We start from the raw sequence: 144,179 nt of genomic DNA on the forward strand, positions 1-144,179 counted from the left end.
CTACTGAAGCCTGCGCGCCTAGAGCCCGTGCTCCGCAGCAAGAGAAGCCACCACAATGAGAAGCCCGCACACTGCAACGAAGAGTAGCCCCCGCTCACCACAACTTGAGAAAGCCTGCACACAGCAACGAAGACCCAACGCAGCCAAAAATAAATAAATAAATAAGTAAGTAAAAACAACAACAACAACAACAACAACTATAAAATCTTAGACAGAAGGTGTGAAAAGTGAGAATTTTGTTTAGGATATATTCCTTCCTTCTCTGCCCCACCTGCATGGGAAAACAGTACCTCCACATCCCATGGATGCTGGGCTTGGCCATGTGGTTTGTTTTGGCCAATGGAATGTGGGCAGAGCCGACACACTGTCAATTCTGTGTGTGTGTTTCTGAACTCTGCACCCAGGCCTCTGGAAGATTCTGACCTCCACCAGGAGAAGAACGTGACCCGGGTAGCCACTAGCCCTCATCCTGGACCACAGAAGGAGCCCTGTGAAGCAGACCCACAGTCTGGAACCAATTCCAGCTGACCTGCAGACCCACAGCCATAAATACATGCTTAGTGTGGTATGCTGCTGAGTTGTGGGGTGCCCTTTTATGCAGCATTATTGCAGCAAAAGCTGACCACCTGGTATATCTGGTGACAAACTTTTATAATTCCCTAAATGCAAGGACCAGGCATCTAGACATTGTTCTGCGTGAAACTTCAAAAGAGAAACCATTTCTATCTTGTCCCTCTTCTTTAAAGCCTCCATTCTCACTCTCGATGTCCCCTCCCTCCGTTGCCCCCGATTTTTTGGTTTCAGTCATACACTGTGGGTAGATTTCCCCCATCTCCTTATTTCCTCAAAATGAGCTGTCCTTTGGGCCATTCCTCAGAGTTTTACTTCCTCTCCAATGATGATAGTAATTAAAGCTAATAATAAATAGTGCTTTCTGTGAGGTAGGGAATGTTCTAAGTGCTTGACAAAGTTTAACTGATTTAATTTTCACAGCCATCTATGTGGTAAGTACTATTTATTAATTTCCATTCTGTAGATGAAGAACTAAGGCAACAGAAATTAAGTAATGGCTCCAAATAGCACAGGGTTAGTAAGTGGACTAGTGAGGGTTCAAGCCGGGTAATTTGACCCTCCACTCCAAGCTCTTTTCCGTTGTCTTTTCCTTTTTATTGGTGGGTGAAATGAATCAGCTAATCTACGTTAACATTAATTAGTTATCCAGTATTGGTTTATTATTTCCTCAGATACCATAATGTCAGGGACTTCCCTGGTGGTCCAGTGATCAAGACTCCATGCTGGCAGTGCAGGCGGCGCGGGTTCAATTCCTGGTTGGGGAACCGCATGCTGCAGGGCCGAATAAACCCCCCAAAGCCATAAGGCCATAACTCATTACGTGTGTAGAGGGCGCCCTGGAGAAATGAATCTAATGATGGAATTTCGCCCTGTGACATGCCACTAAGGAGATAATTTGAAGGAGATTTTTTCCCCATGTCCGTCGGATCATACTCTAATTTCAAGAGGGCCAAAGAATGAGCAAACTCAGACTTTGAAAGAAGAAATTTTGGCAAAAAAAAGGAAGTGACTCTTGTCTTTGGACAGTGCATTCTCCACATGCAAATCACATGACTGTCAATGCACACCTGAGTGTCGCGGAGGGGGGCCCTCCTACCAGGTGCCTCCCCAGGATTTCAGACTCCACCTCCTCGTGCTTGTCTGGATCCTGGCAGCTTCAGTTCTATTGTTCCTGCATCGTGTCCGGATACAAAACTCCATCTCCTCGGTGGTTCCTGCAAGAATATCAATGAGACTAAGCATAAGATTGTTTTCTATTTTTACTGAAAACATGTTAAGACACAGAGGAGGGGATCACATCGCAGATCACACAGTCTCTGCCATCTTGTGAGGTCCCATCCAGCGCCTCAGGCCCCCCCCCACCGTTTCCAAAACCACGACACCCTCTGTACACAGAGCCTTGGGTGTGCAGTCCCCAAGCTTTGGCTGCTTCTCTCAAGAGGACCAGGCCCACCAAGCCATCTATTTCTCTAGCTTTCAGCTACCCTTTCCCCTAAAATTCTGATAAATCCAAATTTCTCTATCTTGTTACAGTAAGAAGTACTAAGGAAAGGGGTGGGCTATGATACCATTCCCCCACAAGAAAATCTACTTGAAATGAATAAAATAGTTCAGCAAAATTGGTGGATAAAGTATCAACATACAAACAACAATAGCATGCTGATATACCAGAAACCAACAATTACATAACCTTAATTTATTATTATTCCATTAATAAATAACAAATGAATCAATGCCATTTAGCCTATTTACCAGAACTATAGGGTACCTAGTGATAAGTCTAACAGAAGATATCTAATAGAACAATTTAACTCTTCCTTTGAGGGAGAGTGGATTAAATAAACTGGATTATTCATACAGCAGAATTCTGTATAGCAACTAAAATGAATGATCCAAGACCCTCCTACATATCTACATGGCTCAATCTTGAAAATATAATATTGAGTGAAAAAAGCAATTTGTAAAATGTACACATAGTATAAAATTCCTGTAGGGACTTACCTGGTGGCACAGTTGTTAAGAATCCGCATGCCATGCAGGCGACGTGGGTCCAATCCCTGGTCCGGGAAGATCCCACATGCCGCGGAGAAACTAAGCCTGTGCGCCACAACTACTGAGCCTGAGCTCTAGAGCCCTCGAGCCACAACTACTGAAGCCCGCGTGCCTGGATCCCGTGCTCTGCAACAAGAGAAGCCACCACAATGAGAAGCAGGCGCACCAACCGCAGCGAAGTGTAGCCCACGCACCCCAGCTCGCCACAACTAGAGAAAGCCCGCATGCAGCAATGAGGACCCAGTGCAGCCAAAAATAAATAAAATAAATAAATTTATTAAAATAAAATTTATGTAAAAATTTAAAACCTACAATTGAATATACAAATATACATCTGCATGAGAATGAAATTCATCTACTTTTTTTTTTTTTTTTTTTTAAGAGCCAGGAAGGGTGCTGGAGCCTCAGTTCACTTTTTGCTTTTTTTTTTTTTCTTAAGATGTTGGGGGTAGGAGTTTATTAATTTATTTATTTTTGCTGTGTTGCGTCTTTGTTTCTTGCAAGGGCTTTCTCTAGTTGTGGCAAGCGGGGGCCACTCTTCATCGCGGTGCGCAGGCCTCTCACTATCGTGGCCTCTCTCGTTGCGGAGCATGTGCTCCAGACGCACAGGCTCAGTAGTCGTGGCTCACGGGCCTAGTTGCTCCACGGCATGTGGGATCCTCCCAGACCAGGGCTTGAACCCGTGTCCCCTGCATTAGCAGGCAGATTCTCAACCACTGCGCCACCAGGGAAGCCCCTGAAATTCATCTATTTTTTTAAGATTTTTTTTTGATGTGGACTTTTTTTAAAGTCTTTATTGAATTTGTTACAATATTGCTTGTTTTTTATGTTTTGGTTTTTTGGCCACGAGGCATGTGGGATCTTAGCTCCCCCACCAGGGATCAAACCCACACTCTCTGCATTGGAAGGAGAAGTCTCAACTACTGGACTGCCAGGGAAGTCCCAAAATTCACCTATTTTCAAGACGAGGCTACCTCTAAGAAAGAAAGGACTGGAAAAGTGGACTTCCTTTAAAAATTTCTAAAAGGACTGTATACCTCAAATTTATACAGTGTTATATGTCAAATATATTTGATAAAAATAAATTCTAAGAGGGAAAGACGTTCTATGGTGATATTATGTTACTTTTATATAATGTGCATATTATTAATGCATATTAATATAACAATAGATATATATTACTTTTTGGTGTTTATACGTTTGAAATATTTTATAATTAGAAATTGAAATGGAAATTTTATATGGATTCAAAAAAGGATTTCAATGAGATAACGCTGAAAAACCTTTCATCTTCTTTAATTACTTTATTTTGCTCTAATCATGTATATTTCTAAATGTCCAAGACAAAAAAAGGAAAACGAAAATTTGGTCCTTAGCAGGAAGCTAGAGAGGCTAACCAAATGTTGTAAAATAAGAGATCAAATTTCCTGATTGAAATTTTACCATTATGGAAAGATCAGATCAGATGTGCAATAACTTGCCCTTATTTTGAGAGGTTTTTAGGTAATCCTGAAACAGGGCAAGTCACTTAACAATCCTGCACCTCAGTTTTCAGATCTAGTGGCTGAACTAAGAAGTCCCATCCAGGTCTAACATTTTATGAGATCCTAGAACCCTACGCTCTCCGTGTGAGCTTCGAACTCAGATCAGCTTGCCTGGAAGGGCCTGCTCCTGGCAAAAGTTAAAAGCAGTCTCTTTTCTGTCAGCTGGAGAGAATCAAACAGGGAAGGCTCAGAATACAGAGGACAATGTGGAGAGGAAATCAACACCTAGACTTGGCAGATCACTTAAGAACTGGCAGTGAGGGGAAGGATGCTGAGGATGTCAGTCCTGCAGGTAAGACAATGACTGCCCTGCCCTCTTTGACAACAGCAATGTTTAGGAAACAAGCATTATTTACTTTGTTCTTAAGTGTGGGGCTATTTGAATTCTACTTTAACATGTATACATGCATCTCATTAACTATAGTAAAAATTGGATGGTAATTTAAATACATGCTATAAATTCAATAGTTGCAGTATGTTTGAAATAATTATTATAACGGTATAATGGTTATGGTTTTTGTTTTTTTGGCCATGCCATGCAGCATGCCAGATCTTAGTTCCCTGACCAGGGATCGAACCCGTGCCCCCTGCACTTGGAAGCTTGGAGTCTTAACCACTGGAAGAGTCCTTGGTTTTTAAAAATATGTATTGAAATATTTATTTATGGGTGAAATAATACTATGTCTTGGATTTGATTTAACATAATTCAGAGATGGAAGAAGAGGGTGAGAGTCAAACTAAAATAAGACTGGCCATGTGCTGGTAACTACTGAAGCTGAGTGATGGGTTCATTATACCTCCTCTCTACTGTGATATATGTTTGACATTTTCCATACTATAAAAGGTAAAAATACTGTCGGTTAAATAAAATGCTTCACAAGCTAGCTTCTTTCCTTAGTTATCTCAGTTACTTGTAGAAATTTTACCCACTCTGGCTTTAGGTGCCACCACTTGCCTGGGGCATTTTCCCAATCTGTTCCCAAAACATTTGCTTGCCATGCAATGACAAAACTTTTAAATCAACGTTGAAGTGGATTTCATAATGATCGAATTCTAAGAAATTTTCAAAGATTGGAATTTTTAGCTTTTCCACGAAGGAAAACTACTATAGTCTCAAAACTACCATAAGTCTCCCATACTGGATGGACCAGTAAAGCATTTCTTATAGAAAAACTGAACTCAGATTTGTTAAGTACTTACAATATGTCAGGTATTGTTTGAGTTCACTATTTTTTATTTAAAGAAGATTGATTTAATTAGAAATACATATTATTGGGCTTCCCTGGTGGCGCAGTGGTTGAGAGTCCGCCTGCCGATGCAGGGGAAACGGGTTCGTGCCCCGGTCTGGGAGGATCCCACATGCCGCGGAGCGGCTGGGCCCGTGGGCCATGGCCGCTGAGCCTGCGCGTCCGGAGCCTGTGCTCCGCAATGGGAGAGGCCACAACAGTGAGAGGCCCGCGTACCACAAAAAAAAAAAAGAAATACATATTATTATCTCCATCTTAGAGATGAGAAAGCTTGACCTTGCCCAGGTCATACTGCTAACATGTTTGGAGCCAGGATCCCAGTCTGCAGATAGATAAATCCAAAGCCTGAGTTCTTTCTGCCACATATCCTTGCTTTGTGGTCAAGCAGTATAGATACCCACTTGGAAGCTTGTTAGAGATGCACTCTCAGGCCCCATCCCAGTCCTACTAAATCAGAATCTGCATTTTAACAACGTTCTAAGGAATTCGTGTGCACATTTAAACCATTTCAACATTGAGAAACACTGCTCTACAAAACACCTAATAAATTTATTTCAAATAAGAATAACAGTAAATATTTCTGCTGAGTCCTCACTATATGTCAGATTCCATTTGTTTACCTCACAACTCTATTAGAGGTGAGGAAACAGGCTTTACAGTTTAAACAACTCCAGGGTCACATAATAAGTGGCAGAGTCTAGATTTGAACTCTAATTGGTCTGATTCTGGAGCCTGGGCTGTACCCATGACCCCATGCACCTCATTGCAAACGCTGAATCCAAACACTTTATTTCATCTAAATGATGCAAATCAGCTATCTTTTTCTTTCTTTCTTTTCTTTTTTTTTTTTTTTTGGCTGCATTGGGTCTTCATTGCTGCGCGGGCTTTCCCTAGTTGTGGCAAGGGGGGGCTACTTTTTGTTGTGGTGTGTGGGCTTCTCATTGTGGTGGCTTCTCTCTTGTTGCAGAGCATGGGCTCTAGGCATGCGGGCTTCAGTATTTGCAGCATGCGGGCTCAGTAGCTCCACAGCATGTGGAATATTCCTGGACCAGGGATCAAACCCGTGTCCCCTGCATTAGCAGGCAGATTCTTAATCACTGTGCCCCCAGGGAAGTCCCTGCAAATCAGCTGTTTTATCTCTTGATTTATCATTAACATTGTTTAATCCAATAATTAGGTTTTATGGTGTGGACAGAGTCTAAAATATCAGACTCAATGTAATATTGCTGCTATTTAAAAGCAAACTTTTAAACCATGAAGTCACATGACAATATACTCCTTAGGCTAGAGCCGGTGTATTAAAAAATATATATGTACTAGGGTGAAAATTCTATTAGGTTACCTGTCATCATTTACCAATGAACTGAAATAAAAGATGAGGTTGATTCTTCAACACAATCCTGAGATTTTCTGAGGAAGAATCAGATAGGACATTCTGCTTCCCGATTTCACCTTTACAGTACTTGGCAACTCTAACTTTCTGTTTTCTAATAGTAAAAAGTTGAAGATCATTAGAATCTCCTTAAACACCTTCGAATAAACAACTCTTTAAGCTTACATGGTGTAAAATAACTGATTCATTTTGCTTATAAGAAACTTCCCACTGGGCAACTCATTCATCCTCTTTCCCATGTGGGGAAAACATAATGTTTTTGTTGGTGCAAAATATAATAGGTTATATTCTAGGCTTACTTTTAGTAAAAGCAATAAGAAACCATAATTAGCTCTAGACTAAAGTAGACTAAATTGTTATGAACATGAAATCACCTGCAGCTCCAAAAGACAGTGCATTTCTAAAAATGCCATGGAATTTCATATTTTTTGCCTCATGTAGAGCCCCCAGAGCAGGAAAACTTAATGACCTTGATGATGTAGTGTTGGCAGATCTCAATCTATAAAGTCAGTTATTAGATATCTTCTCCTTTAGGAAGTAAAGAGGCTGGCAGAGTGTAATTCTGGAAATCTAAGAAGTAAGCGGCATTAAAATCACTATTGTTTTGAAAAGGTAATGGACTTGAACTTCAGAGTATCTGATTACAAGGAAATGAGATCCTCCAAAACCATATGTAAGAAGTATCCAGCTAACAATATATTAATCAGTGAACCTTTTTCTTTCTTCTTTTTAGTGGGAAAGAACAGATTAAAACAACAATGACAACTAAGCATTCTAAAAATCCTAATTGTTCTGTATTAAAAATGAAGAAACATTCTTCTAGCCTAAAAGATAAGTGTCTTTGTTTTCCCTGTGTCTCACAGAACATCTACTCCATGTGAATGTGGATTGATTTACAGGTTGTTACCCTTTCATTCATCACCCATTTTCCAGGAATGAACATGGATATTGTGGTGAGGAGCTCAGTCCAAAATGACAAGACAATTCAAATTATTGTCTTATTCTGGAATTTTAAAAACTATTCAGGGCATATTATTTTTCAGTGATACATTTATAAGCAAATGAAACATTTTTTCTTTGTAAACCGTAATCCTCAAGTATGCTTGTACACAAACACACACAAATGCATACACAAGCATTTATTTTTTAAAGAGGAGGGGCATGGATTTCATTTTAGACCCAGAAATAGAGGAGATTCTCTTCTGCTGTTTCCTATGAAGGGGAAAAAAAAAGCCCCTAAAAACGTCTATTTCCATCTTCTCCTGTCAGGTATTTCCCCATCTCTTTCTTTGTCTAAGATATGAAGTTCTGTCAGGGCTCACCTGATAAAAATCCTAGGTGAGTGGTAGGAGAGAGGTTAGATCTGTAATTTAGAGGGATTGGTGACTGAAAAGTGAATTAAATACCCATCATTGTATTCATTCTAAAGAGGTACTTAGAGTGAGATAAAAATGACTCAAAGGAAAGCAAGAAAACCAAGATTCGGTGTCTCTTTTCCCTCTGATTGGATCCCTGGATCTCCTGCTGGAGAGTAAGAAAGGACTTATTCTTACTGACTTGTAAGCAAGGACTCTGCCAATTCTAGCATTACCATTTTGTCTCACACGTCAGGGATGTTAACAACAACAACAAAAAAATTCATACCATGTAGGGGAGGGCACTCTTTAAACTCTGAAGTTCGTTCTGACACTTTTATTTTTCAAGTTGTTCATAAAGTCAAATTTTAAGGGACCACTCATCGCCTTGCTTATTTCCTTTTTCTTTTGGTTTTGGCTTTTCAGCTGGCATTTGTATCAACCGTGATTGCCAGCATTTGGCGCAGTGGGTGAAGCAAGTCTTGTTTGAAAATCTGCCAGAGGCGGCCTGTGGAAGCTGGTACGACAGGAAGCAGCTTGAGGGGTGGCTGCTTTGTCTCAGTTCTCAAATTCAGAGGGAGGCATCCCTGGCAGAAAGAGGAAGTGGCCTGCTTCCCCCACCTCAGCCCTCCAGAAGGTTCCCCTCCCCAAGCAGTTTTCTGCAGAGCTCTTGTGCCTGACAAATGATTGCTTTTTCTTGAGATACAGAAATACCTAACTGTGGCCTTGAGGAAGCTGATGAGTAAGCAGAGGATGATGGTTGACAGATAGAGAGGAGAGACGTAGCTCCCGAGAGATGGAAAGCTGGAGAGAGGAGCTGTCCCTTCTCTGACTAGTGTTCCATTTCCCACTTCCAGGCGCCCAGGCTCAGCTGAATTAGAAATGAAACCAAAAAGGATATCTGGGGTACACCCTGGCGTATCCCAGCAGGATCTAAGACTTCCCCATACAACAGCAGGATACTATTGACTATTATTGAAAAACCTAAAGAGGCCCAGAGCCTTCAAGAATAGGTAAATCAGTATTCAGGAAACCTGTTAAAGTAGCAAGAGGATGTGGAATACTTTTATATCAAAAAGTGTTTAAAATATTGTAAAAGAGAGCTCCTGCTTTCCAGCGTTGAAGAATTTTTTTGTATCCCCTTCTCCTCTTGAAACACACACACACATCATCATCATCATCATCATCATCATCATCCTGAAATTTTAGAAACCTGGTGACAAGCAGTAAATATGTTCCTTTATTCATACCTTCAACAAATCTTCACTGAACGTCTGCTATGTTCTAGGCACAAAGTGCTTGGGGTACATTAGTGAAGCTCTCAAGAGCTTAAGTTCCAATAAATAAGTAAATTCTACGGTCAGCCCTCTGTATCTGCGGGTTCCATGCCCACAGATTCAACCAGGCTCAGATTAAAAATATTTGAAAAAAATTCCAGAAAGTTCCAAAAAGCAAAACTTGAATTTGCCGTGTGCAGGCAACTATTTATATAGCATTTACATTGTATTTACAACTATTTTCACAGCATTTACATTGTATTAGGTATTATAAGAAATCTAGAGATGATTTAAAGTATATGAGAGGATGTGCATAGGTTAAATGCAAATACTACCCCATTATATACAGTTGAGCATCCATGGATTTTGGTATCTGTGGGTGGGTCCTGAACCAGTCCCCTGCAGGTATCGAGGGATGACTGTACTATGTTAAGAGGTAATAATCAGTACATTTTATACTATGTTAGAAGGTAGTAAGTGTTATGGGAAACAAAAAGGCAAGCAAGGTAAGAAGAACCTGGAATTGCAGGGGTGAAGATTTAAGTTGCAGCATTGAATGAGGTGGTCAGGGTAGACCTCATTGAGAGGCTGAGAACTGAGCAAAGACATTGGAGGAGGAGAGGGAGTTAGCCAAGTAGCTATCTGGGGGAAGATATTGGTTTGGGCAGCTCTTTATGTCCTTCAAGGCAGAAGGAACAGCTAAATCAAAAGGATACACAATATGTTTAAGGAACAGCAGTGGAGCCAGTGTGGCTGGATGGGAGAAACTGAGGGACAGGGTGGAGCAGAAAAGTCCAGAGAGGCAGTGGGGGCCAGATTCCGTAGAGCCTTGTGGGTCATTGTAAGGACTTTGGCATTTACTCTGATTGAAATGAGGAGTGACTGTGGGGTTTTGAGTAGAGGAGTAACATGATTTGATTATTTTTTCAGGTGTGTGGGGGGGTGACGCTGGCTTACGGGATCTTAGATCTCCAACCAGGGATTGAACCCAGGCCTCGGCAGTGAAAGCACCAAGCCCTAAACACTGGACCACCAGGGAACTCCTTTTTAAAGGATCTCTCCAGCTACCATGTTGAAGAGCCTTTTACAGCAATTCAGGCAAGAGATGGTAGCTCAAACTGGTATCAGAGAATGAGTGACAAGAAGTTGGATTGTGGGTATATTTTGAAGGTAGAGACTCCAGGATTCCTAATGGATTCAATTGTGGAGTGTGAAAGGAATGGAGGAGTCAAGAATAGCTGAGGCAACAAGGAGCCGCTACCTAGTGGGGAAGGTGATGGGTGAAGCGGGATTTGAGGGGAGAGGTCAGCAGCTCCATGTGGAGCATGTTGAGTTTGAAACGCGCTGTTAGACATCCAAGTGGAGATGTGGAAGAAGCAGTTGGGGGACTTCCCTGGTGGCTCAGTGGTTAAGAATCCGCCTGCCAGTGCAGGGGACATGGGTTTGATCCCCGGTCTGGGAAGATCCCACATGCTGCGGAGCAACTAAGCCCATGCGCCACAACTACTGAGCCCGTGTGCCACAACTACTGAAGCCTGTGCACCTAGAGCCTGTGCTTCGCAACAAGAGAAGCCACCACAATGAGAAGCCCACGTGGTGCAACAGAGTGGCCCCTGCTCAACGAAGAGTAACTAGAGAAAGCCCGTGTACAGCAACAAAGACCCAACGCAGCCAAAAATTAAAAAAAAAAAAAGCAGTTGGATGTATTAATCTAGAGTTCTAGATGGAGCTCTGGGCTGGAGAGAGAAACCTGGGAGTTTTTATCATACAGATGGAATTTAAAGCAACAAGACTGCATGAGATCACCAAAGGAGTGAGTATAGATAAGAGGAACAAAGGCTGAGCCCAGGAGTCCTGTAACATTAAGTGGTCAGGAAAATGAGGAAATGGTGGAGGAGACTGAGCTAGTGAGGCAGGAAAAAAAACCAAGAGAACATTGTGACCCGGAAGCTATGTGAATAAGGATATTTAGAAGGGGTGATCAGCTGTACCATATGCTGCTGAAAGGTCAAGAAAGACAAGGAAGGCGAATTTACCATTGGATTTAGCAACAAGGAGATCATTGATAAGAAGAATAAGCAGTTTCTGTGGAGTCATGGGGTAAAAGTCTGATTGAAGTGGGTTCTAAGGGCAAAGGGGAAGAGGAATCGAAGACAGCATATAAAGGCAAATATTTTAAAGAGTTTTGCTGTAAAAGGGAGGAAAGAAATATAGTAGTAGCTGGTGAAGGAGCAGGGTTAAGAGAAAATGATCCAGTTGAAATCAATAAATGATTATATAGAGAAAGAGGGGGGAGAATTGTTGGAGCAATGTCCTTGAGTGGAGGAGAGGAAATGAAATCTAGTGCACAAGTGGAGAGATTGCTTTAGTGTAAGGGTATGGATTATTTGTCTATGATAACTGGCAGGATAATTATTATGACAGCGCAGGCACTGGAAGGGGGTATGTATGTGTTAGTGGAAATCTGTGGAAGTTCTAAAAGTCTCCAAGTAGGGGGAAAAAAAAAGAACACGTAACAAAGGATTAGGAGTCAGAATGACTTTGGATTTCTCAGGGACAACACTAAAATCTAGCAGACAAGGGGTCAAGGCCTTGAAAAACCTAAGGGAAGATAATTTGCCACTTAAGAATTCTATACCCAGGCATACTATCACTGATTGCCCTCTGGCTTTTGGTAGGGTTGCAAATGTGAGGCACTGGCAGGATACCGCAGGGCAAAAAGAGCGGTTACTGCTGTGTTCCTTTACTCAAAGCCACAGATCTTGCTGATCAACACTTTTCCTATAGCTGCAGCTCTCTGGATTCTAGCAAACATCCCTTCCTTTTTCCCCTTCAGCCCTAAATCTTCCTGCTGTTGCTAGCCACATCTCTTCGGATCAGTCACACCTTTGTAAATAGTTCCTTCATTAAGCCTTCATCTGGGCCTTGATTGAATACACAGGTCTCCAAAAATGTAGCCATACACTTTTTTCTCATAAAACTAATGGAGAAAGTTCTCCACTAAGATAAGAAAGAAGACGACACAGGAATGAGGCAAAGAGAATCTGCAGAACAATGGTGAAAGCAGATTCCAGGATGAAATTAGGAATCTCTTTTGTATTACGTACAAAGAACAACCAATTCCAATTGCAGCAAGCGGGACGGCAATGACAGTGCAGGAATTCCACACCCGCTGCGGGGTTTGTGGACCCGACTGAAGAGTGGGAGGGAGCACTGTTCACCTGACACACCCCAGCGCGCCCAGCTGCAGCCTAGGGCTGCGGAGTGGGTGGCGAGAAGCGCTTCAACCCGCTGAGATCAGGAAGACTGGAGCTGCAGGACAGCAGCCCGCCAGGCCACCTGCGCACGCGCATTTCCCCTTCGCCGGCCGGCGGCCTGCTGCGCACGCGCAGTTCGCCGGATCTCGCTCCGTCAGTCCCTGCAGTGCCTGGGCCCCACCCCCGCAGGCCCCGCCCCGCTGCCGTGCGCCGAAGGCTGCATATCCGGGTTCTCGCCTCCGCCTCCGCCGCCTCCGCCGCCGCCTCCTGGCTCATTCAGCTTTGCTGGGACCGGTGTGTTCCCGACCAAGATGGCGGCTGTGGGGCGAGTCGGGTCTTTCGGTTCCTCTCAGACGGGATTAACCTCGACTTACACGGGCGGTCCCTTGGCCAACGAGCTAACCTCGGGCAACGGCGGCGCCGCGGCAGGGGACGACGAGGACGGGCAGAACCTTTGGTAAGGACCGCACCCTTCCCCGGTCCCCGCCGGCACCCCCGGGCCGGGGACGCCCCGGGGTTGCGTGCCCGCCGGAGCTCGGCGCCCTGCCCAGGCCGCCGCGTTCTCGGCCGCCCCCGCCCGGGCGCGCGAGGCCGGTGCCGTTCCTCCCGCGCGGGACTCCCGCCTGAGCGTGCGCCTTGTTCCCCGCCAGGTCCTGCATCCTCAGCGAGGTCTCCACCCGCTCGCGCTCCAAGCTCCCCGCGGGGAAGAACGTGCTGCTGCTGGGTAAGTGCCCCCACCTGCTCCGCCCTGCGCGGCCCCCCGGCGTGGCCTGGGTCCGCCCGCCGCTCTCTGGCTCGCTTTGTGCGGACAGCCGGGGCTGGCCCCGCCCCGCCGCCCGACCTGTGGCTGACAGCTGGGGGAGAAGGAGAACAGGGACCCCTGCCCCGGGACCTGCAGGGACCCGCCCTCCCCTGAAAGTTTCTCCTCCCCTGGGTGTGTGGGGTTGACCCTGACAGCTTCCTCCGGGAAGGACAATGCGATAGCCCATCTGAGAGATTCTAGTGGCTTGGGGTTTACCTAGAAAATAAGGACGTTTTTTCTTTCATGACAAAAATTGGTAGCAGGAGGCTCTTCGCGACAGCTCCAGTGCAAATGGCATGCCATCAATATTTAATAGCCGGCACTTTGTATAATTTACAGAAGCTAGAAATTAGACCTGGTGTAGTGATAAATGTAATTATTTGATTCAGCTTTTACGGGTACAGTGGGCTCGTGTTGCAGCTGTCTTTTTCACTGTCACTTATAATTCTGAAATTTGTGAAGTGCAGTAAACGTTTACCTTTCTCGTTCAGTCCCTTCGGCCTGATGGGTGTAATAATGAGAAATGGTCTAACGTCTCAAATCTCCTGATTGTTCTATATTCCCTCTGCTCTCTGGAAGTTATGTATTTTGTTTCTTTACTGACTCTGGGGGTGGACGTGGAGAACAATTCACAGGTTCACATTTTTGCAGGCTTAGCTCCAAAGTAATTTAGAGATTTCTTTCATATTATTTAGATGTGAAAATTTGAAGTTTGGCTTATAGGATGATCGTTGAATTTTAAAACTTTGTTATTGATGTCTCAAGACTTTTTAATGTTCATTTAAAAACAGGAAGGGAAACAAAGAAGTCAAATGATACTTGTCAGGGTCCGCTTCTAATGGGAATGTTTAGATAGAAACAAATTATTTTTCATGAACTCTAGATAATCTACAGTATATGATTCTTGGCGTTATTTAAAGTTACTGGAGCTAGTTGAAAAATTAGTGTTACTTTTTTTTTTTTTTTTAATATATATCACTTTATTTATTTATTTTTATTTTTGGCCGTGTTGGGTCTTCGGTGCTGCGCTCCGGCTTTCTCTAGTTCCGGCGAGCGGGGGCTACTCTTTGTTGCAGCGCGTGGGCTTCTCAGTGCGGTGGCTTCTCTTGTTACGGAGCACGGGCTCTAGGCGCGCGGGCCTCAGTAGTTGTGGCACACGGGCTTAGTTGCTCCACGGCATGTGGGATCTTCCCGGAGCAGAGCTCGAACCCGGCTCCCCTGCATTAGCAGGCGGATCCTTTACCATTGTGCCACCAGGGAAGTCTCTACCTTTGTTTTTAATGTGATTGAAAGTACCACTATTGCGGATTCACCTGGGTTCATTCATGACCCTGTCACATACTAGTCTTATGATCTTAAGCAAGTTCTTTGACTTATATGACCCTCAGTTTCTTCTTCCTTAAAATGGATGGTACAGAAATAATAATGTCTACTTCCTAGTGTTATGGGGAGAACTGAATGAGATAATGTTTGTGAAGTGATAACAGCACAGTGACTTTTTGTGATGAGTCTCTTAACTGGATTAGAAAATATTTTATCACAACTCTTTAAAGACTGAGTTAGTGCCTACGTAACATATTTATAGGGCAGATATAGGTTAGGATCCAAGAGCAAAAAAAATTCAGAAAATGTTTTCAGATTACTAGTTTAAACAAATTACTATTAAGTGCTAAACTAAAATGGACCTAAAGCAAAGTGACCTCATTGAAGTGTGTTATATTTCAAATCCTCTAAGTTAAATAAGACTTCTTTTCAAATACTGCCATTGTAAAGATAATATTCCTGAATTTTGTTTTCATTTTATAAGTTCCTCCCAATTATTCCTGTGCATTAGATGTTAGTAACATGGTTCTGTTTTTAGTGAAACAAAAGTGACAGTTTTGTTCATTTCTTAACATTCCTAATTTGCACTGAGGTTGCACCATGCTTTATTTTTTATTTTTTATTTTATTTTTTTGCGGTACGCGGGCCTCTCACTGTTGTGGCCTCTCCCGTTGTGGAGCACAGGCTTGGGACACGCAGGCTCAGTGGCCATGGCTCACGGGCCCAGCCGCTCCGCAGCATGTGGAATCTTCCCGGACCGGGGCACGAACCCGTGTCCCCTGCATCGGCAGGCAGACTCTCAACCACTTCGCCACCTGGGAATCCCCCCATGCTTTTTTTTTTAAACCCGTTTTTTAATCTGCCTTTGACACTGGGTCAGTGCATATGGCTGAATATATTTAGAGGCTCTAGACCTCCATCCTTCCAAACTTAGAATAGATTAAATTTCCTTTTATATAAGCTTTTTTTTTTTTAAATTTATTTTTTGACCACACCATGCGGCACGCAGGATCTTAATTCCCCAAGTGGGGATCGGACCTGTGCCCCTTGCAGTGGAAGTGCAGAGTCTTAACCACTGGACCAAGGTCCATCTAGTATCAAGTTATACAAGCTTAAAATTAAAAAAAAATTTTTGAGTACTGTTACTATTGGGATTTTCATCAAAGTCCTTTTCAGCTTTGGAAAAAGCTGATAACAGATTTTTATACTGATTACATAAATAGCTTTAATTTTCTAGAATACCTCTAAAGATTTCTTAAAGACATTTTACCATCACATATTATGGCTGCATTCAGTTTATGCTGGTAGAGGGGAGAAATAGAGAAATAGGGATTGTGGTTTTCTTTGTTATGAGTTTGAAGGTGCTAGGCAGGAGGATGCTTGGCCCTAATATATCTTTCATGAATTACGGTGATCTCTGGAGTCTCATATTTAAAAAACCAAATCTGAGACTATAACAAGGTTTTACATTTCCAGCAACTGTATAGAATAGGAACATTGATCAAGGCTTAAGTACCCCAAACACAAATTGCAGTTTAACTTTACCTTGCTACACGGCCTCCCCTCCCACTGCCTGTGAGTGAAAGGGGTCAGAACTAGCAATGTGTGCATGTGTGTAAGCCATCCTCAAAGCATTTTCATACGAATCTTAGTTTGCCTCCTCTATCCCCCTTTCCCCATCCCCCCCAAAACCTGGGAGATAGATGTTAACACCAATTATAGATGAGGTACTGAATCTTGGAGACCTGTTCAGTGAGTTTTCCGAGGTCACACAGTTGTAAAGACCCTGCCTTCTGTGACTCTGGCCTGGTTTTCCAACTTGATAGAAGTTCCTTCAAGGGAGGAGGTGCCACGTACTCTTCCTACTGCATAACTTTTTTTAAAAGGCCATCTTTGAGTAAAAATACTAATGATTATTTTAAAGTAAAATCCAAATATTTGTTGGATTCTAGGATGTAGCTTAATGAGGGACACGTCTGTTGCCATGGCATTTGTGTTGAAGCGGTCATTTACTCTACCCGGGCCTGACCTCTAGTGAAACCCAGAAACATGATGGCATTAGCATTTAACCAATGTTTCATGAAAGATTTTGCGAATGAACTTGTTTGTTCGTAATATTAAAAGGAAAAAAAATTTTTTAAAAATATTTATTTATTCATTTGGCTGCGTTGGGTCTTAGTTGTGGCACGTAGGGTCTTTTGCTCTGGCGCGAGGGCTTGTGGGCTCTGGAGCGCGTGGGCGCAGTAGTTGTGGTGTGCTGGCTTAGTTGCCCCACTGCATGTGGGATCTTAGTTCTGACCAGGGATCGAACCTGCGTCCCCTGCATTGAATGGACCTTTTAAGAACTGTTTTTTCCTCTTTACCCTTTATATTTAATCAAACTTTACAACAGTGATTGTAATTATATGTATTTCAATAGCTGTTTTTGAGGGCACTTTCTCCATACCTTGGTTACTTAACCATGTTTTGATAAGAAAACTACCTAAGGAAAATAACAACAATGATACTTAAAATTTATAGAGCACTTACCTGTACCAGCCACATAAGGATTGTTTACATGCCGTGATTATCCCCTTAAAGATCAGGAAACAAACACAGAGCTGTTAAGTAAATTGCTGTGAGGTTACATAGCCAGAAAGGGGCAACTTCAGGATTCTGAATTGTGCAGCCTGGCTCCACTGGACTGTCTCTCTACAGGAAGAGAGCTTTCTTTGTAGGAAAAGCAAGAAGATGTTTAGCAGTTATTAAGGAATTTTATCTGATTATCGTGATGTAATCTGTCTCACTGCAAAAAAAATCTCACTGATAAAGATTAATTGAATTCATTGTCTGTGAAGATACATATGTAGCCCTGGACCCCAGCACAGTGCCTGGCTTATAGATAAGACATCAGTATAACTTCCTGATTTAAGGCCAGCATGAATTAATGAAAACTAGTTGGCCCTTCCGGTAAATCATGTAAGCCTCATTTTTCTCACCTGTAAATTAAGATATTTGGATTTAGTCATCTCTTAAGTCTTATCTTTTCTGACATTCTGTAATTATTTCTAATTGTAAAGCTTGTGAGTTGTATATTTTTAAAGAAATGTTTTGAGAACATATTGCAATTGGATTTAAATTAGTAAAGTATTTCTTTGTATACATGGGCTGTTTGATTCCACTCAGGGAAGCAATCTCGAGTCTGCATTTTTCCCCGAAGGTGATAACTCAGGATAGTGTGCAGCCAAAAAAAACCCCACAAAATACTGAGCATCATCAGGAGTAAAACTAGTTTCTATTATGTTTGAATTATTGCAAGTAGGAAACCTCAAGATATACACTGGACTAGAGATCTGTTCAGAGAAATAACTTGTCAAAGAAGTGAATGGTTTTCTATGTGAGGACTTACTCTAAAAATAATGAGATTGTTCAGTCAGAAACTTAATTTTGGGAGAAGCTGGGATTAAAGATCCCCAAGGTTATATGACTTGTGGGAAACACAGATTTTTTATCAGTTGATGCTGTTTTCTGGCATGATTGGTTATGGGAATGTGATGCAAGGAATAGTGTTACCACATATATGATACTGGACTGGTAATTTTCAAAGGATTAAGGAAACTATTGCCTGTTATGTGTCACTACTGCTAAAAAATATAAAATGTTTTTGAGAGTCCAATGGCATATTGATATTTTATGATGGTCAGCAATCTATTAAGGCCACCTAGTAAATAATCCAGGCTCCGTGAGCCATAATGGTCTCTGTTGTAACTACTCAACTCTGCCCTTGTAGCCCCCAAAGAGCCATAGATAATCCATACGTGGATGGGCGTGGCAGTATTTAGTAAAATTTTATTTACAAAAACAGGCAGCAGACCAGATTTAGCCTGTGGGCTCATTTGTAGACCCTTGCTTTAGGCTATTACGGGCATTAGTTTTATCAGTAAGCACAGGTGCCAGTTAATAAAGGTTTCTGGTTAATGAAATATGATGTTTGGCCCCTAATAGGTGCTCAGTAAATAAACATTGGATGATTGATGACCAGCTTTTACTTTATTCCAGCTAGAGGTATAGTTTCAAGGCAGGTTTAAGAAATGTCAAGAGTGGTTCATGTATTTCCCCTTAGTGCTGCTGTCAAAAACAGAAAACAGAGCTGGAAGAACTACAGATGTCGGCCAATACAGTGGTAAGTCAGCCGGTGTGAAGTCCATGTGAGAGAAGGTCAGCAAAAGTACTTTGAAAATGCAAAACACACAGGAGCTCTGAGTTAGGAAAAAGAAAAGACCCAAGTTCAGCATGGGACTGTTACTATTGAGTGACCATGGACTAACATTTTGGGGCCTTATTTGTAAAGTCAGGGCAGTGGCTTAGACTTCACAGTTGACCTCTTTATTTATTTGTTCATCAAGTGTTTATTAGAACGTGCTGTGCATAAAATGCTCTGCTGGGTCATCTGGAGAAAACGGGGCTCACTAGGTCCCTGCCCTCCAGGAGCTTATAACCTTCTGTGGGGAAAGACTCAAAGTATATAGTAAAAAAATCAAATGTCAGTCTGAAATAATTGCTAAATAGCTTACATAAGTTTTTATGGAAAAGGTGGTATCTGAGTAAAATTTTGCTAAGTAGGGTGGGGAGGAGACACTGCAGGACTAAGGGAATGTGTTGCTGTAGCTAAAAACCTGGTGAAAAGGCCCGGGGCGCTCAGGTGTGGAAGAGTCCTTAACTAGAGGCCCCCAGGTGTGGGAGTCAGCCCTTCCTACCATTAGAAGCTGTGGGATTGTGGGCAAATTACAGCCTCCTAACTGAGATTCTTTCATAGTTCCTGGGATTAAAAGAACTGAAAGAAATTATGTGTAACATACCTTCCTCTTAAAATTAGTATTCACTATTTTAAATTATAAAAGTAATACATGTTTCTTGCCAGAGAAAAAAAAATTTATGAGGATAGGAATGTTCATTTTTTCTATGTGTATATTTGTTTTTTAAACAAAATAGGCTCATACCTTGTGTTTTGAAGTCAGATTTTTTTTTCTTTATGTATCAGAGGGTTTTTTTTGCGTGGCAGTAGATATGGATTTCTTCCCTTTTAATGACTGAATAAAATATATGGCTCTATCATAATTATAAGATTGGTAAACAGATTATTATTGTTATACCCCATTTTCCACTTGCCAAATATTATCTTTGGGATAAATTCTTTTAAGTTGAATTGCTGGGTCAAAAGTATATATATTTTAAGTCTTTTTGTATATTACTAACAGTAGTTTTGGAAAGCTGTACCATTCTACATTCCCACCATCAGTATGTGAAAGTGCTTGTTTGTCTAGCACTATTGCTGACACCAAGGATTATTCATTTTAATCTTTGCCTATCTGGTAGGTATGTTAAAAATTGGCATGTTAATTTAAAGGCAGTTTTATTGTAAAATATATATCATGTTTGTTAATTAAGAACTATTGCATTAGTGTGACTTGGACCTTCTGGAGCATAGGAACTGTTAATAACCATTGGGATCAACACTTGTTGGCCTTGGGAATGTTTATTGAATTAAACTCAGTGGTTTTCAGTTCATGTCTAGTCAGGCTGCAAGAGTGAGAGAAATGATAAAGGGATAAGTTATATTTTTTAATTTGATGTGGATTGCTGAATGATATTCAAAGGTAGGGAACTGATGGGGTGGGAGTATCATATATTATGCTTGTTACTTGAGTGTTCTGCTAGGTGCTTTACTATGTAGCATGTTCACTGTTTTGGAGAAGAGGGCTTTGAACCCCAGGTTACACAGCTGAGCTAGGATTCAGGGTTGGGTTTGTCTAACTTTCCATTGTATGTGCACTCCTTGACATATTGGAGGGAGGTAGTCTTGAGTCACTGGGTGCAGATGCTACAGCTGGTTAAGTTTCTCCCTGCTCTTGCTGGCTGAGGAAAGGGAGGAGATGCTCTTTGTGAGATGGACAGCAGATCAAAACCCCCCACCCTATCTGGGTCATCAGATAATTTATGGAAGGCCATGCAGAAGGTCCAAGCCAAAAAGTACCTCCAGTGATGACTCCTCATGGCTCTTGTCACCAGAGCTTTCAGGTAAAATAGGATGATTTATTTTATATCATACAAAGCCAAATCAAAAATGTTAATTTTACAATGTTGGTATCTTACTTGGGTAAAGAAGGAATATGGCATGTTAGAATTCTCTCTGTCATGATGCTGTGGACCATAAAGTTTCCTACAGAAGTTTGGAAGTGTGAATCAAAGGTCTGCATAGAAAGCAGGCATCAGGCACACAAACCTGTGCTGAGCAAGAAGAGTACAGTGCTTCAGCTTTCCACAGTAGCAGGAAAGGAAACTGGGAGGAAAGGGAGGCAGAGTGCTGCTTAATTTTACCTTTTGTCATCCCTGTCTGTCTTGAGCTGGGGGGAGAAGACTGGAAGCTGCTCCCGATCAGTGACTGTGATAATAGTGTGGAGGAGCATTGCTGGATTTAAATCCTGACCGACCCTTCTTTAGCAAATTGCTTAATCTTTCAGGTTATACTGTTTGCCTTTTAGGATTATCGTGAGGATTGTATGAGGTAATGTTAGTAAAACACTTCAAACAGTGGCATACATGGGAAGTGTTCAAGATAGCTGTTGCTAACGGATTGTGTGTACTTAGTGTTCTGACTGCTCATTTTCATGATTCATGTTTTTATGTTATCTTTTTAAAACACTGTTGATGTCTTATAAAAATTTTTTTTTCTAGTGTGTCACTGATCAAGGAGGTATGAATTGTAATAGTCAAAGAATTTTAAATCCATCACTTCAGAGGTTGTCTGGATTTATCTCCCCCTCTGTTTAGAAGACAGGGAGCAATACTTGTCAGGGAAATACCTGACTTGTCTGGGTTCACACATCTAATGGTGACAATGTTATAGTTGGAAATCACATCCCCTAGATCTTCACATATTTAATTCATTAATTAAATTATCATTATAAAGTTTATGGACAGTACATCGTATTGTTGAATTAGATCTTTTGAAGACATCAAACAATATCAGGAGCACACCTTTACCTCTATACTGTTTTGGTGACTTTGTGTGGAGTTTTTCTTTTGTAATCAATTTGGTTTTCAAATTTGAGCTGAGAAGTGAGAGTTGATGGCTGTTACTCCTTTATGGTAAAACTGAAGTTCTTTTAAGTGCTTGGATCCTGTACTTGGTTCACTCACAGAGAGTGACTTATTTGAATAGGGTTCAGACAAATAATTTGAAATACAGGCTTATTTGCTATGGAGAATTTCACTGTAATTGGATCAACAAATCTTTCCTCCTTTTGGTCCATCCACTAGGACAGGGTTTGGCCTATAGACTGTTTTAGTATGGCCAGCAAGCTAAGAATGGGGTTTGTTTGTTTTTTACATTTTTAAAGAGTTGGAGGGGGGGAACTAAAGATAAATACGTGACAGAGACCTTATGTGACCTGCAGAGCCTACAATATTGCTGTCTAGTCCCTTACAGAAAAAATTGCCCAGTGCCTGGATGAGGACATGAAAATAACTTTATTATAATAGAATTTGATCTAATGAAAAGTTACGGTTTTTTAAAATTTTTATTTTATATTGGGGTATAGTTGATTAACAATGTTGTTTTAGTTTCAGATGTACAGCAAAATGAATCAGTTATGCATATACATGTATCTATTCTTTTCCAAATACTTTTCCCATTTAGGTTATTATAGAATATTGAGCAGAGTTCCCTGTGCTGTACAGTAGGTCCTTGTTGATTATTTTAAAAATAGTTGTGTGTACATGTCAATCCCAGACTCCCAATTTATCTCCACCACCACCCCCGCCACCGCCCGCCTTTCCTCTTTGGTAACCATGAGTTTGTTTCATTCTATGAGTCTGTTTCTCTTTTGTAAATAAGTTCATTTGTATCATTTTTTTAAATTAATTAATTAATTAATTAATTTATGGCTGCATTGGGTCGTTGTTGCTGCGTGCAGGCTCTCTCTAGTTGTGGCAAGCAGGGGCCACTCTTCTTTGCGGTGTGCGGGCTTCTCATTGTAGTGGCTTCTCTTGTTGTGGAGCATGGGCTGTAGGTGTGCGGGCTTCAGTAGTTGTGGCTCGCGGGCTCTAGAGCACAGGCTCAGTAGTTGTAGCGCGTGGGCTTAGTTGCTCTGCAGCATGTGGGATCTTCCCGGACCAGAGCTCAAACCCGTGTCCCCTGCATTGGCAGGCAGATTCTTAACCACTGCGCCACTAGGGAAGCCCCACTGTATCATTTTTATAGATTCCGCATATAAATGATATCATATGATATTTGTCTTTATCTGTTTGACTTACTTCACTTAGTATGATCATCTCCAGGTCCGTCCATGTTGCTGCAAATGGCACTATTTCCTTCTTTTTAATGGCTGAGTAATATTCCATTGTATATATGTACTACATCCCTTTTATCCATTCCTCTGTTGATGGACGTTTAGGTTGCTTCCATGTCCTGGGTATTGTAAACAGCGCTGCAATGAACATTGGGGTGCATGTATCCTTTTTTTTTTTTTTTTTTTTTTTTAAAGCATTGACTAATTTAATCCTCACATCCACGGTGGCATTGGTACTTTTGTTTTTTTTTTTTTTTTTTTTTTGCGGTATGCGGGCCTCTCACTGTTGTGGCCTCTCCTGTTGTGGAGCACGGGCTCCGGACATGCAGGCTCAGCGGCCATGGCTCACGGGTCTAGCCGCTCTGCGGCATGTGGGATCTTCCTGGACCGGGGCACAAACCCATGTCCCCTGCATCGGCAGGTGGACTCTCAACCACTGCGCCACCAGGGAAGCCTGGTACTTTTGTTTTTAATTAATTTATTTATTTTTGCTGTGTTGGGTCTTCGTTTCTGTGCGAGGGCTTTCTCTAGTTGTGGCAAGCGGGGGCCACTCTTCATCGCGGTGCGCGGTCCTCTCACTATCGTGGCCTCTCTTGTTGCGGAGCACAGGCTCCAGACGCGCAGGCTCAGTAGTTGTGGCTCACGGGCCTAGTTGATCTGCGGCATGTGGGATCCTCCCAGACCAGGGCTCGAACCCGCGTCCCCTGCACTAGCAGGCAGATTCTCAACCACTGTGCCACCAGGGAAGTCCCCCTTTTGAACCTTGGTCTTCTCTGGATATATACCCAGGAGTGGGATTGCTGGATCATATGGTAGCTCTATTCTTAGTTTTTTAAGGAACCTCCATACTGTTCTCCATAGTGACTGTACCAATTTACATTCCCACCAACATAGGAGGGTTCCCTTTTCTCCACACCCTCTCTAGCATTTATTGTTTGTAGACTTTTTGATGATGGCCATTCTGAGTGGTGTAAAGTAATATCTCATTGCATTTTTTTTTCCCCTTTGGCTGCATTGGGTCTTCGTTGCTGCGTGTGGGCTTTTCTCTAGTTGTGGCGAGCGGGCGCTACGCTTCGTTGCAGTGTGCGGCCTTCTCATTGTGGTGGCTTCTCTTATTGCGGAGCACAGGTTCTAGGTGTGCGGGCTTCAGTGGTTGTGGCTCACAGGCTCCAGAGCTCAGGCTCAGTAGTTGTGGCGCGCGGGCTTAGTTGCTCCACGGCATGTGGGATCTTCCTGGACCAGGGTTCGAACCCATGTCCCCTGCATTGGCAGGCGGATTCTTAACCACTGCGCCACCAGGGAAGTCCCTCGTTGTAGTTTCGATTTGCGTTTCTCTAATAATTAGCTATGTTGAACATCTTTCCATGTGCCTCTTGGCCATCTGTATGTCTTCTTTGGAGAAATGTCTATTTAGGTCTTCTGCCCATTTTTTGATTGGGTTGCTTCTTTGATATCGAGCTGCATGAGCTGTTTGTAGATTTTGGAGATTAATCCCTTGCATCATTTGCAAATATTTTCTACCATTCTATGGGTTGTCTTTTCATTTTGGTTATGGTTTCCCTTGCTGTGCAAAAGCTTTTGAGTTTAATTAGGTCCCATTTGTTTATTTTTGTTTTTATTTCTATTACTCTGGGAAATGGATCAAAAAAGATATTGCTGCCATTTATGTCAGAGTGTTTTTCCTATGTTTTCCTCTAAGAGTTTTATAGTGTCAGGTCTTACATTTAGCTCTTTAATCCATTTTGGGTTTTTTTGTGTGTATGGTATTAAAGGATATTCTAATTTCATTCTTTTACAGGTAGCTGTCCAGTTTTCTCAGCACCACTTATTCAAGAGACTGTCTTTTCTCCACTGTATAGTCTTGCCTCCTTTGTTGTAGATTAATTGACCATAGGTGTGTGGGTTTATTTCTGGGCTGTCTGTCCTGTTCCATTGATCTATATTTCTGTTTTTGTGCCAGTATCAAACTGTTTTGATGACTGTAGCTTTGTAGTATAGTCTAAGTCAGGGAGCCTGATTCATCCAGCTCTGTTTTTCTTTATCAAGATTGCTTTGGCTGTTTGGGGTCTTTTGTGTCTCCATACAAACTAAAAATTATTTTGTCCTAGTTCTGTGAAAAATGCCTTTGGTAATTTGATAGGGATTGCACTGAATCTGTAGATTGCCTTGGGTAGTATAGTCATTTTGACAATATTGATTCTTTCAATACAAGAGCATGGTATATCATATCTTTGCATTTGTTTGTGTCATCTTCGATTTCTTTCATCAGTGTCTTAGTTTTCTGAGTACAGGTCTTTTGCCTCCTTACGTAGGTTTATTCTTAGGTGTTTTATTCTTTTTGATGCAACGGTAAATAGGATTGTTTCTTTAATTTCTCTTTCTGGTCTTTTGTTGTTAGTGTATAGAAATGTAATAGATTTCTGTGTATTTATTTTGTATCCTGCAAATTTACCAAATTCATTGATGAGCTCTAGTAGTTTTCTGGTAGCATCTTTAGGATTTTATATGTATAGTATCATGTCATCTGCAAACAGTGACAGTTTCACTTCTTTTCCAATTTGGATTCCTTTTATTTCTTTTTTTCTCCGATTGCTGTGGCTAGGACTTACAAAACTATGTTGTATAAAAGTGGTGGGAGTGGACATCCTTGTCTTGTTCCTGATCTTAGAGGAAATGCTGAATTTTCTTAGCTTTTGCTTGTCAAATCTGAATGAGAACCTTGCTGAGTATTCTTGGTTGTAGGTTCTTCCCTTTCATCACTTTCAATATATTGTGCCACTCCCTTCTGGCCTGTGGAGTTTCTGCTGAGAAATCAGCTGAAAACCTTATGGGTATTGCCTTGTATATTATTTATTACTTTTAATATTTTTTCTTTGTCTTTAATTTTTGTCAGTTTGATTGCTATGTGTCTCAGCATGTTCCACCTTGGGTTTATCCTGCCTGGGACTCTCTATGCTTCCTGGACTTGGGTGACTGTTTCCTTTCTCATGTTAGGAAAATTTTCAGCTATTATCTCTTCAAATGTTTTCTCAGGTCCTTTCTCTCTCTCTTCTCCTTCTGGGACCCCTATAATGTGAATGTTGGTGTGTTTAGTGTTGTCCCGGAGGTCTCTTAGACTGTCTTCATTTTTTTCATTCTTTTTTTCTTTATTCTGTTCTGCGGCAGTGATTTCCACCATTCTGTCTTCTTATCTGTTCTTCTGTCTCATTTATTCTACTGTTGTTTCTTTCTAGTGTATTTTTTATTTCAGTTATTTATTGTTTATTTCTGTTTGTTCGTTAGTTCTTCTAGGTCTTTGTTAAACATTTCTTGTATCTTTTCGATCTGTTTCTCCATTCTTTTTCCGAGGTCTTGGCTCATCTTTACTATTATTACTCTGAATTCTTTTTCAGGTAGATGGCCTATCTCCAGTTCACTTCGTTCCTTTGGGGTGTTATCTTGTTCCTTCATCTGGGACATTTCCCTGTGCCATCTCATTTTCTCTAACTTACTGTGATTGTGGTTTCCATTCTGCAGCCTGCAGGGTTGTAGTTCTTCTTGCTTCTGCTGTCTGCCCCCTGGTGGATGAAGCTGTCTAAGAGGCTTGTGGAGGCTTCCTGGTCAGAGGGACTGGCTCCTGCCCTGGTGGGTGGAGGTGGGTGTTGTCCCTCTGGTGTGCAGAGTTGTGTCAGGGAGTGTGTTGAGTGGGGAGCCGTATGCTCAGGAAGACTTTAAGTATTAGTCTGTCTACTGATGGGTGGGGCTGTGTTCCCACCCTGTTGGTTGTTTGGCCTGGAGCATCCCAGCACTGGAGCCTACAGGCTGTTGGGAGGGGCCACGTCTTGGTGAGAAAATGGCCGCCTCCAGGAGGGCTCACGCCCCTGAGTACTCCCCAGAACTACTGCTGCCAGTGTCTTTGTCCCCACAGTGAGCCACAGCTGCCCCCTGCCTCTGCAGGAGACCCTGTAATAGCAGCAGGTAGGTCTGGTCCAGGTTCTTATGAAGCCACTGCTTTTTTCCCTGGGTCCTGATGTGCATGAAACCTTGTGTGCGCCCTCCAAGAGTGGAGTTTCTGTTTCCCCCAGTCCTGTGGAATTGCTGCAATCAAACCCTAATGGCCTTCAAAGCCAGATTCTCTGGGAGCTTTTCCTCCCATTGCCAGACCTGCAGGCTGGGGAGCCTGACGTGGGGCTCAGAACTTTCACTCCTGTGGGAGAACTTCTGTGGTATAATTATTTTTCAGTTTGTGGGTCGCCCATCCAGTGGGTATGGGATTTGATTTTATCGTGATTGTGCCCCCTCTTACTGTCTCATTGTGACTTATTCTTTGTCTTTGGATGTAGGATATCTTTTTGGTAGGTTCCAGCGTTTTTTTGTTGATGATTATTCATCAGTTAGTTGTGATTTTGGTGTTTTTGTAAGAAAAGGTGGGCTCACATTTTTCTACTCTGCCCTCTTGTCTTGGAAGCTCTAGTTATGGTTGTTTTTTTTTTTTTTTTTTTTGCTGTGCCCCATGGCTTGTGGGATCCTAGTTCCCCAACCAGGGATTGAACCTTGGCCATCAGCAGTGAAAGCATGGGATGCTAACTGCTGCACCACCAGGGAATTCCCTGATTTGTTTTAAAAACATCTTTAAAATATGCCTTCTTTAAGAAAACCTAATACAGAAATGCACATTTAGATGAACTATTTAGAGAATAATTTTAACATCATCACTAAAGAGTGCTTTGTAGAAGGGCTTTCATCTTAGTCTGTTTAAACAGGAACTCTCTACTTGTACAAGTGTATGTTTACAGATCATTAACTATTTGGCTGGCACACTTAATGCTGGTGTGTCTGTTTCGCTGCCAGCTGAAGGCTGAGGAACTGAAGATAAAACTTTCTTAAAGTTCATAGGTGTTACGTAGGTGCATTCTTTGAGCATTGTTTGAAGCCACACAGACCCCGTTGCCCTACTTGCCACTCTAAAGGTATATTAATTGGATAGAATGAAGTATGTAATTTTTACTTTATTTTACTCATACTATTAGGCTCTGTGTTTTGTTTTCCAAAAATGACTTGGAATTTAATGGCTTTTGTTTATTGAATGGTTAGGCCGTTAAAGATGATTTTTAAATGTCCATCAATTCAAAACATAGGCATCCTGAATTTTAACATTTTTTGATCCTTCTAATTGTATAATAGAATAAAGAGAAGGTTCATGACGGACTTTACAGTATCTTCAAACTTAGTTCAGCTTGGCTGTAGCAAGGCAGCTGAATACTGACAACTCAGTACAGTGACAAGAAAGTTTTCCTAAGTTTAGTGAAGGAGGTATGTTTTATGATCTGTTATTGATGAGAGGGAGCCGCTTGAATTTTATAGATATGAGTGATGAATTATTATAGTAGATTGTGGTAAAGGCCCAGGATAAGCAATGACAGATGAGGTATAGTTATGAAAACAGAGACTCCATGTGGTTGTGATTAAGAAATAAGAATGTTGGTAAAGGATCTTCTGTGTATAGGACAGGTGCTATAGAGTGAGTGAGTCCCCTCAAATTCATGTTGAAATTCTAACCCTCAATACGATGGCATTAGGAGGTGGGGTCTTTGGCCAATGATTAGGTCATGAAGGTGGAACCCTCCTGAATGGCGTTAGGGCCCTTACAAAAGAGATTCCAGAGCGCTCTCTCACCCTTTCTGCCATGTGAGGACACAGTGAGGAAACTGTCCTTGACCCAGGAAGCCAGCCCTTACTAGACACCAAACCTGCCAGCACTTTGATCTTGGACTTCCCAGCCTCCAGAACTGTTAGAAATACATGTCTGTTGTTTAAAGCCACCCAGCCTATGGTGTTTTTGTTATAGCAGCCCAAAGAGACTAAGATACGGTTTCTGGTTTTGGCGAGCAAGCAAGCAAGTACCCGTTAAGAATGGGATAATTTCTTTCCTGTAAGCATCTTAAAAGCAAGGACTTTATATCTTGCTTACTGTTAAGATGACTTGCCCAGAGAATATTTGTTGAAAGAAGGGGACAGACGTGACACACTGAAGGAAACACACAAATAAGCTGACACACTACAGTGAAGTATATGAAGTGTGTGGAATGTTGTGGAAGTACAAAGGAGGGTGCTTAACTGGACTTCTGGAGTAAGAGAAAGCTTCTTAGAGGAGACTAAACTGAGACAGGAAGGATAAGGTAGGGTTCTCCCAGGTGCAGTAAGGAGAGGGGAAGAATGTTCCAGAAAGAAGTGAAAGCGTGTGCGAAGATTTAGAGTTGAGAGAGCAAGGCCGCTCTGCTGCACTGGAAGAAGTTGTGAATGGCTGGAGCCTAGCGTGCAGGTGGTGGGACATGGTGAGAGATGGGCAGGAAAGGTGAGGGGGCCTTTGCAAGGGACATTGGCCTTTACAGTTTGCCCTTTACTGCGAGAACAGCAGGGAGACCCTTAGGGTTTTCTTTTTGACATTTTATGAAAATTCCAAACATACGGAAAAGTTGAAGGAATTTTACAGTTAATATTCATATACCCAAACCCAGATTCTTCCGTTAACATTTAACTATTTTTGCCTTGTCATATGTGTCTCACCATGCAACTATGAAAAAAAAATGCATTTCAAAGTAAATTGCAGATGTTGGTATATTTTCCTTTAAATACTTAAGCATGAATATCATTAACTAGAATCCCTTTCAGGGTCTTAAGAGGGAGAGTGGCATGATTGTTTCAGGAAGATCACTCAGCTGCAGGGTGCGGAATGGATTAGAGCGTGGTATGAACTTGGTGAATGTTCAGTTTTGAGTGGAATGTTTATATAGTGAGAGAAGAGAACTGGGAGGCCGATGGGTTAAGACAGAGAGAAAAAGCAGTCTAACAAATAATGTGGTTGGAAGATGTGTATAACCCTAGAACAAGACTATATCTTTGCAAATACCTCAGATGAGATTTCTGGAAATAGTAGGTAACAAATGAGATTTTGTTTACAGAGTATGTCTTTTTTTTTTTTTTTTTTTTTTTTTATTTATTTATTCATTTATTTATGGCTGTGTTGCGTCTTCGTTTCTGTGCGAAGGCTTTCTCTAGTTGCGGCAAGCGGGGGCCACTCCTCATCGCGGTGCACGGGCCTCTCACTATCGCGGCCTCTCGTTGCGGAGCACAGGCTCCAGACGCACAGGCTCAGTATTTGTGGCTCACGGGGCTAGTTGCTCCGCGGCATGTGGGATCTTCCCAGACCAGGGCTCGAACCCCTGTCCCTTGCATTGGCAGGCAGATTCTCAACCACTGCGCCACCAGGGAAGCCCCCAGAGTATGTCTTCATTGGCCTTTTCAGACCTTTTAGGAAATCTATTTTCAGATGTCTGCATTTGCCATCAAGACAAATCATGTCAGAGTTCATTTAGGTGTTAAAAAAAAAAAAAGTGACAGCAACAGAAAATGGTCATTATAATTGAGGCTTAAGACTTATTTTAAAATGTGTAGAATATGAATGTTTAATTTTCAACCAACTGTAACTTCCAAATGTCATTAAAGTTGAAGACGGGAGAAATTTTGTTCCCAGAAAGACTTTGTTTCGGCAAGCAAAGTGCGTCTTCAAACATCTTGAGAATCTTCTTTGTTAGTTAGGTTTAGAATATTCTTGAGAATAAGATATTCTTCTGTTTTTCTTCCCTCATTGTATTTTCTTCTGAGGACAAAGGGGAGTTGCACTCTTGAGAAGGTTGACTTGGATTCTCTTGGGAGGTTTGGATTACTGTCACCATGTTCCCACAGTCTTTGTGACTGTGGCCTGGCCTCAGTTTCCTCATCTCTAAGTAGAGAGGATGTCGTCAGAGTTCCTTATAACACACGTATGTTTATGAAATGTTCTTTATTCTCATTGTGAACACTTGTAATTTGTTACCAGAAATGAGAAATTTCAAATCACAGAATGGGAGGAAAAAAATCTCTAACTACCATATTTACCGTTTAAAAATCTCTAACTACCATATTTACCGTATTCCATTTATTTGACAGTATACTCTTTTTTTTCCAAATATAATGTTGTAAAATTTTTCTTAAAATGGATCCCCAAGGTTTAAAATTCCAGGAGAGAAGAAAATACTAGTATAGTAAAACAAACTTCATTCCCAATCCTTAGAGGTAGAATCAGGAGAATGGGAACATAACCATCCATCATCACTCAGAGGCTGCCCACAGAGAGGAATGCATTAAATTATTTTTCTTTTTCTGCTGAAAATAAGTGACCCCTGGAAGCAGGAATGTCTTATTCTTTTGTCATAATACAAAAATAATAAGCAGTATGTTTAATAGTCTTCTAAAGATTTAATTATTGTTTATTTGTTGTATATTGGAAAGAGGGTGCTTTGGAGTTCAATTCATGTGAATTCAGATCCTGGCCTTGTCATTTCCTACCTGTTTGAGACTTTGGATAAGATACTTTAACAATTCTGAGCCCCAGGTATCCTCAAATGGGAGGTAATCATCATTCCGCTAGAGTTGTGGTAGTGTTGGAATTACTGCTGGTTAAATGCATATGGTAGGCACTGTGTGTTTGCTGCTACTGCTGCTTCCATAGAGATGGAAGCAGAAGCCACTGATGGTTCTGTTTGACTAGGCTGTGGGCAAAGGGAGGTAAATTACAGTCCTTTAATTTTTCTTATATAGAAGCACATTGATGGACTTGAAATTTCATCCCTTTTCTGTCCTGACTTCTGAGGCTTTTGCAGTGATGCACACTAACGTTTAAAAACCCTCCCGGGACTTCCCTAGCAGTCCAGTGCTTAAGACTCCGTGCTGGGACTTCCCTGGTGGCACAGTGGTTAAGAACCCGCCTGCCAGTGCAGGGGACACGGGTTCGAGCCCTGGTCTGGAAAGATCCCACATGCCGCGGAGCAACTAAACCCGTGTGCCACAACTTCTAAGCCTGCACTCTAGAGCCCACGAGCCACAACTACTGAGCCCACATGCCACAACTACTGAAGCCTGCGCGCCTAGAGCCCATGCTCCACAACAAGAGAAGCCCGTGCGCTGCAACGAAGAATGGCCCCCGCTCGCCGCAACTAGAGAAAGCCCAAGTGCAGCAACAAAGGACCAATGCAGCCAAAAATAAATAAATAGAATAAATAAATTTATTAAAAAAAAAAAAAAGACTCCATGCTTCCACTGCAGGGGGCATGGGTTTGACCCCTGATCGGGGAACTAAGATCCCATATGCCGCAGGGCACGGCCAAAAAAAAAAAAAAAGAAGAACTCTCCCTAAGTGGGTAAGGGGACAGAATTTGTGTTTGTTCATTCAGGGATTTGTGAAACTTGTATTAATATCTTGGCATATTTTTTTGTTGTTTGAGACAGTCTATCAGTGGCTACTGTGTAGGAGGATTAGGAATATACTTTTCACTATGAAGAGTTAATAGGCACTGGAGATGCAGCAGTTATCAAATCACAAAAATGCCTGTTCCTCTGGAGTTTTGGGGGGTAGGGAGTGACTAAGCAAAAAAAAGAAAAAGCCGTATTATGTTAGTAAGTTCAATGGAGAAAAAACAAGAAGCAGTAGGGGTGTTGGGAGGTTGTGATTTTATTGATTGATTGAGGTTGTGATTTTAAATGAGGTGGTTAGGGACAACAGCCTACCTGAGGAAGTGATATTTGAGGGAAGTTACGAAGAAGCTTAGGTAACACATAGAAGAGTATGTTCTAAATAGAGGGAACAGTGGATAAGGGCCTTGATGTGGGACTCTTTTATTAATTATGTAAATGAATGTTTGGGGGGAAAAATGCAAGATAATGATATTAATACTTCTGTGCATATTGAAATGTGAGCTATTTATGGGACATCCAAATAATGATGACCAGTAAGTAGTTCAGGAGAGACTGAGGCTGGAAGGAAGTCTGTGAGTCACCAGATTATAGGTGGTATTGAAGTCTTGTGTGGAGATTCCCCTAGAATTATATGTAGAGCGAGAAGAATAGAGGTCTGAAGAAGGAACCCTGGGAGACACAAATGTTGCGGAGGGCGGGGTGGAAGCTTGCAAGGAAGACTTAGGACCTACCACCTAAAGGTAAGTGGTAGAACAGGAGGGGTGGCGCGACTGTAGCTGTGGCAAGGGAGGGTCTTCTCTGCCCTCTGTGTTTCCCTTAACCTTTCTGCCAGCTCCCAGCCAAATCAGCCTTTGAGTCCAGCTGTCCCACCACACCACTAATACTTTAGTTCAGACCTACCTCATTTCTTGCTAGGACTCCAGTAATTGTCTATTATCTAGTCTCCTTACTCCCAAGCCTACCCTTGTCAGTCACTCTTCCACACCTCTGTGATAGCAATCTTTCTAAAATACCTAAATACTGCCAGTGACTCTTCAGGATAAAGCCTAACCATCTCAGCCTGGCATAGGATGCCCTTCGTGATCTGGCATTCCCTTTTTATTCTCACTTTCTGGCTCCTTTTCCCCCTTACATTCTAAATTTCATGCATTCAAATTATTTGTCCCTTCTAGAAGGACATTTCTTTGTCTCCAGGCCTCTGTATATGCTTTCCTATTTCCTGGAATGACTAACTCTCTATGGTTCATTAACACTACAAGATCTGGCTGAAGTGTTACTTTCTGTGTAAAGCCCTTTTTGACTTCCAAGCAAATCCAGGATCTTCCCTTTGGTCTGGTTTCCTGCTTGTTGCACATCTCTAGTGCAGTCCTAATGACAGTATCTTGAAATTGTCTTCTGTTTGTTTTTCCTCTCCAATTTATGAGCTCCTAGGACAGCAACTTTGACCTGTGGATCTTTGTAATCCTAGTGCTTGGCTTAGTGTAGTAAACGTCTAAGTGACGTCTAAACGTCTAAGTTCTCAAAGTGTGGTCTTTGGACCAGCTGCATCAGCAACACCGGAAACTTGTTAGAAATGCAGATGCGTGGGCCCCACCCCAGACTTACTGACTCAGAAAGCCAGGAGGTGAGGCCCAGCAGTGTGTTTTAACAAGCCCCCCAGGTTATCCTGATGCATTTTTGAGAACCATTAGTCCAGTGAAATGAATGATGGTCAGTATTCACTGGGGAGGAATAAACTCTGGTCTCATGATAAGTGGGGGTGGCCCCTTCCACTTGCAGTCAGACTTTAGAAAAAGACAGCAGCCACACTGTGCTGATGGCTGCAAGAACTTAGAGTGGTGAGCGTGTGCAGCTACGATTGACAATATTTTTGATACCATGAATTCGGGCTCAAAATCTATTCTGAACCTGTTGACTTAAACCTTTAAAGTTAGAATTAGATAAACTAAAAGGAAGACACGAACTTATTACTTAAGGAATCACTTATAATCTTACCATCAGAGATAACCAAGTTATCGATGATTATTTCTAATGGATATTATTATGGTTTTATTCTTTTTGCTTATGCTTAAGATTATCTACGAGTATATATATTTTTCAGAAACTTTTGTATATAAAATACGTATTTGAAATATTAAAAAGAAGTTGAAACAGACTCAAATTTTTGACCCTTTTAAAGATACGTTGGGACTTCCCTGTTGGTGCAGTGGTTAAGAATCTGCCTGCCAATGCAGGGGACATGGGTTCGATCCCTGGTCCGGGAAGATCCCACATGCTGCGGAGCAACTAAGCCTGTGCACCACAACTGCTGAGCCCACGCGCCACAACTACTGAAGCCTGCGCACCTAGAGCCCGTGCTCCACAACAAGAGAAGCCACCGCAATGAGAAGCCTACGCACCACAACGAAGAGCAGCCCCAGCTGGCCGCAACTAGAGAAAGCCCACGCGCAGCAACGAAGACCCAGTGCAGCCAAAAATAAATAAATAAATAAATTTTAAAAAATAAAAAATAAAGATACTTTTTCACTTTTTTAATATCTAAAGTGGGAATTAAAGAGATAAATGCTGGCTCATATTAAGTGAAGTTTTGTCTGACTAATTACTGCATATTTTTATGGATCTCTATATATTATACTTCGAAAATTCTTAGTGAACATCGTATTGTTGATTTAAGCTTCTATGATAAGTCTGGGCACTAAGTGTTTGCTTATAATACATAACACTGTTTCTGTGGGGTAATAAGTTTTCAATTGGTGTTATTTTAACTTAGAAGACTCCTTTCAGGAAAGTAGCCTGTCATAAGAGAAATCTTGATGCTTTCAAGTTATAGAACAGACTCAGACTCTTTTTTTTTTTTTTTAAGTTAGTAAACTTAATTTTTTTAGAGTGGTTTTATGTTCACAGCAAAATCGAGTGGGAAGTATAGACAGTTTCCAGATACCACCTGTCTCCATATATGCACAGCCTCCCCCACTATTGACATCCCACACGGTGTTACATTTATTACAGTCAGTGTACCAACATTGACACAGCCTTATCACCCAAAGTCGATAGTTTACACGAGGGTCTGTTTTTGGTGTACATCAGATGGGTTTTGACAAATGTCTAATGACTTGTATTTACCATTATAGTACCATACAGTATAGTTTCACTGTCTTAAAAATCCTCTGCTCTGGGCTTCCCTGGTGGCACAGTGGTTAAGAATCCGCCTGCCAATGCAGGGGACATGGGTTTGATCACTGGTCCGGGAAGATCTCACAGGCCGCGGAGCAACTAAGCCCATGTGCCACAACTACTGAGCCTGCGCTCTGGAGCCCTTGAGCCACAACTACTGAAGCCTGCGTGCCTAGAGCCCATGCTCTGCAACAAGAGAAGCCACTACAATGAGAAGCCCGCGCACCGCAATGAAGAGTAGCCCCCGCTCACCGCAACTAGAGAAAGCCCATGTGCAGCAATGAAGACCCAACACAGCCAAAAAAAAAAAAAAAAAAAAGAAAAAATCCCTGTGCTCCTTCCTGTTTAAACACTCTTTAAAAGAAAGTTTTCATAGGTCTCACACGGTGATTTAGGTTATTTTTATTATGTCTAATGCTCATGCCTACTGAGGTGACTAGATATAAATTCTTTAAATTTTTTTATAGTTCTTGAACTATAAAAACAAATTATAAATTAAATGCCATAAAAACTATGGAACTGATAAAATTCAGATTAGTAATCAATATAACAAATGATGTTTTGCTGAAATTAAATGAGTTTAATAGTAGACAGAAGTATTTATGGGGGGCATCCCTGGTGGTGCAGTGGTTAAGAATCTGCCTGCCAATGCAGGGGACACGGGTTCGAGCCCTGGTCCAGGAAGATCCCACATGCTGTGGAGCAGCTAAGCCCATGCGCCACAACTACTGAGCCTGTGCTCTAGAGCCCGTGAGTCACAACTACTGAGCCCGTGAGCCACAACTACTGAGCCCACATGCCACAGCTACTGAAGCCCACACGCCAGAGCCCGTGCTCCACAACAAGAGAAGCCACCACGGTGAGAAGCCCGTGCACCACAACGAAGAGTAGCCCCCACTCCATCAAATTACCCTTTTGGTTGAAGCTAGTTCCAGTTGGGTTTTCTCTTGGTACACTAGAAAGCATTCTTAAATAGTCCATGTTATAATTTTAAAGATTTGTCCTTTTTTACAGGTGAAGATGGAGCTGGAAAAACAAGCTTAATAAGAAAAATTCAGGGAATAGAGGAGTACAAGAAAGGAAGAGGATTGGAATATTTGTACTTAAATGTTCATGATGAAGACAGGGATGGTGAGTGTCGTTTATCTGTAATGTAAGTTTACTGAAGTCTTTCCAAGTTGCACTGCTGTCCATATTAATATTAGTCTTTGACTTTTCTTAGCGTGTCATTTTTTACTAGGAGACCTACTGTGTCATGCCAGTCAGTAAATAGTTATGTTAGGGCATACTTTTATTGGTTTGAGATTGGGATTCATATAGTGGTATTTTCAAATGTCTTAAGGTATTGGTGTGCAGACTTCAGCTTTCTTGCTAACCTTGAAGAATCTCAACTTTTCAGTTCATTTTCTCTCCGACAGTGAAATAATAGTATCCTGTGATTGTTTTGCCCTCTTTTTACCATCGTCTCATTTTTCGACATGAAAGTGTCATTTACTCCCCAGCTTTTCTTATCTGATCAGCCATTTTTTTCTTCTATAGATCACTTGCCTTCTCATTTTCGTATATAATAACTTGAATATGCATGGCTCTATCTGCTGATGGTAAGAATAGAAACATGTTACTCAGTCTGTGGTTTGGGATTGAGAAATATGAAGTAGAGGATGCTGATTTTCTGTGTTGGCAGTTAAATCATTTTCTTGAGTATTCATTAGCACTTTACTGAATTGGTAGATGTAACCCAAGTAGGTGAACCTTGCCAAAGGAGACATCTCCTGTGGAGATGCCTTAAAATACCAAGTAGTATTGTTAGTTGGCTGATGAAATGACTTTATCCTGTTGCCTTGGTAACTTTCTTTTGTCTGTTGTAGATCAAACAAGATGTAATGTATGGATCTTGGATGGAGACCCGTATCACAAAGGCCTCCTTAAATTTTCACTGGATGCCATTTCTCTGAAGGACACTCTAGTTATGTTGGTTGTTGATATGTCAAAGCCTTGGACTGCTTTGGATTCTTTACAGAAATGGGCAAGTGTTGTTAGAGAACACATTGACAAATTGAAAATTCCTCCTGAAGAAATGAAAGAAATGGAACAAAAGTGTGAGTAGTCTAGAAAATATAGATTTCAAAGACAAAATGTCCTAGCTGACTATCAGAATTTTTAGGAACTTTTGACTTTGAATAAGGTTTAATGAAGGAAACTCAATGAGACTACTGCTTTTGAAATTCAGTTTGAATGATGTGCTGTTTTAATATAGTTTTACATTGGAAACATATACATAATGGCAGACTCTTTAGTAGAGGCGCCTCTTCTTCTTTGCCAAAAGGCCGTATGTGTTCATTTTGGAAAGCGGGTTTTCAGGATAAAAAAATTTGAATCTTCAGCTGCTCATTTTCAGTAGTCTCGTTTCTTGATAAGTAGAACAATCTTTACTAACCTTGTCAAATGAAGTATGTCCATAACGATGTTGAGTAACAACATAAATATAAAGATGTTAAGCTGGTTTTATGATTTACAAAGTACATAATATATTTTGTACATGCCCATGTAAGTTGGAAATTTTCATGGAAATTATGAAAATGATACGGGTCATTTCTTTTTTTTTTTTTTTTGCGGTTCGCGGGCCTCTCACTGCTGTGTCCTCTCGATACGGGTCATTTCTAACAAGTTGTAAGCCACTTGTCATAGTTCTTAATTTCACTGAGAGCTCTTCATGTGTCAGTGTTGCACTTTGCTTAAGAAAATATACGGGGGCTTCCCTGGTGGCGCAGTGGTTGAGAGTCCGCCTGCCAATGCAGGGGACACGGGTTTGTGCCCCGGTCTGGGAGGATCCCACATGCCGCAGAGCGGCTGGGCCCGTGAGCCATGGCCGCTGGGCCTGCGCGTCCGGAGCCTGTGCTCCACGACGGGAGGAGCCACAGCAGTGAGAGGCCGCAAAAAAAAAAAAAAAAAAAAAAGATATGCTGCTGTTCTTTGCTATTGTTAGCCGATAACTTTTAGGGGAAATTTGACAGCTTACTGGAATTTATATGCACGGAAATAGTAAAAACTTAAGAGAATGTATGTCCTAAATTATTGAAAAGAATGTCTAACTGCTTTTAATCTATACCTTTTTTTCCTTGTTGGCCATTACCTCTGAGGCTTTTTTTCCCCCTCTCTAATAAGTTTATGCTATAGTAGTCGGTGGTTTTCAGTGTGTGGTCCTAAGACCAGCAGCATCAGTATCAGTACAGTTGAGAGCTTGTCAGAAATACACATTCTCAGGCCCTTTCCCAGACTGCTGAATCAGAAACTTCTGGTGCATGCTAAAACTTGAGAACCAGTTAGATTTCAGCCTCTGATTTGAAGGGTGATAGCTACCAGAGCTGCTAAAGGTATACGTATGCCCCTCTGTTCCTGGTGAAATCATGCTCAACTGTTCAAGATTCCCTCTTCCTGACACCGTGTAAGTTTAGGACAGTTTTCCTTCTTTGTGGCTCTATATAATATTCCCACATATACTGTTTTAATCCTGTGCTGTGGATAATTTGTTTCCAAATTTGTTGTTTTGCCTTTAAACATGAAAATCAGTTGTATGGAAATCACTGTGTGTGTCACTGGTCCCTTAAGAATTCCTTGAAGAGTAATTACTAAATTAAAGTATACATTGTTAACGCTCTTGGTATATTCACATTAACTTTTTTCTTATTCAAACAGAAAATCACAAAAATGATAATCATCCTCATCAGTTCACTCAGTCCCATGTAATTAATTTTTTTTTCATCTTAATCTTTTGTTAGCACTTTTATGAATTCATCAGTTTTCCATTAGAGTTCTGAAAATGCTCATTCATTCACTTCAGCAGTATAGTCAGTTACCAGAAACCTGTACTTGTCAGAGTCTTTTCCATGAATTCCTTGAAGATGAAACCCTTTTATAGGAACATTTTTGCAAAAGCATCAGAGTACACCCGGAACTCTCTGTAAATGACAAAAGACTTAAAAATGACCATGGTTAAAGATTTGATGAAAGTTAATAATAATGCAATTGACAAGGAAATTTAGTTATTTCTGAGATATACATTTTGAAGTAATAACTAGAATTATGACTTACAACATTATACTAGAACATATAAGATTTTTACAAATTTCATGTAATGTCTGAAACATTTATATTAACATATTTCCATACAAATAACCCAAAGAAAGTTTAGTATTAGTTTCTTTGTTTGTTTGTTTTTTTATACTGCATGTTCTTATTAGTCATCAGTTTTATACACATCAGTGTATACATGTCAATCCCAATCGCCCAGTTCAGCACACCACCATCCCCACCCCACCACAGTTTTCCCCCCTTGGTGTCCATATGTTTGTTCTCTACATCTGTGTCTCAACTTCTGCCCTGCAAACCGGTTCATCTGTACCATTTTTCTAGGTTCCACATACAAGCGTTAATATACAATATTTGTTTTTCTCTTTCTGACTTACTTCACTCTGTATGACAGTCTCTAGATCCATCCACGTCTCAACAAATGACTCAATTTCGTTCTTTTTTAATGGCTGAGTAATATTCCATTGTATATATGTACCACATCTTTATCCATTCGTCTGTCGATGGGCATTTAGGTTGCTTCCATGACCTGGCTATTGTAAATAGTGCTGCAATGAACATTGGGGTGCATGTGTCTTTTTTTTTTTTTTTTTTCTTCGGTATGCGGGCCTCTCACTGCTGTGGCCTCTCCCGTTGTGGAGCACAGGCTCCGGACGCGCAGGCTTAGCGGCCATGGCTCACAGGCTCAGCCGTTCCACAGCATGTGGGATCTTCCCGGACCGGGGCACGAACCCATGTCCCCTGCATTGGCAGGCGGACTCTCAACCACTGCGCCACCAGGGAAGCCCGCATGTGTCTTTTTGAATTATGGTTTTCTCTGGGTATATGCCCAGTAGTGGGATTGCTGGATCATATGGTAATTCTGTTTTTAGTTTTTTAAGGAACCTCCATACTGTTCTCCATAGTGGCTGTATCAGTTACATTTCCCACCAACAGTGCAAGAGGGTTCCCTTTTCTCCACACCCTCTCCAGCATTTGTTGTTTGTAGATTTTCTGATGATGCCCATTCTAACTGGTGTGAGGTGATACCTCAGTGTAGTTTTGATTTGCATTTCTCTAATAATTAGTGATGTTGAGCAGCTTTTCATGTGCTTCTTGGCCATCTGTATGTCTTCTTAGGAGAAATGCCTATTTAGGTCTTCTGCCTATTTTTGGATTGGGTTGTTTGTTTTTTTAATATTGAGCTGCATGAGCTGTTTATATATTTTGGAGATTAATCCTTTGTCCATTGATTCGTTTGCGAACATTTTCTCCCATTCTGAGGGTTGTCTTTTCGTCTTGTTTATGGTTTCCTTTGCTGTGCAAAAGCTTTTACGTTTCATTAGGTTCCATTTGTTTATTTTTGTTTTTATTTCCATTACTCTAGGAGGTGGATCAATAAAGATCTTGCTGTGATTTTTGTCAAAGAGTGTTCTTCCTATGTTTTCCTCTAAGAGTTTTATAGTGTCCGGTCTTACATTTAGGTCTCGAATCCATCTTGAGTTTATTTTTGTGTATGGTGTTAGGGAGTGTTCTAATTTCATTCTTTTACATGTAGCTGTCCAGTTTTCCCAGCACTGCTTACTGAAGAGACTGTCTTTTCTCCATTTTATATCTTTGCCTTCTTTGTCATAGATTAGTTGACCATAGGTGCGTGGGTTAATCTCTGGGCTTTCTATCTTGTTCCATTGATCTGTGTTTCTGTTTTTGTGCCAGTACCATATTGTCTTGATTACTGTAGCTTATTGTAGTATAGTAAGTTACTTACTTGATTACTTCAGACTTACTGTAGTATAGTCTGAAGTCAGGGAGTCTGATTCCTCCAGCTCCGTTTTTTTCCCTCAAGACTGCTTTGGCTATTCGGGATCTTTTGTGTCTCCATACAAATTTTAAGATGATTTGTTCTAGTTCCGTAAAATATGCCATCGGTAATTTGATAGGGATTGCATTGAATCTGTAGATTGTTTTGAGTAGTATAGTCATTTTCACAATATTGATTCTTCCAATCCAAGAACATGGTATATCTCTCCATCTGTTGGTATCATCTTTAATTTCTTTCATCAGTGTCTTATAGTTTTCTGCATACAGGTCTTTTGCTTCCCTAGGTAGGTTTATTCCTAGGTGTTTTATTCTTTTTGTTGCAATGGTAAATGGGAGTGTTCCCATAATTTCTCTTTCAGATTTTTCATCATTAGTGTATAGGAATGCAAGAGATTTCTGTTCATTAATTTTGTATCCTGCAACTTTACCAAATTCATTGATTACCTGTAGTAGTTTTCTGGTGGCATTTTTAGGATTCTCTATGTGTAGTATCATGTCATCTGCAAACAGTGACAGTTTTACTTCTTCCTTTCCAATTTATATTCCTTTTATTTCTTTTTCTTTTCTGATTGCCATGGCTAGGACTTCCAAAACTATGTTGAATAATAGTGGTGAGAGTGGACATCCTTGTCTCGTTCCTGATCTTAGAGGAAATGCTTTCAGTTTTTCACCATTGAGAATGATGTTGGCTGTGGCTTTGTTGTATATGGCCTTTATTGTATTGAGGTAGGTTCCCTCTATGCCCACTTTCTGGAGAGTTTTTATCATAAATGGGTGTTGAATTTTGTCAAAAGCTTTTTCTGCATCTATTGAGATGATCATATGGGTTTTATTCTTCAGTTTGTTAATATGGTGTATCACATTGATTGATTTGCGTATATTGAAGAATCCTTGCATCTCTGGGATAAATCCCACTTGATCATGGTGTATGATCCTTTTAATGTGTTGTTGGATTCTGTTTGCTAGTATTTTGTTGAGGATTTTTGCATCTGTATTCATCAGTGATACTGGTCTGTAATTTTCTTTTTTTGTAGTATCTTTGTCTGGTTTTGGTATCAGAGTGATGGTGGCCTCAAAGAATGAGTTTGAGAGTGTTCCTTCCTCTGCAATTTTTTCGAAGAGTTTGAGAAGGGTGGGTGTTAGCTCTTCTCTAAATGTTTGATAGAATTCACCTGTGAAGCCATCTGGTCCTGGACTTTTGTTTGTTGGAAGATTTTTTTTTTTTTAAGTTATTTTATTTTATTTTATTTTATTTATTTATTTATTTTTTGCGCTACGTGGGTCTCTCATTGTTATGGCCTTCTCCCGTTGCGGAGCACAGGCTCCGGACGCGCAGGCCCAGCGGCCATGGCTCATGGGCCCAGCCGCTCTGCGGCATGTGGGATCTTCCCGGACCGGGGCATGAACCCGTGTCCCCTGCATCGGCAGGCGGACTCTCAACCACTGCGCCACCAGGGAAGCCCTGTTGGAAGATTTTTAATCACAGTTTCAATTTCATTCCTTGTGATTGGTCTGTTCATATTTTCTATTTCTTCCTGGTACAGTCTTGGAAGGTTATACCTTTCTAAGAATTTGTCCATTTCTTCCAGGTTGTCCATTTTATTGGCATAGAGTTGCTTGTAGTAGTCTCTTAGGATGCTTTGTATTTCTGTGGTGTCTGTTGTAACTTCTCCTTTTTCATTTCTAATTTTATTGATTTGAGTCCTCTCCCTCTTTTTCTTGATGAGTCTGACTAATGGTTTATCAATTTTGTTTATCTTCTCAAAGAACCAGCTTCTAGTTTTATTGATCTTTGCTATTGTTTTCTGTTTCTATTTCATTTATTTCTGCTCTGATCTTTATGATTTCTTTCCTTCTGCCAACTTTGGGTTTTGTTTGTTCTTCTTTCTCTAGTTCCTTTAGGTGTAAGGTTAGTTTGTTTATTTGAGATTTTTTTTGTTTCTTGAGGTAGGCTTGTATAGCTATAAACTTCCCTCTTAGAACTGCTTTTGCTGCATCCTACAGGTTTTGGATCGTCGTGTTTTCAGTGTCATTTGTCTCTAGGTATTTTTTGATTTCCTCTTTGATTTCTTCAGTGATCTCTTGATTATTTAGTAATGTATTGTTTAGCCTCCATGTGTTTGTGTTTTTTACGTTTTTTCCCCTGTAATTGATTTCTAATCTCATAGCGTTGTGGTCAGAAAAGATGCTTGATATGATTCCAGTTCTCTTAAATTTACTGAGGCTTGATTTGTGACCCAAGATGTGGTCTATCCTGGACAATGTTCCGTGCGCACTTGAGAAGAAAGTGTAATCTGCTGTTTTTGGATGGAATGTCCTATAAATACCAATTAAATCTATCTGGTCTGTTGTGTCATTTAAAGCTTGTGTTTCCTTATTTATTTTCATTTTGGACGATCTGTCCATTGGTGTAAGTGCAGTGTTAAAGTCCCCCACTATTATTGTGTTACAGTCGATTTCCTCTTTTATAGCTGTTAGCAGTTGCCTTATGTATTGAGGTGCTCCTATGTTGGGTGCATATATATTTATAATTGTTATATCTTCTTCTTGTATTGATCCCTTGATCATTATGTAGTGTCCTTCCTTGTCTCTTGTAACATTCTTTATTTTAAAGTCTATTTTATCTGATATGAGTATTGCTACTCCAGCTTTCTTTTGGTTTCCATTTGCATGGAATATCTTTTTCCATCCCCTCACTTTCAGTCTCTATGTGTCCCTAGGTCTGAAGTGGGTCTCTTGTAGACAGCATATAGATGGGTCTTGTTTTTGTATCCATTCAGCAAGCCTGTGTCTTTTGATTGGAGCATTTAATCCATTCACGTTTAAGGTAATTATTGATATGTATGTTCCTATGACCATTTTCTTAATTGTTTTGGGTTTGTTTTTGTAGATCCTTTTCTTCTCTTGTGTTTCCCACTTAGAGAAGTTCCTTTAGCATTTGCTGTAGAGCTGGTTTGGTGGTGCTGAATTCTCTTAGCTTTTGCTTGTCTGTAAAGCTTTTGATTTCTCCATCAAATCTGAATGAGATCCTTGCCAGATAGAGTAATCTTGGTTGTAGGTTCTTCCCTTTCATCACTTTAAGTATATCATGCCACTCCCTTCTGGCTTGTAGAGTTTCTGCTGAGAAATCAGCTGTTAACCTTATGGGAGTTCCCTTGTAGGTTATTTTTCATTTTATCCTTGCTGCTTTTAGTAATTTTCTTTGTCTTTAATTTTTGCCGATTACTATGTGTCTTGGCATGTTTCTCCTTGGGTTTATCCTGTATGGGACTCACTGCGCTTCCTGGACTTGGGTGGCTGTTTCTTTTCCCATGTTAGGGAAGTTTTTGACTATAATCTCTTCAGATATTTTCTCTGGTCCTTTCTCTCTCTCTTCTCCTTCTGGGACCCCTATAATGCAAATGTTGTTGCGTTTAATGTTGTCCCAGAGGTCTCTTAGGCTGTCTTCATTTCTTTTCATTCTTTTTCTTTATTCTGTTCCGCATCAATGAATTCCACCATTCTGTCTTCCAGGTCACTTATCCGTTCTTCTGCCTCAGTTATCCTGCTATTGGTTCCGTGTGGTGTAGTTTTCACTTCAGTTATTGTATTGTTAATCTCTGTTTGTTCTTTAATTCTTCCAGGTCTTTGTGAAACATTTCTTGCATCATCTTGATCTTTGCCTCCATTCTTTTTCCAAGGTCCTGGATCATCTTCACTATCATTATTCTGAATTCTTTTTCTGGAAGGTTGCCTATCTCCACTTCATTTAGTTGTTTTTCTGGGGTTTTATCTTGTTCCTTCATCTCGTACGTAGCCCTCTGCCTTTTCATCTTGTCTGTCTTTCTGTGAATGTGATTTTTGTTCCACAGGCTGAAGTATTGTAGTTCTTCTTACTTCTGCTGTCTGCCCTCTGGTGGATGAGGCTACCTAAGAGGCTTGATGAGAGGGACTGGTGGTGGGTAGAGCTGACTCTTGCTCTGGTGGGCAGAGCTCAGTAAAACTTTAATCCACTTGAGTGTTGATGGGTGGGGCTGGGTTCCCTCCCTGTCGGTTGTTTGGCCCAAGGCAACCGAACACTGGAGCCTACCTGGGCTCTTTGGTGGGGCTAATGCCAGACTCTTGGAGGGCTCACGCCAAGGAGTCCTTCCCAGAACTTCTGCTGCCAGTGTCCTTGTCCCCACGGTGAGCCACAGCCACCCCCCGCCTCTGCAGGAGACCCTCCAACAGTAGCAGGTAGGTCTGGTTCAGTTTCCCCTGGGGTCACTGCTCCTTCCCCTGGGTCCCGATGCGCACACTACTTTGTGTGTGCCCTCCAAGAGTGGAGTCTCTGTTTCCCCCAGTCCTGTCGAAGTCCTGCCATCAATTCCCACTAGGCTTCAAAGTCTGATTCTCTAGGAATTCCTCCTCCCGTTGCCGGACCCCCAGATTGGGGCTCAGAACCTTCACTCCAATGGGTGGACTTCTGTGGTATATGTGTTCTCCAGTCTGTGAGTAACCCACCCAGCAGTTATGGGATTTGATTTTACTGTGATTGCGCCCCTCCTACCGTCTCATTGTGGCTTCTCCTTTGTCTTTGGATGTGGGGTATCTTTTTTGGTGAGTTCCAGTGTCTTCCTGTCGATGATTGTCCAGCAGCTAGTCGGGATTCTCGTGTTCTTGCAAGAGGGAGTGAGAGCACGTCCTTCTACTCCGCCATCTTGGTTCCTCTCCCACGTTAACTTTTTTTTTAAGTGAAGGTTTTGGCAATTCTGCAAACGAGTTCTAAAAACTTACTAGTATTGGTAATATCTCCCTAGTTTTTATGGGGGTTATAGGATAAACATGGCTCAAGATTGCACCTAGGTAAAGAGGAGGAGACCTGAATAAAGGGTTTTGAGAAAGGAAGTTAATATTAGAAAGCCATCTGGAACTGTCTTTTAGATTGTGGAAACCTTCCCCCCCCCCATATTTATTTTTTCTTTTATCCTTTCAGCGCTGTTTGTGAATTAGAGAGGGTAGAGGGACAGAGCTCAATTGTGACTTGCCCACAGTAATTTGCACAGATTGAACCAGGCCTGCATTGAACCCCACTCTTTGGAGCCACTCAGTGTTTTATTCTGCCTCCTGATAATTAATGTGGGTCCAGAGTTTCTGTACTGTCTTTGAATTGGATTTCTCAAAACCTTTTTGTTTCTTAACACAAGACTAAGTGTGAACTCTAGTAACATATGTATTTAGATGGCAGAAAAGCTACCTGCTGAAATAAAGAGCCATTTCTAAACTATGTATTAAATTACTTACTTTGATTTTCAGTGATTAGAGACTTTCAAGAATATGTAGAGCCAGGAGAAGATTTCCCAGCTTCTCCTCAGAGAAGAAATACCGCATCACAGGAGGACAAAGACGACAGTGTGGTTTTACCTCTGGGTGCAGATACACTGACACAGAACTTGGGCATTCCAGTACTAGTAGTTTGCACAAAGGTTAGTTTGCTTCCTACAGATTCTACTACTGATACTAACCAAGGGTGAACAACTGTTTTATTTTGTAGGCTTCTTTTGGAGTTGACACATTAGTTTTCCTAGGTAACTTTTCTTAATAAGTAGATATAATAGTTTAAAATATTGAATGATATTCACATGTTTGTTTTGTGAACTTAATCATAGTTTTCTTTGAAAGAAAATGTTACTTCAGATATTCTAAAATTTGTGATCAAATTTCATTTTCCTAATTCCAGTTAGACTTCAAATTGTATAGTCAGTTTAGTAGAGATAGTTACAGGTAAGATGAAAACTATCAACTTTATAAAATAAACTATTTTTCCACAGTAAGTTTTATATACTAATATCTTGATATTAGAAAATGTACTTAAAATAAAATAGACTTAATTTTAAAGGTGTATCAATAATCATTATGTAAAGTTGATACGCAGTTATCAAAGGCCTTTTATTTATTTAAGAGATTCTGGAAGGATTACTATTATAAAAATTCTGTTAGGGGCTTCCCTGGTGGCACAGTGGTTGAGAGTCCGCCTGCCGATGCAGGGGACACGGGTTCGTGCCCTGGTCCGGGAGGATCCCACAGGCCGCAGAGCGGCTGGGCCCATGAGTCATGGCCACTGGGCCTGCGCGTCCGGAGCCTGTGCTCCGCAACGGGAGAGGCCACAACAGTGAGAGGCCCGCGTACCACAAAAAAAAAAAAAAAATTCTGTTAATGTAGTTCTGTCACTGTATACACTTTATAATACAATCAAATTTCCTTTAAAAAATAATTTATAGTTCATCTTCTCCCCATTTGGTCCTAAGTAGTATGTCTTTACTGTGTAAGCCATGGAATAGTTAAGATAATTACAGAACATATAAACACTTTTGAGATCTAAAATTATTATGTTTTTTGTAATGTAAAATTTTCACATCTAAATGAAGGAGGGTGTGGAATTTATTCACGTTTGGAATAAAAATGATAAAAAAATGTAAATATAGCTTAAGTTTTACTTTAAACACTACAAAAATTATCAATAACAAAGGAATGTGGGGGAGCATTTAAAATAATTAAGTCAAAGTCTATTGTCTGCTTTTCAAATGGTGATTCAGGTGTAGTTAATTACTTATATCTTTTGCATAAAACTGTGCTTAAACTCTTAAAATAGAATCCTTTTGTCTGCGGTTTGTTTGGGTTTTATTTTGTTTGGCAAAGAGCTGTTTATTGGCAGATATTTTCCTGTTTTTACACCACAACTTGCCTTATAAAAAGCTCTTTATTTTCCAAAGAAAAAATGTCAAGCTTTAAGGGGACCCGAATCAGTATCAAATGAGTCATAGATTCATAAAATTTTCAAGCCAAAAGAGATCATCTACAGTATTTCACAGAATCTAAGACACCGTCAGTTCTGCTTCAGTTTAAGAGCTTTTAAAGTGTGAGGGGGGATGGGGGAATGTGTGTCTCAGGATAGATGAAGAATGGTAGTTCAACTCAGTTTAAAGATGCTTGAAATTGAGACTCAGAGAGACTAGGTTTTTTGCCAGATCCTCATATTTCAGTTAAAAATGTTTAAAAAAGTTTACTAAACTATCATGCTTCACCAAAAATGTCATAAGTCAACAGTATAATAATTATAAGTATCTTTAATAATTTGAAATAATTACTCTCAGTGTTCTATATAACATGGACAGTATGCGTTTTTTCATGTTATATAAGGAGACTGTTCTATGTTGTATATATGCATAACAAAAAATTACATATCAAAAAAATGACATCAAATTTGCCCCCAAACTAATATTAGGTATGATGGACATTGTTTATTTTTAGATTTAATAACCTTCAATTCTCAAAAGTTTTGATGAAGTTATTTGGATATCATGATGTTTGAACATGCCTTAATTTTTTTCCTAACATTTTTTTTGTAGCAAGCAGAATTCAGAATTGTTTCATTGATTTGTACAGGTGACATTTCAGAAATAGCCTGTAATTCCCCTTTTTTGCTGTTGGTGAAATTGAAGTGAGAGTGAATAAAAGCTCCAGAAAATAAATAAAAGTCAATTAAGAGCTATCAAATAAGCAGAGGAACAAAGGGGAAATAGTGAGAGGTGCAGACTCCCTGGATATACAGAGTGTTTTATAGAACTAGAATAGATTTTAGATCTTAAAAACTTTGTTCTAGGACATAAGTCGTTGAGTTAGCAAGTATGACCGCCCATTATAAGCTTGTCCTGATATTCTTTATTCCTTTATGTACTAAAACTTTCCCTTTGGTGTTCTTATCACATTCAATATATCATAGAAATCAGTGCTTTTTAAAGAAATAAAAGTATTCATTAGTCTTAAGACTCCAACTAAAAGTCTCTAGACATATAGGAGTAATTAATATTCTAGGTTCTACTGATCAGTCACTGTATCAGAGTGGTAGTTTTGTGATATTCCCTCACCCAACATTGAACTGTTTAAATCATTATATTATTATTTAAAGTTAATATTGTTTTTTAAATTATTCTAACTCAGTGTGATGCCATTAGTGTGTTGGAGAAAGAACATGACTACAGAGATGAGCATTTCGATTTTATTCAGTCTCATATCCGGAAGTTTTGTTTACAGTGTATCCTTTTAATACATTGATTGGTGCAGTGTTCCTTAGCTGTTTGTTTGTTTAAGTAAAGGAATAAATTGATGACTTCAGAAATTCCATAAACTTTTTTCCTCCTGCCTCTGGTTGGAAATTTCAATTCCCAAATCATTTATATCTAGGTATTTTGAGATATAAAAGCAAGTATTGAAATATGTAACTTTGATTTGCTGTTTTTAAAATACTGTGATTAAGAAAAATAATGATCAGACTTATGTAGAAAATTCTAATAAGTTGGCATTGAAAACATTCTCGCTGAAAACTGGTATTTATTTCTTGGGGGTGGGTGGTAGGGAAAGATCAATATTTGGGTTTGTGTGTTTTTGTTTTTAATTTGTTTGGTATGTTATCTCCACTATAGTCTAATGCAATGGTTTTTAAATATGGCTGTGCCCATCTAAGACTTACTGAATTGGAACATTCCAAGGGGAGGCTGGAGAATCTATGCTGAATTTTTTTTTTTTTTTTTTTTTTTTTTTTTGCGGTACGCGGGGCTCTCACTGTTGTGGCCTCTCCCGTTGCGGAGCACAGGCTCCGGACATGCAGGCTCAGCGGCCATGGCTCACGGGCCCAGCCGCTCCGCGGCACGCGGGATCTTCCCGGACCGGGGCACGAACCCATGTCCCCTGCATCGGCAGGCGGACTCTCAACCACTGCGCCACCAGGGAAGCCCCTATGCTGAATTTTAAAAAAGCTTTCTGGGTAATTTTGATGATCACAAGGTTAGAAAACCTAGCATAAGGAATCTTGTGTAGTCTAGGTTGCAAGGATTATATGAGCCAGTGAATAACATTTACAACTAAACAAAGGATAAAATGAGTGAATGCTTTTAAGAGAATTTTGTGTTGAAAACTTCCAACAGCTTGAAAGCACCGAAGAGAGGTGTTCTCACTTGCCCCCTTGGATCAGATGTTTTGCAGTTACATTCACCAATCAAAGCTTTTGGGTCTGAAAAGTGAAGAAATGATAGATAGTAGGAGTAGACAGGAATAAGTAATGTACACGTTTATAGTATCTGTAGTTTTTCATCGTCATTAATGGACGTTTAATTTAAGGACCACTTGGCAAGAACCTCATTGAATGATGAATAAGATCACGACACTGGGAGTTTCCCTTTTCCCTTTTTCCTTCAGTACTTTGTCCTCCATGGCACTTTCTCTTCTCATGTCACATAATGGTTAGTTGGATTGAATTAAAGGGCATTTGTCTGCAAAAGAAAACAAAAAGAAGTAATTGAAGTAGGTGTTGATAGCCTTTTTTGTTATCTTTGCAGATTAGAAAATTTGAGAACAAACAGTCTCTTTAAACATTTATTTAAAGCTACACTTGGAAATGTACATATAGAGATGTAATCAGGAAGGAGACTGTCCACTACAATAATTACAGACCTTTAGTAGAGCTGGTTGATTTTAAAAGAATACAAAACAACAAATCACTTCAAGATAGTGAGAGGGGGGCTGCCCTGGTGGCGCAGTGGTTAAGAATCCGCCTGCCAGTGCAGGGGACACGGGTTTGAGCCCTGGTCCGGGAAGATCCCCACATGCTGCAGAGCAACTAAGCCCATGTGCCACAGCTACTGAGCCTGCACTCTAGAGCCCATGAGCCACAACTACTGAAGCCCATGCACCTAGAGCCCATGTTCTGCAACAAGAGAGGCCAATGCAATGAGAAGCCTGTGCACTGCAACGAAGAGTAGCCCCTGGCTCACTGCAACTAGAGAAAGCCCATATGCAACAACGAAGACCCAACACAGCCTAAAAAATAAAAAAGATAGAGGTGTGTGTGTGTGTGTCAGTGAGGACAATTCAAAATCATCTTTATTTTAAAAACTAAAAAATTTTAATTGCATTGCAAATTTTCCAGCTGTGTAAATCTTCCAAATTATAAATTGGCTCTTGTGAGAAAGATCATTCATGAAAAGTTCACACAATTAAGCATTTACTTAAGATTATGATGTTTGTTTCTACCAAATTAAGTATTATGACAAGTAGTATTTAGCCAATACCATTTTAAGGTTCATAAGCCTTGGTTTGTGTCCTAGAAAATACGAGTATCCTAGTTCAGAAGTTAGACCATTGTCAGCATTCCCTCTTGGCCTGAGTCATCATCTCTCTTGAGACCCAATGGCTAGTGCTAGCGTTTTGGTCATGAAGTCTACTTTTGCCTTTGATTGTTCCTGAAAGCTTCCTGATGGTTCTTGATGGTTCATCTTCTCTGTTCAGTAAATCTCCTGAGCTTTCTCCCCAAAGTCCTAATTCCTGGACTAGTAAAAACTGTAAGAGCCACTAGTGCAAACCACTTTTGTTGAAAAGGCAAAACAGTTTTTGATAAATAATATCCCTCCTTCATGAAGTTTAGGAAGGTTAAAGACAAAAATAAATTGCCTCTTCATATGCTTTAAATGTAGAGGTAGTAGTGGTGTCAGTTATTAAATTTACCTTTACTTTCTTGGCTAATGAGAGTTTTGCCCTCCTAAGTTAAATCAATTATGTAGAGATAGTTTTATTTGCATTTTAGCCTGTATATAAGTATTTTATAGTTTTGAAAGTCTTGATTACCATGTAATTATACCTTTGGAAATTATTTTTGAAACTAATATGCATAAATGCTAAGCTGAGAACACAAAATTTTATGGTGCCTGTTGATGGAGTTTGTCCAAAAATTTCTTTAACAGTGTTCATTCAGATGGTGCAGCACTTATTTACACTTCAGTAAAAGAAAACAAAAATATAGATTTAGTATATAAATACATTGTTCAGAAACTCTATGGATTTCCCTATAAGATTCCTGCTATTGTTGTGGAAAAAGATGCAGTATTTATGTAAGTATACTCTTAAATGTATTGTTTTATCATGTGTTGTTGCTCCAGTTCGATGGTGCATCATCATCATCATCTCATTTTCATTTGAAGTGAGACTAGTAGACTTTTCCATGATGAGTAGGTGAGAATCTGTTCCTAGATTGTTTTATTTATAACCTGCCTTGATTTATTTATCTTTGCCTTTTAGTTTTACTGCTGGCCTGAACCCTTTTGAAAGGCTTGCTATTATAACTAAACTATCTATTGGGTGCATATATCAATGTATCTACTCTCTAATTGGTTATGATACATAAAGGACCCAATGTATAATCTAGACATGCTTTGAAAAGTTATCTGAATAAATTGGGAGGTAAAAATAATTACCACGTTCTCCCCAAAAAACCTGTAATGACAGTTTTAAAATCAGGAAGATTGATAATAATTTTAAGTAGAAATTAGTAAACTTGAGCATTATAATAAAACTGATTAATTTTCGATAATTGGTCAAATTTAACTTCATAAAAATATTCCCCTTAATATGATCATGGATTGAATGAAAGAATGACTATATAAATGCTTGAGAATTTGTCATGTGCATTTTTTTCTAGTCCAGCAGGGTGGGATAATGATAAGAAGATAGGAATATTACATGAAAATTTTCAAATGTTAAAAGCAGAAGATAATTTTGAAGACATCATAACTAAACCACCTGTCCGAAAGGTAACAGTTTTAGTGTATAGTCTCAATATTTAGGCTTTTAAACTGAAGGGGAAGTTCATAATTTTAAGATTGTAGGTAGAAAGGTAAGGGGGTCCTTTTCTATCAAGTTGTGAACTTTACAACCTAGAGCTCAACCAAAAGCCAAGAACACCTTGTTAGAATAATTGTACTGGCTTCTGTCTGTCTAGGCAGATCTTGCATCTTCATGGTCATTAGTTATTCATACTAGCCCACAGCTGTCCAGGGGCTGCCAGGTTCCTAGATTTAATTTTAGTCTTTACTGTTACATGTCATTCTTATAACTATTAAATATCGTTTCAGAAGGTATTCTTCTTTTATATATCTTGATTTTGCTTAGCAGTATATGGTGTTTTATGGTTAGATAGTATAGATGCTCATGAAAAGTTGTATAAAAATGAGTGTGTGCATGTAGTACTTCTCACTGGCTAATTTGAACATGTTTCGGGAAAAAGTAATTTTGATTTAACATATAATCAAGTTCTTAATTAAAAACCCAAATATTTACATTGAGCAGTTAGAAATAAGAAAAGTAACGTCAAATGAAAAATCAGTTAGTGTGTTACTTGGTTTGGATGTCTGTTAAAAGAAATGCACACATCAAAAAAAAAAAAAACCAATTTTTCCCATTCTCCCTTTTACCAGCAAAATTGTGCTTTAAGTTGTCTTTTATTCATTTCGCAAATATTTATTGAGCCACTGTTTAGGCACTAGGTGCTGAATAGGAGGGTGATGCAGTAGTGAATCAGTATATATGCCACCTCTCAAGTGGTGATCAGTGCTATGGAAATGAAGCCGAGTGAGGGAAGGGTGAGTGAGAGGACCGAGGTGGGGAGGGCTGCAGTTTTAGAAATGATGAGGGCATGTCTCTGATGAGAGGGGAGAATGTTGAAAGCACAGGGAACGGGAAGTGCACGTGCCCTGAGGCAGGAGTGTGTGAGGGGGCCAGAGAGGCTGGAAAAGAGCCCCAGAGGGCCAGAGTGGTAGGAGAGAAAGGCCTCATCATTAGGCTGCAGTCAGGACTTTGGATTTCGTGCTGAGTGGGATGGAAAGTGACGGGGGTGGGGGGGCGAGTTTGAGCAGAGGAGTGATATAATCTGACCTAACCTTTCAAAGGATCGCTCTGGCTACTGGGTGGAAAATAGACTATGGCTTGCCTTGTACAGAAATAGGAGGAGCGGGAGACATTTGCAACTCCTTTTTTTCTTATTATTCAGCAGGTATAAGAGGCATTATGTTTTTATTTCAGGGAAACCAGGGACAAGTTGATTTTCACTCAGCTGGGATATTATTGGCCCTTTTAAAACACCTAACTGTTGCTTAGCAGATTTTATAAGCGTGACTGATATGCCTATGGCTCTCAGGTTGTGCTGTCCAATACAGTAGCTACTAGTCACATACAGCTTTTAAATATAAATTAAGTACAACTAAATAAAATTAAAAATTCAGTTTCTCAGTTACAGTAGCCACATTTCAGCTGCTCAGTAGCCACAGGCTAACGTATTGCACAGCACAGATATAGGACATTTATATTATTGCAGATAGGTATCAGACAACTCTGCTGTAGGGCCTTGGGGAGGGCAGCTCACCCATGTAAATATGGTTTAGGTAATGTTCATATTCTTGGTGTTTTTTAAAAAAATTATTCTAATCTAGAGAGTAAGTTATGAATGACATTAACATAATATATGCAACTTGCTCATTTATGTGTGGCTGATTTCAGTTTGTGCATGAGAAGGAAATTGTGGCCGAAGATGACCAAGTGTTTCTTATGAAGCTACAGGTATGAAATTACATCAGAAACAGACTTAGTATGATTAATGGTTAAACTATTCTTGTACATATTTTCTTTAAAAATACAGCAATACATGCCTGAATATCTAACCTAGAGTTTTTGTGTGTTTTTCAGTCCCTTTTAGCAAAGCAACCACCAACTGCAGCTGGAAGGCCTGTGGTCAGTATTACAGATTTTGACACAATTATTAAAATGCAGTGCATATTGTTTTAGTTCTTTTTTTCTTAATTATATACCTGTCTCAAATGGGTATGCTTTGATATAAACTTGAATTAAGGATTCTCCTGGAATTTGTGAGATTTTAAAAGATAAAACTTCACTCCCGTTTAGAATATTGAAATCATAAATATCTACTTTGCAACATTTGTCCCACATGAGTTACTGTGCCAGACCATTTATATGTGCTATTTTATAAATCCTCACAACAGCCAGATGAGGCAGGTCCCCCATTTTGCTGGTGGGGAAATGGAGGCTTTGGAGGACATCATGGCTTGCCTGAGATTTTACAGCTGGTGGGATGGGGTGCAAGTCCAGATTGGAGTCCAGATCTGACTCCCAAGCTTATACTCATAACCACACCTCATATTCAATATGTTCTTATTTTTCCGTTGAAGGAAAAGTTAGTATTCTAAAATACAATGGGTCTCTGGTATTCTAATAATGAGGAGACAATTGCTAAACACTTCTACCCAGGGCTTGCAGCGTAAAGGGACCAGTAGAAGATATGGGGGACAGTTGCAAAGTAGTTTCTTTTTGTGATAATTTCTGTGAAGTTGAAAGTTTCAGGGTTCTGTAATTATGGCTTTCCTATTTTTACTTAGGATGCCTCGCCAAGAGTCCCAGGAGGCTCCCCTCGAACACCAAACAGATCTGTGTCGTCCAATGTTGCCAGTGTGTCACCCATCCCTGCTGGGTCAAAAAAAATTGATCCAAACATGAAAGGTACATTTCTCTCTTTCTTAGAGAAAGCAACACAATACATTTAACAATAGAAATCTACCTAGAGTCATTCCACCTTTTGCTTTAGCTATTTTCATTTTTATTCGATAGCTTCTAATCTTTGTGTCTGTCAGTACAATCTCATAGTTAATCAGACCTGTGAACCATTTTACGGTATAGTCTTAACATATCATCTCTGTGCTGTGAGCTTTATGAAAGCTTTGTGTTACATTTAATCATTCTGCTATGGTAGGTCATTGAAGAAATTCATGTTTTTCCTATAATGGGTTATCTGCAGTTAACATAAAGGAAAAAACTATATGCATCATAGTTATTTCTATAGGAATAATTGCCATAAGTGGGATTAGTAGGTGAGAGTTTGTACCTTTTTATGCCTTTTGGTGATGTTTCTCAAATGAATTCTTCAATTTACATATCATTGAGTGTTGCAGTTTGCCCACAACCTAATCAGCATTCTCTAAGTACTAATAAGAGCTTTTCCCCCTAGTATTTCCTTTCTGTTTGTTTTTTCTTCTGTGAATTGTTTATTGCTATCCTTTGCCCATTAATATCTTAGAACTTCTACTGGTTTTCATATAGCATTGGGTAACTTTTTGTAATACATGAAGCAAATATTTCTCAACAGTTATATTTTTGAAGAACGCCTTTCAAGAGAGAGATATATTTGCATCTAACAATCTGTTTTAAATGCCTTTTGCCTTTTAAAAATAACACTCTAGGGCTTCCCTGGTGGCGCAGTGGTTGAGAGTCCACCTGCCGATGCAGGGGACACGGGTTCGTGCCCTGGTCTGGGAAGATCCCACATGCCGCGGAGCGGCTGGGCCCGTGAGCCATGGCCCCTGGGCCTGTGTGTCTGGAGCCTGTGCTCCTCAACGGGAGAGGCCACAACAGTGAGAGGCCCGCATACCGCAAAAAATAAATTAAAAAAATAAAAATAAAAAATAACACTCTAATTTTTTAATAATTATCTTATGCTCTTAACACTCATATTTTGTTTCATATATGAGTAGATTAGAGAAGTTACCCAGCCTCAAAAGATTAAACTTGAATTTGGAACATTTTCTGTGTATAATTCTACAATAATAATTTATAGAAAAGTTGAATGCTTTGAGTACAAGTTTTTTATCTTACCTTTTTTTTTTTTTTTATAGCTGGAGCTACAAGTGAAGGTGTCCTGGCAAATTTCTTCAATAGTTTGCTGAGTAAAAAGACTGGTTCCCCAGGAGGCCCTGGTGTTGGTAGTGGTAGCCCTGGAGGTGGGGCTGGAGGTGGAAGCAGTGGTTTACCACCATCTGCCAAAAAGTCAGGTATAGTTACCGGGAGCTTTTTTTTTTTTAAACAGCTTTATTGAGATATAATTTACATACCATGAACTTGGCTCATTTAAAGTGTACAATTCAAAGTTTTAGTATATTTACAGACATACGTAAACCATTACCATAATCTAATTTTAGAACATTTTCTTCTCCCTAAAAAGAAACATCCAACCTATTAGCAGTTATCCTTGCCTAACGTCAAGCCTATTAGCAGTTATCCTTCCCTCCCCTGCAGTCCTCCTAGGCAACAAACAATGTTTTCTGTCTCTTTGTATTTGCCTATCTGGAGATTTCATATAAATGGAGTCATATAGTATATGCCTTCTTTAAAATAATGTTTCTGAGGTTCATCCATGTTGTAGCATATGTATCAATATTTTGTTTTTATTTACTGCTGAAAAAATTCCATTGTATGGATATGCATACATATTTTATTTATCCATTTATCAGTTGATGGACATGTTTTCATTTCTCTTGGGTATTTATCTAGGAGTGGAATTGCTGGGTCATGTGGTAACTCTATGTTTAAATTTTTAAAGAACCGCCAAAGTGTCTTCCAAAATGCTGTACCATTCTACATTCCCACCAGCAGTTTATGAGGGCCCCAGTTTTTCTCCATCCCTTCCAACAGTTGTTATTGTTCATCTTTGTGTTTTAGTTGTTTTGTTTTTTTTGGTTTTGCTTAACCAAGTCCAAAATGTCTCTCTGTTTGTGTGTGTGTTTTAATTGAAATATAATTGATTTACAATATTATATTAGTTTCAGGTGTACAACATAGTGATTTGGTTTTTTTTTTTTTTTTTTTTTTTTTGCGGTACGCGGGCCCCTCACTGTTGTGGCCTCTCCTGTTGCGGAGCACAGGCTCCGGATGTGCAGGCTCAGCGGCCATGGCTCACGGGCCCAGCTGCTCCGCAGCATGTGGGATCTTCCCAGACCGGGGCACGAACCCGTGTCCCCTGCGTCGGCAGGCGGACTCTCAACCACTGTGCCACCAGGGAAGCCCGATTTGATATTTTTATACATTATAAAATGATCACCACTTGTCCATCTTTTTGGTTAGAGCCATCATTTTGGCTGTGAAGTTGTATCTCATTGTGGTTTTGATTTGCATTTCCCTGATAGCTAATTATGTTGAGAATCTTTTCATGTGTTTAATAACCATTTGTATATCTTCTTTGATGAAATGTCTGTTCAAATCCTTTGCCCATTTTAAAATCGGGTTATTTCTCTTATTGTTGAGTTCTAAGTGTTTTTTATATATTCTCTTTACTAGACCCTTATCAGATATAGGATTTGCAAATGTTTTCTCCCCTTGTGTTGGTTATCCCTTCACTTTCTTGAGTGTCCTATGAAGCACAAAAGTTTTGAATTTTGATGAAGTCTTTTCCTTTTGTTGTTTTTATAATTGCTCTTCAAGCAGACTTTTTAACCCATTCTCCTTTTTTAATCACACCTTCTTGCCACCTTTTTCACAAGTACCTGCAGCTACCATTTTTGAACATTTTACAGGTTTCTGGGTATAAATTGAATTATTTTCTGGCTTCTCGCACTCTGTGTTGAAGATTATCTTTCTTGGTACTGCTGATTTAATTACCACTCACTCATGTTTCCACATTCCGAAATTTTGTTGCTGTTTTTCTCTTTTACTGTTCCTATTGTTCTATGCCTTTAAAAAAGTATACCTTTATGAGATTAAATGGTAGATGCTAGTTTTACTTCTATTTGATAACAGACCCCCACAATTTAAAATGAGGCAATTTAGGGGCTTCCCTGGCGGTCCAGTGGTTAAGACTTTGCTTCCACTGCAGGGGGTGCAGGTTCGCTCCCTGGTCAGGGAACTAAGATCCTGCATGTTAAGTGGTGAGGCCAAAAAAGAAAAAAAAAAGGGAATTTATTTTTAAATTAAGGATGTTTATATAACTGTGTTTTAGATAAAGTTAATGAAACTGTTGGCAATTGTTAAATGAAGACACATTGGTGTTAAGGATATTTTGACTTATGTCTAAATATTGGTTTCTTTTCCTTTAAATAGGCCAGAAGCCTGTCCTATCAGATGTTCACGCGGAACTAGACAGAATTGCACGAAAACCAGTTACAGCTTCTCCTACAGCATCCACATCTCCTACGGAAGGAGAAGCTTCTTGAAGATACCAAATAAAGCCATTTATTCAGTTTTCTGGGATAATGTAAACTTGCCTCTGCCTTCTCCTTCAAAAGTGGAATTAGGGAGCTGGAGTGCTTTTTCAGATGGACTAATAAATTCATGTCTTTTTTGTGTATGTGGTTGCCCATTTATAATAGGGAAGTATACAGAAGAAAAATTATTCTACACTATGTAGGATTGCTGTTTGCATTGCCACTTTGCATAAGGAAGTAATTTCGGATTTTGAAAAACTCACATTTATAGATCTGAAATATAGCCATGCGATCATATTCTAAAGGCTACTTCAAACATATAAGAGGGTTTGAGAAGGGCAGAAAATAATATGCTTTGGGCATTCGACTTACTTGGAAGGAAGTCCAAGCTTATTTTAGTTAAGACTATTAAAAAACCATTTAAAAAAATTATGTGTTAGTTTTGCTGGAAAAGAAGATGATCAGTTGTCAGATTTTCTACACCAACATAAATATACCACCACACATGGAATATGCTGAGAAAACGATCAGATAGCATTTGATACACTAGTCATTGTCTCCATCCATGATCCTGTAAGTTGTCATCAAAATATGATTTAGAAATATTGGTCAAGATTTGTTTCTTTAACTGAGAAGAAAAGAAAGCACACTGCCTAAATGTGTAAAAGAAAAATGCAGAGGTTGTTAAAATGTAAAGAGGTAACAGTCTTTGGATTTGTCTATATATATATATATCTACATATCTATATATATATCTCTATATATATCTATATATATATATTGATATATATATATATGGCTCTGCCTTAATATACCCCTTTTTTGTTTGTGACTTTCAACTGTAATCAGTTAATAAAGTATTTATTCTCTGCATTCAGGTTCAAATAACTTGTTGCATTCTCATATTTAAATTTGTATTTATCATATAATGAATAAGATTTGTTAGTATTTTAAAGTGTTTGACTTAATAGGATTATTAAGCTTTCTGATCTTTTTTCTTTCTAAGAGACGAGTACATGAGATTCACTGCCTTGTCAAAGGAATTTACCTTGATCAGTACATCTTCCCCATCAACATGTCTTGAACTACAGAATCTTACATCAGCATTCCTAGAAAAAATAGAGCCTTTTATCATTATTTAATGGACAGAAGCTGTTTTAAAAGTTTGGCAAGTGCACTGAAACATAGCTACTCCCTTACAGGTGAGATCACCTGGTAATAGTTCCACCTATTCAATACTCAGATTTCAGTGCTTGTTTTGGAACCTTCATGAGAACAGTTTGATTTTCCTACTGAAGTTCAACTAAAGAACACATGTACATTTGACCTATTGTGTAATTTCAGATAATTGGGGGACAATGGTTACTACCCTTTACATTGGTCTTTGTTATAACTTTATATATTCCAAAAATTTTTTTTCAACAAAATATTTGAGGACAGTATCTCTACTATCAAACATAATTCTTTCATTAGAACTTTAAAATCTGTTTGGTTTTATAATAGTATTTGGCTCCTAATGGTTGAATGTAAATACTAAAGATACATGAGAGGGTTATAATTTGTTTCAGTGTGGGAAAAACTTAGGATGTTTGTGGGCATGGAAAAATTAATTTGCAAAAACATTGTTTAATAAAATATGAGATGAAAAATGCCATTGATAAAATCTTCAGTCCGGAAGGGGTTCTGTAGTCCTGGTGTTGTAAAGACCAGTTTTTCTAAACTAGTAGTACTTGATGAAGTAAGTGAAACTAATGAAGAGAATTGCAGACTGTGCATTATGGTATACTTTGGTATGTCTGCTGTGTTTGCATGTCTAGACCAACTCATGTTTTTTTTCTGTGTGACATTGGAGATGTACTAGAAAATCCTCAGAATTACATTGTTACCTGAAGTAATTGTAATTGTTCACTTTATATGGGATTCAGTTTTAACTAATCAAAAATCTTGTGTTTACTGCGTTTAAACCTATTTTTGTCCCTTTTTTTTTTTTTTTTTTTTTTTTTTGTGGTACACGGGCCTCTCACTGTTGTGGCCTCTCCCGTTGCAGAGCACAGGCTCTGGACGCGCAGGCTCAGCAGCCATGACTCACGGGCCTAGCCGCTCCGCAGCATGTGGGATCTTCCCACACCGGGGCACGAACCCGTGTCCCCTGCATCGGCAGGTGGACTCTCAACCACTGTGCCACCAGGGAAGTCCTGTCCCTATTTTTGCAAGGAAATTTGTTTTTAAACTACTTAATCTTTTTTGTTTGTTTTTTTAGCACTTTTTATTGAAGTATACAGTACAGAAAAGTGTACAAGTTACAGGTGTATGGTTTGAAATATCACAATATCACAAATAACACATATAACCAGCACCAGGATCAAGAAAGATGGCATTATTTGCACCCCAGGTGCTTCCCTTGTGCCCCTTGTCAGTCCTCCCACCCACCAAGTAACTACTGCCCTTTCTTCCAAAGCTGTAGATAAGTTTTACTTATTTTTAAGCTTTATATAAATGGAATCTTACATTTATATTCTTTTGTGTCAGGCTTCTTAGTATTCTGTGGTTCCTCCATTTTGTTGCCTATAGCAGTAGTTATCCATTCTCACTGCACCATAGTATTTCATTGTGCAAATACACTAATTTTTTCAGTATGCTATTGATGGGTGTATATTAGTTTCCTATTGCTGCTGTAACAATTTACCAAATTTTAGTGGCTTAATACAGATTTATTATCATACCATTCTCGAGGTCAGAAGTCCAAAATCAGCTGTACTCGGTTAAATTAAACTGTCAGCAGGGCGGGTTTCTTTTGGAGGCTCCAGGGAGCATCTGTTTCCTTCCTTTCCAGCTTCTAGAGGCTGCCTGAATTCCTTGGTTCCTGGCCCCCTCTCCGTCTTCGAAGCCAACAGCATAGCATCTTCTACTCTCTGCTTCCATCACATTGCTTCTCACTCTGACCCTGCTGCTTCCCGTGTATCAGGATCCATGGGATTAAACTTTGGCCCACGTGAGTAATCCAGTATAAGCTCCCTCAGCACGTCACTCTTGCTTGCATGGTTTCTGTAAAGAAATTGGATGTTATTCTTAACCTTTGCTCCTCCATAGGTGTTTTTTCCCTTTGGCTTCTTTTAAGATTTTTTAAGTCTTTGATTTTATGCAGTTTGAATATGATATGCCTAGGTGTAGTTTTTTTTGGGGGGGGTGGTTATCCTTCTTAGTGTTCTCTGAACTTCCTGGATCTGTGGTTTAGTATCTGACATTAACTTGGGGCAAATTCTCGGTCATTATTGCTTCACATACTTTTTCTGTCATTTTCTGTCTTCTCTTGGCATTTTCATGTATATGTTACAACTTTTGTAGTCGTCTCACAGTTGTTGGGTATTCTGTTCCCTCTTTTTCTTCCCCAGTCTTTTTTCTCTTTGCTTTTTAGTTTTGGAAGTTTCTGTTGACAGGTCCTCCAGCTCAGAGATGCTTTCCTTAGCCATGTCTAATCAACTAATGAGCCCCTGGAAAGCATTCATCATTTGTCAGTTTTTTTTTTAATCTCTACCTTTAAAAAAGAGTTATTTCTTAGAATTTCCATGTTTCTGCTTACATTAGCCATCTGTTCTGGTGTTTTGTCTACTTTTTCTGTTAAAGCCCTTAACATATTAATCAGAGTTGTTTTAAATTCATGGTCTGATAATTCCAACATCTCTGCCGTGTCTGAATCTGATGCTTGCTCTGTCTCTTCAAACTGTATTTTTTTGCCTTTTACTTACGCCTTGGAACTTTCTGTTGATAGCTGGACATGATGTACTAGGTAAAAGGAACTCCAGTGAATAGACCTTTTAGCACTTTGGTGGTGAGGTGTGGGAGAGGGGAGGCATTCTGTAGTCCTATGATTAGGTCTCAGTGAACCTGTGTCCCGGGGCTGTGAACTTCATAAGTGCTTCTCCATCCCCCCTGCCCCCTTACACACCATAGGTGAGACAGGATGGCTAGAGGGAGCTGGAGTTGGGTATTTCCCTTCTACCAGGTTGTTTAGGATCTGATAAACCCTAATTAAGGAGGCTCTGATAAAATGCCTTCTCTCGAGGGCAGGCCTTGTTAAGAAGAGAATACTCTTGACTTATTTCAAAACGGTTACTTTCTTCCTTCCCCTACTGGAAGCACCAGGGGATTTTTCTCTGATTTTACCTTTGAGACCCTGGTAGGGCTCCAGGAGGTAAAACTCACAAAGCAGTGGGGATCCCCTTCTAACTGGGGGTTTTTAACTCACAGACTTGTCCACTCTGAGCCTCCAGCAGTTTGTCAGTTACAGTTTCAGCTTTCTTACCCCAGCACTGTCTCCCTTAGAGGTTTCTGCTTGGAAATTTCTGCTTCAGTAAGTTGTGGTTCTCTGTGTCCACCTGCCTACCTCTCCAATATGGAGGACTGCAGTTGGCCCTGTGACCTCACTTCTCTGACAGATGTAAGAAGAGTTGTTGATTTTTCAGTTTGTTCAGCTTTTTACTTGTTAGGATGGAGAGATGACTTCCAGACTCCTTACTTGGTGGACCAGAATCCCAAAGTCTAATTTCCCCCTCTCAAAATCCTAATCACACCTGCAGAGTCCCTTTGCCAAGTAAGGTAGCATTCACAGGTTCCAGGGATTAGGATGTGGACATCCTTGGGGGGCCAATAGTCAACCTACAACAAGATGTTTGGGTGGTTTCAGTTCTCCAATTGCTGTTACTAATTGTGTTGTTATGAACAGTCTTGAATGTGTCTTGTGGAAAACATGTTCTCCTCTCTGTTGGGTGTATATGTAGACATGGATTGCTGGATTCAAAGGCTATGCGTATATTCAGCATTAGCAGGTGTTAAATGTTTAGCCAAAGTTTTTCCAAAGTTATAAGAGGTCCCATTCCTGGGAGAAAATATTTGCAAATTATATATCTGATAAGAGTATAGTATTCAGAATATATAAAAACTCTTAAAACTCAATAGGGAGACAGCCCAGTGTTGAAATGGACAAAGTATTTGAATAGATATTTCTTCAGAGAAGATATACAAATGACAGGCACATGAAAAGTTGCTTGATATCATTAGTAATTGGCGAAATGCAAGTCAAAGCCACAATGAGATACCACTTCACAGCTGAAATAAAAAATAAGTGTTGGTGAAAATGTGAAGAAATTAGAACTCCTGTACATTGCTGGTGGGAATGTAAAATGGTGCAACCACTTTGGAAAACAGTATGGTTAAACATATAGTTACCAGATGACCTAGCATTTCCATTCCTGGATATATACCCAACAGAAATGAGAACGTATGTCCTCACAGAAACTTGTATACAAATGTTTATAGCAGCATTATGTATAATAGCTAAAAGGTGGAAACAAACAAAACATCCATCAGCAGACAAATGGGTCAACAGAATGTGATGTATCCATACAATGGAATATTTTTCAGCTATAAAAAGGAATGGGAGTTCCCTGGTGGTCTAGTGGTTAGGACTCTGTGCTTCACTGCCGAGGGAACTAGGATCCTGCAAGCCACATGGCGTGGCCAAAAAAGAAAAAGGAATGAAGTATTGATACATGCTACAACATGGATGTACTTTGAAAGCATGTTAAGTGAAAGAATCCAGTCAAAAAAGTCAATGTAGAAGGGATGTGGGAACAGATGTATATGTATGACTGATTCACTTTGTTATAAAGCAGAAACTAATTTAAAAAAAAATAATGCTGCTAAGAACATGAAATTAAAAAAAAAAAAGTCAATGTATGATTCCATTTATATGGAATGTCCAGAATAGGCAAATGCTTTGAGACATAAAGTAAATTAGTGGTTGCAAGAGGAGAGGGCAATGAGGAGTGACTGCTAATAGGTATAGGGTTTCTTTTGAGGGTGATGAAAATGTGCTGGAATTATACAGTGCACAGTCTTGTGAATATACTAAAAACTTGACGTCGCTTCAAAAGGGTGAATTATGGTATGTGAATTACATATCAATTTTTTAAAAGGGATTCGCATTACTACCAGCAGTATATGAGTTCCAGTTGCTCTGCATCTTTGCATACACTTGCTATTGTCTATCATTCTGGCAGGTTTTTTATTTATACAATAGGATCTCATTGTGGTTTTAATTGTATTTCCTTAAAAACTAATGAAATTAAGCATGTTTCATGTTTATCGGCCATTTGGATATCCTCTTTTGTAAAGTACCTGTTGAAGAATCTTAAGAGTCTTCTTTTTTTTCCCCCCTCAGAAAAATAGGGAGATATTTGACTTTTCTTACTAACTCATTCTTTACGTATTCAGAATACTAGTCCTTGTCAGATACGTATTGCAAATATCTTCTCTCATTCTGTGGTTTGGCCTTTTCACTCTCATTGCTATCTTTTGATGAATAGAAATTGATTTTAATGTTCCATTTGCTAGCTTTTCTTTATGGTTATTGATTTTTTTTTTTTTTACCTGTTTTGAAGAAGTCTTTGCTTGCCCTCAAGGTCATGAAGATAGTCTAAGTTTTTTTTTTTCTAGAAGCTTTATTGTTTTACTTTTCTACAGTTCATCAATTCATCTGGGATTGATTTCTGTGCATGGTATGAAATACGGGAAAAAGGTTGTTTTTTTTTTTTAGTGTGGTGTTCAATTAATTCATTACCACTCTGGTGGGGGGTATCATCCTTCTGAACTGCAGTGTCACCTGGGTCATAATTTGTCCATTTATGCATGCATCTCTTTCTGGACTTTTTGTTCTTTTCCATTTGCCAGTTTCTCTACCCTGTACCAGTACTACAGTCTCAATGTCTGTAGTTAAAACAAAAAAAAGCCTTTATCTGGCAGCCTAAGCCCTCCCCTATTGTTTTTCCTTAAGATTGTTTTTGCTATTCTTGACCCTTTGCATTTCCATATAAACTTTAGAATCAAGTGGTCAGTTGCCACACCAAAGAAGTGGCCTTTTTTTTTTTTTTTTTTTGCTGTATTCGGGCCTCTCACTGTCGTGGCCTCTCCCGTTGCGGAGCACAGGCTCCGGACGCGCAGGCTCAGCAGCCATGGCTCACGGGCCCAGCCGCTCCGCGGCATGTGGGATCCTCCCGGACTGGGGCATGAACCTGTGTCCCCTGCATCGGCAGGCGGACTCTCAACCACTGCACCACCAGGGAAGCCCAGAAGTGGCCTTTTGATTGAGATTGAATTTATGGATCAATTTGGGGATAATTATCATATTTACAGTATCTTCCAAGCTATGCACAGGAATATCCTTCCATTTATATAGGCCTTCAGTCTCGTAGTGTTTGTAGTTTTCAGTGTATCATCTTGCACCACCTTTTGGTAGATTTTTTTCCAGCTAATTTTTTTAGGCTATTTTATTTTTTATTTAGTTTTTTGGCCACACCGTGTGGCTTTCGGGATCTTGGTTCCCTGACCAGGGATTAAACCCGGGCTCTCAGCAGTGAAAGCTCAGGGTTCTAACCACTGGACCGCCAGGGAACTCCCTTTTTGATGCCGTTTTAAATGGCATCCTTTTAAAATGTTATTTTCTTTGTTGCTGGTATGTAGAAATACACTTTTTTCATATTGATCTCATCCAGCAACCTTACTCAGATTCATTTGTTAATGTTCATCCGTAGTTTATTTTACATGTGTCCTGTCTACAGTCCTCTGCTCTCCCAGCTGAGCTACTGAAAGGTGCACCATCTGTAATTTATTTTATATTTTTCTACATATAATTATGTCATCTGCAAATAACGAGTTTTAGTCTTTTCTAATGTTATTTTGCTTTGTGACGCCTATGCTCCAGTATAGGTTTCTATAGAACCGATGAGAGGAAGCATCTTTATCTTGTTCCCCATCTCAGAATGAAAGCTTTAAATATTTCACTATTGAGTATATTTGCTGCATGCTTTTTGTAGATACTCTATCAGAAAGAAAGTTCTCTTCTTTCCTAGTTACTTTATATCATAAGTTTTATCATGAATGGGTGTTGAATTTTATAAAATGTTTTTTTATTTATTGAGTAATTTTTCTGTTAATGGTATCAGTTACATTACCTTTTAGAAACATTAAGCCAACTTTGTATCCCTGAAATAAATTTAACTTGATCTTGATGTATTAGTTTTATTATATTGCTGGATTTGGTTTGCTAATATTTTATTAGGATTTTACATCATGCTCCTGAGAAAAATTGGCCTGTAATTTTCATGGTTTTGTCATTGTTTGATATCAAGATTATGTTGACATCATAAATCAAGTTGGAAAGTATTCCCTCTCTGTAGTCTTTGTAAAGAATTTGTGGGACTTCTCTGGTAGTCCAGTGGCTAAGACTTTGCTCTCCTAATGCACTGGTCACGGAACTAGATCCCACATGCCACAGCTAACACCCGGCTCAGCCAAATAAATAAATAAATATTAAAACAAACAAACAGTTTGTGTAAGATTGCTGTAATATTTGTTAGTTTTGCTTCTTTAAAACTATCAGATATCAATTTATAAGGCCTGTTGTGGAACTTAACAATAGCCCAAATGGTAATATCTATTACAGTTTTCGTATGTGGGCTTTCGTTTTAGAGAAAGTACTTGCTTTTTAAACTGGTAAAATGCCAGAATACAGGAATTCCTCTTTCATGTAGCACCTTATTAATGTCTTTATCAAATAGTGGTTCCCCATGCTGAAATAGGATTGTAGACAATGATATCAGGGAATTCTCACTATATGTGTAAGAGTTATCCTGTGATCATGATCACTTCAGAGAATTATAGGAAAAATTGTAGTCCATACATACAATAAAAAATACATGAAGTAATTAATGTGAAGAGGTATATGAAATTCAAGGATTTTTTAAAGGTATTTCTCAATCAGATATATAGAGAATATATGGATAGAGTTATACTTTGAGAAATAATCATAAAATAATGATACTTACAATTTCTCAATATATGACTATATATATAGAGAGAGAGGGAGGGAGAGTAATATATACAGACACACATGTTTGGGGCAGAGTAGTACCTTGATCTCATTGTATCACCAAAATCTTTTTAGAATTAGTTGGTGACAATTCTTTTCTGTCTTATGCTGGGTTAAGATTTTTTTCTAAAATTCAAATATGGGTGATTCTTAAAACTCTTGGTCACAAGACTCCTTCCCCCACCCCCTGCGTGAGGCCTGGGGGGGGTCTTAGTTCCCCAACCAGGGATTGAACCTGGGGCCTCAGCAGTGAAAGTGCTGAGTCCTAACCACTGGACTACCAGGGAATTCCCAAGACTCCTTTATATTTGTACTTATTAAGAACCCCAAAGGATTATTGTTAATGTGGTCACTTACCTGTATTTGCCATATAATAAAAGCTGAAAATTTTAAAATATTCATTTATAAATAACAATAGTAATTCCATTACATGTTAAAGTAACTTTTTATAGAAAACAACTTTACAAAACTAAAATATGTAGAAGGGTATTGTTTTATATTTTTACAAGCTCTGATGCCTGGCTTAATGGAAGACAACTGGGTTCTCTGATCTGCTGTATTCCGTCTGATCTGATGTGCTATTTGAATTCCAGGAAGAAAATCCAGCCTCACAAATACATAGGTGGAAAAAGTAGGAGTATTTTAATAGCTTCTCCAGATAATTGTGAATTTTCTTTTCTGATACTAAAGCTTGACAAGTGTTAGTTTTTTAAAGGTTAATTGCAGTGTGGAATCCATTGGTCTTTCTTGCCCTTTGAGTGGATTTTTACCCTTATGTGATTTTGTAACATTATTCACTGGATTTAGAAAATATCAGTTCACTGAACTACAGGGTTCTTCCAAATATTGACATGTCCCATTATAAAATGTCTCCCCAAATCACATTTTTTTAGTTATTATCAGACCTCATTAGAAAAGATTAAGTGGTGGGAAACTGTCAGGCTGAGTGATGGATACAAATTTTCCAAGATTCTGATTTTTTGAAAGTTCAAATTTTATCGGTGTAACAGATACTGTCAGTTTTACTCCTTGTACTGACAGGCTCACTTTGTTCATTTCTGAGAAAATGTCTGCCAAATACATCTGAAAAACCAGTTGGGCTGTAAGTAGTTCTTTCAAGTAAGCCTGGTGGAAGAAGTAGCCAGTTCAGCTTACCACTCGATAGCACAAAAACACTTCTGTAAGCAGCAGAAGTGGTACACGTGTCCTTCCATTTCCTCACACAATTTTAGAAGAACTGGTACTAAATGGTTGCAACTTAGTGAAATTAATTTTTACTTCATCAAGGGAATTCTTAAGTGAACTTGGCTTTATATTTTCCCACAGAGTGGTAGAGTGGTGAAGAATACGATGACTACAAGTTCAGTTTGGTGCCACTGCCTTGCCTTGTGCTAGAGTGCTAGCAGTTTTACTCCACCTGCGGTGCAAACAAATGTTCACACAGTGAAAGAGGCAGATGACCTCTTAGTTTAGTAGTAGTATGAGAATAGTTTTGACTTTATGGAATCCCAGCAAAGTTCTCAAGACCTCTAGGGGTCCTCTGAGCACACTCAGAACTGCCATTATAACCCAGTAGCCAAAATCAGTCATTTGATTTTGTCCTGTGTTGCCTTAGAATTTAAAACAAGGCTTTGGTTCAGAAATTTTGGTTGACGTCCTGTAGGATGTGACTCTTCTAAACATTTTCTGTTAAAGTGTGTTCTGTCTTTAATGCTACAACTTTGCCAATAGTTACCTGGGTTAGTCTCCTATTATTCTGTGTTTTGTGCATGTGCACTCTGGTCTTTTCAAGTTCTTCGCAGATGGGAAATACTATTAAAATGATAGGTGAGGGCTTCCCTGGTGGCGCAGCGGTTGAGAGTCCGCCTGCTGATGCAGGGGACACGGGTTCGTGCCCCGGTCTGGGAGGATCCCACCTGCCGCGAAGCGGCTGGGCCCGTGAGCCATGGCCGCTGAGCCTGGGAGTCCGGAGCCTGTGCTCCGCAATGGGAGAGGCCACAACAGTGAGGGGCCCGCGTGCCGCAAAAAAAAAAAAAAAGATAGGTGATAGCCAAGTCTTTTTTTTTTTAATTAAAAAAAATTTTTATACAATTTTTAAAGGTTACTTTCCATTAACAGTGACTACAAAATATTGGCTCTATTCCCCATGTTGTACAATATATCCTTGAGCTTATCTGACACCCAGAAGTTTGTGCCTCCCACTCCCCAACCCCTGTAACCATTAGTTCTCTGTATCTATGAGTCTGCCTCTTTTTTTGTTATATTCACTAGTTTGTTGTATTTTTTAGATTCCACATATAAATGATATCATATCTGAGCCTGGAGCAGCCACCTGCACCTTGTGTTCCTGTCTCCCTGTGTCTGTGTGCTGCCCTGGTCCACTCTCCTTGAATTCCCCCTGCTTAATCCCCTAGTATTTGTCTTTCCCTGTCTGACTTATTTCACTTAGCATAATGCCCTCCAAGTCCACCCATATTGTTGCAAAGGGCAAAATTTTGTTCTTTTTAATGGCTGAGTAGTAGTCCATTGTATATATGTACCACATCTTCTTTATCCATTCATCTGTTGATGGATTCTTAGGTTGCTTCCATATCTGGCAATTGTAAATAATGCTGCTATGAACATTCGGGTGCATGTATCTTTCCGAATTAGTGTTTTTATTTTTTTCGGGTATGCACCCAGGAGTGAAATTGCTGGGGATGGCCACATCTTTTGCTGTACTCCCAAAGCTTTTGCTGCTCTTTAACTGCAGTAGATGCTTAATATTTCGAGAGCATTAACTTTCAAGTAAAGTAGTCTTAGTCCAACCCTACCTTGCAAGATATGAGTGTCTTAGCCACCACCTCCTCCTTAAATGGGCTTTGTAAAGCCACGAGCATCTTCATATGCAAGAACTGCGGTGCCAGGACGCTGTGGAAGACCCTGGAAAGAGGCAGAAGAGTTGGATTACTCCATTTATTAATCCCTTGACTCTGTAAGTCATTTATTGTTCTGTAGCCTTAGTTCCATCGTCTGTGTAGTGTCAAGGACAACCTGCTTAGGTGTAGAGTTACAAATGTGGTAAATGAAGTTGAGGCTGTGGGGTCCTTTCTAAACTAAATTGTTGCACAGATTAAATTTTCATAGCCACCGGGGAAGGAGTTTTAATTTACATAAATTCCTTAAATACTAGTCCCATGATTTTTCAAGTATGTTTAGCTATCTGCTCTAAATATATTAATGTACTTAGACCACTTCTGAAACGCCTACTGCCTTGTATGCTTGTTTCTATAAGAAAATAGTTATATATATATACACACATATATATATTTATACATGTGTATATATTTATACATATATGTATAAAATGGGATTATACCAACTGATAGCTATTTGTAAAGATAAAATTAGATCCATACCTGACATCAGTCACAGGAATCAACTCCAAATGTATCAGACCTAAATATAAAATATGAAACCATAGAATTACTAAACGAAGACATAAAATTATTTTGTATCTGAGTGGGGAAAGGCTTTCTAACTTTAACTCAATCCACATGCAATGAAAGAAAAATTTTATATTCACCTACCTAAAAATAATTGGGGAAAAGAAAGCATGATGGCAAAAAGCACCATAAGCAGAGCCAAAAGGCAAGCAAAAAATTTGAGAGATAGTAGTTATATCACAGATAAAGAGCTGATATACCTGATATTTGAAGAACTCTTAAAATAGAGGTGGGGGAACTAAAATCCTTATAGAATATAAATAAATAGGCAAAAACCATGAACAGACAAGTAAAACATAAAAATAGCCCTTGAACATATGTAAGTATGTTCAGTTTTCCTCAGGGAGAAATGCAAATTAAAATTACACCAAAATATTATTTCTCCCCATCTGAACGAAGAAAATTCAAAGCTTGATAACTACACTTTGTGGGAGATGTGGAGATGTTGGAGAAACAGTTGTGGTCACTATTCCTGGGAGTGCAAAACAGTATAACCTCTCGCAAGGGCAATTCGCAGTATTTAACACAACTACACAAACTTAATATCTACCTAGGAATTTACCCCAAAGATACATATCTGACAATACAAAAATAATATTCAAACAGTTATTCATTGTGACATTATTTGTAATTGCAAAATATTGGAAACAATCTAAATGCCTATTCATAGGAAATTGGGTGAATAAACTGAGGTATGGCCACTCAGTGTAATTATTCAAAAAAAACAAAACCAAGAAACGAAGCTGACTTCTATGAACTGACATGCAGCAACTTCAGGACAGTATAAGTCTCTTTCCACTAAAGAAACACAGGGAAGATAACCAGAAGCAAACAAAACGTTACCTGCAGAGGGTGATTGAGCAAAATGAGACAGAACAGATAGACTGAACACATAAGTGTACCTTTTTGTATGTTTTTACTTCTGGAACTTTTGTTAATGCTTCACATTTTCAAACACTAATACTTAATCGATGATGAGGGGAAAACAGATTGTTTTCTGGAATCTTTAATGATGCTCAGTGTGAGGCACCCTGTGTTAAGAGTGGCCTTGTAATGACAGAGACACCCTGTAATCTAAATCTCAAACTGGACCCCACCCTCTTTTCCCAAAGCAGTCAAAAGATTCCACCTTGCTCCATCACATCTCCCACCCAAGCAATCAGACTGTCCTGAACTAAAATACCCAACTGATATTGAGGAAGGAGGCTAAGTTATCTAGAGTCTTTTCCCCCCAAATACCTCTGAGGAATTAACTCCGCGCACAGGAGTGCAGAAAGCCTAGAACGAAAGGCATCACTAGCATTCCTTTGCCATTGTAGCCCTCTGCTGGTATACATAAAATGTGGAGATTGATGAAGTTATTTGCTTATCCTCTAATCTTGTTGATAAACTATCATCCCTAGGAGATTTCTGATCCAAACTTTTCTTTGCTTACCTGGCACAACACAGCACCAAACACTTTGTTGACGAGGAAAACTTGAGACCTTTTTCTTTGCCTCTATGACACTACTTCTGTGTTATCCTGCTCTCTAAACATGCCTTTATTTCTGTGACTCCTGTTCACCTTCTCTCCCACTCCTGCCAAAGTCCTAGCCTAAATCCTTCTTCTCTCTGTAGGTTCTTCCCTTGAATTTTTTTTTTCTTTTTTCTTTTTTTTCTGGCCACGCAGCTTGGGGGATCTCAGTTCCCTGACCAGGGATTGAACCCAGGCCATGGCAGTGAGCCCGGAATCCTAACCACTAGGCCACCAGGGAGCTCCCTTTCCTTGAACATTTGCACAGTTCTGTCTGTTTGATGAGTTGCCCAAATGTTTTATCTCCTCCAGATCCATATTTGAAACTAGGTACTAAGAACTCCACTTGAACTTACTTCTGGCACGGAAACCTTGGTGTGTCCTAGTCTGAGTTCTTCACCTTGGCTTTGTTTAGACAAAAGATCCAAAACCTGAAAATAAGGCTGAAGGATTACCAAGTGCCCTTTCAATGCCATATATCAGACTAGAGCAGTGCTTTTCAAAAGGTGGTCCTGGACTAGCAGCATCAGCAGCACGTTGGAACTTGATATAAATACAGACTCCCAAGTTCCACTCAAGATCTCCTGAGTCAGAAACTGTCGGGGTGGAGCCCTAGAAATCTGTGATTCAACAGGCATTCCTGGTGATTCTGCTGAGAATCTGAGGTAAGAACTACTGAACTAGAGTGGGATTGTCAGACTGTGGCTTGTGGGCCAATCCGGCCCAGTGCCTGTTTTTATAAAGTTTTATGGGGATATGGTTACAACATAGCATTTATTTATGTATCATTTATGGCTGCTTTCACTCTACAACAACAGAATTGAGTACTTATGACAGAGGCTGCATTGCCCTCATGGCCTAAGACATTTACCATCTGGCCCTTTACAGAAAAAAGTTTACAAACCCCTAAACTACAGCATTGTCCCCCATACCCTCTGAAGGGTCATCAGTGGTCTAGGGAAAGATAATTTTACTTACTATTTATTATTGAATTGGGCCCAGAGTCTATAACGTTAGATGTTAATTATAGAAGATATATAAGCTACAAATAATTTTTTGTCTTTTTTATTTTAATTTTAAAGATTGAAGTATAGTTGATTTACATTGTGTTAGTTTCAGGTATACAGTAACTTGATCAGTGAGACGTATATCAATTTTTTTCAGATTCTTTTCCCCATATAGATTATTACAGAGTGTTGAGTTCCCTGTGCTATCTAGTAGGCCCTTGTTGATTATCTATTTCAGTGGTCCCCAACCTTTTTGGCACCAGGGACCAGTTTCATGGAAGACAATTTTTCCACTGACCTCCCCGCCGCCGCCAGTGACCCACGGGGCAGGCGCAGGGGTATGGTTCAGGCTGTAATGTGAGTGATGGGGAGCGGCAGATGAAGCTTCACTCTTTTGCCCGCCACTCACCTCCTGCTGTGCGGCCCAGTTCCTAACAGGCCGGGACCAGCACGGGTCCGTGGCCCGGGGGTTGGGGACCCCTAATCTATTTTATATATATTAGTGTGTCTATGTTAATCCCAATTGCTAATTTATCTCTCCACCCCTACCTTTCTCCTTTGGCAACCATAAGTTTGTTTTCTAAGTCTGTGAGTCTCTTTCTGTTTTGTAAATTAGTTCATTTGTATCAGTTTTTAGATTCCACCTATAAGTGATACCATGATATTTGTCTTTCTCTGTCTGACTTACTTCCCATAGTATGATAATCTCTAGGTCCATCTGTGTTGCTGCAAATGGCATTATTTAATTCCTTTTAATGGCTGAGTAGTATTCCATTGTGTATATGTACCACATCTTCTTTATCCATTCATCTGTTGACGGACATTGTGGTTGCTTCCATGTCTTGGCTATTGTAACTAGTGCTGCAGTGAACATTGGGGTGCATGTGTCTTTTCGAATTATGGTTTATCCTGATATATGCCCAGGAGTGGGATTGCTGGATCATATGGTAGCTCTATTTTCAGTTTCCTAAGGAACCTCCATAGGGTTCTCCATAGTGGCCATTACCAATTTACATTCCCACCAAACAGTATAGGAGGGTTCCCTTTTCTCCACGCCCTCTCCTGCACTTATCATTTGTAGACTTATTGATGGTTGGCCATTCTGACTGGTGCAAGGTGATACCTTGTTGTATTTTTGATTTGCGTTTCTCTAATTAGCGATGCTGAGCATCTTTTTGTGTGGTTTTCTCTTTTTAAACAGTGTGAGTAAAATTTACCTCTTGAAAGTCTGCCCTGTTTTGAATTATTTTTTTCTTTTTAAAAAAATATTTAAAAATTTATTTATTTGGCTGTGCCAGGTCTTCGTTGCGGCACGTGGGATCTTTGTTGCTGGTGCGGGATCTTTAGTTGCAGTATGTGGGATTTTTTTTTTAGTTTCAGGATGCAGAATCTTTTAGTTACGGCATGCGAACTCTTAGTTTTGGCATGTGGAGTCTAGTTCACTGACCAGGGCCCGAACTCGGGTCCCCTGCATTGGGAGCTTGGAGTCTTAGCCACTGGACCACAAGGGATGTCCCTTGAATTGTTTTTTGATGACCTACCCCAGGACATTTCTTGAGGGCAGGTGTCATATACAGCCCCTCAGGCCTTGTGAAGATGGAAGTGCCCGTAAGTCGAGGTTTTAAAGTTGTTGTTGTGGGAAATAGCCACAAGGTGGCAGGATTTCTTCATGCCCAGGTCTGGTTACTCAGGCAACCAGAGCCTTTAGCGAAAGTGGTGTTCCTGGGTTGTCAGTTAGAGTGGAATGTGCCAGAACAAAGGCCCAAGGACTTGGTGTCTCATTACTTCTTCCCCTTTACTTTTCACCTTTCCCTAGACAAACCCCAACCCCTAGAAAACCGCTACACTGAGGGTGCTTTCGTCTGGAGGTGGGGCGATTCTAAGGAAGGAGGCTGGAGGTGAGAACCCCGCCACCAGGAGACGTGGAGACCAGGTGACTTTTCAAAACTCTTCCAGCCCAGAGGGTCCACCCTTCTTTGTGTGCACTGGGCTTGGTTTAGCTGTAAGAGGCCCCGCCTGAATCTGGAGATTGTGGTCCCATCCAGAGTGGACCAGGCACTAGAGGGCCAAGGGGGGCTTATTTGATGGCACATCCTTTCTAACTCCCTGAATCCCAGGGTAGTCCAGCCTTGGGACCCAAGCCTCCTCAGGCTCCAGGGATGGGACACCAGCTTGGGTGGGTCTCCAAGGCCTGAGGGGAATATAGTAGGTGTTTCTTTTTTTTTCTTTTTAATTTAAATTTAATTTTTATTTTATATTGGGGTATTGTTGATTCACAGTGTTGTGTAAGTCTCAAGTCTCAGCGACCTGATTCAGTTATACATAGACATGTATCTATTCTTTTTTGGATTCTTTTCACATATAGGTTATTACAGAGTGTTCAGTAGAGTTTCTTGTGTTATCCAGTAGGCCCCTGTTGATTATTTTATATATATTAGTGTGTCTATGTTAATCCCAATCTGCTAATTTTTTTTTTTTTTGCGGTATGCGGGCCTCTCACTGTTGTGGCCTCTCCCGTTGAGGAGCACAGGATCCAGACGTGCAGGCTCAGCGGCCATGGCTCACGGGCCTAGCCGCTCCACGGCATGTGGGATCTTCCCGGACCGGGGCACGAACCTGTGTCCCCTGCATCGGCAGGCGGACTCTCAACCACTGCGCCACCAGGGAAGCCCCCAATCTCCTAATTTATCCCTCCCCCCCCACCTTTCCCCTTTGGCAACTATGAGTTTGTTTTCTAAGTCTGTGAGTCTGTTTCTGTTTTGTAAATTAGTTCATTTGTATCAATTTTTAGATTCTACCTATAAATGATATATGATGTTTGTCTTTGACTTACTTCACTCTTTTCTGATAGAAGTGAAAATAATTTCTCTGCTAGAGTTAATCACAAAGGCAGTAATTTGTGATTATTACAAATTAGCCATTTAGTTAATGGCTAAACATTAGACAGTTTCAGGTCTAACCTAGTAATCTTATTCCAGCTTTATTTCATACATAGACACACTCACAGACATATACACGCATACCACGATCTTTCATATAATTCTCTGAACCATTTTTGCATTCTTTTGATCGCTAGTAAGTTAAATAAGTCTTTGAAGCATGCTGACATACTTGGAGGACCATCATGTTTTTCACTTTTTGAAGTTTATACTTTGATCCTGACAAGAGTTAATTCCTCCTATGTTCCTTGTCTCTGTCAATCTATGTTACATGGCTTGAAAGTTTAGCACCTGTTCCAATTCCTCCCTTTTTCTTTTTTTTTTTTTAATTAATTAATTAATTTATTTATTTTTGGCTATGTTGGATCTTCATTTCTGTGCAAGGGCTTTCTCTAGTTGCAGCGAGCGGGGGCCACTCTTCATCGCGGTGCGCGGGCCTCTCACTGTCGCGGCCTCTCTTGTTGTGGAGCACAAGCTCCAGACCCGCAGGCTCAGTAGTTGTGGCTCACGGGCCTAGTTGCTCCGCGGCACGTGGGATCCTCCCAGACCAGGGCTCGAACCTGTGTCCCCTGCATTAGCAGGCAGATTCTCAACCACTGCGCCACCAGGGAAGCCCAATTCCTCCCTTTTTCTTCAAACAAATCAATTGCCAAATCGGACTGGTTTTCCCTCCCACAGGGTCTTTTCAAGCCATCCCTTCTGCTCTCTTTCCATGACCACTGTCTGAATTTGAGCCTCTCTTTCCTACTTCCAGAACTTCTACAGCAGCCCCTACCTGGCTGTTTGTAACCAGCCCAGTCTACACAAGGCTGCTAGAAAAATATCCTCAAGCAAGGGCTCTGGTCATTTCACTTCCCTACTTCGGTGGTTCCTCACTGTTCAACAGTAAAGGAAAGCGCTAGTTCCTTAGCCTGATTTCTAAGGCCCTCCAAAATCTGACCCTCCGTTGATCCTCCTTGACAACCCTTTGTCCTTCCTCCCTCTGTTCTATGTGCAGTCTCTTTGCTTTCCATCCCGTTGCCCCTCTGCCTGCAGTACCCTCTGTCTTCTTTCTGCATGTCCAAAGCTCAGTATTCTTTAACCCCCAGCTTGAAGCTCTACCACGCGGATCCTTTTAGCTGAAAGTCATTACCCTCTACTCTGAATTCCCAAAACATTTACTTTGTATCTCTTTTATGGCACATACACTTTGTTTTGTGACCTGGTCTGTTAGGTATGTTTCTTGTTTCTGTGGCCTCTTTGTAGGACAGTGTCTGTGATCCAAATTTGTATCCACATTACTGCCTAACTGTGCTAACATAGATAAGAGAGCCATGAAGTTTTTTCAGTAGGAGCTGCTGGAAACTTAAAATTTCAACTGAAAAGGTAGAACCAAATTATTATTATTATTTTATTTATTTATTTTTTTCTGGTACGCGGGCCTCTCACCGTTGTGGCCTCTGCCGTTGCGGAGCACAGGCCCCGGACGGCAGGCCCAGCGGCCATGGCTCACGGACCCAGCCGCTCCGCGGCACGTGGGATCTTCCCGGACCGGGGCACGAACCCGTGCCCCCTGCATCGGCAGGCGGACCCCCAACGACTGCACCACCAGGGAAGCCCCAAATTATTTTTTTAATGTTGAAAATCTCAAATTATATTTTCCCAAACTGTCTCTTTTTGTGAATGTTTTCTTTCCTTCATTTAAAAAATATTAACTATATTAAAGGAGAAAACTGAATACTCTCCAGAACTTAAATGAATCTTCCTTTCTTCTATTTAGTGTATCTTTTCTCCATAAATAAGATTTCTCATTTCAATGTAGCAAGTCCCAGCATTTAACTATTATTCAGTGTTATTTATTCATTAATGAAGCGAAAGTTTTCTGTGTGGCTGCCCCCATCCAAAGGACTCCCTAGTACAGTCATCCTGTGATGTCCGGGGGTTGGGGGGACTGGTTCCAGGACCCTCCCTGGATACCAAGATCCTCAGATGCTCTAGTCCTTTATATAAAAACATGTATTTGTATATAACATATGCACATCCTCCCATACATTTTAAATCATTTCTAGATTACTTATAATACCTAATACAATGTAAATGTTATGTAAGTAGTTGCTGACATACAGCAAATTCAAGTTTTGCTTTATGGAACTTTACGGAATTTAAAAAAAGTATTTTCTACCTGTGGTTGGTTGAGTCTGCAGATGCAGAACCCATGGATGCAGAGGGCCAACTATACAAGTATTTGTTCATGAAGACCTAAAAATCTTCAGTTGGGCTTTTAATTTATTAAGAAACAATAAGCAATGCACATTTTTTTAAACTGGCAGGGATATTAGTGTCTAAATGCTAGGCACCCCCAAATCAATCAGAGCAAAGGAGGTTATGGCACGTCTGCTGTCTCCTACCTAATAGCTTTCATTCCCATCGTGTTATGAAACAGTGTTCCTCCACATGTGGATAGATTTCTCATCGGTAGTATCTGGAGAGCTTCTTACAAAATTATATTCCCAAGACCCACCCAAATCCAGACACTTTGGGGCTGGATCTCCCAGGAGCTTTATCTTTAACTTCCCAGATGATTCTTTGGCACCCTGAAGTTTGTGAATCACAGGCTACATTCTATCCTCTTCTAAGTTCAAAGAGAAGCAGAGAACCTTTTTAGACTTTCCCAAGTGCACCGTAAACAAACCAAGAGCATTGAGAGTCATCCATTTTTTCTCCTCTAAGTGTCCTTCTTCTTTATAACTTTCCCTTAATATTTTATTTTGAAAATATACAAACCGAAGTTGAAATAATTGTGCAGTGGACACCCATGTACTACACCATTAACATGTTATCACAGTTGCTTTATCACAAATCTCTCCTTTCATCCATCTCTTTGTTCATTAACTTTTTTTTTCATGAATTTCAAAGTAAATTTCAGACACAGGTAGTGTCTAATTTGGGATGATGGTGACTTGAAGAATAACAAGGCAGTGAATTCTTGTAGCCCTTGTGAAAGCACAGTGGCTTTATTGGCCAGGATTGGTGGCTGCTTGACCTCAGCAAGAGGTTAAGAATGTGTTTAATCAAAGACAGAAGGATAGTTTGGGCTGACTGTAGATTATCTCCCTACCCCCCACCCTCACCCCCTCCAGCAGAGTAGTATCTATTTGTCTCTATTCATTTGAATGGGAGCTTTTGTTTTGTTACAGGGGGAAGAAAGGGAGGTTTGGGGTTGTGGAGAACAGAAGATAAATGTGGAAGCAGAGGGCAGCAGTAACCCTTCCTTTTAACACGGTTTCAAGGCCCTAATGGAGAGATGGGTTACAGGCTGAGGTTGCTGGCTTAGTGGTTAGCAGCAAGGCCATGAGTCAGACTGCCTAGGCCTACATTCCACTTGTCCCTGGGTGTTTGACCTTGGATGTGATACTCAGCCTCTTGGTCTTGTTTCTGAACCGAACTTGGGTCCTCTTGCCCAGCATGCAGCAAAGCCAGTTTACTGACACTGGGTTGTAGTAAAGGAAAGTACTGCATTTATCGGAGGGCCCAGCAAGGAGAATGGAGAGCTCATGCTCAGAAGACCCGAGCTCCTCGATGGTTTTCAGGGGAGGGTCTTAAAGGCAACATTTGGGGTGAGAGTTGCAGAGGGCATGACTTTCTTCTGATTGGTTGGTGTTGAGGTAACAGGGTGGTGTTTCAGGAATATTTTTTTTTTGAGGTGCGCGGGCCTCTCACCGTTCTGGCCTCTCCCGCTGCGGAGCACAGGCTCCGGACGCACAGGCTCAGAGGCCATGGGTCACAGGCCCAGCCGCTCCGCGGCATGTGGGATCTTCCCGGACCGGGGCACCAACCCGTGTCCCCTGCATTGGCAGGCGGACTCTCAACCACTGCACCACCAGGGAAGCCCAAAGCCTTTTTTTAAAAACAAGAACTGGGGGACATGGAGGGGCTTTTGTACCTGGGAGGACTGGGTTCCAGCCTCAGTTTTCTCATCTGTAAAATGAAAGTAATGACAGTACTTACATTATATTGTTGTGGAGAAAATATGTGTGCCTAGCATGTAACTTGATCAACTTCAGTTGCTAAAATATAATTACCTTCCTTGATGAGTATCTTTAAGTTCACACAAAATTAACATATAGGGCTGTAGCAGCTGGTGAACAAAAAAGAGACAAGTAAATGAAACTATTTTGATAATTAAGCCTAGAAGGAATTCAGAGAGAAGCAGGAGGGAGAAATCCTGAAAGTCCTTCAAGGAAACCCATAGCACTTAAAATGAAATCCAATCTTTTCCCTTGCTCTGCAAGGCCTCTACAGTATCTGACCTCTGCCTACATCTCCAACTTCACCGCCTCTCTTTCTCCCTTATTTAACCTAGCCACACCAGCCGTTTCATAACGAGCCGAGCTCACTGGATCCTCAGGACATTTGCACCTGCTGTTCCCTTTCCTTGAGTCTCTCCGCAGATCTTTACAAGTTAGAAAAGACGTAAGGCCTCGAGGCAGGGGGCGGGGCTCTGGAGGAGGCGGGGCAGGGGCGGAGTCGGCCGGAAGTGGGGCGGAGGCCCAGGAAGTGAAGGCCCTGGTAGCGGAGTCGGCGAAGTCTGCGACGCCAGTTGTGGCCTTGCGTTCCCGGACCGTGGGCGATGGAGAACGGAGCGGTCTACCGATCCACCACCGAGGCGCACCCGGGCCCCGCCAGAGGCGCCCGGAGCGGCCTCGTCGCCTACTTCACCCTGCGCCGGCTCAAGGGGACCCGGCTAATCATCAAACTCCTTCAGCTGGTGAGTCCGCGGCCGGGGCGGGCGAGAGGAGACAGTCGAGCGGCTCTCAACTGGCAGTTAAGGAGCGGCCGTTTCCACATCTCCAGTTCCTTCCCTCTCCGCCTGGGGAGGGGTCGTTCCCCTTGGGGCTCCCCCTTCCCGCCGGCGCCCCCTCATCCCGGGTCCCTCCCCCGCTGGGTCCCCGACGGCGACCTAGGACCACCGAGCGTGTTTGGCGGGCGCAGGAAATGCGTCAGAGACCCAAGTCAGCCGCTTAGACTTTCTCTCCTCCTCTGTAGGACTTCGGCTCTTTTCCCAGCTGTAACTCTGCATTATCTCCCAAAGTGCCTGTATTTAGACTATGAAACGCTTTTTTTTAATCTTTCTCTGGTTCTTGCGGGTTTCCTGGTGCGAGGCCAAGGGGGCAGTTTAATTTGTTGGACAAAGTCTTCCGATACTACACAAAGCATAGAGATGTGTGTGTCCAATAAATTGTCTCCCAAAAGTTTTATATTGACTGGAAAAGAATTACTTCTGAATGAGCAGTATGTGTGTACCAAATACGAAGTCAAAAGGACAGCTTTTTGTGTGTGTTGTGTGCAGGTAGCAGAGCGAGGGCATTCTTTTTCAATGTCGCTGAGTTTCAGTTTACTTTGGGCATTGGTTAAGGACCTTAAACCTACTACTGAAAATATCAAAACATCTTGGAGATTTAAATTTTAATTCAGATTACACACATATTAAGCTCCTCCTATGTTCTGTTTTAACCAATGATGGGTAACACTTTCTGCAAGAGGAAAACTCAGACTGTTATAGAGTGTTTATGGGTTGGGTTGGTTTTTTGAACCAACCAAGTGAAAATAGCCAGTTAGTTTCCTTGGGAAAATCTTAAGTTCTTAGAAATCAGGTAACCAGAACTTACATTCTTAGAACTCAGATGACCTACTTTTATTGGATAGAAAAATAGTAGAAAACAAACAGTACTTTTTAGCCACCAAAATGATCACTTCTGAGAATAATTGGGGAGTCACTTGGAAGCAAGTGACACAGTGGCCTGTGGAACCCAAGGGTCTGGCTCTATCTCCTTTTAATTCCATACTGGCATCCTTTCTGTTCTTACCAGGTGTCATCAGCTCTCTCCTGCCATTGTTCCTTTGCATGGGCGGTTCCTTCTACCCAGAAGGGCTTCCTTCTGCTCTTCCTCTTGTCAGCTCTCACTTGACTTTTAGATATCAGCTATGTTTCTCTGCCTTAGAGCTAAAATGTTTCTGCATAAATAGTAGAACTCTTTAGAACAGAAAAGGGTTATAATATTCATCTGAAGCACTCTTGCTGCTCAAAAGACATCATCAATTCTGGTCTGTTGCCCATTAAATCTGCTTTTAGTTGCCTTTATTTTTCCTTTCTAGTCAGAACTGGCAAATCTAAAGTAAAATTTCCCATTACCTTGTTTATAGTTTAGTAAACTGTAGTTCCATATCTTCAGAATAGAACACAGCCAGAAGTTTGGATAGACTTTTTACTTGGATGTGGAGAAGAGAGGAAGATGAGTTTGCCTTTCAAGGGTTGTTAGACTATTCCTGCTTGTTCTCCATCATCCATAGGAGAAAGAGTGAGAGAATAAAAACTGCCACTGCACAGCTTGTGGGATCTTAGTTTCCTGACTCGGGATCGAGCCTGTGCCCTCCCCAGTGAAAGCTCGGAGTCCTAACCACTGGACCGCCAGGGAATTCCCTCTGTTTATGGGGAACTTGTAATGTTACAAGAACACTTTCTTTAATATAGATTTTAAAAAATATTTCATTATTGCCTTTCATTTTGATGGTTTTCTTTTTGTTCCTGCTTTGTCTGTTTTAATGTCTTACCTCTTCACAACAGTATATTATAGGAGTTACCCAGAAAGTCCCAAGGAAGTTATATATGGAATAAATGAAAACTGTCATCCAGCCAGGGGCAACAGGCAAAGTCTTCTTTGCCTTAACTCAAACTCTGCCTTTAAGTTGTTTTACTTTAGATAACTTATTTTTTAATTAAATAGAATTGGAAAGCTCCAAGAAGGAAACAACCGTAGTGGAGAAACCCATAATCAAAGGAGGAGGTACTCTGGGCTTCCCTGGTGGCGCAGTGGTTGAGAGTCTGCCTGCCGATGCAGAGGACGCGGGTTCGTGCCCCGGTCCGGGAAGATCCCACATGCCGCGGAGCTGCTGGGCCCGTGAGCCATGGCCGCTGAGCCTGCGCCTCCGGAGCCTGTGCTCCGCCATGGGAGAGGCTACAACAGTGAGAGGCCCGCGTATCGCAAAAAAAAAAAAAAAAAGAGGAGGTACTTTAATAAGAGACCTGCAAGCCCTATGACATTTTATTCAAAATATAGTGCATTTCTGTGTTTGGGTGCATTATTCTAGACCCATAAGTATTATCAGATTCTCAAAGACCCCAAAAGGGAAATGAATCTTATTCTAAAACTTAAAAAACACTGTGTACTTAGGAAATTCTTAGAGTCCTAGGAAGTTGCATTGGATTTCCTCTGAGGTTCTTTCCACTCCTAAGATTTTTAGAAATCTCTGAGGCTCTGTGGGATGTGCTTGCTGGTACAGAGCTGAACACCAAAGGGTAGATAGAGAACGGAGCCTGCAAACAGAAGGGGAGGTTAGAGAGAAAAGAGAATAACCAGCTCTTGAGTTGACATACTCTGGGAGTTACATGGCTCTGTCTACCATTCAGATGTGACCTTAATTTTTTCAAAGGCTTGTCCATCCACCCTTCCAGAGCTGAAGAAAAAATAGAGACTCAGCTGAGAATTTACCATAAGGAGTCATTGCAGGTCTAAATTGATGCAGTCACTTTATTAGTTTATTCTACCCTTAGACTGGCCCTTATGCCCATATTTTATTTTGTGACGTTTTTGTTGTTATTGTTATTTTTGAGGGAGTTTTTAAGGGGAGAACTGACCTTTGGCAACCTAATTCCTTGCTAGTAAACTGGTGCAGTGATCTAAGTATGTGTGATATTCTCTCTGCCACAAGCCAACATTGTGTTTATGGTACCAATTGAATGCCCTGAAGGCTACATAGTACTATGATTATAATGACTTCTTTTTTTTTTTTTTTTTTTTGGCTGTGTTGGGTCTTCGTTGACTGAGCGCGAGCTTTCTCTAGTTGCGGCGAGTGGGGGCTTCTCATTGCGGTGGCTTCTTGTGGCGGAGCACGGGCTCTAGGCACGTGGGCTTCAGTGGTTGGGGCATGCTGGCTTAGTAGTTGCGGCAGGCGGGCCCTAGAGTGCGCGGTCTTCAGTAGTTGTGGCACGTGGGCTCAGTAGCTGTGGCTCGCGGGCTGTAGAGCGCAGGCTCAGTAGTTGCAGCGCACGGGCTTAGTTGCTTTGCGGCATGTGGGGGTCTTCCTGGACCAGGGATTGAACCCATGTCCCCTGCATTGGCAGGCGGATTCTTAACCACTGCGCCACCAGGGAAGTCCCCATAATGGCTCTTCAGGCAAGCAGTTTGATTTAGAATTCACCAGTCATTTAAATTTATTAAATTATAAATATTGTTACTGTGTAAGTGCCAACAAACAGATCACTTAGAAACAGTTTGTATTATGTTGGTGCTGTTTTCATGATTTAAATGTGAAAACTGTTAGGTACTAAATTGAAATGCTCTGTTTTTACCTTGAAGAAGATCTGTAATGTCAGCAAATTATATCTTCGAACCTTTGGGAGAATAAATGTTTGCCGAAGGCAAGGGAGGCTTACCTGATTTCAGGCTGACTGATTTGTTTACTTGAACCTTATGTATCACTACAAGGTTTTTAATAGCAAATTCAGAAATTCACAGACTAATATAATTGTGTAGATGGAGCCTTATAATCAATAGCAAACGTTAAACCGTTCTTTTTATGAGTTTTTTGGTGGTAGACTGCTAAATGATGGAGAATTAGTATGTAGTGTGATGACTGAAGTTTCAGAAAAGGTAGTGAAACTGAAATGGAGACACAGGGTAGTCATTATCTGAATATTTAAGTCACCAGAAGTGTAAGACCATCTTTAGTCACTAAGACTTCCCAAATGTGTTGACCCTAGCACCTTGGTTTTAATGTATGATTTAACAGCAAAAGGGGAAATGCACAAAACTATGGTTGTAACTTCAAAAACCCAACTTACAGGGAAAACCTACACAAACATACATAGTCGTAAAATGAACTTAATAAACAGTGCTTTATGGGGGGAAACAAGTACAGAGTGGGAGTTAGGAGACCCGGGTTCTTGTCTGTGCCTGGCTAACTTGGGATTTAGTCTGTCAGAGATTAAGTCCATCAACTGTAAGCATGAGGCTGGAAGACTGTGCTCTCCAAGGGCTCTCCCAACTCTAACAGCTTGATAATTCCCTTAATTATGTTTGGGTAAAATTTCGTCATTAGAAGGAGCCGCATTGCATGTACGTACTGTTGTTAGGTGCTTAGCCTAATATTCAGTAAGCAATCTTTAGTACATGTCTTCATGCCATTGAGAGCAAAACTGTTTACCAGAAAGTAATCAGTGAGCCTCTAAATTTATGGGTTGCATTCACCATTATTTCCTTACGCAATTCAGTGACTTTATCTCTTTTCCAATCTTTAACCACTTTGGTATTTAATGCTGGTGACCACACATTTCTCAAACTTCCTCCCTTAACTTTCACATCTTTTTTCTTTTTAATACAAAAAAATGTCTGCTTACAAATATAAACATAAATATATATGATTACTTACATATATATGATTAATAAAATAAGCCACACTTCAGCCCTCACACCACTCATACACTCCGCAGCATCATTGTTAGATTTACAATTTGGAGGAGTGTGTTTACTTCCTTTCTTTTTTTTGGCTGCACCGTGCAGCCCCCTACATTGGAAACGTGGAGTCCCAACCATTGGACCACCAGGGAAGTCCTTGCTTTTTAAATTTTTTTATTTGTTTGTTTATTTATTTATGGCTGCATTGGGTCTTTGTTGCTGCGTATGGACTTTAGTCGCGGCGAGCGGGGGCTACTCTTCGTTGTGGTGTGCGGGCTTCTCATTGTGGAGCATGAGCTCTAGGTGCGCGGGCTCAGTAGTTGTGGCACACGGGCTTAGTTGCTCCATGGCATGTGGGATCTTCCCAGACCAGGGATTGAATCCGTGTTCCCTGCACTGGCAGGTGGATTCTTAACCACTGCGCCACCAGGGAAGTCCCGGAAGTCCTTGCTTTTTAAGGAGTTTAGGAAAGAAGTGTTAAACTTCCTGTGACTTGCTTGTCTGGTGCAAGTTGCCCTGTTCCCTCCTCCCCTTGAACTGCTGATGTTCCTTCAGGCCTCATCCGGACCTCTGCTCCTCCTGTCTGCTAACCAACTAAACCAGACACGCAGTGCCTGCATCTAGAAGTCCATACTCCCTGGCACGATCATCACTGTCACTCAACTCCTTAACCATTTTCCTCATCACTTCCCATCCAGTTAGGTTGGTTGCCTTATTATCCCTTTTGGGCTACTGTGCAAATCCTTGCTGGCATGAATCTGTTCCTTTTGTGCTGCACCTGGAATGCCCTCTGCCTATCCTGATCCGGTGTGTTCCTTTTGTGCTGCACCTGGAATGCCCTCTGCCTATCCTGATCCGGTGTGTCTCTTGGCGCTGATTTGAGTCTTGCTTTTCCACTCATCTTTCTCCAGCTATTAGTGCAGGTGGATCTGAACATTTTCCTGAGATTTCCTGAATTTATGTATAACAAATGCTCAATTATGAGATATAAAATTGTTTTCTTATTTTTTCTTATACATTGATCTTTTGCTCTGTTATTACATATTCCTATATATGTTACAATGTTGGATACATGATACTCAATACACTGTATTTTTTTAACTTTTCTCTTTTTCAGCATCTTTATTGGAGTATAATTTTTTTTTAATTTTTACTTACTTATTTTTGGCTGTGTTGGGTCTTCATCACTGTATGAGGGCTTTTCTCCAGTTGCAGCACGCGGGCTTCTCATAGTGGTGGGTTCTCTTGTTGCAGAGCAAAGGCTCTAGGAGCGTGGGCGTCAGTAGTTGTGGCTCATGGGCTCCAGAGCACAGGCTTAGTAGTTGTGGCACACGGGCTTAGTTACTCCACGGCATGTGGGATCTTCCCGGACCAGAGCTCGAACCCGTGTCTGCTGCATTGGCAGGCAGATTCTTAACCACTGCGCCACCAGGGAAGCCCTATTGGAGTATGATTGCTTTACAGTGGTGTATTAGTTTCTGCTGCATAACAAAGTGAATCAGCTATACATATACATATATCCCCATATTTCCTCCCTCTTGCATCTCCCTCCCACCCTCCCTATCCCACCCCTATAGGTGGTCACAAAGCACCGAGCTGATCTCCCTGTGCTATGTGGCTGCTTCCCACTAGCTATCTGTTTTACATTTGGTAATATATATAAGTCCACGCCACTCTCTCATTTCGTCCCAGCTTAACTTTCCCCCTCCCTGTGTCCTCAAGTCCATTCTCTATGTCTGCATCTTTATTCCTGTCCAGCCCCTAGGTTCTTCAGAAACTTTTTTTTTTTTTTTTTAGATTCCACATATATGTGTTAGCATACGGTATGGGTTTTTCTCTTTCTGACTTACTTCAATCTGTGTGACAGACTCTAGGTCCATCCACCTCACTACAAATAACTCAATTTCGTTTCTTTTTATGCCTGAGTAATATTCCATTGTATATATGTGCCACAACTTCTTTATCCATTTATCTGTGTGGACACTTAGGTTGCTTCCATGTCCTGGCTATTGTAAATAGAGCTGCAGTGAACATTGTGGTACATGTCGCTTTTTGAATTATGGTTTTCTCAGGGTATATGCCCAGTAGTGGGATTGCTGGGTCGTATGGTAGTTCTATTTTTAGTTTAAGGAACCTCCATACTGTTCTCCATAGTGGCTATATCAGTTTACATTCCCATCAACAGTGCAAGAGGGTTCCCTTTTCTCCACACCCTCTCCAGCATTTGTTTGTAGATTTTTTCAAGATAGCCATTCTAACTGGTGTGAGTTGATACCTCATTGTAGTTTTGATTTGCACTTCTCTAATGATTAGTGATGTTGACCATTCTTTCATGTGTTTCTTGGCTGTCTGTATATCTTCTTTGGAGAAATGTCTATTTAGGTCTTCTGCCCATTCTTGGGTTGTTTGTTTTTTTGATATTGAGCTGCATGAGCTGCTTGTAAATTTTGGAGATTAATCCTTTGTCAGTTGCTTCATTTGCAAGTATTTTCTCCCATTCTGAGGGTTATCTTTTTTTTTTTTTTGCTGTACGCGGGCCTCTCACTGTTGTGGCCTCTCCCCTTGTGGCAGAGCACAGGCTCCGGATGCACAGGCTCAGCGGCCATGGCTCACGGGCCCAGCCACTCCATGGCATGTGGGATCCTCCCAGACCGGGGCACAAACCCATGTCCCCTGCATCGGCAGGCGGACTCTCAACCACTGTGCCACCAGGGAAGCCCCCATTTTTTATTTTTGTTTTTATTTCCATTTTTCTAGGAGGTGAGTCAAAAACGATCTTGCTGTGATTTATGTCAAGGAGTGTTCTTTCTATATTTTCTTCTAGGAGTTTTATAGTTTCCAGTCTTACATTTAGGTCTCTAATCCATTTTGAGTTTATTTTTGTGTATGGTGTTAGGGAGTGTTCTAATTTCTTTCTTTTACATGTAGCTGTCCAGTTTTCCCAGCACCACTTACTGAAGAGGCTATCTTTTCTCCATTGTGTAGTCTTGCCTCCTTTATCAAAAATAAGGTGACCATATGTGCGTGGGTTTATCTCTGGGCTTTCTATCCTGTTCCATTGATCTGTATTTCTGTTTTTGTGTCAGTACCATACTGTCTTGATTACTGTAGCCTTGTAGTATAGTCTGAAGGCAGGGACCCTGATTCCTCTACCTCCATTTTTCTTTCTCAAGATTGCTTTGGCTACTCAGGGTCTTTTGTGTTTCCATACAAATTGTGAAATTTTCTGTTCTACTTCTGTGAAAAATGCCATTGATAGTTTGATAGGGACTCCACTGAATCTGTAGATTGCTTGGGGTAGTATAGTCATTTTCTCAATGTTGATTCCTCCAATCCAAGAACATGGTATATCTCTCCATCTGTTTGTATCATCTTTATTTCTTTCATGAGTGTCTTATAGTTTTCTGCATACAGGTCTTTTGTCTCCTTACGTAGGTTTATTCCTAGGTATTTTATTCTTTTTGTTGTAACGGTAAATAGGAGTGTTTCCTTAATTTCTCCTTCTGATCTTTCATTCTTAGTGTATAGGAATGCAAGAGATTTCTGTTCATTAATTTTGTATCCTGCAACTTTACCAAATTCATTGATTAGCTGCAGCAGTTTTCTGGTAGCATCTTTTGGAGTCTCTATGTGTAGTATCATGTCATCTGCAAACAGTGAGAGCTTTATTTCTTTTCCGATTTGGATTCCTTTTATTTCTTTTTCTTCTCTGACTGCCGTGGCTAAAACTTCCAAAACTGTGTTGAATAATAGTGGTGAGAGTGGGCAACCTTGTCTTGTTTCTGATCTTAGTGGAAATGGTTTCAGTTGTTCACCATTCAGAACAATGTTGGCTGTAGTTTTGTCATATATGGCCTTTATTATGTTGAGGTAAGTTCCCTCTATGCCTACTTTCTGGAGAGTTTTTATCATAAATGGGGGTTGAATAATGTTAAAAGCTTTTTCTGCATCTGTTGAGATTATCATATGGTGTTTCTCCTTCAGTTTGTTAATATGGTTTATCACATTGATTGATTTGCGTGTATTGAAGAATCCTTGCGTTCTTGGGATAAACCCTATTTGGTCATGGTGTATGATCCTTTTAATGTGCTGTTGGATTCTGTTTCCTAGTATTTTGTTGAGGATTTTTGCCTCTGTTTTCATCAGTGATGTCGGCCTGTAGTTTTCTTTCTTTCTTTTTTTTTTTTTTTTGCTGCGTTGGGTCTTCGTTTCTGTGTGCGGGCTTTCGCTAGTTATGGCGAGCAGGGGCTACTCGTCGTTGTGGTGCGCAGGCTTCTCATTATGGTGGATTCTCTCATTGCAGAGCACGGGCTCTAGGCGCGTGGGTTTCAGTAGTTGTAGCACGCGGGCTCAGTAGTTGTAGCACGCGGGCTCAGTAGTTGTGGTTCATGGGCTCAATAGTTGTGGCTTACAGGCTCTAGAGCACAGGTTCAGTAGTTGTGGCGCATGGGATTAGTTGCTCCGTGGCATGTGGGATCTTCCCAGTCCAGGGCTCAAACCCGTGTCAGCTGCATTGGCAGGAGGATTCTTAACTACTTAACTACTGTGCCACCAGGGAAGTCCCTGGCCTGTAGTTTTCTTTGTGACGTCTTTGTCTGGTTTTGGTGTCAGGGTGATGGTGGCCTCATAGAATGAGTTTGGGAGTGTTCCTCCCTCTCTCTATTTTGGAAGAGTTTGAGAAGGATAGGTGTTAGCTCTTCTCTAAATGTTTGATAGAATTCACCTGTGAAGCCATCTTGTCCTGGGCTTTTGTTTGTTGGAAGATTTTTAATCACAGTTTCAATTTCAGTGCTTGTGATTGTTCTGTTTATATGTTCTGTTTCTTCCTGGTTCAGTCTCGGAAGGTTGTGCTTTTCTAAGAATTTGTCCATTTCTTCCAGGTTGTCCGTTTTATTGGCATGTAGTTGCTTGTAATAATCTCTCATGATCCTTTGTATTTCTGCAGTGTAAGTTGTTGCTTATCCCTTTTCATTTCTAATTCTATTGATTTGCGTCTTCTCCCTTTTTTCTTGATGAGTCTGGCTAATGGTTTATCAATTTTCTTTATCTTTTCAAAGAACCAGCTTTTAGTTTTATTGATCTTTGCTATTGCTTCCTTCATTTCTTTTTCATTTATTTCTGATCTGATCTTTATGATTTCTTTCTTTCTGCTACTTGGGGGCTTTTTTGTTCTTCTTTCTCTAATTGCTTTAGGTGTAAGCTTAGGTTGTTTGAGATGTTTCTTGTTTCTTGAGGTAGGATTGTATTGCTGTAAGCTCCCTCTTAGAACTGCTTTTGCTGCATCCCATAGGTTTTGGGTCATCGTGTTTTCATTGTCATTTGTTTCTAGGTATTTTTTGATTTCCTCTTTGATTTCTTCACTGATCTCTTGGTTATTAAGTAGTGTATTGTTTAGCCTCCATGTGTTTGTATTTTTTAGAGTTTTTCCTGTAATTGATATCTAGTTTCATAGCGTTGTGGTCGGAAAAGATACTTGATATGATTTCAATTTTCTTAAATTTACCAAGGCTTGATTTGTGACCCAAGATATGATCTATCCTGGAGAATGTTCCATGAGCACTTAAGAAAGTGTATTCTGTTGTTTTTGGAAGGAATGTCCTATAATATCAGTTAAGTCCATCTTGTTTAATGTATCATTTATAGCTTGTGTTTCCCTATTTATTTTCATTTTGGATGATCTGTCCATTGGTGAAAGTGGGGCGTTAAAGTCCCCTACTATGATTGTGTTACTGTCGATTTCCCCTTTTATGGCTGTTAGCATTTGCCTTATGTATTGAGGTGCTCCTCTGTTGGGTGCATAAATATTTATAATTGTTGTAACTTTTTCTTGGATTGACCCCTTGATCATTATGTAGTGTCCTTTTTTGTCTCCTGTAATCGTATTTATTTTAAAGTCTATTTTGTCTGATATGAGAATTGCTACTGCCGCTTTCTTTTGATTTCCATTTGCATGATGTATCTTTTTCCATCCCCTCACTTTCAGTCTGAATGTGTCCCTAGGTCTGAAGTGGATCCCTTATAGACAGCATGTAGGTGGGTCTTGTTTTTGTATCCATTCAGCCAGTCTGTGTCTTTTGGTGGGAGCATTTAATCCATTTATATTTAATGTAATTATCGATATGTATTTTCCTATTACCATTTTCCTAATTGTTTGGGGTTTGTTATTGTAGGTCTTTTCCTTCTCTTGTTTCTCCTGCCTAGAAAAGTTTTTATTTTTAGCATTTGTTGTAAAGCTGGTTTGGTGGTGCTGAATTCTCTTAGCTTTTGCTTGTCTGTAAAGCTTTTAATTTCTCTGTCTAATCTGAGTGAGATCCTTGCTGGGTAGACTAATCTTGCTTGTAGGTTTTTCCCTTTCTTCACTTTAAATATGTCCTGCCACTCTCTTCTGGTTTTCAGAGTTTCTGCTGAAAGATCAGGTGTTAACGTTATGGAGTTCCCTTGTATGTTATTTGTTGTTTTTCCCTTGCTGCTTTTAATATTTTTTATAGCTAATTTTTGATAGTTTAATTAATATGTGGCTTGGCGTGTTTCTCTTTGGATTTATCCTGTATGGGACTCTCTGTGCTTCCTGGACTTGGATTAACTGTTTCCTTTCCCATGTTAGGGAAGTTTTCAGCTATAATCTCTTCAAATATTTTCTCAGTCCCTTTCTTTTTCTCTTCTTCTTTCTGGGACCCCTATAATTCCAATGTTGGTGCGTTTACTGTTGTCCCAGAGGTCTCTAAGACTGTCCTCAATTCTTTTCATTCTTTTTTCTTTATTCTGCTCTGCAGTAGTTATTGCCACTATTTTATCTTCCAGGTCACTTATCCGTTCTTCTGCCTCAGTTGTTCTGCTGTTGATTCCTTCTAGAGAATTTTTAATTTCATTTACTGTGTTGTTCATCATTGTTTGTTTGCTCTTTAGTTCTACTAGTTCTTTGTTAAACGTTTCTTATATTTTCTCCATTCTAGTTCCAAGATTTTGGATCATCTTCACTATCATTACTCTGAATTCTTTTTCAGGTAGACTGCCTATTTCCTCTTCAGTTGTTTGGTCTGGTGGGTTTTTACCTTGCTCCTTCATCTGCTGTGTGTTTCTCTGTCTTCTCATTTTGCTTAACTTACTGTGTCTGGGGTCTCCTTTTTGCAGGCTGCAGGATCCTAGTTCCTGTTGTTTTTGGTGTCTGCCTCCAGTGGCTAAGGTTGGTTCAGTGGGTTGTGTAGGCTTCCTGGTGGAGGGGACTAGTGCCTGTGTTCTGGTGGATGAGGCTGGATCTTGTCTTTCTGGTGGGCAGGACTGCGTCCGGTGGTGTGTTTGGGGGTGTCTGTGACCTTATTATGATTTTAGGCAGCCTCTCTGCTAACGGGTGGGGTTGTGTTCCTGTCTTGCTAGTTGTTTGGCATAGGGTGTCCAGCACTGTAGCTTGCTGGTCGTTGAGTGAAGCTGGGTGCTGGTGTTGAGATGGAGATCTCTAGGAGATTTTCACCGTTTGATATTACGTGGAGCCGGGAGGTCTCTGGTGGACCAGTGTCCTGAACTTAGCTCTCCCACCTCACAGGCACAGCCCTGACACCTGTCCGGAGCACCAAGACCCTGTCAGTCACATGGCTCAGAAGAAAAGGGAGGAAAAAAAGAAAGGAAGAAAGAAAAAAATAAAGTTAGTAAAATAAAAAATTAAAAATAATTATTAAAAAAGTTAAAAAGTAATAAAAAAAAGAAAAGAAAGAAGAGAGCAACCAGACCAAAAAGCAAATCCACCAATGATAACAAGCACTAAAAACTGTACTAAAAACAAAAACAAAAACAAAAAACGGGCAGGCAGAACCGTAGGACAAATGGTAAAAACAAAGCTATTCAGACAGAAACACACAAAGAAGCATACACATACACACGCTCAAAAAGAGAAAAAGGAAAAAAATATATCTATATATTTCAAAAAAAAAGGAGGAAGAGAGCAACCAAATCAATGAACAAACCTACCAATGATAAGAAACTCTAAACAGTAAACTAAGATAAACATAAAACCAGAAATAAATCCGATGCAGAAAGCAAACCTCAAGTCTACAGTTGCTCCCAAAGTCCACCGCCTAAATTTTGGGATGATTTGTTGTCTATTCAGGTATTCCAGAGATGTAGCATACATTAAGTTGATTGTGGAGATTTAATCCGCTGCTCCTGAGGCTGCTGGGAGAGATTTCCCTTTCTCTTCTTTGTTCACACAGCTCCTGGGGTTCAGCTTTAGATTTGGCCCCGCCTCTGCGTGTAGGTCGCCTGAGGGCGTCTGTTCCCTACCAAGACAGGATGGGGTTAAAGTAGCAGCTGATTAGGGGGCTTTGGCTCTCTCAGGCCGGGGGGGGGGGCGGGGAGGGAGGGGTGTGGAATGTGGGGCGAGCCTGCAGCGGCAGAGGCTGGCATGACATTGCAACAGTCCCTGAGTTGCACCGTGTGTTCTCCCAGGGAAGTTGTCCCTGAATCACAGGACCCTGGCAGTGGCAGGCTGCACAGGCTCCCAGGAGGGGAGGTGTGGAGAGTGACCTGTGCTTGCACACAGGCTTCTTGGTGGCTACAGCAGCAGCCTTAACGTTTCATGCCCGTCTCTGGTGTCCGTGCTGATAGCCGTGGCTCACGCCTGTCTCTGGAGCTCCTTTAGGCGGTGCTCTGAATCCCCTCTCCTTGCGCACCCTTTCGGGAAGTCTGAGGTCTTCTGTCAGCGTTCAGTAGGTGTTCTGTAGGAGTTGTTCCACATGTAGATGTATTTCCGATGTATTTGTGGGGAGGAAGGTGATCTCCACGTCTTACTCCTCTGCCATCTTGAAGGTCTCCCTCTAACTTATTTTTTAAATTGAGGTATAATTGACATGTAACAGTTTTAGATGTACAACATAATAATGTGATATTTGTGTATATTGTGAAATGATCCCTTTATTTTGTATTAGAGACTGTACAGTGCTGTGGGAGATTTTAAAGGAAGGTTAGTAGCATCAGAGATGGGGAGTCAAGAGAAATTTTCATACTGAATATAGCTTGTCAGTGCTGATTTCTTGGCCTTTATCTGGGAATAGGAACTAGTAAATCCCGAACTTGATCTAGTACCCCTTCATTCTCTAGGATGTCCATGCAGAACCCTCCTCTTGATACTGCTTTAGGGCTTAAGGTCAGTAAGAATGACTCCTTTAATAAGTTTGGAATAGGTCTTGTAATGACTTGTCACTGATTGCTTCTGGCCCAGCTGGATCCTGCCCTTTTCTTAGGGAGAGTAGATAAGCAGTCTGTGTCTCTACTACAGATAAGATTTTATTGTCTTATAGCCTGCACTGATGAGCGTTCCTGATAATCTCATTATTGTAGGGAAGAATGGTTCAAGATCAACTATTCTCACACCCCAATTAGAGTTTTAGGCTCATATCTTCTCATAGTTAATTGACTTTCATACACCTCAGGTATATTTTGCAAATGTCTCATAGAGAAACTCCTAAAACTTGGACAAGATTTAACAGAGTCAAGAATAAAGCAAATGGAATAGTAAGACATTTGGTATCTTATTATACCGTAGACTTATAAAAACTCCTCTTGTAATTATAATTACAGGTGAAGAAGTACTTTTACACAGTGACCTTTTGGGACTTGTCTTGGTGTGTCGCTTTATCCTGTGGTGCGGTGACTGGGAAGGCCTTGCCTAACATCTGTCTGATGTGAGGAAGTTGTTTGGGATATTCTGGACCATTTTATGCCTCATTAACTTACAGGAAATCACAGCAATAGGACCTATTTTCGTCCTTACATGCATTCTTTTCAGTTGTGGGAATATATGAATTTCGTATTGCCAACAGGAAGGAGGAAATCCCTTTGAGGTTTAGATGCCAATTTGGATTTGAATTTTTTTTAACTTTTTATTTTGAAATAATTGTAGAATCACAGGAACTTGCAAAAACAAAATGTAAAGGGAGGTCCTTTGCATTCGTGTGTGTGTGTGTGTGTGTGTGTACGTGTACGTCTACGTGTACCTCTATGCTGTTTTATCAAGTGTAGCTTCCTTAATCACTGCTGCAATCAAGAATCAGAACTAGGGCTTCCCTGGTGGCGCAGTGGTTGAGAGTCCGCCTGCCGATGCAGGGGACACGGGTTCGTGCCCCGATCCCGGAAGATCCCACATGCCGCGGAGCGGCTGGGCCCGCGAGCCATGGCCGCGGAGCCTGTGTGTGTCCGGAGCCTGTGCTCCGCAACGGGAGAAGGCCACAGCAGTGAGAGGCCCACGTACAGAAAAAAAAAAAAAAAAAAAAAAAAAAAAAAAAAAGAATCAGAACTATTCCATCGGACTTCCCTGGTGGTGCAGTGGTTAAGAATCCACCTGCCAGTGCAGGGGACACAGGTTCAATTCCTGGCCCGGGAAGATCCCACATGTCGCGGAGCAACTAAGCCCGTGCACCACAGCTCTTAAGCCCACACACCTAGAGCCCACGCTTCGCAACAAGAGAAGCCACCGCAACGAGAAGCCTGTGCACTGCAATGAAGAGTAACCCCCGCTCGCTGCCACTAGAGAAAGCCTGCACGCGGTAACAAAGACCCAATGCAGCCAAAAAATAAATAAATAAATGAATAAAAATTAAAAAACAAAACTGTTCCATCATCACGTGGTTCCCTCATGCCACCCCTTTATAGCCACACCTCTCCCCTCCACCCTGGCCACCACTAATTTGTTCTCTATCTCTATAAGCTTTGTTATTATATAAATGTAGTCATGCAGTATGTAACCTTTGGAGATTGGATTTTTTTCACTGTGCATAGTTCTCTGGAGACTCATCCGGATTGTTGCATATACCAAGTTTGTTTTTATTGCTAAGTAGTATTCCATGGTATGGATTACCACAGTTTGTATAACCATTGAAGGACATCTGTAGTGTTTAGAGTTTGGGTCTCTGATGAGTAAAATGTTATGCACATTCATGTATCAGTTTTTGCAGGAACGTAAGTTTTCATTTCTCTTGGTCATATACAGAATGTAGGAATGCAGTTGCTGGGTCATACAGCAGTTGCATGCTTAGTTTTTAAAGAAACTGCTAAACTGTTTTCCAGAGTGGCTGTACTATTGACCTCTGATTTGATGAAAGTGTTTCGTAGGATAAAATTTTGATTGCCTACTTAATGTATGTGTTGATTTTGGTAGCAGTCTTATTGCCATTAATATATCTGGTTGCTCCTGCTGGCCTGACTTGTGTGAGACGGCATTTCCCAAAAGGCTTTCACTTGGGTCATCAGTCATTTTGATGGTTTAATACCCAGAAGGAAATTCCCTTAGCTTCTACAAAACCCACACAAACTGCACAAGTGAATCTCTTCTCTCTCTTCCTTCCTATTTCTAGAGAAGAGTTAGCCTCACACCTTGAGCCCTGAATCTTGCCTTTAGAGATCCTCTTTTCTTTCTCTGTCTTTAGACATCTTACAGGTTTCTGTCTAAGCATTTATCATGCTCAGTTCTCTCCTGTCTTGAAATTCCTTTCCCTTTGACCTCATCCACTACTACCCTTTATCTGGCCACTCAAAGCTGCACTGGGTGACTGGGCTGTCTCTATTGCACTGCCTTGTCCAGCCCTCACTTCCAGTGTACAGTACAGTAATCTAGGTTGCCTCCCTGAGCACACTGAAATGGTCCTGTTGATGTCACCAGCAACCCTGTAGCTCCGTCTCATGTAAGCATTTTAGTACTGTGAGTAGCATTCAGCACTCTTTTTTTGTTTGTTTTGTTTTTTTGTTTTTTTGCGGCACGCGGGCCTCTCACTGTTGTGGCCTCTCCTGTTGCGGAGCACAGGCTCCGGACGCGCAGGCTCAGTGGCCATGGCTCACGGGCCCAGCCGCTCCGCGGCATGTGGGATCCTCCCGGACCGGGGTACGAACCCGTGTCTCCTGCATTGGCAGGCGGACTCTCAACCACTACGCCACCAGGGAAGCCCCCAGCACTCTTGATTACTTGCTCTGAGTAGAAATACTTTTTTCTTGATCGACTACCCCTTGGTCTGCTGCTCCTAATTGTCCTTTGCTGGTGTCTCCCCCTCTGTTCATCCCTTAAATCTTGGGGTTCCTCACAGTTCTGCACAGGGCCGACTTTCCTCATTCTAGGTAATCTCCCACATCTTGGTCTCCACCTCAGACCTGTCTCCTGAGCTCCAGACCCATATATCCTTTTGCCTCCTAGCCAGCTCCACCTAACTCTTCTGTAGACCTCTCATATACAGCATATTTAAAATGGAATTTATTCTCTTCCCAGCACCCTTGCCTCTTAAAAAGAAGAAGAAAAACTCTTCTTTCTTCAGTGAGGCATCAGTGTGTTAATACCACATCACACAACAGTGGGAGCGCTGTTAAAACCACCTGCGTTTTTTTTTTTTTTTTAAAGGTGTCACATTTTATTTATTTATTTATTATCTTTGGCTGTGTTGGGTCTTCGTTTCTGTGCGAGGGCTTTCTCTAGTTGCGGCGAGTGGGGTCCACTCTTCATCGTGGTGTGCGGGCCTCTCACCGTTGTGGCCTCTCTTGTTGCGGAGCACAGGCCCCAGACGCGCAGGCTCAGTAGTTGCGGCTCACGGGTCCAGTCGCTCCGTGGCATGTGGGATCCTCCCAGACCAGGGCTCGAACCCGTGTCCCCTGCATTGGCAGGCAGATTCTCAACCACTGCGCCACCAGGGAAGCCCCCCACCTGCATTTAATTGAGTTGCCGAATTAGCCAGAGATGACTGTTCTCCATTCAATGCAAATGCATAAAAATTATACTTAAAAAAAATTTATTTAGCCGCGCCATGTCGTAGTTGTGGCACATGGGATCTTCACTGCCACATGCGGGATCTTCATTGCAGCATGCAAACTCTTAGTTGTAGTATGGGGGATCTAGTTCCCTGACTAGGGATTGAATGCGGGCCCCTTGCATTGGGATTGCAGAGTCTTAGCCACTGGACCACCAGGGAAGTCCCCCAAATTATACTTTTTATGGCCAGTTAAATAACTGCAAGACTAAAATTGAATGTGAAAAGGAATTGTTTCTGTGAAAATAAATTGAATGCTTTGGAAAGACCAAAAAAGCTACTAAAATACTTGCAGTGGAATTAAGTAAGAGCAAGGCAACTGTGAAAGGCTAGTAAAACTCGTCCAACTCTAGAAGGATTCTGCGTGCTGCTTCTCAGGTGTCCCAGATCTTGCTCCACTTCAAATAACATCAGTCTGGAAATGGTAGTCATAAATGATGGAAGTGATTAATGCAGAAAACATGATGGGGAATTCCAATCAGGTGCATTCTCAAAGAAAAGGCCCATTTCAAAAGACTGAATAAATAAATGTGCCTTTTTGTTTTAAATGAAAATAAAATGGTTTAAGCATATATGTATTATCTTGTTTGCTATTCCGTTTGTATTCATCCTGTCTGATGAGGGCTTCTATTGCATCTTCCAGTGATTTCACTCTTGTCCATTACTACTACCCTGCTCACTGTCTTTCCTCTGATTTCTTACATCAGCTTCCCCAACTGGATGTCCAGCCCCAGTTTTGCCCTCCCCCTCCCCGTCTCTCCCCGATCTCTCCTCCCCGTCCCTTCTTTGTATTGTAGCTATAAAGAACTACTAAAAGCATAAACCTCATCATGTTACCCCTTTGCTTTATACATTTATTTATTTATTTATTTATTTTTAAAATTTATTTTTGGCTGCGTTGGGTCTTCGTTGCTGCGTGCAGGCTTTCTCTAGTTGCAATGAGTGGGGGCTACTCTTTGTTGCAGTGCATGGGCTTCTCATTGCAGTGGCTTCTCTTTGTTGCAGAGCACGGGCTCTAGGCGCGCAGGCTTCAGTGCTTGTGGCACGTGGGCACGCTAGTTGTGGCTCGCGGGCTCCAGAGCACAGGCTCAGTAGTTGTGGTGCTCAGGCTTAGTTGCTCCATGGCATGTGGGATCTTCCCAGACCAGGGCTCAAACCCGTGTCTCTTGCATTGGCAGGCAGATTCTTAACCACTGCACCACCAGGGAAGTCCCTACCCCTTTGCTTTAAAAACGCTTAAAATCCAGATTCCTTAAACTAGTAAAAGGAGGCATTTAGATCTGACCTCTGCTTATTACCTCTCTGGTCTCATTTCATCATTTCTGTGCTGCCATCCCCTCCCCTCTGACACGTTAGCCATGTTGACTCAACTCACTTTCACAGTTGAGTGGGGCTTGTGGGATATCTGTGTGTGGTTGGCGTGAGAAGGTACCGAGCTCTCTCATTTCTAGGTCTTTCTGTGCACTGCTTCTCTGCCTGGAACTTTTCCCCCTACCTTTCACCCCACAACTGACTCTACTGTCCTTCTGGTCTCAGCTTTCCTTCAGGAAGCCTTTCCCAACCTCCAGGTTGAGTGCCTTTTCTGTGTGCTTTTATAACAACACCTCGGATTTCTCCTGTTCTAGCATTTAGCACACAGTAGGTAGTTAATTATCTGTGTACCTATATTCCCTTCAAGGCAACTGGAGTGTAAATTATGTGTAGATCGGGTTCATTCAGTAATCTTGTTTGCCGAGTCTCCACTTGATAAATATTTGAGTGAACAGGTGGTGTTTTCTGAATAACGTAGGTTTCCCTGAAAAACACTTAAGCAAAATGTTTTGTTTCTTTTGTAGGTGCTGTCTCTGTTGGCCTTTATCTGTGAGGAAGTTGTGTCGCAATGTACTTTGTGTGGAGGCCTTTACTTTTTCGAATTTGTAAGCTGCAGTGCCTTTCTGCTGAGTCTCCTTATGCTGATTGTGTACTGCACTCCAGTTTATGACAAAGTTGATCCTGCAAAAGTCAAGTCATCGGTAAGCATGAAAAAATATAATCCCTATAACAAGAATTTAGGTATTTTTGGATCTTGTGTAGTTGTATTGTTCACAGTCGTAATGCTTTCATAACTCAGTAACAGGAAAAGACTCTATCCATTGTTCCAGCTCTGCCTCTAAGCAACTCAGTTTTTCCTTGCCAGATGGTATGGTAGAGGGGGAAGGTGAAATTAGAATGAGAGTGACAGACACTGCTGATAATTTACAGTTATTGGTGGTTTAATCTAATTCACATGAGGTATTTTGTAAAAACTAGGATTTTGTCACTTTTGATTTCTCCTATTTCAGACTGTCACTCACTGGTTTTACAATTATTCACTGTGTGCCTATTGTAGGCCAGGCGTTATGCCGGACGTAAGAGATGGAGTAGTGAACTAATGTGATATATTGATACTTCTGAAGCCTTTAAACAAAACATGTAATTCTACCTATTTTGTTTTGATTTTATTTTATGAAAGTTCTCTATAAGTGAATTTAGAAGGTATTTGTTAAATTTATTGCATAGAAATTTACCTTTTAATAAGAGTCTATGTGAGAATTTTATACTCACAAAATTAGAGATGTATAACTTTCTAAAGACTTAGTCTGCTGACCCTCTGTTTTTATTTGAGTATAATATGGATTTTTGAGATAAGAGATGAGATAATTTACATAGTTACTGCATTTAAGGAAGAAAGAATTGAGCAGTTTACTTCTTCAATAGCATTCAAGTTATCAGGAGTGGTTTATCAGGAACTGTAACTATCAGGGTTGATTTATGAAAGAATTCTCAGTTTTGAGGGAAGAGATAAAAATTAGGGTAAATTTTAACTATTAAAAGAAGAGAGGGACTTTCCTGGTGGCACAGTGGTTAACAATCCGCCTACAAACACTTCTCCTCGGCCAATTGGCAAAAAAAGTGGCCCACACCATCCAGAGTCCCATTGTTGCTGTCGAAATAGAAGCCCAGAGAGAGCTACAGGGTGAAAGTGAAAGGGAGATCAATCAAGAAAAAATGGACAAAGAAGACAGGAGATAAACAGAAAACAGGAGGAAGAAACTCTTGAGAAAAAAAGCAGAAAAAAGAGAGAAATAACAGATGGAGCCGTGTGGCTGACAGGGTCTTGGTGCTCAGGCCGGGTGTCAGGCCTGTTCCTCTAAGGTGGGAGAGCCAACTTCAGGACATTGGTCCACCAGAGACCTCCCAGCTCCACGTAATATCAAACGGCGAAAGCTCTGCCAGAGATCTCCATCTCAACGCTAAGACCCAGCTCCACTCAACAACCAGCAAGCTACAGTGCTGGACACCCTATGCCAAACAACTAGCAAGACAGGAACACAACCCCACCCATTAGCAGAGAGGCTGCCTAAAATCATAATAAGGTCACAGACACCCCCAAACACACCACCGGACGCAGTCCTGCCCACCAGAAAGACAAGATCCAGCCTCATGCACCAGAACACAGGCACTAGTCCTCTCTACCAGGAAGCCTACACAACCCACTGAACCAACCTTAGCCACTGGAGGCAGACACCAAAAACAACGGGAACTAGGATCCTGCAGCCTGCGAAAAGGAGACCCCAAACACAGTAAGATAAGCAAAATGAGAAGACAGAGAAACACACAGCAGATGAAGGAGCAAGGTAAAAATCCACCAGACCAAACAACTGAAGAGGAAATAGGCAGACTACCTGAAAAAGAATTCAAGAGTAATGATAGTGAAGATGATCCAAAATCTTGGAACTAGAATGGAGAAAATATAAGAAACGTTTAACAAGGACCTAGTAGAACTAAAGAGCAAACAAACAATGATGAACAACACAGTAAATGAAATTAAAAATTCTCTAGAAGGAATCCATACCAGAATGACTGAGACAGAAGAACAGATAAGTGACCTGGAAGATAAAATAGTGGCAATAACTACTGCAGAGCAGAATAAAGAAAAAAGAATGAAAAGAATTGAGGACAGTCTTAGAGACCTCTGGGACAACAGTAAATGCACCAACATTGGAATTATAGGGGTCTCAGAAGAGGAAGAGAAAAAGGGACTGAGAAAATATTTGAAGAGATTATAGTTGAAAACTTCCCTAATATGGGAAAGGAAATGGTTAATAAAGTCCAGGAAGCATAGACAGTCCCATACAGGATAAATCCAATGAGAAACACACCGAGACACATATTAATCAAACTATCAAAAATTAAATACACAGAAAAAATACTAAAAGCAGTGAGGGAAAAACAACAAATAACATACAAGGGAATCGCCATAAGGTTAACAGCTGAACTTTTGGCAGAAACTCTGCAAGCCAGAAGGGAATGGCAGGACATATTTAAAGTGAAGAAAGGGAAAAACCTACAACCAAGATTAGTCTACCCAGCAAGGATCTCACTCAGATTAGACGGAGAAATTAAAACCTTTACAGACAAGCAAAAGCTAAGAGAATTCAGCACTACCTAACCAGCTTTACAACAAATTCTAAAGGAACTTCTCTAGGCAGGAAACACAGGAGAAGGAAAAGACCTATAATAACAAACCCCAAACAATTAAGAAAATGGTAATAGGAACATACATATTGATAACTACCTTAAATGTAAAGGATTAAATGCTCCCACGAAAAGACATAGACTGGCTGAATGCATACATAAACAAGACCCATCTATATGCTGTCTACAAGAGACCCACTTCAGACCTCAGGACACATACAGACTGAAAGTGAGGGGATGGAAAAAGATATATCATGCAAATGGAAATCAAAAGAAAGCTGCAGTAGCAATTCTCATATCAGACAAAATAGACTTTAAAATAAAGACTATTACAGGAGACAAAGAAGGACACCAAGGGATCAATCCAAGAAGGAAGATATAACAATTGTAAATATTTATGCACCCAACATAGGAGCACCTCAAAACATAAGGCAAATGCCAACAGCCATAAAAGGGGAAATCGACAGTAATACAATCATAGTAGGGGACTTTAACACCCCATTTTCACCAATGGACAGATCATCCAAAATGAAAATAAATAAGGAAACACAAGCTATAAATGATATATTAAACAAGATGGACTTAACTGATATTTATAGGACATTCCTTCCAAAAGCAACAGAATACACTTTCTTCTCAAGTGCTCATGGAACATTCTCCAGGATAGATCATATCTTGGGTCACAAATCAAGCCTTGGTAAATTTAACAAAATTGAAATCGTATCAAGTATCTTTTCCGACCACAATGCTATGAGACTAGATAGCAGTTACAGGAAAAACTCTGTAAAAAATACAAGCACATGGAGGCTAAACAATACACTACTTAATAACCAAGAGATCAGTGAAGAAATCAAAGAGGAAATCAAAAAATACCTAGAAACAAATGACAATGAAAACACGATGACCCAAAACCTATGGGATGCAACAAAAGCAGTTCTAAGAGGGAAGTTTATAGCAATACAGTCCTACCTGAAGAAACAAGAAACATCTCAAACAACCTAAACTTGCACCTAAAACAATTAGAGAAAGAACAAAAGAGCCCCCAAGTAGCAGAAAGAAAGAAATCATAAAGATTAGATCAGAAATAAATGAAAAAGAAATGAAGGAAGCAATAGCAAAGATCAATAAAACTAAAAGCTGGTTCTTTGAGAAGATAAACAAAATTGATAAACCATTAGCCAGACTCATCAAGAAAAAAGGGAGAAGACGCAAATCAATAGAATTAGAAATGAAAAAGGATAAGCAACAACTTACACTGCAGAAATACAAAGGATCATGAGAGATTATTACAAGCAACTACATGCCAATAAAACGGACAACCTGGAAGAAATGGACAAATTCTTAGAAAAGCACAACCTTCTGAGACTGAACCTGGAATGGAAGAAATAGAAAATACAAAGAGACCAGTCACAAGCACTGAAATTGAAACTGTGATTAAAAATCTTTCAACAAACAAAAGCCCAGGACCAGATGGCTTCACAGGTGAATTCTATCAAACATTTAGAGAAGAGCTAATACCGATCCTTCTCAAACTCTTCCAGAATATAGCAGAGGGAGGAACACTCCCAAACTCATTCTACGAGGCCACCATCACCCTGATACCAAAACCAGACAAAGATGTCACAAAGAAAGAAAACTACAGGCCAATATCACTGATTAACGTAGATGCAAAAATCCTCAACAAAATACTAGGAAACAGAATCCAACAGCACATTAAAAGGATCATACACCATGATCAAGTGGGAACGCAAGGATTCTTCAGTATACACAAACCAATCAATGTGATACACCATGTTACCAAATTGAAGGAGAAAAACCATATTATCATCTCAATAGATGCAGAAAAAGCTTTTGACAAAATTCAACACCCATTTATGATAAAAACTCTCCAGAAGTAGGCATAGAGGGAACTTACCTCAACATAATAAAGGCCATATATGACGAAGCCACAGCCAACATCATTCTCAATGGTGAACAACTGAAACCATTTCCACTAAGATCAGGAACAAGACAAGGTTGCCCACTCTCACCACTATTATTTGTTTATTTATTTTAAAATATTTATTTATTTATTTGTGGCTAAATTAGGTCTTTGTTCCTGCACGCGGGCTTTCTCTAGTTGTGGCAAGTGGGGTCTACTCTCCGTTGCGCTGCGCGGGCTTCTCATTGCGGTGGCTTTTCTTGTTGCAGAGCACAGGCTTTACGCCTGCGGGTTTCAGTAGTTGTGGCTTGCGGTCTCAGTAGTTGTGGCTCACAGGCTCTAGAGCGCAGGCTCAGTAGTTGTGGCGCACGGGCTCACGGGCTTAGTAGCTCTACGGCATGTGGGTTCTTCCTGAACCAGGGCTTGAACCCGTGTCCCCTGCATTGGCAGGCAGATTCTTAACCACTGCGCCACCAGGGAAGCCCCTCACGACTATTATTCAACATAGTTTTGGAAGTTTTAGCCATGGCAGTCAGAGAAGAAAAAGAAATAAAAGGAATTTAAATCGGAAAAGAAGAAGTAAAGCTGTCACTGTTTGCAGATGACATGATGCTATCCATAGAGAATGCTAAAGACTCTACCAGAAAACTGCTAGAGCTAATCAATGAATTTGGTAAAGTAGCAGGATACAAAATTAATGCACAGAAATCTCTTGCATTCCTATACACTAAGAACGAAAGATCAGAAAGAGAAATTAAGGAAACACTCCTATTTACCATTGCAACAAAAAGCATAAAATACCTAGGAATAAACCTACCTAAGGAGACAAAAGACCTGTATGCAGAAAACTATAAGACACTGATGAAAGAAATTAAAGGTGATACAAACAGATGGAGAGATATACCATGTTCTTGGATTGGAGGAATCAACATTGTGAAAATGACTATACTACCCCAAGCAATCTACAGATTCAGTGGAATCCCTATCAAACTACCAATGGCATTTTTCACAGAAGTAGAACAGAAAATTTCACAATTTGTATGGAAACACAAAAGACCCTGAGTAGCCAAAGCAATCTTGAGAAAGAAAAATGGAGGTAGAGGAATCAGGGTCCCTGCCTTCAGACTATACTACAAGGCTACAGTAATCAAGACAGTATGGTACTGACACAAAAACAGAAATACAGATCAATGGAACAGGATAGAAAGCCCAGAGATAAACCCACGCACATATGGTCACCTTATTTTTGATAAAGGAGGCAAGACTATACAATGGAGAAAAGATAGCCTCTTCAGTAAGTGGTGCTGGGAAAACTGGACAGCTACATGTAAAAGAATGAAATTAGAACACCCCCTAACACCATACACAAAAATAAACTCAAAATGGATTAGAGACCTAAATGTAAGACTGGAAACTATAAAACTCCTAGAGGAAAACATAGAAGGAACACTCCTTGACATAAATCACAGCAAGATCGTTTTTGACCCACCTCCTAGAGAAATGTAAATAAAAACAAACAAATGGGACCTAATGAAACTTAAAAGCTTTTGCACAGCAAAGGAAACCATAACAAGATGAAAAGACAACCCTCAGAATAGGAGAAAATACTTGCAAATAAAGCAACTGACAAAGGATTAATCTCCAAAATTTACAAGCAGTTCATGCAGCTCAATATCAAGAAAACAAACAACCCAATCCAAAAATGGGCAGAAGACCTGAATAGACATTTTTCCTAAGAAGATTATACAGACTGCCAACAAACACATGAAAGTATGCTGAACATCACTAATCATTAGAGAAATGCAAATCAAAACTACAATGAGGTATCACCTCACACCAGTCTCAATGGCCATCATCAAAAAATCTACAAGCAGTAAATGCTGGAGAGGGTGTGGAGAAAAGGGAACCCCCTTGCACTGTTGGTGAGAATGTAAATTGATACCACCACTGTGGAGAACAGTATGGAGGTTCCTTAAAAAACTAAAAATAGAATTACCATACGACCCAGCAAATCCCACTACTGGGCATATACCCTGAGAAAACCATAATTCAAAGAGTCACGTACCACAATGTTCACTGCAGCTCTATTTACAATAGCCAGGACATGGAAGCAACCTAAGTGTCCATCGACAGATGAATGGATAAAGAAGATGTGGCATATATATACAGTGGAATATTACTCAGCCATAAAAAGAAATGAAATTGAGTTATTTGTAGTGAGGTGGATGGACCTAGTGTGTGTCATACAGAGTGAAGTCAGTCAGAAAGAGAAAAACAAATACCGTATGCTAACACATGTATATGGAATCTAAAGAAATAAAATGGTCATGAAGAACCTAGGGGTAGGAAAGGAATAAAGACGCAGATGTAGAGAATGGACTTGAGGACATGTGGAGGGGGAAGGGTAAGCTGGGACGAAGTGAGAGAGAGGCATGGACTTATATATACTACCAAAATACATAGCTAGTGGGAAGCAGCCTTATAGCACAGGGAGATCAGCTTGGTGCTTTGTGACCACCTATAGGGGTGGGATAGGGAGGGTGGGAGGGAGACGCAAGAGGGAGGAGATATGGGCATATATGTATATGTATAGCTGATTCACTTTGTTATAAAACAGAGACTAACACACCATCGTAAAGCAATTATACTCCAATAAAGATGTTAAAAAAATAAAAATAAAAAACAAAAACAATCCGCCTACCAGTGTAGGGGACATGGGTTCGATCCCTGGTCTGGCAAGATTCCCACATGCCACGAAGCAATTAAGCCCGTGCGCCACAACTACTGAGCTCTGTGCTCTAGAGCCCGCGAGCCACAACTACGAAGCCCGCACGCCTAGAGCCCATCCTCCGCAACAAGAGAAGCCACTGCAGTGAGAAGCCTCTGCACTGCAGTGAAGAGTAGCCCCTGCTCGCTTCAACTAGAGAAAGCCCGTGTGCAGCAACAAAGAGCCAATGCAACAAAAATAAATAGAGAACTGGGTAAATACAAAGCAGTAAGATTTTATTGTTTTAAATTAATGAGAAGCAAGCGTTGGGTCCTATATTGATCATACACCTAAGATTTACTTTTTTCTGTATACTCATTTGTACCTCTTAAGTTTTGTACCATTAGAATCTATTGCCTTCTTTCACTTATTTTTTTGCATTTAAAAAATTTTATTGAAGTATAGTTAATTTACAGTGTTGTGTTAATTTCTGCTGTACAGCAGAGTGATTCAGTTATACATATATATATCCTTTTTCACTATGGTTTATCACAGATACTGAGTATAGTTCCCTGTGCTACACAGTAGGGCCTTGTTGTTTATCCATCCTATATATACTAGTTTGCATCCGCTAATCCCAAACTCTCAATCCTTCCCTTTCCCACCCTCCCTCCCCTTTGGCAACCACAAGTCTGTCCTCTAAGTCCACGAGTCTGTTTGTTTAGTAAATAAGTTCATTTGTGTTGTATTTTACATTCCACATATAAGTGATATCATATGGTATTTGTCTTTCTCTGTCTAACCTACTTCACTTAGATGGACCTAGAGATCATCAGACTATGTTGCTGCAAATGGTGTGATTTCATTTTTTATGGCTGAGTAATATTCCATTGTGCGTATGTATGTGTGTGTGTATATATGCACACACTCACGTATATATATATACACCACATTTTCTTTATCCAGTCATTTGTTGATGGACATTTAGGTAGTTTCCATGTCTTGGCTATTGGAAATAGTGCTGCTGTGAATATTGGGGTGCATGTATATTTTTGAATTACAGTTTTGTCTGGGTATATTCCCAGGAATGGAATTGCTGGATCATATGGTAACTATTTTTAGTTTTTTGAGGAGCCTCCATACTGTTTTCCATAGTGGCTATACCAATTTACATTCCCACCAGCGGTGTAAGAGGGTTCCCTTTTCTCCACACCTTCTCCAACATTTATTATTTGTAGACTTTTTAATGATGGCTGTTTTGACCAATGTGAGGTGGTGTACCTCATTGTAGTTTCAATTTGCATTTCTCTAATAATTAGCGATGATGAGCATGTTTTCTTGTGCCTATTGGCCATCTGTATATCTTTTTTGCAGAAATGTCTATTTAGGTCTTCTGACCATTTTTTAATTGGGCTTTTTTTGTTATTGAGTTGTTTGAGCTGTTTGTATATTTTGGAAATTAAGCCCTTGTCAGTCGCATCATTTGCAAATATTTTCTCCCAGTCCATAGGTAGTCTTTTCGTTTTGTTTATGGTTTCCTTTGCTTTACAAAAGCTTTTAAGTTTGATTAGGTCCCATTTATTTTTGCTTTTATTTCTATTGCCTTGGGTGACTGGTATGATTGGTACGACTTATGTCAGAGAATGTTTTGTCTATGTTCAAGGAGTTTTATGGTGTCATGTCTCATATTTAAGTCTTTAAGCCATTTTGAATTTATTTTTGTGTATGGTGTGATGGTGTGTTCTAACTTCATTGATTTGCATGTGGCTGTCCAACTTTTCCAATACCACTTGCTAAAGAGAGTGTCTTTTCCCCATTGTATATTCGTGCCTCCTTGGTTGAAGATTAATTGTCCATAGGTGTTTGGGTTTATTTCTGGGCTCTCCACTCTGTTCCATTGATCCATATGTTTTTGGGCCAAAACCATGCTGTTTGTTTTTTTTTTAAATAAATAAATAAATTTATTTATTTATTTATTTATATTTGGCTGCGTTGGGTCTTAATTGCTGTGTGCAGGCTTTCTGTGGTTGCTGTGAGTGGGGGCTACTCTTCGTTGTGGTGCGCGGGCTTCTCATTGTGGTGGCTTCTCTTGTTGCGGAGCACGGGCTCTAGGCGCATGGGCTTCAGTAGTTATGGCACATTGGCTCAGTAGTTTTGGCTCATGGGCTCTAGAGCGCAGGCTCAGTAGTTGTGGCCCACAGGCTGAGTTGCTCCATGGCATGTGGGATCTTCCCAGACCAGGGCTTGAACCCATGTCCCCTGCACTGGCAGGCAGACTCTTAACCACTGCACCACCAGGGAAGCCCAACCATGCTGTTTTGATTATTGTAGCTTTGTAGTATTGTCTGAAGTCTATGAGGATTATACCTCCTGCTTTGTTCTTTTTCCTAAGGATTGCTTTGGCAATTCTGGGTCTTTTATGGTTTCATATAAATTTTAGGATTATTTGTCCTAGTTCTGTGAAAAATGTCATGGATAATTTTATAGCAATTGCATGAAATCTGTAGATTGCTTTGGGTAGCATGTCCATTTTAACAGTTTTCTCCCAATCCAAGAGCATGGGATATCTTTCCATTTCCTTGAATCCTCTTTAATTTCCTTTATTAATGTTTTATATTTCTCAGCATGTAAGTCTGTCACTTCCTTAGTCAGGTTTATTCCTAGGGGTTTTTTGTTGTTGGTGGTAGTGGTGGTGCTATTTTAAAAGGTATTGTTTTTTTACATTCCCTGTCTGATATTTCATTGTTAGTGTAAAGAAATGCAACTGTTTTCTAAATATTAATCTTGTATCTTGCTACTTGCTGAATTCATGTATTAGATCTAGTAGTTTTTGTGTGGAATCCTTAGGGTTTTCTATGTTTTGTATCATGTCATCTACATATAGTAAAAATTTTACCTCTTTCCTTCCAATTTGGATACCTTTTATTTCTTTTTCTTGTCTGATTGCTGTGGCTAGGACTTCCCAATACTGTGTTGAATAGAAGTGGTGAGAGTGGGCATCCTTGTTCCAGATTTTAGCAGGAAGACTTTCAGCTTTTCACTGTTGGGTATTATATTGGCTGTGGGTTTGTCATAAACAGCTTTCATTATGTTGAGATATATTCCTGTATACCCACTTTGGCAAGAGTTTTTATCATGAATGGATGTTGAATTTTGTCAAATGCTTTTTCTCATCTATTGAGATGATCATGTTATTTTTCTCTTTTTTTTTTTTTTTTTTTTTTGCGATATGTGGGCCTCTCACTGTTGTGGCCTCTCCCATTGCGGAGCACAGGCTCCGGACGCACAGGCCCAGCGGCCATGGCTCACGGGCCCAGCCGCTCCGCGGCATGTGGGATCTTTCCAGACTGGGGCACAAACCCGTTTCCCCTGCATCGGCAGGCGGACTCCCAACCACTGCGCCACCAGGGAAGCCCTGTTTTTCTCTTTTTTTTAATTTATTTATTTTAGTTATCTTTGGCTATATTATAAAGCCTGCTGCACGCAGGCTTTCTCTAGTTGCAGTGAGCGGGGGCTACTCTTAGTTGTGGTGCATGGGCTTCTCATTGCGGTGGCTTCTCTTGTTGTGGAGCACAGGCTCTAGGCACGTGTGTTTCAGTAGTTGTGGCTCGCGGGCTCTAGAGCACAGGCCCAGTAGTTGTGGCACACGGGCTTAGTTGCCCTGTGGCATGTGGGATCTTCCTGGACCAGGGCTTGAACCCGTGTCCCCTGCGTTGGCAGGCGGATTCTTAACCAATGCGCCACCAGGGAAGCCTGACCATGTGTTTTTGACTTTTGTTAATGTGTATTACATTGATACGCGTATGTTGAACCATCCTTGTGAACTTGGGATGAATCCCACTTGGTCATGGTGTATGATCTTTCTTATGTGTTGTTGGATTCAGTTTGCTAATATATTGTTGATAATTTTTGCCTCTATATTTGTCAAAGATATTGGCTTGTAATTTTCTTTCTTGGTATCTTTGTTTGATTTTGGTATCAGAGTGATGGTGGCTTCATAGAATGTCTTTGGGAGTGTTCCCTCATCTTCAGTCTTTTGGAAGAGTTTGAGAAGAATTGGTAGAAGTTCTTCTTTGTATGTTTGGTAGAATTTGCCTGTGAAGTCATCTGGTCCTGGAGTTTTGTTTGTAGGGAGTTTTGGTTTTTTTATTTTTATTTTTGCGGTACGCGGGCCTCTCACTGTTGTGGCCTCTCCCATTGCGGAGCACAGGCTCCGGATGCACAGGCTCAGCGGCCATGGCTCACGGGCCCAGCCGCTCGGCGGCATGTGGGATCTTGCCAGACTGGGGCACGAACCCGTGTCCCCTGCATCGGCAGGCGGACTTTCAACCACTGCGCCACCAGGGAAGCCCTGGTTTTAGTTTTTTGACCACACCATGCAGCATATGGGATCTTAGTTCCCTGACCAGGGATCAAGCTCTTGCCCCTTGCATTGGAAGCGTGGAGTGTTAACCACTGGACAGCCAGGGAAGTCCCTGTAGGGAGTTTTTTTGATTTTTTTTTTTTTTTTTTTTTTTACTATAGATTCTGTTTCACTTCTAGTGATTGGTCTGTTCAAATTATTTCTTCTTGATTCAATTTTGGTGGGCTGTATGTTTCTAGAAAGTTGTCCATTTCTTCTAGATTGTCAAATATGTTGGCATATAATTGTTCATAGTATTCTGTTACGGTTTTTTTTTGTATTTCTGCAGTATCAGTTGTGATTTTTCCCCTTTCATTTCTTATTTTGCTTATTTGGGTCTTGTCTCTTTTCTTCTTGGTGCACCTGGCCAGAGGCTTGTCAATTCTGTTTACCCTTTCAAAGAACCAGCTCTTGGTTTTATTGATTTTTTTTCTATTTTTTTAATCTCTATTTTATTTATTTCCTCTCTGATCATTATTATCTCCTTTCTTCTGCTGACTTTAGGTTTTGTTTGTTCTTCTTTTTCTGATTATTTTAGGTGGTGGGTTAGTTACTTGAGATTTTTCTTGTTTCTTAAAGAAGGCCTGTGTCACTATGAACTTCCTTCTAAGAACTGTTTTTATTGCATCCCATAGATTTTGTTTATCTTTTTTGGCTGCGCTACATGACTTGTGGGATCTTACTTCCCTGATCAGGGATTGAACCCGGACCCTCAGCAGTGAGAGCATGGAGTCCTAATCACTGGACCACCAGGGAATTTCCCCGTAGATTTTTGTATGGTTGTGTTTTCATTGTCATTTGCCTCAAGGTATTTTTTAATTTCTTCTTTGCTTTCACCATTGACCCATTGGTTATTTTAGGAGCATGTTGTTTAGTCTCCATGTAATTGTTTTTTTTCTTGTTTTTCTGTTGATTTCTGGTTTCATGCTGTTGTGGTCAGAAATGATGCTTGAAATAATTCCTATACCCTTAAATTTGTTGAGGCTTGTTTTGTGCCCCAGTATGTGGTCAGTCCTAGAGAACGTTCCATGTGTGCTTGAAAAGAATGTGTATTCTGCTTTTTGGGGGTGTAATGTCCTGAAAATACCAACTAAGTCTAACTGTTCTATTGTATCACTTAGGATCTCTGTTGCCTTATTGATTTTCTGTGTAGAAGATCTGTCCATTGTTGTGAGTGGGGTGTTAAAATCTACTATTACTGTACTCCTGTCAGTTTCTCCCTTTATGTGTGTGTTTGTTTAATGTATTGGGGTGCTCCTATATTGGGTACATACATGTTGACAAGTGTAATATCCTCTCCTTGTGTGATCCTGTTATTATATAGTGTTCTTTATCTTTCTTTATAGCCTTTGTTTTAAAGTCTATTTTGTCTGATGTGAGTATTGCAACCCCCACTTGTCGTTTTCATTTGCATGAAACATCTTTTTCCAGCTCCTCACTCTAAATCTATATGTGGCCTTTGCCCTAAAGTGGGTCTTTATTTTTAATTAATTATTTATTTATTTTTGGCTGCGTTGGGTCTTCGTTGCTGTGCACGGGCTTTGTCTAGTTGCGGCAAGTGGGGCTTCTCTTTGTTGCGGTTCGTGGGCTTCTCGTTGCAGTGGCTTCTTTGGTTGCAGAGCACAGGCTCTAGGCATGTGGGCTTCAGTTGTTGTGGCACACAGGCTCAGTAGTTGTGGCTTGCGGGCTCTAGAGCGTAGGCTCAGTAGTTGTGGCGCACAGGCTTAGTTGCTCCGCGGCATCTGGGATCTTCCCGGACCAGGGCTCGAATCCGGGTCCCCTGCATTGGCAGGCGGATTCTTAACCACTGCGCCACCAGGGAAGTCCCTTAAGTTGGTCTCTTGTAGGCAGCATAGTGTAGGTAGTCTCTTGTTTCATCCAGTCTGCCACTCTGTGTCTTTTGATTGGAGCATTTAGTCCATTGACATTTAAAGTAATTGTTGATAGATACGTATTTACTGCCATTTTAAACCTTGTTTTCCCGTTGATTTTATATTTCTTCTTTGTCCCTTTTTGTTTTTCCTTTTGTGGTTTGAAGACTTTCTTTGGTATTATGCTTACGTTCTCTTCTTTTTGGTGTTTGTGAACCTATTGTGTGTTTTTGATTTGTGGTTGCCCTGTTTTTCAAGTATATTAACCCTTCCCACTTGCTTTAGACTGGTAATCACATGGGTTTGAACACATTCTAGGAAAAAAAAATTACATTTTCTTCCTCTCCTCCCCCACATTTGATGATTTTGATGTCTTCTTTTACATCTTCATGTTCTTCCTTTTGCTGTTCATTGTGGTTATCATCACTTCCACAGAAATTTTTTTTTTTTTTTTTTTTTTTTGCTGTACGTGGGCCTCTCACTGTTGTGGCCTCTCCCGTTGCGAAGCACAGGCTCCGGACGCGCAGGCCCAGTGGCCGTGGCTCACGGGCCCAGCCGCTCCGTGGCATGTGGGATCTTCCCAGACCGGGGCACAAACCCGTGTCCCCTGCATCGGCAGGCGGACTCTCAACCACTGCACCACCAGAGAAGCCCCCACAGAAATTTTTCATTTTGTTTTAAAATCTGTATATGAGCTTACTTAAGTGATTTACTTTCTGATTAGGATTTTCTCTTTTCTATAGATTCTTCTTTTCTATTTAGAGAAGACCTTTCAATATTTCCCTTAGGATGGGTTTGGTATTACTGTACTCTTTTAGTTTTTGCTTGTCTGAGAAATTCTTTATCTCTCCTTCTATTCTAAATGATAATCTTGCTGGGTAGAGTATCCTAGATTGCAGATTTTTCCCTCTCAGGACTTTGAATGTATCTTGCCACTCCCTTCTGGCCTGCAACATTTGTTTTTTTTCCATAGGCACCTTTTTTTGGGGGGGCGGGGGGGCTACATTGGGTCTTCATTGTGGCACATGGGATCTTCACTGCGGCATGCAGGATCTTTTGTTGTAGCGTGTGGGCTCTTCGTTGCAGTGCATGGGCTTCTCTCTAGTTGTGGTGTGTGAGTTTTCTCTCTCTAGTTGAGGTGCATGGGCTCAGTAGTTGTGGTGCGTGGGCTTAGTTGCCGCATAGCATGTGGGATCTTAGTTCCCCGACCGGGGATTGAACCTGTGTCCCCTGCATTGGAAGGCAGATTCTTTACCATTGGACCACCAGGGAAGTCCCTGGCCTGCAACATTTCTGTAGAAATATATGTCTTGGTGTAGATCTGTTTGGGTTTATCTTGTTTTGGACCCTCTGTGCTTCCTGTACTGGGGTATCTGTTATCTTCTTTAGGTTTGGGAAGTTTTCAGCCATCGCATCTTCAATTCCCTTTTCTCTTTCTTCTCCTTCTAGGATCCCAGTTATGCGTAGATTGGCATGCTTTGTATTATCCCACAGGTCTCTTACGTTGCTTTCATTTTTTTTTCATTTGCCTTTCTGTCTGCTGTTCTGTTTGGGTGATTTCCATTATTCTATCTTCCAGGTCATTTGTTCTTCTGCATTATTCGTTCTACTATTCATTGCCTTTAGCTCAACTTTCATCTCAGTGAATGAGTTCTCTAATTTTTCTTGGTTTCTTTTTTATAGTTTCTAGTTTCTTTTTATAGTAATCTGCATTTCTATCAATACTCCTTAACTTCTTCAGTGTTTTCATTATCTCCTTTTTTTTTTTTTTTCCAGTACGCGGGCCTCTCACTGCTGTGGCCTCTTCCGTTGTGGAGCACAGGCTCCGGACGCGCAGGCTCAGTGGCCATGGCTCACGGGCCCAGCCACTCCGCGGCATGTGGGATCCTCCCAGACCAGGGCACGAACCCGTGTCCCCTGCATTGGCAGGTGGACTCTCAACCACTGCGCCACCAGGGAAGCCCCATTATCTCGTTTTTGAACTTACTGTCTATTAGACTGAAGAGGTCTGTTTTGTTGTTTGTTCTTTTGGGGAATTCTCTTGATCTTTTAATTGGGAGTGGTTCCTCTGCTTTTTCATTTTACTTATATTTCTCTTGGTTTATGAGTTGAGGACAAACAATTATCTACTGTGGTTTGGAGGGCTGTTTTTATGTGGGAGTGTTCCTGTGTAGCCTTTGTGGGTTTGATATTTTTTGGTGCGAGGGCTGTTTTTAGCTTGGATGCCTGCCACCTCTTTCCTCGGTGTATGCTGGCTGTTGTTATCCCCTTGCTAGGAGGTGTGACTGGTGTTGTGGTGACCAGAACCTGCACTGCATATTGAGTGGGGCCTCCTCCTTGCTCTGTGGTTTTCACTGCTCTATCAGGGGCTGGGTTTGTTCCCTAGTTGTTGTAGTAGAAGCCCCCAGGTGCATTTCTGAGTGATGGTGCAAGGTAGGTGGGATTGGCATGCTCCCATTGGGAGAGGAGCCACTATTTATCTGCTAGAGCTGTTCACAAGTGAGTGTGCTCACCTGTCACCTGTTGTGCGGGCTCACAAAGTACACTGTTGTTGGCACTGCCCTTGCCCCTGTCTCAACCTTGGGAATGCCATCAGTCAGCCCTGGTGTCCCTCTGGCCTTGTTTTCACAAGGCCACCAGTGCGGCCACCAGTGCAGATCCACTGAAGTCAGGTTCCAGGACTACAGTAGTTGTGCACCTGGACCCGCTGTGGGGGCTATGGAGGCAGCTCAGACCCTGGCCCAGCCCAGTCCCCACATGCATGTGCCCACAAAGCCCACAGCTGCTAAGGCCACATCTGTCCCAGCCATGGGAGGACCTGTTGTCCCTTGGATGTGCTGCAGGTGCTGAATTTACACGGCTGGCAGCGGAGGTGTAAGTCTGTGGCTTGCACAACTGCAGGGAGAGATTTCAGCCCTACCTCCTAAGTTGCGTGGCTGCTGGGGTCCAGCTGTGTTTTCAGCTCTGCCTCTGTGTGTGGGCAACCCACTGGCGTTTGTGCCCAGAGCCTGCCGAGGCAGCGGCTGGTTTGCCGGAGCCTGTCAAGGCAGGAGCCCCCAAGGCGGTGGCTGGGGTGTGCTCGCCTGGAGCCTGCCGAGGTGGGGGCTGGCACGTGAGAAAGAGGCTGCTATGGCGGCCTCCATCGCCTCCTCGTACGCCACTTAACGATGGCGCTTCACTTCTGTGACAGGCCTGGGCTTCTTCCGCAAACATCCCCAGTTGCGACCACACCACATTCCAGCCCCTTCAGGTTGTTTCCACACAGCCAACAGAGCCCTCTCCCTGTTCTGTCCTCTAAACCCTGAGTTTCAGCACCCAGTCCCTGTCCGTACCAGCAGATGTGCGTCTCAGGCTGGGATGCGCAGGGCGGTGGCACGGCTCTCTGTGCAGGTCTCTGTTTGTTCTGCCTCCCACAGACCGGTTGTTGCAGTCTCCTCTGTGCCTCTGAAGCTCCCTTTCTGTCCTGGTTGATCTCCCTGCCAGTGAGGGGGCATCCCAGGGTGCGGGAACCTTTCCTTTTTCCAGCTCCCTCCCATGGCCGCAGATCCCGTCCTGCTTTCCCTTTTTTTTTTCCCTTTCGTCTTACCTGGTCACATGGAGATTTTTCCTGTCCTTTCAGGTGTTTGAGGTCTTCTTGCTGGTGTTCAGTAGGTGTTCTGTGAGAACTGTTCCATTTGTGGGGGTATTTTTGGTGTATTTGTGGGAGGAGGTGAGTTCCACGTCCTTCTACTCTGCTGTTTTGATTGGAGCTCCTATTCCCTTCTTTTAATTCTTTAAGCATGAAATATTGCCATTTGCAGTAATATGTTAGTTACTGGACCTAGAGAATATTAAACTTAGTGAAGTAAGTCAGAGAAAGACAAATACTATATGATATCACTTATATGTGGAATCTTAAAAATAATACAAAAGAATCTGTATACAAAACAGAAACAGACTTAACAGACATAGAAAACAAACTTATGGTTACCAAAGTGGAGAGGGAATGGAGGAGGGGACAAATTAGGGGTGTGGGGTTAACAGATACAAACTACTATACATAAAATAGAGAAGCAAAAAGGATTTATTATGTAGCACAGGGAACAATATTCAATATCTTGTAATAACCTATAATGAATATAATCTGAAAAAATATAACTGAATCACTTTGCTGTACACCTGAAGCTAACACAATATTGTAAATCAACTGTACTTTAATAAAAAATACATATATATATAATGATTCTTTTAAGTTTGAAAAGTTAAAAAACAAGAAGTTGATACCAAACAGCTAAAAAAATAACTTTGAAAAACAGAGTCTGAATCAAATCCATTAAGCCTTTGATGAACACATACGTGCAGTTCTTGGTATGGCCAATATATGACAGTTCCCATTATGTTACCCGATAATAGCTGCTGTCAGTGTTTACTGTGTGCCAGGCACTTTATGTGCTGTGATTTAGAATCTTCACACCTCAATGCTCCATTTTTCTGTTGAAGAAACTTAGGTTGAGAGTGGTTAAGTAACTTGTCCGAAGTTACACAGTGAGGGTAAAAATAAACAGATTTGAACCCAGGAAATTCTCACACTCTGCAGTCTATCATGTGGCCTAGGCAGAATGCTGCTAGAACCACTGCCCTAGTAACTTTAGATGCTATTATGGCAAATATCGTCACCACAAGAGTCTTTGTATAGCAATGACAACAGAACCCATTTGTTTTATGAAGTACGTATTAAGAAGAGGATGCAGAGAATATCTTAGAATTTTTGTTAATTATATTTTTAATCTTTGAAAAGTCCTCCTTTTTACAGATCAGTATGTGATAAGATTTGGACAAGGGAAAAATTCACTAGCATCTGAGCTGGTTGATTTGTAGCTTGAATGTGTAAATCTATGTTTTAAACATTAAAGATTGAAAATATTTTTTTCATTTCTTATCTCAACAGCAAAATAGCACTACTTTCCATAAAAATATTTTTAGAAATGTTTATAGTTTTTTAGTGCTGCATCTGTAGTGTTTAAGAACATTGATCTTTTTGACAAGAAACAATATAATATTTTCCAGTTTAGTATAATGGTCAAACTAAGCAAAATGTAAAGCAGTTATTACATCAAACTTGAGCATTTAAAAAGTTATTTTAGAGTTAATACTAATTTTAAAATACTGAGGAAAAAAAGAAAAATTAGTCATTTCATCCTAAAATAGCTTTTGTAAATATTTTACTGTATGTCCTTTGGGTCTTATAGAAAGTTTTAAACACAGTTGTAATTGTAGAGTATGTATGTTCTACTTTTCACCTAACATCATAAGGAAGTCATGTTTGTTTGAATGGTTTAAAAATTACTTTTACTGTCTGCTTATTAATATACTTAAATTAAAAAAATCTTTATGTAAGGGGTTTTCTGTTTTAGAGAAAATGTTTTGAGTGTGTGGTGGTGGTAGTGTCTAGGGAGGCTAGGGAGGAACAGTAATCTTTTTGGAAAGAGAATCTTTTCTATCCCATGCTCTTGCGGGTCCCATTGTATCAAGAATAACAATAGCCAATGTTTATGGAACATTTATTGTGTTTCTGGCACTGATCTGAGCACTTTCCATGGATTAACTCTAATCTATAGAATCACCTATGAATACGATATTGTTACTACTCTCATTTTGCAGATGAAAAAACAAAGGCACACAGATGTTAGGTAACTAATTCAATCATGTAGCTAAGAAGTAATATTACTGGAATGTGAGCTCAGGTAGTCTCGCTCTAGAACCCATGTTTATTGAATACTGCATTATTCTGTCTCAAAATGATTGTCTTGTTTAAATACCTCCTTGAGTGTACTCCAAATATTAGTAAATAGTTTTATATTTGTATGTAACAGATTTAAATAATATTCAGTTCAAAGGAATAGAAAAAAAGAGAAAGTGCTGCAGAAAAACACCTCTTTTAGAAGCAAAGAGGAAATCTCTGAAATTTCTTAAGTGAACTAACAAAATAGTGAATTCTGTTTTGGGTAGTTTTACTGATATTAGGTTTAGTGGAGATTGCATTTCAGAAAACTCAAAGTATCAGACTTAAAACACTTTGGAGTGGCTATCATTTTTCCAGTTTCTCCTCTGAATCAAGTATGTATGTCAAGCACTGTTTTCAGTTGGCATTTGAGAGCGAACCTCATGAGGTGATGCCTGAGAGAGCACTTGGAAACCATGAAGAATTCCATTGCTGTAAGCTGCATTATGATGAGATGTGGATGCTTTTATGTAGTAGATAATCTCATCATACAAGCTCATGTTGGATTACCCACTTGGCACAATTGAAAACAACATGCTATTCCAAGAAAGCCTAAGTGTCTTTAGTTAATGATGGGTGATCCTTTTGAGTCTCTCTTTTTCCAAAGTGCTTTAAAAGCACTGAAGTACTCTCAGAGAGGCCATCCTAGCATGGATTATGTTGAAAGGGAAGAAAAATGCTGTTCTTTGCTGGAAGTAATGTGGGATTTAATAAATCCTTTGGCTTTGATCTTAATATGTCCTAGAGAGGGGACTTCCCTGGTGGTCCAGTGGCTAAGACTCCGTGTTCCCAATGCAGGGGACCCGGGTTCGATCCCTGGTCAGGGAACTAGATCCCACATGCCGCAACTAAAGATCCTGCACGCGGCAATGAAGATCCCACGTGCTGCAACTAAGACCCGGTGCAGCCAAATAAATGAATGAATTTTTTTTTTTTTTTTTGCGGTACGCGGGCCTCTCACTGTTGTGGCCTCTCCCATTGCGGAGCACAGGCTCCGGATGCTCAGGCTCAGCGGCCATGGCTCACGGGCCTAGCCACTCCGGGGCATGTGGGATCTTCCCAGACCGGGGCACGAACCCGTGTCCCCTGCATCGGCAGGCGGACTCTCAACCACTGCACCACCAAGGAAGCCCGATGAATGAATATTTTTAAAAAATTAATACATCCTAGAGAAAAAGATAAGCACACACATGCATGACCTTTGGGGAACTGTTTTTATTTTATTTCATTTATTTGTAATAGAATATAATTGAATTTACAGTATTATATTAGTTTCAGGTGAACAACATAGCAATTCAATATTTTTATAGATTATACTCCATTTAAAGTTAGTTACCAAAAAACGGCTAGATTTTCCTGTGCTGTACAGTATATCCTTGTTGCTTATTTATTTTATACATGATAGTTGGTACTTCTTAATCCCCTTCCCCTATCTTGCCCCTTCCCTTTCCCTTTCCCCACTGGTCACCACTAGTTTATTCTTTGTGTCTGTGGGTCTTTGTTACTCATTTGTTTACTTTTTAGATTCCACAAATAAGTAATAATGGATAACTATTTTTATTAAAACATTATCTTGTGATGTACTTTCTGAATATGCCCTGTCCAGAGTGTGCATAGTGTTCCTTTACAGGGTATTTATCAAATACCAGGCTTATTGAAAAGTTAGAAGTTGAAGTATGTAAGTTTGAGTCAAGAAAAAAAAGTCACTGAAGTTTTTTTTTTTCTTCCACTGAAGTTTTTTAAAAGTTAAAAATTAAAACATTTGTTTTCAGCCACCCTAACCATGCTGTATTCCTTATGTTTTATGCGTATGTGTAGGATTTTTATATTACTGTGGGAACAGGATTGGTGTTTTTGGTGGCATCCATCGTTTTCGCTTCGACACATGACAGTACCACGGCTGAACTTGCTGCAATTGTAAGTACCTTTTATCTTTGCTTATTTTTATTTGCTTAGAAATACGGAATTTGGAAAGTACTTGACAGGTTATACAATAAGGGAGAGTGGTTTGTCTTTTAACTTATTTTTTAGTGTAATTTGATTAGAGGCCTAAAAGCAAATAAATATGATAGCCTTAAAAACCTAGAACCTGGGCTTCCCTGGTGGCGCAGTGGTTGAGAGTCCGCCTGCCGATGCAGGGGACATGGGTTCGTGCCCCGGTCTGGGAAGACCCCACATGCCGTGGAGCAGCTGGGCCCGTGAGCCATGGCCGCTGAGCCTGCGCATCCGGAGCCTGTGCTCCGCAACGGGAGAGGCCACAACAGTGAGAGGCCCGTGTACCGCAAAAAAAACAAAAAACAAAAAAAACCTAGAACCTGTCTTTAGAATTTGACTGAGTTTTGTTAACAAAAATCCATTGAAGCCACGTATGAACTTTATTGCTAATGGAAGTGGTAAAATTGACTTGATTATCTCATATTTCTCCCCTTTTTGGTTCAACAGAAACACACCTACATATCATGTGCTGTTTTAGGTGTAGAGAATAGACAGGAGAAATGACCCCAAAGTTCAGCTTAGTATAAGAGATAGATAAGTAAATGTTTTTATCTGAAATCCTTGAGGGACCAAATGTTTTTTAGAATTCAGAATATTCTGCATTTTAGAAAGGTAATACTGTGCATATACTGTATTACACACCTTCAGAGGGCCTGGGCAGCACCTTGTAATCCAACATATTAATTTTTCTGAAGCATCTGAATATTCACAGTAAAAGAGATAGGTAAAGACTGTAAAGAGTTTTACCTTGTGTCAATTTTGAGCCAAGTAAATCATGAAACTTCGAGTTTTTGTTGCTTTTTGGACTTCAGAATCGCAAATCAAGGATCATGGACTTAATTGGTGCCAGTGCTGTGAACATGAACAACTAACAACTCGTTAACAAGTCCTCTTACCAGTCAGCTGATTTCCAATTGTTGCTCTGTTCATAAGAAAACTGAAGTTGTAATTAATTGAACTGTCAGCTAATAGATCATTAAAACTGCCTTTTATGATAGAACAACTCAAAAGGAGTTCAGAGAATTAGATGGCTATAACATATCTGCCTATGTATGTGAACACGGTTTCTTAGTACTTACACGTGTAAAAACAAAACAATAAAATTAATGCCAAACCTTGATGCATTCTAGCAATAAGTACTATTTAGTCATGGATACATGAACCAGTTGAAGAGAAAAGAAGCCTTATGCTTAATTTGTTTGTAATCATATTTTTGTTGCAGAAGAATATGATAGGGTGAATCAGTAAAATACTTTCTAGTGTAAAAATGTATTACTGTAAAATCCTGTGGAGGAAGTAAAATAAAGTTGAGGAAATGTTGAGTTCGTGGGGGGAAAGAAAGCATGTCCTAAAATTACCAGCTATTAAAAAAAAGCTTATTTATGTGTTTTAATTAGGTGGTATGTCAGAATGTTACAGTATTCAGATTTCATTAGGTATATTTAAGAGCGACTGGTGGTTTAAAAGCTCAGTATTTATAATATGCTGGAAATTACCTTTTGCAACTAGTTAAATTATGAAAATTATATAGACTGAAATGGGTGAGGGAGTCCATTTTTTAAAAAATTGTGATGTGAGCAGAAGAGCTAGAAGATCATTTGGGTTATATGCATAGAGGGTCCTTTATGGACTGGAGCTCTCTAAGGTGGTCAGAGATGTCTTCGTAGACAAGATGACATCTGATCTGCCTTTAAAGTGTCAAATAAATTTGCCAGTCAAGTAAGGGGACAGATGCCATCAAGCCAAAATACAGACTCCAGAGTGGAGAAGAGACTTGGGTTTTGAGGGGTGGAATTGATAATTACATTTTGGTTGGATGTGTTGGGGACATCCAGGTGAATTAATGAATTGGGAGCTCCGTTTGCTTTACAGTGAAATGAGGCAGAATGGAGGGATGGGGTGTGAAGGGCAAGAGACTGCAGCAAACGACAACAAAATGTTAAACTTCATGGAGATGGAGCCTTAGAATTGGGACTTTAGCCGTAACCTACATCGATTTTCTCTTTTTACAGAGCTCTTCTTTGGCCCCCTTCCTTAAGGATTTTTCTAGTGAAGAAGCTAAATTTGCACCATGGTCTTCTGTCTCTTGACAGAATTCTCAGAATGTTTGATTAGATGTTAGAAGAGTACAATGAGGAAGTGATTTAAGGAAGAGGTAGTAGGTAGTGGCGTCATGTTGCTGTGTCATTACAGTGTGACAGTGAGCTGGAAAATATTTTTTAGGTAATTGAACCATTTAACCTAAAAGTATCTTCAAAATAGAATTTCTGTTTTGATACAAATAACCTTTTCCATTTTTACCTAGGCATGGCTGCCTGCTCTTCTCATCTGTCAGTTTAAACCACTGCTAACAATCCGGTGTTTTGTGTCATGTTATAGGATTTTGTTTTTCATCTATTAACCTTAGCTTCATAGATTGGCACCTCACACATACACACACACACAAGACAGGACATTAATATTTTGTGAGACCTTGACTAATGGCCATTATTCTGGATTTTTTTGTAACTTCTTTCCACTTTTTGATGACCTTAAAATTTTTTTAACCACTAATGTTAAGAATGATGTGTATAAGATAAATTGATGAATTGTCTTGCTTGTATTAAACACGATCAGAGCCAAGTAGGAAATGTGAGAGTATATTGCAGCATTCCTCATATAATCTTTGCCCCCTTTTCCCTCCTCAGGTGTTTGGATTTCTAGCAAGTTTTGTGTTCCTGTCTGACTTTTTCATTATGGTCTATGAAAAACGTAAGGAGCCCCGGCCAAGAAAACCTGAGACTACTGTTAGTGAACCACTTAATGCTTAGAGACTCTAGGGGAACAGGTGTTACGTCGCCACTGCATGGTGCCTGAGCCCTGGCAGAAGCTCTTGTAGAGTCTGTCATTATTAAACCACTTCTTTTGGAGCGCAAGGCAGAAAGGCAGTTTGATCAGTATTGATTGGACTGTGTGTCAGTCACCACAAATTGGGCCAGAGGGCTTTTTTTTTTTTTTTTTTTTTTTTTTTTTTTTTTTTTTTTTTTTTGCGGTATGTGGGCCTCTCACTGTTGTGGCCTCTCCCGTTGCGGAGCACAGGCTCCGGACACGCAGGCTCAATGGCCATGGCTCATGGGCCAAGCCGCTCCGCGGCATGTGGGATCCTCCCAGACCGGGGCACGAACCCGTGTCCCCTGCATCGGCAGGCGGACTCTCAACCACTGCGCCACCAGGGAAGCCCCAGAGGGCTTTTTAAAAAAAAAATTTTTTTTTTTTTTTTTTGGTAACAGTTGAAACTTGTGTCAGATGAAGTTTTGTTTTGTTTGGTTTGGAGGTGAGGGCAATTGTTTGTTTAAATCACATAGCTCAACTGATGATAAATTATTCTGTCATTGTTACTAGGCTTAGCTTTCAAATTATGCTTTATAGCTGTATAAACAGCATGATTAAGTTTATCCATTTAGAAATGGTTTCATTTTTAAATTAATTTGCTTAACTATAACTTTGCTTTTTGATGACTAGATAAAATTTACTGTATATTTAAGAGATCGATATTTTAAATGTTGGTCTAGGTTTTTTCCTTAAAATGTAAAACCCAGGCTTTACTGTATCGCACTCAGACTTAAAATTATACTGTAACATTTTAGGATAATAATAAACTTTTTCTGAGACTTTTTATAGCCTAACAGAAAATGTATGGGAGATGCTGATATTTTACATAAAAGCAACAGCATCAGTAACCCCATGTTTATACTGTACTTTGGTTGTCAATATCAAGTAAAAAAAAGATCTTTATATAGAAAGATAGAAAAATGGAAGAAACTGCTATCATGACTAAGGACCAAAGATAAGATACACTTTTGCACAGTGCAGTGAAAGTAGTTATAAAAGTAGGCCTCAACCACTTCCAGATGCCTGAAGAGATGAGTTCATACTAGAAGATAGAAAATGGTTTGCTCCCTTTTGCCATATGATTATTTCTACTGAAGTTAATACAGCTCTGCAGGTTCTGTTCAGTGTTTTCTTTGGAGCCAGCCTTCTTTTGAAACCTCAATCTTTGATTTTTGATTTGAGAGCCTCCCTTTTCTGTCTCCTTATCACAATGGTCCATGTACTACTTCATCAGGCATAGCTGGGCCTCTGGCTCTGGCTTCCTTGATGGCAGATTCTCCAGAATCTTGGGCCCTTTTAATTGCATAGAGTATAGAGCAGGATCTTTAGGGTTCTTGTTCCCACATAGGAATTGCTCTGGTTTCTCTTCAAAGGAGACCTTCTTAAGAAAGTGAATATCCAGAGATTCCTGCCCAGTTTAATACTGTTGATGGTGTAAGAAACCATTCTCAGAAGACACTTCATACCCAGTTCTGATAATCTGGAAGAACTGTCTGTTGCTGGCAGTCTGTCTTAGAGCCAGCCAGCCAGGGCACCTTGAGCAAGACTTTTCTTAAAGTGGGTCCTTTTTTTTTTATTTTTTATTTAAACGGGACCTTTCTGACCAAGTGGTTCACAGACTAGACCTTTCTTGTCCTCCTGGTAGATTTTTTTTGACTCAAGACTGTAGGGCTCAGGCAATGAGCCCATGCAATCACATCCTTCAGTACTTTGGTGAAAGTCTCCTGGGCTAGTAGGTTTTCTGTCTGAAAGAGTGGAATCATGTTTCCAGTGAGACAGTTTAATGACCTCATCCTTTTAAAATTTCTCATCTGCCAATTGTGTGTTGTAGATGGTTTTCAGATGCAGATGGCCAGACACAGCTTCTGCTCTTACTGACTCAGAACCTTATCCATTTGTATCAGAGCTTGGATGCTAGTGCTAGTGGTGATGTCACCACTACCTGCTTGGGAGATAATGAAGCCAATCTTGGATGCTGTTTTTACTAGGTGTGCTGTCTGAGAGAGGAGAAATAGCCTGGGTCTTGGGTTCAAAGATAAGCAGCTTATGATAGGCAGGTTCTCAAATTTCACATCCAGCTATACCGTTGTCCTTTTAAGTATCATCTGCACCCAGCTGGGATTCAGAGCAGACCATCTGGGCTACCTCAGGGTCCCCACTCATGCACTGGGCTCAGTTGAGTTTGATGCAATGTCCTCTGCTGGCCTCACATCCACAGCATGTTGGCGTGGAACTTAAGCTCTGCGTGTTCTGAGGTTTCACTTCCATTTGTTTCATTGGCGCTGAATGGACCTCTTAGCTGGCCACCGAAAGGTAATATCTTCACTGGTATTTTGGGTCACTCTAGAACCTTTCTTCACATTGTTTTTTACAGGACCCATGACTGATTAGCCTCCGTCTTCTACTGTAGAAGGAGTTAGGAGTAAAAAGATCTTTGTGGTAAATAAAGATTTCAAGGTGCACTTGAAACCAAAAATACTGTTACTTACAGAAAAGGGCACACCCAGTTAACTCAAGTGTAAAATAATTTATTAACGTTTATGGTAAATTTACATTCTACACAAATAGACTGTTTAGAATGGTTCTTAAAAATGATAAGGGAAATGCACATACAAAAATTTTATAATTGCTATACTTCTGTTTGGGGACTGGGAAATGTATTTTTACATTGTTTATAGCCAATCATTTTTGTATTTAATAATTTTAAATCCTGAGTCTTTTATATCTCTGTGTCAAATTTTGTAGTCTTCTTTTTAAATAAACCCACTTTATTGTTCACACCTTTGTAGTTGTTTAATTATTATAAAAACATGGTGTTTAAATGAAAGCTTTCTCCAGAGTTCTCGGAGTTGGCTCTACAACCTTGGTAAGAATACTGGACTTTGGATCTACCTGGGCGTGGGGCATGGGTAGACGTCCAGCTCCTACCCATGGGCTGTCCCTCTTCTTGGAAAGTTGGAATACACATTGAAACAACGTTTTTAGGGAGCCGTGTGTGAAGAGTTACAAAGGAATGGGCTTCCCTGGTGGCGCAGTGGTTGAGAGTCTGCCTGCCAATGCAGGGGACATGGGTTCGTGCGCCGGTCCGGGAAGATCCCACATGCCATGGAGCAGCTAGGCCCGTGCCATGGCCGCTGAGCCTGTGCGTCCCGAGCCTGTGCTCCGCAACGGGAGAGGCCACACCAGTGAGAGGCCCGCGTACTGCAAAAAAAAAAAAAAAAAAAAAAAGAGTTACAAAGGAATATTACGGACTAAATATGCCTTTAAATACTCCCAAAGCAGCAAATTTGGACTCGATCACATTTCTCAGTGTGGCCAACCATCCTAAAAACAAAATAGGTACATTCTCTTTCAAGCTGTTCAATGATTGGGAAAGTGTGAAGCAAAACTGAGGTGGTTCTGGTAAAGCTACAGTTATTTGTGTAGTTTGCAAAATTCCTGCCTCCAGACGTACAGAATAATAAGGTCTTTATAGTCGTCATGAACTCACTGGAATTTGTACATTCTTCAGAGTTTTGTGTTTTGTTTTGATAAAGAGCGTGATTTTATCAATGTGCAATCAACTGCAAGGAGCAGAAACGTAATTAAGTGGGTCTTAAACAGTAAGGAAAATTTATTTCACAAGAAGTCTGGGTAGGGCAGTTCCACAACTGGTAAATTCAGTGGCTCACCAGGGACCCAGGCTCTTTCCATGTTTTTCTGCCCATCCACCTCTTTTTAAATTATTATTTATTATTTATTTTGGCCATGCTGGGTCTTAGTTGCGGCATGCATGTGGGATCTAGTTCCCCGACTGGGGATCAAACCCAGGCCCCCTGCATTGGCAGCACAGAGTCTTTCCCCTGGGCCACCAGGGAAGTCCTTGCCCATCCACCTTCTGCTGTGAGAGTTTTTGTTTTCTGGATTGACCCTTTATGGTTTTGCAAGATGGTGGCAACATCTCCAGGCATCATCTGCTTGTACAACAATGTCCAAAGGTCAGAAGAGAAGAGGTTGTTGATTCTTCCATGTCCTTCCAAGGTGTTCCTTTTTCACAGAGGCCCCTTGGTGGACTTCACCTACTTATCTTACTAGGAGATATTAAATGCCTGTTTCCAAATCACTTTTTAACATGGAGACTAGAATTGCTGTGATTGGCTTAAAGTAATCAAGATTCCTCCCCTTAGGTTGTGAAAATCCTTTGAAGCCTATAGCCTTCTGATACCTGAACAAAACTGGTTCTGTTAGCAAGAGAAAGCGTCATGGGTTAGGGATCAACAGTGTCTGTCATAAGCATGTAAAGGATTGTGACCTAGCTAGCAGAAATAAAATTTCCAGTTTAAGAAATTCCTACAACATTGTAAGTCAACTGTACTTCAATTAAAATTAAAAGCAAAAAATTTCTGTAGGCCTGACTACCCCAAAACAATTTAAAATAGAAAAACTTGTTTTATTTCTTACACTAAATTATAATTCTACAAATAATGTTTACCACAGAAAATTGGTTTAACAAAAGTGGGAAGTATTTTTCTTTCCCTGATATTTTTGCATTTAGCTACTTTAAAAATTTTTGAAATATGTCAAGCACTGGAAGTACAGAGGATAATGCTTATTGTAGATACCACCCAGCTTTAGTGGATCGTAACATTTTTGCCATATTTGCTTTAAGGCCCTTGTTTAAAGAGAAAATGAAGTTATACTTTTAAAGTACCACCACCTCTAATCTTACTCTCTTTCTTTTTCCAAAGGTAAACACTGTCTTGAATTTGGTGGATATCTTTCCTGTTTTTCTTGCCTGACATATATATAGATGTATCCATAAACAATGTACAGCGTGGTATAGTTTGCTTTTTTTTTAGTCAGTAATATATATTTTTTTAATTTATTTATTATTTTTGGCTGCGTTGGGTCTTTGTTGCTGTGTGCAGGCTTTCTCTAGTCGTGGTGAACAGGGGCTACTCTTCGTTGTGGTGCGCGGGCTTCTCATTGCGGTGGCTTCTCATTGCAGAGCACGGGCTCTAGGCGCTCAGGTTTCAGTAGTTGTGGCACGCAGGCTCAGCAGTTGTGGCTCGTGGGCTCTAGAGCACAGGCTCAGTAGTTGTGGTGCACGGCCTTAGTTGTTCCACAGCACGTGGGATCTTCCCAGACCAGGGCTTGAACCCATGTTCCCTGCATTGGCAGGCAGATTCTTAATCACTGCGCCATCAGGGAAGTCCCAGTCAATAGTATTTTGAAATTCATCTGATACTTGTAACTCTAGTTCATTCATTTTAACTGCTACTTGGTGTTCCATCATACGTATACTACATGCCACGATTTACTTATCATTCCTATGTTGATAGAAAAATTTTTTTAAATTCTTGATCATTTCAACCAGTGTTGTATTGAGCAAACATACTTGGAACATCTTGTGTACATGTGTTGGGTGTGTATTAAGAAATCAAATTGGGCCTCCCTGGTGGCGCAGTGGTTGAGAGTCCGCCTGCCGATGCAGGGGACGCGGGTTCGTGCCCCAGTCCGGGAAGATCCCACATGCCGCGGAGCGGCTGGGCCCGTGAGCCATGGCCGCTGAGCCTGCGCATCCGGAGCCTGTGCTCTGCAACGGGAGAGGCCACAACAGTGAGAGGCCCACGTACCGCAAAAAAAAAAAAAAAAAAAAAAAAAAAGAAATCAAATTGTTGGGTCAGAGGGTATATGCAATTTCAACATGGCTAAATATTTCCAAATGGGTCTGCAAAGTGGTGGAACCAATTTGTTTATATTCTTTTTATTTTTAATAATTTATTTATTTATTTATTTTGGCTGCATTGGGTCTTCGTTGCTGCACACGAGCTTTTTCTCTAGTAGCATCGAGCAGGGGCTACTCTTCGTTGCGGTGTGTGGGCTTCTCATTGTGGTGGCTTCTCTTGTTTCAGAGCAAGGGCTCTAGGTGCGCAGGCTTCAGTAGTTGTGGCATACAGGCTCAGTAGTTGTGGCTGGTGGGCTCTAGAGCATAGGCTCAGTAGTTGTGGCACACAGGCATAGTTGCTCCACGGCATGTGGAATCTTCCCGGACCAGGGCTCAAACCTGTGCCCCCTGCATTGGCACGCAGATTCTTAACCACTGCACCACCAGGGAAGTCCCCCCAAATTTTTTGACATTATAAAGTACCATAAGGTAATGATGAAAGAAATATTAAAAGTAATAAAAAGCAAAGTTTATTCCTTTTACCTTTTGTATAGTGATTTAACTAGTAAATATTTAACAGAGAATTTAAGTTAAATATCCCAAAGCCAGATGAGCTACTTATCAACAGTTTACCAGAATAAACTCACCTATGTGGCAAAATAGTGAGAAGATTTATAAGTAGAGGTGATAAGCCTAATGAGCCTGGTGATAGCTGGTTGTCCAGAAACTTAGTTCAACTTTAAAAATTACCAAAAACACTATAAATTTTAATGTATTTCTTTTTTTTTTTTTTTTTTTTTCTTTGCGGTACGCGGGCCTCTCACTGTTGTGGCCTCTCCCGTTGCGGAGCACAGGCTCCAGATGCACAGGCTCAGCGGCCATGGCTCACGGGCCCAGCCGCTCCGCGGCATGTGGGATCTTCCCAGACTGGGGCACAAACCTGTGTCCCCTGCATCGGCAGGCGGACTCTCAACCACTGCGCCACCAGGGAAGCCCTTAATGTATTTCTAAATGTTCATCTAAAAAGGTACAGCTTTTTAGAAACAGGATACAACCTTATCTAGAGAGTAAATATAAACAATACCATAGTTGGCTTAAAAGCAGCCACCAATTAAGAAGGCATTCAAGCTCAACAATATAATTATCTTCTCTCTCTTTTTTTTGTTTTGTTTTTTGGCCACACCATGTGGCTTGCGGGATCTTAGTTCCCCGACCAGGGATTGAACCCGTGCCCCCTTGCAGTGGAAGCACAGAGTCCTAACCACTGGACTGCCATGGAATTACCAACAAAATAATTATCTTAATACCAACAACAAATTAACTCCTAGTTTAATACTGGACTTATTAATTAATAGAAGCAGTAATGTTAATGAGTAACAAGAAATATTTCTCCTTGCATAAGCTTACATCAGTGACCAGTGCTATACTGATAATTAACAGTAGATAAACGAAACCAATGATAAACTATTTATCAAATACAGTTAACCTTTATACAGTTATGCACCTAAGGAAGATTTTAAAACAGTGAAAGGAACTCTGCAAATACAAACCCCACTTATTTACCAAAAACATCACCTCTAGCATAAGAAGTATTAGAGGCACTGCCTGCCCAGTGAGTGACATCTGTTAAACGACCGAGGTATCCTGACCATGCAAAGGTAACATCACGATTTGTTCTCTAAATGAGGACTTGTATGAATGGCCACACAAGGGTTTTATTGTCACTTACTTTTGATCAGTGAAATTGACCTTCCCATGAAGAGGTGGCAATGACAAAATAAGACGAGACGACCCTATGGAGCTTTAATTAATTAACCCAAAAAATAAACGATTAAGGGACAACAAAAATTTCATGCGGGTCAACAATTTTGGTCCAGGTGACCTCAGAGAACAAAAAAACCTCCGAGTGATTAAAATCTAGACCTACTAGTCAAAATAATTTATCATTTATTGATCCAAAAAAATTGATCAATAGAACAAGTAACCCTAGGGCTAACAGCACAACCCTGTTCTAGAGTTCATATCGAAATAGGGTTTACAGCCTCGATGTTGGATCAGGACACCCCAATTGTGTAACCACTATTAAAGATTTGTTTGTTCAACTATTAAAGTCCTACTTGATCCCAGTTCAGACAGGAGTCATCCAGGTCGGTTTCTATCTACTCTATATTTTTCCCAGTTTGAAAGGGCAAGAGAAATAAAGCCTACTTTATGAAAGCACCTTAAAATAATTAATGATATAGGGACTTCCCTGGTGGTCCAGTGGTTAACACTGTGCTTCCAACGCAGGGGGCGTGGGTTTGATCCCTGGTCAGGGAACTAAGGTCCTACATGCCGTGTGGCGCAGCCCAAAAAAAAAAAAAATTAATGATATAATCTTAATTTAATTAATTCCTAATTACTCAAGAAAAGGGTTTGTTAGGGTGACAGAGCCCGGTAACTTCATAAACTTAAACCTTTATAATCAGAGGTTCCACTCCTCTCCCTAACACAGTGTTTATAATTAATATCTTAATACTCGTTGCAATTCTTCCAGCCGTAGCATTCCTTACATCAACTGAACAAAAAGTACTAGGTTATATACAACTTCGAAAAGGACCAAACATCACTGGACCATATGGCCTATTACAACCTATTGTGAACGCAGTCAAATTATTCATTAAAGAACCACTATGGGTCACACCGGTTAGAATGGCTATCAAAAAGACAAGTGATAACAAGAGTTGGTAAAGATGTGGAGAAAAGGGAATCCTTGTGCACTGTTGATGGGAATGTGAACTGGTACAACCATTATGGAAAAGAGTATGGCGTTTCCTCAAAAAATTAAAAGTAGAACTAATATATAATATTATCCAACAATTCCATTTCTGAGTATAACTCCAAAGGAAATGAAACCACTATCTTGAAGAGATATCTGCAACTCATGTTCATTGTAGCATTATTCACAATAGATAGAAAGATATGGAAACAACCTAAGTATCCATTAAAAGACAAGTGGATAAAGAAAATGTGGAATATTTATTTATATAATTCAACCATAAAAAGAAGGAGATCCTGCCTTTTGTGACAGCATGGACCATGAGGGCATTGTGCTAAGTGAAATAAGTCTGACATAGAGAAATACTGTATGTTCCCACTTATATATGGAATCTAAAAAAAATTTAACTCATAGAAATAGAGAGTAGAATGACGGTTACCAGGGGCTGGGAGTGGGGGAAGTGGGGAGATGATCAAATGGTACAAACTTCTAGCTATAGGATGAGTAAGTTCTGGGTATCTCGTGTACAGCATGGTGACTGTAATTAGCAATACTGTATTATATACTTTAAAGTTAAGAGAGTAGACCTTAAACATTATCACCACATGCAAAACAAGGGTAATTATATGAAGGGATGTAGGTGTTAACTTACATTTTTGTGGTGTTCATTTCACAATATATTCATATATCAAATCAAAAAAAACCTAAAAAATGAACCATTATGGGGACTTCCCTGGTGGTCCAGTGATTAAGAATCCATCTTGCAATGCAGGGGATGCTGGTAAGATCCCACATGCCACAGGGCAACTAAGCCCACATGCTGCAACTACAGAGCCCACACGCCACAACTAGAGAGAAGCCCACACGCCACAACTAGAGAGAAGCCCGCACACCACAACGAAGAGCCTGTGCACTGCAACGAAAGATCTCGCATGCCACAACTTAGACCCGACACAGCCAAAAGATAAATAAATAGGGCTCCCCTGGTGGCGCAGTGATTAAGAATCCTCCTGCCAACACAGGGGACATGGGTTCGAGCCCTGGTCTGGGAAGATTCCCACATGCTGCAGAGCAACTAAGCCCGTGCGCCACAACTACTGAGCTTGCGCTCTAGAGGCTGCGAGCCACAACTACTGAGCCTGTGTACCACAACTACTGAAGCCCACGTGCCTAGAACCCATGCTCTGCAACAAGAGAAGCCACCGCAATGAGAAGCCCACACACCACAGCGAAGAGTTGGCCCCACTTGCCACAACCAGAGAAAAGCCCACGCACAGCAACGAAGACCCAATGCAGCCAAAAAAAAAGATGGGAGTTTAAATCTCCCCTTAATGATATGCCACAACCAGAGACATAAACAAGATTCATTACTATTTCATCAATCATTCTAGCCCTACTTATTATAGTCCAATAAAAAATTTCAAACTATGTTTATCACTTAAACCCAGAATTAAAACTCACTCAAACGCCAAAACAATCCACCCTTTGAGAAACAAAATGAATGAAAATGTCTTGGCCTCTTTCATTACCCCAACAATAACAGGACTTCTATTGCTATCTTCATTGCTCTAGTCCCAAGCATTGTATTCCCCACTCGTAACCCACAAATCCACAACCGTATCATTTTTACTCAACAGTGACGAGTCCAATGCACATCAAAACAAATAATGGCCATTCACAATCACAGAGGACAGACCTGAATACGAATACTTCAATCACTCATTCTGTTTACTGGGTCAACAAATTTACTAAGACCCCTACCACCTTCATTTATTCCCACCACACAACTCTCAATGCATTCAGGTCTAGCAGTCCCTCTATGAGCAGGAACTGTAATGACTGGTTTTCCCCACAAAACAAAAGCATCCTTGGCCTATTTTCTACCACAAGGACCCCAGTGTCTCTTATCCCTGTGCTAGTCATCATTGAAACTATAAGCCTATTTAGTCAACCAAAAGCCTTCGCCATTCGATTAACAGCCAATATTAGAGCAGGTCACTGATTAATTCATTGAATCGGAGGGGCAACTCTAGCACTACTACATATTAGTACCACCACAGCCCTTATGACAGTCATCATTATTATTATTATTTTTTTAGTATTTATTTGGCTGCATCGGGTCTTAGTTGCGGCATGCAGGCTCTAGAGCTCGCAGGTTTAGTCGCCCCTCGGCATGTCAGATTTTATTTTCCCAACCAGGGATCAAACCTGCGTCCCCTGAATTGAAAGGAGGATTCTTAACCACTGGACCACCAGGGAAGTCCCGACAGTCATTATTCTTCTCCTACTCACAATCTTTGAATTCGCTGTCCCCCTAATTCACACTTACATATTCACCCTACTAGTAAGTTTCTATGTATATGACAACACACAAAGACCCACGAAACCCCTGCATGTCATAGAGTAAATCCTAGTCCCTGACCCCTTACAGGAGCTCTTCCAGCCCTCCTAATAACATCCGGCCTTGTCATAGGATTTCAGTTGAATTCAGTACTATTATTAGCACCAGGCTTACTAATACTCTAATAATATTACAGTGATGACAAGACATTGTCCAAGAAAGCACCTTCCAAGGCCATCCTGTACCAACTGTTCAAAAACGACTTCGATATGATCTCATTCTCTTCATGATTTCAGAAGCCCTCTTTCTTACCAGCTTTTTCTGAGTCTTCCATCACTCGAGCCCCACCCCACACCTGAACTAGGCGGATGCAGACCATCCCGGGCAACTGCCCTCTAAACCCGCTAGAAGGACCACTCCTCAACACCTCAGTCCAATTAGCCTCCAGCACACAGGCTTAGTTGCTCCATGGCATGTAGGATCTTCCTGGACCAGGGCTTGAACCCATTTCCCCTGCACTGGCAGGCGGATTCTTAACCACTGCACCCCGAGGGAAGCCCCTCATTCATTTTTTTTTTAAATGGATAATAGTCCATTGTGTGTGTGTATACCTATATATATACATATATATATATATATATATATATATATATATATATGATGCATCTTCTTTATCCATTCATCTATGGATGGACACATAGGTTGCTTCTATACACTGGCTATTATAAATAATGCTCAATGAACATAGGGGTGCATGTGTCTTTTTGAACTAGTGTTTTTGTTTTCTTCTGAAAAAATACACAGAAGTGGAATTTCTGGATCTTATAATAGTTCTACTTTAAAAGTTTTGAGGAATGAGGTGCATTACTCTTGAAACGAAGTTTACCTGGTGATGTTAGGTGAATCCATCCAGGATCTCTGTGAAGACCTCCAAAACTGTTAAAACATAAGGGTAGGGACTTCCCTGGTGTCCAGTGGTAAAGAATCCGCCTTACAATGCAGGGGCCCTGGGTTCAATCCCTGGTCAGGACACTAAGACCCCACGTGCCGCAGCGTAACTAAGGAATGGTGTGGAGGAGGTTAAGGAAAAGACCACGTCAAGCTCAGAGGCCGTTTCAGATGGCAACAAACTCCTGACATTGACTGAAAATCAAAGTTCTTTATGTGGAACAATCAAAGAGGCAGGGTGGGTCCTGTTAGCAAGGTCCCCTGAGATGCCAGGTCACCTGACCCCCAGCTCCAGATGCAGAGATGTCCGGGACCCAGGCTTTGCTGGCCTGGGAAGGCTGAGGGTGCCCAGCTGCTGACAGGACACACGGGGTGGGGGCGGGCAGGGGGGAAGAGTTGGTTGCCGCCCAAGGCAGACGAGCGTCTGTGCAGAGCTGCCTCGGCTCAGCCTCGAGAAGCCTGTCTCAGAAATCGACAGCAAGTCTTCCAGAAGCTCTGCGCATATTCCATTCAGGTGTCACCGGTCACACCTGTGGCTGCCTGGATGAGGACTGGGGGCCCACACGTTCACACACTGAAAGTTATCAACAAATGCAAGAGAGTGAGGGATCAGACCATGAACTACTCTAATTTTAATGCCTAAGTAGAATCACGCGCACCTTATTCTACTTTCCGGTTTTGCATTTGTAATTTCACAAAATGGGTGATTTGTGGGGCTTTTCGAATTGCTTGTCATTTTGCCTGATGAGAAAAAAACAGCACAATAAGAAAACATTATAGTTTTCACTGGTAATGGGCATAAAAATATATGCACTGTTACTGCTTGAAAACAGCATTAATGTGAACGTTCCAGATGATTTTCTATTTGGTGATGGGTTTAGTGGCTTGCCCACGTTCACTTTTATGTAAAGGGAAGATTAGAAAATTGCACTCTTCTTGCATTTTAAACTTTAAGAAAATGGATTTCAGGAAACCTGGATAACAAATTAAGAAAGCAATCAGGACTGCAAGTATTTAGGGGTTTTAGGTTAGTTTCAAAACACAAGGGAACAACCCATGATGTATGTGTCTTAAAAGACCACTTGGTACAGTAAGATTCCACAGACAGCCTTATAATAACAGAACTCAGAACTGCTTACACATTTCCCACAAGCCACTTTCTCAGCATTAGGTTAACAGTGTCGGCTCACTCCCCTGCTTGGGGACAGAGAAGACCGGTCTCCTTTCCTTTCTCAGATTCTTTTCATGAGTGGCTAGAAAGCTTAAGCACTGGAATTCCATTAGAGAAAAGGAGTATTCCTCAGAGGACTGTAAATGACACAACCCCAAGTGGACTTTAACAGCTGTGTCCCTGTGTCAGAGATCTCCCATGCATGGCTGGGGCCCAAATGACACAGAACAGCGGGGGCCCAAGGGCCACAGTCCTAGGACGCCGCTCCCCAACCAAAAGAGTCCTCTCGCTCCTCAGGGAAAAGCAAAGGTGTTCTCAGACACACACAGCCTCCAGAGCCAGGAAGTGAGCACCCCACCTGCCTGGCTTGTCCCAGGAGAGTGGCTGATGCAGTGCCCAGAACCAGAAAGGGGAACTGAGACCCAACAGAAGGGGAACCACGAGACCGATCCATTCCTCCCCCTTCACTCGCCTCCCCCCGCAAAGAAGCTGCACCCCAGTACCAAGGAGGGTGCTCTTCAACTAGGAATCTTATCCACACAAACGTGCTGATTTTGAGAAACTTTTGAAACGCATAGTATTCAACCTCTCAAAGTAAAAAAAAGGAAGGAATTACATAGCAATGCTGGAAAATACAGGAAAAAGACAATAAACCTTGGAAAACAATGTCTACTAACATGACCCCAACTGGAAAAATTTAGAAACATTTAAGACGACTCTGAAAGCCAATAAGACAAGGAAAACAAAACAGAACAAAAGAAAACAAGACAGTATTGGGGCAGGAAGATGGGCAGTGGACATGAACAGGCCCTTCATATAAAAACAGAAAGACACCAGTCTGAAAAGACCACAGAATGAAGGACTCCAACTACGTGACATTCTGGAAAGGGCAAAAATACACAGACAGTAACAAGACCAGCAGCTGTCAGGGGCTTGGGGGCACTGGGCGGGTGAACAGGTGGCCCCCAGGGATGTTTCGGGCTGTGAAATGGTTCTGGGTGGCACTGCAGTGGTGGCTGCAGGTCATCACACCTGTCCAAACCTGAACAGTAGGACACAGAGAGTGAGCCTTAATATAAACTACAGACTCCAGGGGAGAATTAGGTGTCAATGCCGATCCATCACTGAGATGACGCGCCACACAGGCGAGAGATGTTACCAAGGGAGGGAACCCAGAGGGACGGGTACAGGAAACTGCTGTCTGCTCGATTCTCCTGTAACCCTAAAACTGCTATAAAGACTGTCTACCAATTAAAAAGAAGAAACAGCTTCTAAGCACGTGAAAATACTCTCAACCTCATTCACGATTCAGAAAAACCCCAAGGGAACGTCCATACTGCTTACCGGGGCCTAGGATGAGCGGGAACACGCCGCGGCCTCGCCCCTTCCTGTCAGGCATCGCGCTGGAGCCCAGAGTCCGCCTGACTTGACCCATCGCACCGCACCCCGCGTTTCATGCCGTCCACAGTCTCTACACATGACTTTTTTTTTTTTTTTTCGGTACGCGGGCCTCTCACTGTTGTGGCCTCTCCCGTTGCGGAGCACAGGCTCCGGACGCGCAGGCTCAGCGGCCATGGCTCACGGACCCAGCCACTCCGCGGCACGTGGGATCCTCCCGGACCGGGGCACAAACCCGTGTCCCCTGCATCAGCAGGCGGACTCTCAACCACTGCGCCACCAGGGAAGCCCACATGACATCTTTTGATCAGATGACTCACTGCCCCAATTACAAGGTTTCAGTTTCTCCACAGGATGAAACCAAAACCAGCACAGAGGGGAGGCTCTTCAGTCAACCTCAGGGTCTGCCTGCATTCACGTCCCGCTCTTCCTGACGGGAGGCCCACATCCTAAGGAAGGAGGTCCTTACCAGCACCTCAGGAGCCTCATCCAGTCCACCTCATGCTGCTCTGAGAGCCTCGCCAACCTCTGCAGCTACCTAAGTCCTGGTCACTTGAGGGCCATCACCCTTCCGCGATTCACTGAGCCACGTGCTCTGACAATGCATTTATAACCAGGCTCTCGGACTTCCCTGGTGGCACACTGGTTAAGAATCCGCCTGCCAATGGTGGGCACACGAGTTCGAACCCTGGTCCGGGAAGATCCCACGTGCTGCGGAGCAACTAAGCCCATGCGCCACAACTACTGAGCCTGCGCTCTAGAGCCCGCGTGTCACAACTACTGAGCCTGTGACCCGCAACTACTGAAGCCCGCATGCCTAGAAGCCGTGCTCCACCATAAGAGAAGCCACCGCAATGAGAAGCCCGCGCACTGCCATGAAGAGTAGCCCCCGCTCGCCGCAACTAGAGAACAAAGCCCGCGCGCAGCAACAGAGACCCAACGCAGCCGAAACTGAATAAGTTAAGAAGTAAACAAATAAAAAATTTAAATGAATAAATAAATAAAAGCAGGCTCTGCTTTGTCAGCACTCCGGAGTTCCCTACGTATCGACGGGCAGGATTCCCGTCCTCTCCTGTAAGTGCGTCTGTGAAGTGCCCTTCCTGAGGAGAACAGAAGCTCCCGGAAGCAGAGAACTGCTTCTTAAGATCACATGCAGAACCTGAAGACATTTGATGTTTATGTCTCAGATAAAAGACACAACACTAGATGGTGTGAAGGGTCCCCGAAGCCAAGAGCCAGGCAAGCAGGACACTTCCTCTGGGGACCCTTCCATCAGCAGAGCAGAAAACGTCTGTGGCCAGAACTGGCACTCAATTCGCTTTGAGCTGAGAAGCACCCATGTAATTACATAGGCTCCCCACAGAGTAATTACTCCCACATTTAAGAAAGGAGGTGGCTTTTCAGGCAGAGAAGGCAAGTACAGTCTTCCCAGCTGGCTGCACTGTGTGTGCTGATGGTCACGATGGAGCTGGGCCCCAGAGCTCTGCTCTCCCCTCAAACCCCCAACCTCACCCTCACCCTCAGCTGAGGAGCTGCTTCCCTGAGAACAGAGAAGCCATCGGAGGGCTTCCCCACCTGCAACCCAGCTCTGCCATCCCCTCCCCACTCCAGGACCCCGGGCAGCAGCTCTCCCCTCCCCCACACGCATCTACTGGATCATTCCCACTGTTATTTCTCCCATCACAACACAACACAACATCCTCCCCGGACCTCAGCTCCTACCCCAGCTACTGTCCAGTTTCTCTGTTCCCCGTCACAGCAAAACGTCTTGAAAAAGTTGGCAAAAGAACAAACCCAGTTCTCCCACTCCTCTCTCCTAAGCCTCTCTGATCAGGATTTTACCCCACAGATCCATCCAAACGCATCATCAGCGAGGTACGACCTCCCCCCAGTGCTGGGCTCGATGGTTAATGGCTCCACAGAACGGCAACCTCGTTTGTCCAGTCACCCAGGGAACCTCTAAAGTGCTTCCCACATGCAGACAAAACGCTGTGATGAATATTTTAGGAGAAATACTCAGCGTGGAGAATACACTTGAGCTGCTGGAAGAAAGAGGGAGCGGCACAGAAAAAAAGTTTCTGTAACTACAGAAATGAAAAGATAAGCTGTTTTAATGCTACCAAGTATGGGATGAAGGAGAACGAATAAAAACCATTTGGAATACGACATTAACAAGCCTCATCCTACAACGTGGTAACAGAGGATGCAGAAGGACTTCAGAATGAACTCATTTTTCTGGGTAGGTGACAGGCTGGATGATGCAACGATGAGCCGCCAGGGACAAAAGGACAAGGCAAGGGGCAGGGGAGCTGTAAATAATCATTTCTGGATCTACTGGATCTAGTACTCTGAGGTGCCCTTTGGACAAACTCCACAGAGATGCTGGCAAGTGGCTGGACAGAGGCATCTATCTGGTCCAGGTGGGAAAACTGACAGAGTTGGAGGTGAAAAGCGCCAGAGGGTGAGATCAGATGGGTTGAAGAGTCATGAACCAAGGGTGAAAAGACAACACACAAAGAGGGCGGAAGAAAGAATCAGTCAGGGGCTTCCCTGGTGGCGCAGTGGTTGAGAGTCTGCCTGCCGACGCAGGGGACACGGGTTCGTGCCCCGGTCCGGGAAGATCCCACATGCTGCGGAGCGGCTAGGCCCGTGAGCCATGGCCGCTGAGCCTGCGCGTCCGGAGCCTGTGCTCCGCAACGGGAGAGGCCACAGCAGTGAGAGGCCCGCGTACCGCAAAAAAAAAAAAAAAAAAAAAGAATCAGTCAGGAAGAGAGCAAGGAGAGATCTGTCACAGAAACCAACATAGCAGACTCTGCAGAAGGGAAGGCGACAGTGGTCTGAGGTGACGACGGGCAAATCTCCACTGGTTTGTATGCTGGATGCCAGGTCACCTCAACCGGATCAGGTTCCGGGGAGGGGCAGAACCAAGACCGCAGGCTGCACGATACAATTCAGCTGGGAAACAAGGAATCTTTGCCAGAGACCTCACTGCATGGTGTGTAACACGACCCTCTGAGATTGTAAGAGACAAAGAGGGAAATTTACTGGAAGGGTGACAAGGCTGTTCTTCCAGATGATCCTCATTGCATCCCTCGACTGAACACTGAAAACAATGTACATATGTGACAACGGTGTTCTAACGAACAGACAAGTTATATGCACTGAGTGCTCCCTGGACAGCACGCTCTCGGCTTACAGGAAGCACAAGGAAGGCACCAGTGTCAACATGTTAGGGGCTGTCGCTCAGGAAGGCTCCCGGCCTACAGTGGGATCCTCAAGGAAACCTTTTAACACCCGAGAACAAAAGTGCTTCGGCAGGACAATGTAAGTCGAGCAAGGGATGGTGTTTTGCCACAAATGTCAAGAACACGAGGCTTGTACTGTGGCTCTAAGAGGATCGTGGGATCTACACGTAGAACTTGCCAGAAACACTTGGTACTGACCTGCTCCTCTACGCTTTGTCTAACCCCATCTTTTACCTACTCCTGCTTTCCCATTTTAAATTTTGAACTATTCGCCTCCCAAGGTGTTATCACAAAGGAACAGCAGCAGATAAATACGAAAACAGCAAAACTCACCAGAGGCTGATTCATTTTCCGCTGCTCTTGGAACAACGTGCAGGACTGGGACAGTGGAGGCGGACCTGGAGAAGGAAAACGCAGGCAGTGAAGCTACGACTGAAGCGGCTCGGGGTGCACGAGCACCCGCCCCGCGCTCCACAGGAGACACCTGTGGGAGACCCGTCCTTTCACCTTCAGAAGGGCCTGTGAGAATAAGGAGGGAGCAACCACCCTCAGGTCTGTAACTCCCACGTGACTGTGGTACCCGAGGGGATACCTTTTTTTTCAGTAGCGAGTGTACATTGAATCCTATTAAAATAAACCTCCGTCATTAAATATGAAATTAAAAAACGCTTATAGTTTACCTCTTCTAAGTCTCTTAACAACTTAGATCAGAACATCCACAGGATACCCAGAATAAAGGGACACACTCAGGTGCGTTTCAGTCTTGCAATTATTTGTACAAACTTTACAAACTTAAGTGCGACGCTCAAAAACATCTTTTATTAAAACTGACTTTAAGTGGACAGAACACCTGCCCTAGGAGTTTGGAGTCCTGTGAGCGACCCCACGTGCACACCCGGTGAGGATCTAGGACAAGTCATCTCCCTTCTCAGGCCCAATCGCTTCCTTCCTCACCCGAGGCAGCAGGACAGAAGCCTTGCAGACTCATCCTGCAACAATTACACTGTGCGATTCCACAGGGCACAACCCAGGGGGGCGGCGGACGCTTACATTAGACAACCAAGGTGCTGACGCGCCTTGAGACACACGTGCGAGATGGCGACAGGAGGGGGAGGACGAGGAGGACGAGGAGGATCAGGGTTGGACGGAGGGGAGGACGCGGCACGTCCCGGCCGAGCCTGTGGACCCTGCT

At 41.1% G+C, this 144,179-nt stretch overlaps 3 protein-coding genes across 3 annotated transcripts in view; 2 read left to right on the top strand and 1 right to left on the bottom strand.

Moving 5' to 3' along the window:
* Positions 1–13,009: 13,009 nt before the first annotated feature.
* Positions 13,010–59,457, top strand: DYNC1LI1 (dynein cytoplasmic 1 light intermediate chain 1; the record flags this gene model as incomplete). Its single annotated transcript, XM_079712399.1, has 13 exons — positions 13,010–13,155; positions 13,349–13,422; positions 36,615–36,731; positions 37,469–37,699; positions 46,764–46,933; positions 49,449–49,542; positions 52,255–52,390; positions 52,978–53,089; positions 54,831–54,890; positions 55,017–55,061; positions 55,724–55,844; positions 57,014–57,169; positions 59,211–59,457. 13 exons carry the CDS (start codon positions 13,010–13,012, stop codon positions 59,321–59,323), a joined length of 1,575 nt encoding a protein of 524 aa, XP_079568525.1. The 3' UTR covers positions 59,324–59,457.
* A 22,336-nt stretch (positions 59,458–81,793) lies between these two features.
* On the top strand, positions 81,794–125,418 carry CMTM6 (CKLF like MARVEL transmembrane domain containing 6; the record flags this gene model as incomplete). The annotated part of the gene is made up of 4 exons (XM_079713192.1): positions 81,794–81,931; positions 101,290–101,466; positions 122,432–122,530; positions 125,296–125,418. The coding sequence occupies 4 exons, from the start codon at positions 81,794–81,796 to the stop codon at positions 125,416–125,418; spliced, it is 537 nt and encodes a 178-aa protein (XP_079569318.1).
* Positions 125,419–127,991: 2,573 nt separating this feature from the next.
* The window catches only part of LOC307058916 (uncharacterized protein), a gene marked incomplete at its 5' end in the record, with an annotated part of 17,014 nt that continues 826 nt past the window's right edge, over positions 127,992–144,179 (bottom strand). The window contains 2 exons of the mRNA XM_079712619.1: positions 127,992–128,680; positions 143,321–143,385. Coding sequence (XP_079568745.1) covers positions 128,594–128,680; positions 143,321–143,385 — 152 coding nt within the window. The 3' untranslated portion in view covers positions 127,992–128,593. The remainder of the gene's footprint in view (positions 128,681–143,320; positions 143,386–144,179) is intronic.

The sequence above is a fragment of the Hyperoodon ampullatus genome, assembly GCF_949752795.1.
Source record: "Hyperoodon ampullatus genome assembly, chromosome: 10".
NCBI classification, from domain to species: Eukaryota; Metazoa; Chordata; class Mammalia; order Artiodactyla; family Ziphiidae; genus Hyperoodon; species Hyperoodon ampullatus.